Raw genomic sequence first — 144,179 nt, forward strand, 5'->3', positions numbered from 1 at the left:
TTTTAATACTTATATGAGATATCAACATCATGTACAGCCTCTTAAGGTTGCTGATAAACTGTACAAGCTTTTGAAATATTTACCCATATTTTCATAATTATGACTCCCTGAATACAATCAGACCTCGGCAATGTCGGACAAGTCATAGGTGGGTTTAGTATCAGTATTTCCTGCATATTCTCACAATCCTCATGTTGATTATCTATACTCAGTACCTTTTCTCAAAGTACCAATTGTCATATCTCTCCCACTTTTGGATGTGACCGTTCGGCCACTGCCTTTAATCTGAATAATTGGTCTTTTTTAATACAGCTAGCGACAGTTTGTGACAATGTTTCATCTGCAGCTATGTACATATCTTCCTTTAGATATACCCCAGGAAACTCACACTATTTTACTTCAGTAGTTATGGGATACATTATGTTGGAGACCATATCTGATTACATGCAGCACATCAATCTTACTGTTTGATTGGCATTCTACATGTTCTAGAAGTTGGCAAATTAGAAAGAATAACATACAACTTTATTGATAACAACTTTCAGTTTATTGCATATAGCGACGTTTCTATGTAGATTCTTTGACCGTAATCAAGCTGGAGTGACAACAACCAAGTGATGAGAGGTATATATGAATGACATGTTGTGATAAGCAGCAGAGTAACATTGACAACAACGGTAATAGGTAACAAGCAGATAATTGGATGAAGCCAAATGAAAAGGATTATACAGTTGTGACAAACCCATCAATAATTAAATAAGTAACAGTATCCCCAGTGCCGTCAGGGGACCAGGGTCAGTTTCTTCCCCCCCCCCCCCCCCCCCGGATTTTTTATATTATTTGAATCAAGTTGGGGACACATGATACTTGTACAAATATTTGCCCCCCCCCCCCGTCAAAAAAAGTTAACTAAGGCCTTGATCAAAAACTAAAAAGTGTATTTCAAGTTTCAATACAAAACAATTTTAATTTTATTTCGTTATCAAGCAAATCAAATCTAATTACGAGTTATATACATAATATCAGAGACCAAAAAATCTATATTATGGTACGGTATGTGATAATATGTGCTGAGTGATACAGAGATCCGTGAAGATACGGGGTAGAATAGGGCTTCAGCAACCCATGTTTGCCATAAAAGGCGACTATGCTTGTCGTAAGAGGCGACTAACGTGATCGGGAGGTCAGGCCCGCTGACTTGGTTCATGCATGTCATTGATCCCAATTGCGTGGATCGATGCTCATGATATTGATCACTGGATTGTCTGGTCCAGACTCGATTATTTACAGACCGCCGTCATATAACTGGAATATTGTTGATTGCGGCGTATACCACCAACCAACCAACAGCAGAAAGAACTGTTCGGTGTATTATGATATATTGCAATGTCAATAACATCAGTTACCAAATATTAAATATATTTAATACTGTCCCATCTCTCCAATTTTCAAATATATGTCACTTTCCTGGTCCCAACGAGAATTACTTAGTACGAACCCATAACATTAATGTCACTTCATAATCCCCGCTACTTGAATAATTATTCAAAGGGACGTAACTCCGTACACTTGCAATTTTAGTTGCTATAAGCGGCCGTGTTTTGTAAACACATGCGCATGCTGTGGGATATGAAATCATCGCCAAAGTTGTAGGTACCTGTGAACGACGGAGAAAGCAACTCGCTTTAATGGTGGAGATATGGCGGGGCGAGGCGTTACAAAAGTTGTCAACAGGTGCGAACAGGCGAAAGAAAATCGACGTCTGGGTATGTATTAGAGGACAAGTCGCAAGGAAAAATGGCAATTTTGGCAAGTCCGATATACAGCTGATTTAGGGAATGACATATTTTGCCACGGTGGAAATAAATGCCCTTTTTGTGACATTTAGACAGTTCATTTGCATATATGTTATCTTGTTCACAGTTTTGGTATGGATTTATCATTTCAAACAATTAACAGGGATACCTGCATGGTTACCTGGTTACATTTATAAGTTGATATTAAACGACATTTCATTATTATATTCCTCTTTCAATTTTGACGATATCATACGGACAGCAGTTTTATAATCATTGGTACAGTAATATCTCTTATAAAGAACTTGTAAAGCGGATTTGTGGTTCTACATGTATATTACACAGGTAAATAGCTGTTAATGTTTTGTTCTTGCAACATATTAGAATCATATTTTATTTCGGTTGTATGATCATGATGATCAACACTCTTTCAGTCCCCATTTAAAGCAGTGAGGCAGTGAGGCACATAGATCCTCACACACACACACACACACACACACACACACACACACACACCTTGAAAGCTGTGAGAAACATAGTTGCCCTTTAAAGCTCTGAGGAGACTAAGTAAACAAACCTTATTAAACTAAACAAATTCATCAAGTTCATATCAGCTAAAAAAGATGAGAACAATCAGTCATTATAAGAAGTACTTTTACTATTTTGTCACTCTTCAGTCAGATATGATTGTATTACCAGGTTTATTTTTTGTTCTGTAGACTTGTCAGAATGCCAGCTGACTCAGATCCCAGATGCCGTTTACCTGCTGATGAGGAACACTGAGCTGGAAACATGTGACATCTCTCTGAACCTTATCAGACGAGTGCCTGCCAAATTTGGCACCAAGTTCCCACATCTCATGGGTAAATATATATTTTTCAGATTGATCAGTTCATAAAGTTCAACTCTCTGGTCACTTACAGAAAAATAAAAGCTTGGAGTAGAATCAAACCATTTACTGGGCATGTTTATTGTTTGTTTGTTGTTTTACGCCGCACTCAGCAATATTCCAGCTATATGACGGCGGTCTGTAAATAATCGAGTCTGGACCAGACAATCCAGTGATTGACATCATGAACATCGATCCACACAAATGGGATCGATGACATGCGTCAACCAAGTCAGCGAGCCTGACCACCCGATCCCGTTAGACGCCTTTTACGACAAACACAGTCGCCTTTTACGGCAAGCATGGGTTGCTGAAGACCTATTCTACCCCGGATCTTCACGGGTCACTGGGCATGTTTAAGCTGGTCTGTTTCTTATCTGTTACATATGGTGTGAAGAGGCTGTTGAAGCCTGTAGTATCCAACCGTTTAACAAACTGATTCTGTAAAGGCTTTTATATCTGTCTGTCTGTCTCTCTGTCTCTCTGTCTCTCTGTCTCTCTCTCTCTCTATCTCTCTCTCTCTCTCTGTCAGCATGATCAAAACAATTGTTATGCTGCTTCAACGTATGTTCTTCTTGTAACATTTATACCCCTCTAATGATGTTTATTTATCAAAGTAGTACATTGTTCAAAATTTGGTGCCTTTGTTACTAAGTTTGTGATAGTGTGTAAATGAAAACATGTAATATAATGTAATATGTTAATACATTGTTACAGTTTTGAGGGGAATATGAGTAAGTTTGTTACTGTCTCCTTTTGCGTTTACGTCTGCGTCTGCGTATCGCAATCCCAGACTGTGTTCGCATACACAGGCAAAAACAGTAACAGTGAGTTTTGGCCCAAACTAGTGATAATGAGATTTTATATCCAGTATTTGAGAAGCCTAAAATTTTGAAAGAGCAACAGCAATCATGGTGGTTCAATTTTTTTTTAAACTTAAAATTTCATGTATATGTTGTTGATTGTAATTTGGAGTGGTGGTGGGGAGGGCAAGGGCAATGATGGCCCAGTCATCTAATAAGGTGCCATAATTTGCTGTGCAGAGTTGCATCCCTTGGACACACCAGAAACCAAGAATCATGGTTCGTCATGATTATGTTTCTAGGTTAGTCAGCACCATACCAATGCTCATGGGTCTCACCAAAGTGGTAAATGTGTGAGACCTGCAATACTTTGGGCTTTCCTCCCACATCAAGCTCACACGCCATGATATAACTGGAATACTGTTTGACATTTTGATAGCAACGTAAAACCTCACTCACTCACTGGTCCTTTGTTTCCCAGAGCTGCACATCAATGGTAACAAGCTGACATCACTCCCGGACGAGCTGCGGGACATGCACAACCTGAAGGTGCTGGACATATCCTGCAACAGCTTCGAGTCGCTTCCCTCCGTCATATTCACCTTCAACAAACTGCGCAATCTCAATGTGGAGGACAACAGCATAACAGGTGACACGATACCCATTATCGTCAGTGTATAACAACCAACCCCCACCCAGCCACACACACACTTTGACAATAAGACAGTGATGAAAAAAATAAATTCATAATGTGATCCACGAGACACTGAAGGTTAGTAAAATAGAAAATGTGAACCCCGCCTCACTGCTTTTTTTGTGGGACATTTAATTACTTAGCATCTATATGACCATGGTATATACCAATACATTGAGGACCGCCTCCGTGGTCTAGTGGTAGAGTGCCTGCCCAGAGAGCGGAAGGTCAGGGGTTCAATCCCTGATTGTGTCATACCAAAAGATGGCACTCAGTGTTAAGGGGCAAAAGCAAGGACTGGTCTGCTTGGAGTCAGTATTCTGTGTCTGAGTGGGGTATTCATGTTATACTGTGGCATGGTATCTCAGTGGACGAGTACTATAAAATCCCCATTAGTAGAGACCAGTACAAGCAGCCACAGACACGCACACACAGGCATGCATATCGCTATATGAGTGCAATAATTTTAAAAGCGACATTAAACCCCATTTTACCTCACCTAAACAATACACAGTTTAAGTTTTAATATAATTTTACTTGCCAGCCTGACCATTACCTTATTACTTCACTTGTCAATTATAACTTTCCATTGGCTAACAGACAAGATATATCTACCGGTATTCCAATATCTCAAAACGGGGCATAAAACACAACATTCTCGCCAACTTAAGGTTTGTTAAAATGACTTCTTGTTTCTTATGACCAGCCCACCTGTAAATTACCCCAGCCTTTAACATTTCTATATGTTAAAGCACTGTTAAGAAGCAACCTTTTCAACTCAAATTTCACATTTGCACCGAAATTCCTATTTTTTGCACACACACTGCCATTCATGGTATTGCAGATCTGCTGGGCACCTAGCTGTCATCACTGTGGCCCGTCTCTTCATACATTTATGTGGCCAAAAGAGGTCACATGGTTCTTTAAAATGAGTGAGTGAGTGAATGAGTTTTACGTTGCTTAAAGCAATATTCCAGCGATATCATGGCGGGGACACCATAAATGGGCTTCACACATTGTACACGTGGGGAATCAAACCCAGATCGAACCCAACAAGAGATATCTTAACCACTAGCCTCCCCCCCCCCCCCTTCTTCAAAAAGAAGTCTGTGTTTATTGATTGTATCTTACAAAAGAAATAAGATTAAGTACATATCTTTTCCCCCCCCCCAAACGGGTTTGGTAAAAAATCATGAGAAGCAAGACTTTTAAGGGGGGTGGGGCATAATTTAGGTTTCACTCACTGAGGGAAATATTTCCTGGTTCCTTCGTAGATGTTGACTCGAGTCGGCTGCAGTCCATGACGTCACTGGTGGAAGTAAACCTGCAGGATAATCCCCTGACCTTGACCTCGTATCGCAGCCTGATGGAGATACGGCTCTATACTGTCCTACTTACACCTCAAGACAAAGAGTTGGACTCCGTGGACTGACACTGAAGATATCTCAGACATATATCACATGAGTGGCCAGTCAACTGTCTGCACAAGCCAATATTTCTTCTTACTTGGATCATCAATCAGCCTGCTCCAATGATTTTTATTTTACAATGATTTAATACAGATTTCTTTTTTTATCCAGGTATGACCTGTTAAGAATAAATTGTATCTTTTATAAACAGTTCACAAGATGGGGAAGAGAAAGGCTGGGAAATATGAAGGAATAGTGTTTGTATGCATTTGCATCAGAGATGTCCATTTTTTAATACAATATTCAACCACGAATTTGAAAAATAATAAATTATGAGAGGTGTATCAGAAGGTTTCAAACTACAATAACAACCTCTGATGGAAACATCTCCTTGGAAGCTCACGTTTATAGAAAATATTTCTTTCTCATTGTCAGTAGGCATTTTTAAATAACGGTATGTGCAATAATAGGTTACAAACTGCAGAGTGGTTGCTTGAATTATTAAAAGTAAGTGTGGCAATGCATTTTGGGCAGAAAACATGATAGAAAACGACCAAGAGTGTAATTTGTGATTTAGAGACAACAGAGAGCTTGAAACATTACGCTTTTCTGTATCCTCCTGTGCCTTGCATGTTCGGTTCCAAATTCTATTAAGTTTGGTTAAATCTAAAGGTAACATAGTGCTACAGTGTGCTTATCTCAAAAATGAATTTGGTTCTTTTTTTTCCAACTTAATTCAGGGTATCCGACTGACTGTAATATAAGTTATAACAAAAATTAGGCTTTAGTTGCAATTTTATCAGACGTTGACCCTGGTATGAACTCTTCCAAGTGTCTGTGAAGGCTGTCAACGTCCTTGTATTTCCGGTATTGTGCCCTTCACAGGTATTAGTTGGAAGGTAGTTTAATATTTATTTTACCTATTTATGTTTTTTACACAAACTTTCATGAGTTTTCTTGATGATTAGTAACAGATGGGATTAAAGAACAAATCAGGGTCGCAATAAGTGAAATGGCTCTGTCACGTTACAAAACAAAAGTATTTTGTTTTTGCCCCCTCAGCAGTGCTGAGAAAACTGAAACAATCCAGGAATACTATGGGTAAGCTGGAGGGCAGTGTTGTTGTGAAAGTCTGATACAGATGGCTACCTGTTTTTGAGAGTCACTGATCACAGTTAATGTCGGTTGTACATGTTGATTGCTGCACAAATAATTTGTTTCAGCTTTGTAATTCTTTGAGTAATGTACTAAATGTTGATATATTTATTTATCAGTGTTACCAAAAAGATCTGTTAATGTTTTATGTTCCTTAGTTTACTGCCACAAGAACTGTATCAGTTTTGTCAAGAAGAAGTGGTACAAACATTACTGATGGTGTGAAATGTGTTTTGGATGATTGTTCAGTGGTTTGATGAAGTACACCAAAACGCTTTTGATAACACTTTTGTTGCCATTTTTTAGGAACTGCTTAGTGCATCATAGAAACAGTATGTTGAGTAATATCTTGTTGAATCCCAAGTGCAGAGAGGGAAGTATTCTTGCATCCCAATAATACAGATTTTCACAAAAAATGTAATCGCGTCATACCATAGGCCCCCACAGCAGTTTCTCAGATGTCAGGTGATGATGTTGGAGATTTTGTGAGTGCTTCTGGTGGAGCCAATATTGCACTAGAAATGTTAGTGCCTGAATACAAATATAACATCAGTCTTATGGAATTGTTCAATTAGAGTCTATTTCAGTTTCAAATACTGGGAGATATGTGTTGCTCGTTGGTCTAAGGCTCTGAAAGTTGTTGTACAGGGTTGCCTCCCTTACTTGCAAGGATCAACAGGCCATATTCATGACTGAAATGCTTACAAAGCAGCGTTACTTCCAACTCTCTCACTCATTCACATTTGGTCCATGTGCAAGTGAAATATGTAGACTTTTGATGCATTAAATGCCATTTGTTGTTTTTGTGTTGAAGATAAATGCATGGTTGTTGTGGCCGCTCCTCAAGACTCCTGTGTTCTGCACTCTTGCACAGTGTGTGGACTTTCAGCACTTATAACAGATATTCACTTTACATCATGACCAGTGTAACAGTAAGTCAGGAGTCCTATCACTATGTATCTTGTATGATATTAAGCCCAAAAACAAGGTATTATGTTTCTGGTGTTTTGGTTTGGCAGTAGTGTGATGTCTACACTTCACTAGACAAGCCCAAAAGGCCTTATAATCTCTCCTCCAATCCATAACATGCATCAGGTGCATTTTGTACTTTCAGTAACCTGCTCTTGGTACAAAATCAGAAAAAATAAAGCCCAATGCATGGGTTATATCTGATGCGGACAAGGACCAGAGACATAATACCTTTTTCTGCCTTATATGCATCAAGATTTCACCAACATTTGATGTAGATTCTTACTGCATCTGCTTAACCCATTTTTTCTGTTCAGAAGTTGAGCACTATCAGCTGCACTAACTCCTGTGTGTTGGCCTTCAAATGTGTTTATTTTTTATTCCTATCAGATCCAAAACTGTGTTCATGTGGTATACACATGATAGACTTGATATGTGTAAATATTAATAATAAAACTCTTATCTGGAGTGTACTGATTGTTACTGCGCATTATGCCAACCTCGATTATCCAGAGTAATATATGTTCTTTCTATTACAATAAATACCTTGGTCTGTCTTTGCCAGCAAAGCTTTGTTTTCAGCCCTGTTTGAATGACAAAATGAAATTAATAGCACTACAGTAAATTACATTGTTATTTCATGATTAAAACAAGTACTGGAGGCAGCTTGTGAAAAGCTCAAATACAGCTGGGAATGCCTGACAGCATAATGACTTCCACCACACTATCTTAATATTTAGGAACACATCTTTTCCAGCTGAAGATTTAAGTCTTTTGATTTGATTAAATATTTTAAGTCTTGTACAAGACAGCAGTTTTGAATGTGGATCTAGGCTGAACATTTAGAAGAGTCATTTTCATTGGTTGTTGGTTTTAAAGGGACAGTTCTGTGTTTTTAAATTATGCATGTAATAATTTCTTAGTGTGACGTCACATGCGTGATTGAATTTTCAAAACAAAACAATAGAGGTCCGCACAACAAAGCCGCCAATGCCAGACTAGACTGGCTTCAGTCATGTTTTTTATTAGGGCATTGAAGAGAAAGCTTCTGTTTTTCTTACGAATGAGTTACAAAATACTTATTGCGTTTTCATCTATTTCATTTTGGACGAGTCTACACATTTAGATAAACATAACTTTCATTGAGAAAAGATCCTAAAACATGAAATACTATTTCCATTTGCATATCTATACACTGGACAATTGAAAATGGAATTGTTAAGGGGCATTTGCGATTATATTCAATATTTATAACATGATACGGCGAGGCCAATTATTGTTCTTGTTTATGGATGTCCTCGACAAACATGCAGGAGCGAATATTTAATAAACATTTTTTGTCAGGGTTGTTTTCTCAATTAATTTTTATAAAAAGGAAATCTGAAAAGATATTTAAAATATGTATCTTTTTAATTTATGTTTTTACCTTTGCACACTTAAGGTGCATCAGTAAAACAGGGCCCGGCCTGGATGAATATTTTTGTAGTTTTGTAGATTTATCATTTTTTTACAGTGAGTGCGATGTATTCATATGTAACTTGATACAGCCCAGTTTGTTACCATAGTTACTGTGTGTAGTTGTTATACGAAATATATTTACACTTTTTGTCTTAGAGATACAGTAGTTTTACTGTTCACATTAGATATTTGAAGTTGTGAAATTTGTTCTTTTTCATCTTTGTGCATATGTTTATGCTTTAGACCACAGTAAGAAGGCCATAATTATCAAAGTGGGTAGGTTAGTAATTGTAGCCTAAGTTTGAGAAAGATAAACTTCCCTTTACTGTCTTCAACAAGTTCAAGTAGCTGTCAAACCCAATAGGGACAATCTATTTATGGAATTTGAGACATTTTTCTCAAATTTTGTTTTGTTTACCTCAAAAGACTGTTTATCTTTCATTTTGAGTTCTTGAGATACTGGGGGCACGGGTGGCCCAGTCGTCTAAGGCGCCGCGACTCGCTGTGCCAGAAACCTATGATTGTGGGTTCGAGTCCCGGCTCGCCCCGATTATGTTTCTAGGTTTGTCAGCACCATACCCATGCTCATGGGTTTCATCGAAGTGGTAAACGTCTGAGACCTGCATCACTTCGGGCTTTCCTCCCACATTAAGCTGACACGCCGTGATATAACTGTAATACTGTTAAAAGCGGCGTTAAACCCAACTCACTCACTCACTCTTGAGATACTTGTTTTGATTATTGGTGAAGCTATTTTTTGTCCAGATGGTATCGTTTCCAGTGAAACAATATAGAATAACAAAATATTGATTACATAGAGGAGACTTGTCTTTTTTTGTCAAATAACAAATGACCTGAGAAACTTGATATTATGAGTGGCGCAGCCACAAGTGAACGTGTCAGCTTTCTCAAGTCACAAAAGACAAATTATCAGCGGATCATGTGTTTTTGGACATCATACGTTTTCAGACAGCTATGTTTATCACGATTACTCAGGCTATAATAAGGGATGTGGTATCACACAGACATTGTAAATACTAGGATGATGGTTTGTTCTTAAAGTAAGGTTGTCTTTTATAACAATGAGATGTTTTACAGTTTTTCATGTGATTAAGCATCTGAAAAGCGATAACACGTGGACATGTTATATTTTCGTCTGATCATCATATAGTTGGTGTGAAATTGTCAGACTGAAAGAAGTTGAGGCATTAAGTGTTATTTCATTGAGTGAAATACTGATTTTCTGATAAATGTGGTGTTTCATTACTAAAAACATCCTACTTATCTCTTGTTGACTTACCGGTTTCTGCGTGTACTTAAGATTTGTAATATCTGTGATAACAGCAAGATATATGAATGGCTAAATATGATCAGATCAGCATGAAGAGTGGATGTTCTAGGTAACGGTAGTGGTTCTATATGTGTCATTTAGGGCTGGGACGAGTCCAAATTAATTAATTTACTACCCGGGCACCCACCCCCCTATTACTCGACCCTGCCTGGGTACCCGCTGTAGGTCTAAAGAGGTAGGTACACACTGTCTGATTGGGAAAAGTTTGACCGTAGCTCTGGTAAAATGTGGTGTGGTGCTCTGGTGTGTACACTGAAGTTTTATTTTTATTCAAAACCATATAAAAGTCAGAAGGAATGGGCGTTGTAGTCAGGAAGAACTGTGAACATTAGTGGCTTGTAGTATAAACATGGAGTTTCAGGTACTTTTTGTCATTAAACAAGATATCACTTGACTAACCACGGGTCCGGGTAGTCCTGTGGGTACCTGGGTCCCACCCGACCTGGATACCCGAGTTACCCGTCCCAGCCCTAGTATCATCATGTTTGTTACAGTAACTGTGTTATACATGTAATGAATCAGTTACAGAAGTGTTTTAACGGTTAGAGGGGTACCATGCCCAGAAGGCGGAGTCAGCAAATCTGTGATATGAGAACAGTTTGTAGAATAGGCCATAATAAATTGATGAGTAGATTTCATGCCAGATGCCCCACTACCAAATACCCAACTGACAACATTACCTTTTCCTGGGGGGCACGGGGGGCCCAAAGTCTCTGCAATTCGCTGTTAAGAGTTGTGTGCCTTTGGCACACCAGAAACCTATGATTGTGGCTTCAAATCCCAGTTCACCCCGATTAGGTTTCTAGGTTTGTCAGCACCATACCCGTGGGTTTCACTGAAGTGGTAAATATCTAAGACCTGCAATGCCTCAGGCTTTCCTCCCACATTAAGCTGACAAGCTGTGATATAACTGGAATACTATTAAAAGCGGCGTTAAACAGAACTCACTGTCCCTCATTATATTTTCCTAAGTACCAACAGATGAAGAAAATCGCTGTGTGTCCCTGCTCCCCTCACTACCAAACATCCTGCCTCATCATTCTATTGTCTTCAGTACCTACAAAGAAACAAGTTGCTCTGTGTGTCCCCTTCTTCTTAATATGTCACATGTAGTCTGAACAGTCATCAACAGTTAATGTCCACAGATGCCTTGAAAGTTTTGTTTCAACAAAATAAACTGCGGGGATGAAGAAAGTATACACTCAGTGTATAAAATTCCCTAAACTTTCAGTCAGACAACCGGACTACCAACTTGGCCAAGTTACCAGACCATATAAGGTGAGGTGAGGTGAAATGGGGTTGAACGTCGCGTCCAAGATTATTGCACTTATATAGCGACGTGCATGTGTGTGTTTGTGTTTGTGTGACTGCTTGTACTAGTCCGGACTGATGCCAATTTATAGTGCTAGCTCACTGAGATACCATGCCGCAGTTTAACATGAATACCCCACTCAGACACAGTATACTGACTCCGAGCCGACTAGTCCTTGTTTTAGCCCCTTAATGCTGAGCGCCAGACAGGGTAACAACAAGACCAATCTTTTAACGTCTTTTGGTATGACGCGGCCGGGGATCAAATCCCGGACCTTACGCTCTCCGGGCGGACTCCCTCCGGGCGGACCACGATGGCGGCCTGTCCCAGACCAGATAAAAGACAAACCAACAAAAGTAAGAAAAGAGTAAACATAAGAATGGTACTGTTCTCAGAAAATAAGAATAAACTGGTGGATTATAAACTTAGTAACTTTTTAACTCATTGAAATTCTATTCATCACTAATGTGTTTAACTTTTACAGTTGATTTAGCTCTTACAATAAAGACTTAGGTATGTAGGTAATACTATAATAGCCAGTCCATCGGGCATCAGTTTCAAAACTGACCGTCCGTCAGCAGAATATTCCATCTGGGTATTTTAAACGCTGATACACTTGAAAATTGGATAGACCTGAAAATCACAAATGTTATCAAAACAGTACTTGTCTGAAAACAGTCGTTAAAACACAGCAGACTTAAAGTCCAAAACACAACTATGATACCCATGTGAAATATATGATCACGATCAAATTGCCATTTCTTGCTTGTTCATTTTTAGCAACCATCAAACATAGGCGTATACTTACTTTTACCCGGCAGTTTATTGTATATATGATGTCTCTCAACTCACATTTGTATAAATTTGGGTGAAAATCTAATAATTAATTTATTGTGGCCTTGTATATGTAGAGGTTTTGTCAGAGAGTCATTGTTTTTACAAAACCATACAACTAGACTGATTATGATATTTAAGATATTATTTTCGTATGTGGTTAAAATTGAAAGTCATGAAAACAGAATGTTTGGTATGTTTGCTTCACTATGGGTAATTTCAGGATGAGACTTTCTTATGCTTACTGTTTCTGAAAAATAAAAAATTTAAATTGAATTGTTTTACATGTTGATAACAAGGCCTGACTTTTTTCTGTTTTTGGGGGGTTTTTTTACGGGTTTTTGGCACAAACAAATATTATGACAAAAAAAATTAAGATACATTTTTAACAGGTTTTAATTCTAATAGTGTTTTAAGTAATTGATATATAATATTATATTGATAATGACAGCAAGTGAAGTTTGTTTTTACAATTTACTGGTCAGCAAAATAAAAACAAAAACTGCTGTTCATTTATTTATTTTTTCACGTTTTAAGATTTTGGAGTTGGTGGATTTGTAAACCAAGCTTTAAAAAAATATCTGGCCTAAATAGATAATGTATGATATTTGTTTCATCTTTCAAAAAGTAGTGATTCAAATTCCTGCCCATAATCTATTTTGCTTTCTGAAACAACTGCACTGTTTAACTTTCAATTCTAACATGATTAAAAACATATTGTCTATTTCAATGATGGTGATTACAGAGTCTTTCGTTCTTATAGATATTTATGGTTTGTATTTAATAATCCCAATATTTCCCAACTAACTGCTGATACTATGCTATGCAATATGAGTCGGTGCCCTTAGTGTATAACATATATATTCTTAGGATAGGAGATATGGCCTGTTTGGCTAAATGTACATGTACTTACCTTTATAAAGAATAGGAAAATGCTATAAAATAAAACACATCCAGTGTTAGATTATCATTTTCATTATTTGTGGTCTGAATATTTTTGAGGGGGTAGTTTTAGTTAGGATTTAGAGAATGAATTTGGTGAATTTGATTGCATGGATTACAATAAGGAAAGGTCAGGTGGTTGATTGTTCAGCCTGCCTGGTTGTAAACTGGCAGAGCTTATACAGTTGCATACTGTCATGTTAACTGCTGTGATTTACAATTGATAACTCAAACAGAAATTGGTGGAGTTTTGCCAAATTTGGTTGGCTGAAAACTGGTAAAGTTTGATTGTCCAACAAATTGATCATTATTAAGGTCAAGGGTCACACTATCAGAATAGCTGCACGAGTACAAATCTTGGTGCTGTTCCACAAGCGTAAGTGGTGCTAAGGCGATCTTAACTCAAATACTTTAACATTGACTTACGACAGTCAAAGTGCTAAAGTCACATTGTGGAACAGGCCTCTGAACAATTGCTTCTTGTACTTTATTTTGCATTTAGGTTTGGAATGATAAGGGGGAGGTGAAATGGGGTTTAACGTTGTGTTCAAGATTGTTGCACTTAAATAGCGACGTGCATGCATGTACGTGTGTGTGTGTGGCTGCTGGTACTAGTCCAGACTAATGCCAGTTTTATAGTGCTAGACAAATGAGATACCATGCCACCATTTAAAAGTAATACCCTACTCAGACACAGTATACTGATTCTGTGCAAACTAGTCCTTGTTATTGCCTCTTAATGCCGCACGACAGGCAGGGTAACAAGTACAAAAAAATTTTTTACGTCTTTTGGTATGATACGTCCGGGGATCAAACACATGATCTTCTGCTCTTTGGGCAGATTCTCAATCCACTAGACCATGGAGGCACTCTCAAAATGTTAGAAAAACATGCCAATAAGACTATTTGGTGTGAAACCTTTAAATTGTTTCACCTGGACCCCATTATCCTTGACCCCATTATCCTTGACCTTGCTACAGCTATAGCTTGTGACCTCAAATAATTATCATCCCTTGATTCTCGTAGGTGAATATTTAGTCTTTTAAGGTGGTAATACTAAAATGAGTAATGTGAATTTTGTTATAGTTTGGAAGCTATGTTTTCAGAAGAAAATCCCAAATTGTAAACATGAATATAACATAAATATAAAAACTGAAGGGTCTTTCTTTATATTTATTCCTATACCAATCCATAAACTTTGTGCAAGCAGTGGTTTGATAAATAAACTTCCCTCAGCAAATTAAAACCTGTGAATATCCCGGTTAGAATAGGTTTTCAGCAACCCATGCATGCCGTAAGAGGCAACTAACTGGAACAGGTGGTCAGACTCGCTGACTTGGTTGATGCATGTCGTTGTATCCCAATTGCGTAGATCATTTATGACTAATACTTCAGTTTGAGGAAGGTGAGCTACAGACCCTGCTGCTGATCAGCCTTTCCTGCTTCTGCATCCCTTTAAGCACAAACATGTTTTATTTTTGTAAACAATGTGTATATGTTGTGTAATGGTGTTATTTTGTATATGTTGTATTTTTGTAGCCTGAATATGAATTAAGTTATTAAAGTTCTATCACTAGTCTATGCGATTGTTATTAACTCACTCATTCTATCCATCTATACTCTGCAACACCCTTACATACAGTTTATAGAGTTCAGTATTTAAACCTTGATTTTATTACTTATCATTCAAACATGAATTTGGAAAAAAATCAATGAAGATTTGTCAGGTTTCAAATTACAATAACCACCACTGATTGAAACAGCTTATTACCCAGTAGACATCCGCAATTTAATTATGTGCTGAAGTACATTTAAGGCAGAAACGTACATTTAAGGCAGATGGTGCAGGTACACATGGACTCAGTTCAGTCAGGTAATAAGTCCTTACTTGCTGCGTGGAGTCGCGAGATAGCGCAGGTACACATGGACTCAGTTCAGTCGGGTAATAAGTCCTTACTTGCTGTGTGGAGTCGCGAGATGGCACAGGTACACATGGACTCAGTTCAGTCGGGTAATAAGTCCTTACTTGCTGTGTGGAGTCACGAGATGGCACAGGTACACATGGACTCAGTTCAGTCGGGTAATAAGTCCTTACTTGCTGTGTGGAGTCGCGAGATAGCGCAGGTACACATGGACTCAGTTCAGTCAGGTAATAAGTCCTTACTTGCTGTGTGGAGTTGTGTCTCAAATCCTGGACAAATCAAACTATTTCTCTGGTCCCAGGAAGTTTAGACAACAGTACAACTGTACCATGTTTAGAACATAGAAATAGGTTACCTGATGTACCCTAGTTTACACTGTTGTTTACATATAATATAGCTTGTTCTACTTTACAATACCCGTGAAGATCCCGGCTAGAATTTGTCTTCACCAACCAACGGGATCGGTTGCTGTGACTCCGCGACTTGGTTGGACATACAGCAGGAATATTCCTAAATTCAGTGTTAAACAAACAAACAAAACTTAACTGTTCACAGAATGACAACAGCTACTCATCTTTCATCATCATTTTATTGGAGTGGCTATGTCAGCCCCTCTCAGCAAATAGTTCAGTATCACAGGCTTTTGAGTGTTTTCTTGCTCCAAATAACATCATCAACAAAGCAGATAGGGAAAACAAAAGGTTTTGAAGGGCATCTTACTGTTAACAACACAACAAACATATATCAGCCTTCATTCCCAATCCTTGAAGAGATCCCTATGAAGACTTCTCAAGCCCATGCAATATCTGGTAAAGGCAGTAAACTTTGTCAGTCGCAGGGACCATAGAAGCCACCAGTCTTTGGATGGTTCACATCAACAAACACTAGATTAATATAGCTGTCAGTGTTGCACCTCGGCTAAAGGACTGTGTATCACGCAATTATTTCACCAATGACCAGTTGGACAAATGATGAAATGCTTCCATCTGGCAACCATTCGGGCAGATGACAAGCTAGAAATCCAACCTGTATATCGCCGTCTGTAATGTACGTTGTTGGTACGTAGAACACGGGAGAATGACAGCGCATTCGTACTATAGAAGCTGTCTCAGTTTCTTCCTATCTGTTTGACAGTGAAGCTTTGCATTTTGTCTGTCATAACTGTTACTGCAACAATTTTTGTATATCAACACATCCCAATTTTGACCCCCCAATAATGGTCCCCCAATTTTGTTTGATTCCCTTATACATACTATATATTTTCTGCAAATGAACCACGCTTTGGCCTACATGGTCAAGACGGTTTGTTCAAACATTTTTAAACTTCAAGAGTTCAGGAAGTCAGTAACAACTTCAATAATAACAAGCAAATCAAGGCATTGCAGTCTTCGTTCAAGATGTTTCAGGGGGTAGATCAAGGTTTTTATAATCATGTTAAGAAATATTGCCTGTTTAGTCAAGAAATAGAAAGCAATTTCAATCCACCAAGATCGTCACTAAAACTTCTTCATAATCACTTGTATCATTATTTGTGGTATCACAAAATTTACTGGTGCCCCAATTTTGAAGGGAACCCAGGTGCAGTGGAGCTTGTAACCTTGAACCATGACCTTGGTGCAACACTGGCTGCTAGATTGCAGTTCAACTCCTTTGGTCCCTGCAGCTTCATGAAAACAAAACAAAGCACATTTTACAATACAATAAATACTGGTTTCTCTCCTACATTCACAAATATACAAGAACAGAAAAAGTTGCACAAGCCTTCAATATACACAAACATGGAACATTTACAAACGTTGACCAAACTCACCAAATTTGTTCAACTGCATAGTTCAATTTTGGAATGAATCATGAAATCATGCAATATGAACATAAAACAATATACTACTCAAAAGAAATTAAAGAACATGACAAGTTAGCTATAGTAATATGAAAGAATCAGGTGTTCTTTAACTTCTTTTGAGTAGCATAAGTAACATGAGTTTTCACTGAAAATGCAAAAAAACGTATTCAATGGCATTCAAAGCTATCAGAATCAGTTCCCTGTTTCTATTTATAAATTAATCAACATCACTCTTTGTACAATGAGCTTTGTGAGACATGTAGATCCCGTTCTGTGCGGTGGATGAAGAAAGGTGTACAAGCACCCCACTTCACCCAGTGATTGTAGACTGGTAAATGCAGAGCTGATCCGTCTAAGTCTAGCTGGTCTCATCTCCATAGTAGCACCTTGTGTTTGCATAGAGACCAACACCACTGGAGTACAATAGTACCCATATTGCCAAATCATTATTCTCTTATTCAAGATATAACTAAACCAGAACCAAAAGTATTGCTGTAACAGAAGCTTATTTGAAAACACTTTTCAAGGTTTCACCTTGACCGACACAACTAGGGGTACGGAGGACCCCCAATTACTCATTTCAAGGGTCCCCTCAGGAAATATAAGTTGTTATATAAATTAATGAAAGGGTGTAGTGTACCGTACTGTAAGATTTAATATATACTTTAATCACTTGAGTTTTGTATTTCTTTTCAAGAATTTGGTTTAATGTGGGAATATGTTTCGGCATCCATTCTATACATTTGTGCGTACTTGAGGCACATTTCTGTGTCGCTCAGGACACTGCCATTTAATACTTATGTCGTAGCTTGACTTTAAATATGAATCTTATTTTTAACTAAAAAATTAAGCAACACCTTTTACCTTTAATTTAAGATCTTTGCTTTTTGAGAAAAAACAAAATAGCCTGACTTCTTGTCATTAATGAACTCATTAAAATCTGTAAAACAAGACAAATTAATTTGGCCTTCTGATCCCTGTACATCCAAGAAGATCCTAAATGCACTATTCTGGTTATTCTTCCCCCTACCGAGGTACTCGTACACCTGGACAAGGTAAGCACCATCCATTCTTGTTTTTATACATTCCATGGATCTCTTGGAAATAGTGACATATCTTTGATCTAATTTTGATAAATATCGAAGATATCAACTGACGCATGCTGTTACTGGGTACAACAAACACGCACTGTATGTTTCTCAAAATGGTCGCAAAACTGCATCATATATGATACAAAGAAGCTGAGGAAGGGTAGCCCACTAACATGTACCCACAACATGCACAAGAGATGATTATATTTAATCACTGATACTCAGTTTAACCTCCATCATATCTTTCTGAAAACTCTTAATGTTCGAGATACAAGCTGCACCATATAAGATAAAAATCCTGAATTTTCCACCCTCAAGGTAGCACAATTTTATGCATTAACAAACTCAACTGGCCCCCCAAATATTCCTGATTGCAAACCAATTTTGTAGTCCTAACCTGACTGTGATTGCTCACACAATTTTAAGTGACATCAAGTGAGGGAGTGGGGTTTTATGCCACCTTCAGTAATATCACAATGCAATCTCATTAAAATCAGATCTTAGTTCTCGCTACCGCAAAACAAAGATCTGAGGACATCCCATTAGGGGTCACGTCAGAACGACCTTTCATCGGACCAATCAGAACTTGCTTACTAGATCATGAAAGTGACTGTCGGAATGTGATTTCATTTCATGCAACGTAGAAAACCTTAACACGGGGTGTTCCGGACGATAGGTACAGGCTAAACGACTGAATCCATACAATCTAGACCATCTATTAGCCATTCCAGAATGTTCTTTTGTTCAGGTTTCAACTTTTTAATCGAGTATTTGTCAAAATATGTTTCGAAGCGTAGTTGCCAATTTGAAATTAGTGCCGTAAAGCACGAGAAAGCTGCCTTCTGATTGGCTAATGTCGACTTCTTGTCAGTCATTCCATTGGTCGGTCAAAGTTCGCGAAAGGTCGGTCTGACGTGACCCGTAATGGGATGTCCTCAGATCTTTGTTTAGCGGTAGCGAGAACTAAGATCTGATTTTAATGAGATTGTATCAAAATGGGGACCCCAGAAATGGGTTTCACACATTGCAGCCACATGTGCAATTGAACCCATGCCTTTGGTGTGACTAGCAAATGCTCTAACACCGAGGCTACCCAACGCTCCAAGCGATACCCAAGTATCCCACAAGGACTAGGTGAATGCACATCAGACTCCTGTTCCACAAAGCGATCTTAGCGCTAAGAATGTCGTAAGCCTATGTTAAGGTATGGGAGCTACGATCATCTTAGCGCTAAGATTGCTTTGTGGAACAGGGCCCAGTTCTTATTCCTAAGTGACAAGACTGGTGAGAGAACGAATGCCGCTCAATGCTGTGTGGTGATTGAGAAGTAGATTTGGCAATACATGTGCCTGTTATCTCCATGCCTTGTCTGGCTTCTTCTTGGTCTTGGCCGCCACATTCACCTTAGCTGTAGGTTGAGGTTTGTTTGGCTTGCCTGCAATTCAGGTAACATGCTGTTATTTCAAGACATTTTCAAAGGATCATGTTTCTGCAAGTGAGTGAAAGATGTCAACACAGTAGTCAGCAATATTCAATTTTATCATGTTTGTTGTTTAACACCGCACTCAGCAATATTCCACCTATACGACAGCGGTCTATAAATAATTGAGTCTAGACCAGACAATCCAGTCATTGACATCATAAGCATCGGTCTGTGCAATTGGGATACGATGACATGCATCAAGCCTGACCACCAAATCCCTTTAGTCGCCGCTTAATAAAACTGATCAAGGTCTTCACTGACCACCTCCAGCAGGAAAACATCACCAACTGTAAGTCTTGATCTTTCCCCATAGAGTGGGACATAATCCAGACATGTGTACGCTAATATCCAAGGAAGCCCGCTAGTTAGCCTAACTGAGCCAGATGCTGCCTGAGGAGTGGACAAAACTCCCTCAAATTGTCATGGGGATACTGATTTGGACCATGCCACGCTGTAAAATAAACAGATGTTTGACCAACTGTGGGGGCATGACCCAATATTGATCAAATCACCTCAGATTTATTTTTTTACTACACATCCGTGTCACCTTTTTTGGTTGTTTGCATCTGTACAACATGTTTACTGCCAACATGTTCTGTTGATTGTCATGTTACACCTGGTCCTTCATAACAGGACGGAGATAATCGTAGATGGGACACTTATGCTGTTGTTCACTATCTGTATTGTCATGTTACACCTGGTCCTTCATAACAGGACGGAGATAATCGTAGATGGGACACTTATGCTGTTATTCACTATCTGTACTGTCATGATGAAATGACTGGCATGAAGAAACATATGGACGTTCAATTCCCGTCTCCAAGGTAACCAAACACATGCTTTGAGATTATGAAGCCCTGGTTTGTATTGTGAACAGGACCTACAGGAACACAGATTTCTTACCTGTGCTGGTTGAAGCCACTGTGGATTTGGATACAGACTGTCTTCTTGTCTTATCTGATTTCTCTGGCGCTGTCTTTGGTCGTTCTTTTTCATTTCTGTAAAGATTTTGCACTCAATATTAGTTCTTTTCTACCAGGAGTCAGCAATCAGCAAGATAACAGCTATATCACAGTAACTATAGTATATATGATAAGTCTGGACCAGACAAACCAATTGCTGATATGAGAAACGTTGACATACAGACACTGGGCCTCATTTAAGTCCAAGCTACTGATAGCCTTGGGTGCTAAGAATGAATTCAACCTCAGCAATCTTCCCTACATGGAGTTGTCCTCCTTTGGAGTAGTGAGCTTGTGAGAATAAGGCACTTTTCACACAGATTACATCTCTAATAATGAGATAAATACACATCTCTTTGAACAGTATTACAGTTATATCATAGCATGTCACTTTAATGTGAGAGGAAAACTAAAAGTGTGACATTTACCGCTTTGATTATCATCATAGGTGTTGCCACCCCTAAGGGAAGCAATTCTGCACAGCAAATTGCAGTGCTTTAGACAATTGGGCCGCAAGTGCCTCCAAAATAGACAGTGAAATATTCAGCACTAGCCCTCTCACCAAATGCAGTTTGTCCATTGTTAAACAGACCAATTGTGACGATTCTGTTGCCAAGTGTGTTATCATTACAAACATTTTCCGTACAGTAAAGGGGGATAAGTTAACATCAAACAAAGGGGAATAACTCTGGTTACCTTGGTGAGTTTCCCTCTGACCTGATGGGTGAGATTTGTCCCTGCAGTGGCCTTAAAGCTCTGGAGAAGAGAAAGTGGTAGTGGCGTCTTAGAGGACCACTGTGTGAAAACAAGGAAGTAGCTTACCATCCACTGCGGGCAGTGCCACAATTATCTACATCTTGTGATCAAACATGAGAGAGTGAATATGCTAGGCAATTATCCAATCCAATGGTTTATAGCATGAGTAACAAAACATGACACTTGAGGCACTATTAACCTGACCAAAGTGGAGAGCTTGTCCTTCAAGATAATTAAATTCTATCCAAACACAGCAGCCATTGGGGCCAATAGATCCCCATTTTGTTTCCCAATTACATCAAGCATTAGATACAACGGACCGTTTCCGCCCAAGAGTCATGTGGAAAGTGTTTACACAAAGGAAAACAGACTGAAACAAAGGAAAACAGAATGAAACAAAGGAAAATATTAAGGAATTCAAAAACAAAATTCACCGTTTAATGAAATACGTACAGCATCTGAAGTATTTCTTAAGATTTATAATACAGTCAGCTGGCACCCAAAATAACTAGAGTATGTTTGAGCAATGGTGTTTCCACTTTAATTTAACAAGAGTAAAGTGTATCACAGCTCCCCTCACCTCAGATCAGTTGCGTGAGCTCGCGGACTGCTAGTTGTAGGTGGCGCTGTTCGCGGGCGGGCAGGGACAGCACCGAACACAGACACCTCTGCTTCTCTGGACACAGTCAAGGGAACACAGCAAACCCCCTTTCAGTCTAACATAAACAATAATTCGAGGGTCTTGACACTACTTTAGACAGCATAATGCTGATAATGCTAAATATGGATGAATGACTATCACAACTAAGATCGATTGTTTGTTTTCTTGTTTGTTGTTTAATGCTGCACTCAGCAATAATCCAGCTATGTGACAGCGGTCTGTAAATAATCGAGTCTGGAACAGACAATCCAGTGATTGACAAAAGCTTCGATCTACGCAACTGGGATACGATGACATGAATCAACCACCCAATCCCGTTAATCGCCTCTTACGACGCATTTTACTGCAAGCATGGGTTGCTGAAGACCTATTCTACCCCGGATCTTCATGGGTTTCACACCTAAGAACACCTATCGGATGGTATTGTAGATAAGGTAACAATGGTATCAACTTAACTATATTCTAAAATGAGAACGGTGGAAATAGAAAACGAGAAATATCAAGGGATATCGAGAGATGTTATATTCTGTGTGTCGAGAGTCACATTGCACCAAGTCAGATCAGCTGATAGGCATTTAGAAGCTGGAAGAACATGAATCCATGACACTTTTTATGGATAGCAGCTTCTTTTATTCTTGGTCACGACGTTTCAGAGCTACTTCTTGCTCCTTCATCAGGTGAATGATTGTGTTAGTGTCAGCAAATGAAGCACCAGGTGTGTATTTCTCCTTGACACTCACTATTTAACTACGAATGAACACTACAAACAGATGTGACACTGATCGGTTAACTGAAGGCAAGTGTCTTCCTACGTGACCCTTCTATCATACGGATGGACTATGAAATGTCAGGTTGTCCTGTGTCTTGTACAAGGTCCTATTAGGCTTTAATGAATTCGTTATTAGATTTTCATCGTTGCCTGCCCCACTACTAAATACCACACATAATGGCATCACATCATATTATTGAACAAAGAAAATGCTTCATTTGTTGCTTATTCTTTATGAATTATTAAACTAAAGTCCTGTGTGACAACAATCAACAATCCCTAACCTGGTTTAACACCTTTGTGTTGAAATTGATCCTTCTGCACCTGTAGGAGATCAGCACTGGCTATTGCCATCAATGTCTGTGTTGAGAAGGACTTGTAAAGAAGCTATCAATACTACTAGCATAAGACAGTGTAGTAATTGTTACCATTGCTTACTGGTTGACACGGCGGATATCTTCGCTCGAGAATGTTTAGATGACACAGACACGGTCACTCACGGAAACAGTCCACTTCCCCACTATTGATAAAAGAATTAGAAAGACCCCACTGGCCAATACCTGTGACACTACGTCAATGGGATCCTGGATTACTGAAGTGATGTGTTTGTCATTAAAGGATACTGGGCTTTCCTCTTCCTCTCCATAGCCTTGAGTGTAGCAGTACTGATCCTGCGTTGGGAGGCCCGGACACTTCCCCCACTTGCCTACAGGGAGATAACAATAATGAACATTTACATTGCACTTAAATCAGATGAGAATGGCTGCTCAAAGCACTACAAGAAAGAATCATTAAAATAATTAATGTATAATTATGCATAGAAAATGAACATGAAAAAATACAAAAGGAGACAGTAATGAGGTTTTTAACCACTGGCCCCTAATCTAGTCTGCTCTTACAACACTGTTTGTTTGTAGCTGCACTCAGCAATATTCCAGCTATATTCTGAAGGACTGCAAATATTGAGTCTGGACCAGACAATCCAATGATCAACATTGTGAGCAACGACTCATGCCATCTGGGAACAATGTCACACAATCAACCAAGTCACCACTGGACCCATTAAGTCGCCTTTTATGACCTGGGGCCCGTTCCACAAAGCAATCTTAGTGCTATGATTGTCGTAAACCTATGTTAAAGTATGGGAGTTACGATTATCTTAGCACTAAGATCACTTTGTGGAACGGGGCCCCTCGGGAACAATTCTAAGGCGGCATCCCCACAGGGTCTTACAATATGAGGCATATGGGACTACTGCATGGATAAAGAAGACACTATTCAACATGTTTATCAGTGAATTAGTAAGTTTATATGTCACTGTTGGCAACATTTCAGCAAATTCAAGGTAGGCAACAAGAAGAACAAGCTTCACACATTGTACCCCTGTAGGGAATCAAACCCAATACACCATATCTTTTTGATTGCTTTACCATGCTAAGTTTAACCACTGGATTATCTGCCCATTCCCTAAACAACAAAACATCACTGCACTAACCTTGGTTCTCTTTTCATCTCGTAATTCTCTGGTGTGGGCAATCAAAGACATTCTCTCTGCCATTGGGATCTCAAAAAATATTTCATGTATGTCCAGTAGAGCTGCCTGCAGCTGGAACATCAAAGAAACATCTATACAAGCCGTAACAATGATTAAGTTGCACAAAAGACAAATGTTGAAAAATTTCTTCAAAGATAACAAAATATGATAAAAAGACATTAACGAGTGAGTGAGTGAGTGAGTGAGTGAGTGAGTGAGTGAGTGAGTGAGTGAGTGAGTGAGTGAGTGAGTGAGTGAGTGAGTGAGTGAGTGAGTGAGCGAGCTGCCTTCAACAGTATTACAGTTACATCAAGGCATGTCTGCTTGATGTGGGAGGAAACCCCGAAAGATGCAGGTCTTAGACATCAACCTCTTTGGTGAAACCAACAAGGATGGGCATGGTGCTGACATACCTTAAAACATATTCCAGCCTTAGAAGTATTGGGAGTTTGACAAGAGGACTAGTGTAACCCTTATTTCACTAGTCTTGACAGTTTGTAGCTCGTCCTGTTAGAACAAGACAAATATGTTAACAATGTTTGCATGTTCTATCAGTTTTGATCAGTTGCAATTTGTGGCAAAAGTGAAGCATTGAGAACTGGTTCCACATTATAGCACTTATCATTGCATTTTACCTTGTCCTCAGCACTATTTAGCTGTCTTGGGCGAGTAGACTAGCATGAATTTCGAAGGCTGATAATCTGGGCTTACCACAGATTTGAAACCCCCGATCAAAGGTTTCTTGTGTCATAAAGGAACCCGCCGCAGCGCAGCATACTGCAGCGCCTTAAATAACTAGGCCATACATTCCCCCTACGCTAAGTAGTTATTCCGGGTAATACCTGTGCGATGATTCTCTCCAGTAAGTCTCGGTCCTGGTTGGAGAAGTTTCCTCTTTTGATCGGTGTCTCAGATGAAAATGAAAAGGCGAAGTCCCTTGTATCCTGAAATATGGAACCAAGTCTTGTGAGAAGCAAAAGAATGCTGGGGACCTACTTACAACGAGCAAGAGTGCTGGGGACCTACTTACAACGAGCAAGAGTGCTTGGAACCTACTTATGGCAAGCAATAGAGTGCTGGGGACCTACTTACGACAAGCAATAGAATGCTGGGGACCTACTTACAACGAGCAAGAGTGCTTGGGACCTACTTACAACGAGCAAGAGTGCTTGGAACCTACTTATGGCAAGCAATAGAATGCTGGGGACCTACTTACAACGAGCAATAGAATGCTGGGGACCTACTTACGACAAGCAATAGAGTGCTGGGGACCTACTTACGACAAGCAATAGAGTGCTGGGGACCTACTTACGACAAGCAATAGAGTGCTGGGGACCTACTTACGACGAGCAATAGAGTGCTGGGGACCTACTTACGACGAGCAATAGAATGCTTGGGACCTACTTACGACGAGCAATAGAATGCCGGGGACCTACTTACGACAAGCAATAGAGTGCTGGGGACCTACTTACGACAAGCAATAGAATGCTGGGGACCTACTTACGACGAGCAATAGAGTGCTGGGGACCTACTTACGACAAGCAATAGAATGCTGGGGACCTACTTACGACGAGCAATAGAGTGCTGGGGACCTACTTACGACAAGCAATAGAATGCTGGGGACCTACTTACGACGAGCAATAGAGTGCTGGGGACCTACTTACGACGAGCAATAGAATGCTGGGGACCTACTTACGACAAGCAATAGAATGCTGGGGACCTACTTACGACGAGCAATAGAGTGCTGGGGACCTACTTACGACAAGCAATAGAATGCTGGGGACCTACTTACGACGAGCAATAGAGTGCTGGGGACCTACTTACGACAAGCAATAGAATGCTGGGGACCTACTTACGACGAGCAATAGAATGCTGGGGACCTATTCTAACTGGTAACTGCTATTAAATGGTATCCTTGTGGTCTTCTTATATATACAGTCTGTCACATCAACAAAAACTGTGACAGGACTAACGACTAAACTTGAATTGATATCACGACATGACAATGATATTATCATGCACTAGTGTGGTGTTTGCATTCTTGGCAAGATATTTAACAAGCTGGATCAGCTTTTTTGGCAAGTTTAATCAACTAATTTTGGAAGTTTGAACTTTCCGTTTGACATGTATAATCAGGGATTTCAACAAAAGTGATCAGGTATTATAGCAAGTTAGAATGAATTCTAATTTCTAAAAATATCTCATTTGCTTACCAGTCTGGAATTCTCTATACAAATAAACATTGATGAACATTGATGAACATTGATGAACATTGATGAACTGCATCTGTATAAGACAACCTGCACCTGCACCCTGATCTTACCTTGATAGTGACTAGAAGTTCCTGCACCTTCTCGGACTGCAAGAGTCGACGAGTCAGAAAACCCTTGGCAACAGCACAGATTCGATCAAACTTGGGCTTCATGTGTGGAGCGAAAGCCTAAACAAAACAATGTCACATTCAAGATAATCTAAGGGAATGATTGTTAACATACTGGAATTACATAATCTAAAGCCACATATTTTTAATAGGTTAGGTTAATTGATTTGACAGACCAACAAAATGAGAGAATACTGAGCCAAACAAAAACTTTATCTTTACTCGTCCAAAAGCCAGTGAACCATACAATGTGAAAAGTGTGGCCCTATGCAACTTCAATAATGAAATTCAAAGATGAAGTAGAATATTAAAATCCGCAAAAAAGGTTCTAAAACAATACACATTTTATATGAAACCTTCTAGAAATACACCAAAATCAGTTAATGAACTTGATTATTAGTTCAGAGAGAGAAAAAGATGCCAAAATGAGACACCCACCTCATCCGGGACAACCACAGGCCCCACTCTGCGTGGAAAAGGCGCCAACTTCATCGGTGATCGAAGAACAGGTCTGTACACTTTGGGACTTGATGCTTCTCTCTTGGTAAACAGAGCTTGTTTAGTCGTACTCCTGTTGAGTGAATTCATGCTGTCATTATGACTCAGTGACGGATGTGACCTGTGATGAGAGACATTCTGCACCTTGATCTCAGTCTGATCTAAGTCCTCACTGCTCTGGCTCAGCATCTTCCCCTTCTTTATCATTTCAGGAGCATTCTCAGCCAGGAAGTCCTGCTGTTCCCTCAGCCGTTGTTGGTGGGCCTCCACCTCCTCCTGCAGCAGCAGCTGCTCCCGACGCTGCTGCACAAACAACTCCTCCAGCTCCTGCCGCTGCTGCGATATCATCTGTTGGCGGAACATCTCCATCCTGCTTGAGTGGAGCTTCAGGATGCTCTCGGGGTCAGCATCCGGCATGGACTCCATGCTTTCTATGAGGGACTGGACAATACTCACACTGTCCAGTACCTTGTCATTCAACATCCCATCGCAACCTATTTGAGGTTCACCTGCAGAAGTTGCTGGAAAAAGTCCTTGTGTCAAATTTTGTCTTTGAACATGGGACAGGTATCTATTGATGTGGTCGACTTTAGCATCAGCTTCTGGACCTGGTGGCATTGGAATATTGATTGGTTTGATCTCCTCTTCAACTTCTTCATAGTCCAGCTGCCTCTGTAATGGTTTGCTTGCACTCTCCTCTGCATCTGGAGGCACATTCATTACCTGGTTTGGAGGGGTTTTCCTAGCTTGTACAGTGAGTCCATGCGAGCGCAGCAATACTGGAGAAGGCTCGCTCAGTGTATAGGAACCCTTCCGAACATGTCCTTTCTTGAATACTTTGTTCTCCACTTCATTTGGTTCTGATTTCTGGTTAAAAGATGAATGTTCCTGTTCCCCGTGACTTACATCAACTCGTGGAGCATCACTCCCAATAATGTTTCTAATGAAATGCCCTATGTCTGAACTAGCTGAATTAATAGGTAAAGGACCAGAAAAACAGCTGCCATCTTTTGACACAGTCATGTTGTCATTCCTGAGGGTGCTACTCTCGGATTCAGATGTCCCGCTGGTAAAGTTGGACTTGACAGAGGCTTGTGACTCAGAAACACTCTGCTTAATACTGGATGCTTGACTATCACTGAGGTTATTATCTGACTGACATGATAAGTAGGAGTCAGTGACACTAGGCTGGATGCTGTGGGAGCTACCTGATGCTTGGCTTGAATCGACTCTGCCACTGGACCTGACTGATGCTTGGCTTGACTCTACCCTGTCACTGGACCTGACTGATGCTTGGCTTGACTCTACTTTGTCACTGGACCTGACTGATGCTTGGCTTGAATCGACTCTGCCACTGGACCCGACTGATGCTTGGCTTGAATCGACTCTGCCACTGGACCTGACTGATGCTTGGCTTGAATCGACTCTGCCACTGGACCTGACAGATCCTTGGCTTGACTCTACCCTGTCACTGGACCCAACAGATGTATAGGACTCTGTTGAAGCAACGTACGCACTGTGGTGGGTGCCTCTCCTTGACACAGGCCTCTGTTCATTCTCCTTGTCGGAGGACGATACTTCCCCATCCTGTGAATACCCTTGGAAAGGAACACTTGGATCTCCTAGTGGAGATGGAGTAGATTCCCCATCAGGACTGAACTCAACCCGACTCAACATACTTCCATTCTGCCTTAAATGTAATGCTTCAGACATTGGGTGGACATCAGATTCTCTGGCCTCAGTTATTGCTGATGGTTCTGTGGTTCTCTGTTTCTCGGGACTCGGGCCTCTTGGGCTGTTAGTTGGTGTCTCCTCTAGCTTCCTCAGAGTTATATTATCTTCCACGGACTGTCTCGTTATTTCAGTAACAAAGTTGGCAAAATGTACAGTGTTCTTCAATGACTTGGGACTACTTTTGTTACTTTTCTGACTATCAACCGTACTGACAGAGCAATTGGCCGAACTGTGACTGGTGTTGGCGGTGCTGGCAGAGTCATTGGGAGAGTGTCCACTACAATCAGTCTGAACATCCGAGTTGACATTGCTCACAAATCCAGACGTGGAATTAGCATCTTGTGACACCTCCACAATTGTGTCCTGGCTATCATGGAACACACTGGATGTCTCCGAATTGTTCTGGCTGTAGTTGGCTGGGTTGTAGAACCTGGCCACAGAAGGCTGAGGAGAACCGAGGGAAAGTTTCAAGGCCGCTTGTCCAACCTCGCTCAATTCACTACTGCTTGTCGAATTTAAACTCTGACTCTCTTTCATATTCAGAGCTTTCGAAAGCCTAGCTAAAGTCTGTGATATCTGTTGCTGTTTTACGGAGGTCAGGGGGATTCCACTGAAATCTGTAGGCAAGGAAAAATCCTCCAAAGAGGCCAAGTCTGATGACAAAGAGTCTAACGTCATCAACCCGGGATCATCCCCTGGGTAGTGCTGAGGATCCATGGTGGCAAAGGTCATTGCAGCGTTGGTGAGCGTCTGCAGTGGCGTGTGATCCTGTCCAGTGCTACACAAGGTGCTGGGGTGAGAGGTCAGTGTCCCCGGGGGTATGTGTGGACGATAACCAGGGTCCCTCACCATGCTCTGATCATCAGCCGAGTGGGAAAAGTTGGATGATAATGTGTCCAGGTCACTCGTATCTGTTGGCTGGAAACAGTTATCTTATTTAATCATAGAACGGCCCTACTGTTGTGTCAAGACTCATTACAGTAAAACCCTGTTAAACTGGATGTATTCCTAGTGGAATTATCCCATCAACTATTTTCTGGGTAATTTTCAGGAGGTGACTAGTATTTCATTGATAACAGGAAGAGGCCCAAATGCTTAGTGTAACATTATTGCTATGAATGCATTTTTAAAATTCAATATTAAAATACCTCTTAATTTAGGAAAATAAGAACTGTAATAAAAATCCTAACTTTGAATATTTTCTCCCAATTTGCCTGCCAAGGGAACTCATTTTGGAATGCTAGATAAACCACTGTCCAGTCTAATAGAGTTTCACTGTATTTCAGCATATTTTACTCTAGATAGCTTTGGCAACTATTACTTACTTGTAGGCAAAAGTTCTTTTATCAGTGTTGAGAATATATTCAGATGTATAATTATTCATTTAATTCTACAGTTGTGACACAGGCCACACTAATGCTTGTGCAATTTCAAAATTTCATCATTGCCACTCGCATCAGGATATTTCTTATTTATATCAATTTTGTTAAGAAATGTCAACAAATGTCTACCTACCTGTGTATCATTGACAATATTCTGTGCCCTGGCCATAAGTCGACTTCGTTGACGAGATTTGATTCTCTTCTCGGTGAACTTGGCTTGGCGTTTCAAGGTCATCATCTCCTCCTTCCGTTTGACTGTCATCTGTATCAAGACTTGGAGTAAGTCTACTTGTGCTACATGAGGGCATTATGTCATTGTATATCACAATATTTGATGTATCAGTGATTTTTCTACATCGATATTGTATCAATACAAATTAATGAATATTGATTCTAAATTAATAATTCACTGCCACAGATCTGTATTAAGATTACCATGGTTGACAGTGAGGAGGCAATTCCATATTAAATATCTGGATCATCCTAGTTCATGTTTAGCATTAAACATGCAGGGCCCACATGCACAAAACGATCTTAGCGTTAAGACTATTGTAAGCCTATGTTAAAGTACGGGAGTTAAGATCATCTTAGCGCTAAGATAATTTTGTGCAAGTGGGCCCAGGTCTACAGAGGTAATTATTATAAATACACATACAGAATAATTGATCTTTTTACTCATCGATATACCAATATAGTGTGATACTTCTGGGTTGATATATCAAAACGAAAATTTCCAATCAATGACACCCCTAGCGTTATGATCCAGCAAACTGTCGAGGCATTACAATCACACATGGCTGAACTACAGCTATAACCAGTGTCACCGATGGGTTTTATATCCGTCGGCCATCATCACAGGGTCCGGCAACACAAAACAAATACCAGACTGTGAGACATTACCAAATTTTACTGGTCTGTTCCATTATAACTTCTTACATTCTTATCGAATAGAGTACTGTTATCTAAAAGAAAACATCATTGACAGTGTTGTCTGCTTTTTACTGGTGACCATACTCTCGAATAGTCATGATAGTGTCACACATTGTTCAACGAGAAAGTGTCACCAGTGAAATCAAATCAACCATTGACGACACTTCAACTGTCTGATAGATATTTGCTTCCTTAGTGGAGATCCCTGCATGTTTCTTTCTTCTTTAACGTCACACTCAGCTATATTCCTGCTATACGACGGTGGTCTATAAATAATGCAGTCTGGACCAGACAATCCAGTGATTGACAGCATGAGCATCAATCTACACAATTGAGATTCGGTGACATGCATCAACCATGTCAGCGTGTCTGACCACCCAACCCCATTACTTGACAAACATGGGTTGCTGAAGACCAAGTCTAAGACGGATGTTTTCAGGAGTATATTACTCATAACTTTAATGTTATATTTTATGATAACACTTATCTAAAATTATTTTTTTATGACATTAATCTGTGTTCAGTTTTTCAATTTTTGGTGTGTGAATAACCAGTACAACCTTAGGGCTGAAAGAATGTACAATGTAGGGTCAGATAATGCTTACAAAGTACATCATATTTATTAGCAGACACACGGACTGACAGCCCAAGACATATTTTGGTAGTCAACAATGGTCAAAATCTGTAAATACTGGAGAACAGAAATGCTGATCATGCTCATAATATGGTTAAAATTGGATTCAAAGGAAATCAGAATATCTATCTACTTACAACAGGAGGCAAGATTGGGATGCCATTGAACTTGATGCAGGAGACAAAGTCATCGCTGGAATTGGTGGAAGTGGAGCCCATGTGATCATATCTGTCCAATGAGAGCCTCTGACTCTCGAAGTAGCGGATCAGGTCGCCCATCATCAGCAGTGGAGGGGAATTCTAAAACAAAACAATATCTATCTACAGAGACCATATACCATATACCGGTAAATACTATGGTCTCTGGGTGGTTGGGTGGTTAAAGCATTCGCTCGTCACGCCGAAGACCCGGGTTCAAATCCTGACATGGGTACAATGTGTGAAGTCCATTTCTGGTGTCCCCCATCGTAATATTGCTAAAAGCGGCATAAAACAATACTCACTCACTATGGTCTCTGCCATCTAAAACATTACACAACAATGTTCAAAATTGGAGGGTTACCTGGGTTGTAAATTGTTAGTGGTTATATTATTTAAACATGTTAAATCTAGGGACATCAAATGTTTTTTAACTGTTAATAACATTAGGGTTATGACAACAGACAAGTACCCCATTACTGTTAGGCCTAATTATGAACGAAACAACACCTGTAGTAAGAAATCACTGATCAGGTCACTGTAAACATGTTAGATTGCAATCTCTTCTTACACACTACAAACATTTTAAAACACTACCAACATTTTCAAATCTGTGCCATCATTCAATAAACATGATAAACCATAAAAGCTTACCGTATACTTAATTAAGTACATGTTAGGTGCCGTCATGGCTGGGAATCAGTATATTCCAGTACAGGAATCCTGTTGGTGCTTGTGTGTTGTCATGAGCCAGTGTTGAGGAATATCTACCCTCTGTGAGTAAGCCCTGACTGGTGACAGGGGGCACACAAAGAGGCCTGCCTAATTATAGAACGCCTGTATGGACAAAGCTGGCAACAGTTCAAACTCCCCCTCGGTGTAATGTCTACATGTCTGACTCACAATACCTGAGGCCAACCCACAAGGACGGTCCACTCAAACTCGGGGGTGGTGGCATGGTGTGGACAGGACAACAAGTAAACAAACTGGATATACTTGAATACATCCTTTGGTTGTGTTTTATTAAGAAATTCGTCACTGATCTAGGTGTGACCCATCTGGGAATATTGCCAGTCATTTGTCATCAGGAAGAACACTGTCATACCTTCAAGAAACACAAGAAAGAGGTGTATCGCGTCAAACAATTATTAAAATATTTAAATGTATTGTAATCACACATGACTACCATGTTCGAATGCAGAAGTTACAGATAATTACAATATCAGCATGATCAGTAAACAAGACGATTTACTGAAAATGTTAAATGACAAGTCAGGAATAAACTACACATGGAACAGATGTCCTCTGTTGACGACTGTCTACCTGTGTATGACATGATAATACCAATCTCATTAAAATAAGATCTTAGTTCTCACTGTCGCTAAACAAAGATCTGAGGACATCCCATTACGGGTCACATCAGAGCGACCTTTCATCTGACCAATCAAGGCGTCGCTTACCAGATCTTAAAAGTGACAGTCGGAATGTGTTTTCTAATCATGCAACCTCGAAAATGTTAACGCGGGATATTCCGAACGACAGTTACGGCCCATACGACAGATTCTGTATCGCTTCCGTAGGATAAACATTTGAACAGAGGAAGCATTGCACAATACATGGAAAGCACTGCCATACAATCTCAACCATATATTAGACATTTCGGAATGTTCGTTTGTTCAGTTTTCAAAATTTTAATTGAGAACTGTGTCAACATATTTTTCAAGGGTAGTCTGTAATAAAAGTCGCCAGGTTGAAACAAGTGCCGTAAAGCTCGAGAAAGCTGCTTTCTAATTGGCTGATGTCGACTTCTTGTTAGTTGTTTCAGTGGTCGGTCAAAGTTCGCGAAAAGTTGTTCTGACGTGACCCGCATTGGGATGTCCTCAGATCTTTGTTTAGCGGCAGCGAGATCTGACTTTAATGAGATTGTGATAATACAGTCACCACTGCGTTGTGCTGTCAACTGATCATGCTGATAACTGACATGGTATGATCATGATGATAGTTGGTTGGTTAGTTGTTTTACGCCGCACTCAGCAATATTCCAGCTATATGACGGCGGTCTAAATAATCGAATCTGGACCAGACAATCCAGTGATTAATATCATGAGAATTGATCCACGCAATTGGGATCGATGACATGCATTAACCAAGTCAGCGAGCCTGACCACCCGATTCCGTTAGTAGCCTTTTACGACAAGCATAGTCACCTTTTACGGCAAGCATGGGTTGCTGAAGACCCATGATGATAGTTACTGGATAGGAACAAATAATTATTTAGAAGTGCACAGGTATCAACCCCATGGAACTGACACAATATTTTCTCATTCTGTTCCAATATTTGTCAGTCTACTTGTCTAAAATATTCTTATGGCGTAATTTTTCATACATTTTAGAGTTAATGTACTTCCCAGGCCATCATGTTACGATGACACACGATCAGCCAAGACACAAAGCCTGACCAACTCATCCACATTAGTTGCCTCTTACTACCAACAATACCAGTAACCGAAAAATAACCTATTCTAACCAGGTAAATTGGTTTGGCAATCAGGTTAAATTCTATCCCTTATGTTATTGGAAGTGCATGGCTTAGAAATAGATGTAAGATGGTTTGTTTGTTGTTTAACGCCGCACTCAGCAATATTCCAGCTATATGACGGCGGCCTCTAAATAATCGAGTCTGGACCAGACAATCCAGGGATTGATATCATGAGCTTTGATCCACACAATTGGGATCGATGACATGCATCAACCAAGTCAGCGAGTCTGACCACCCGATCCCGTTAGTCGCCTCTTACAACAAGCAGACGTAAGATGTAGATATAAGAGTCTATGCAACTTCTTCCTTTTGCCTTGTTATCATTACATCAAAGGTAAGTTGTGTTAGGTGATCAAATGTTTTTTGAAGTTGTTGACCACTCAAACCTTGATATTATAATATACTGTACTTGACGTAATAAGCGCCCAGGGCACTCTCAAAATTTTAAAAAAGGGGCTCTTATTAGAATATTATTTTTGTGAGAAAAAAAACAGAGTTGAAAGATCGTAAATTTAGTGGTTTATGCTGACAGCCTGAAATGTTTATATACGACAGATATATTTTTCCAGAATTTAATTGCCCATAATTAAGGGTGCATATAACACACGAGTGCGTTTTATACACAAATAAATAAGTCTTGTGTACATTGATCCATCGGAAGGGGTGCTAATTGGGATTGTTCACTAGCCAATTTAATATATTAGCAAATATCGCTGTTGAGGAGAGAAAATAATAAAAACAACAACATTGTTTCGGTTCATGTAACATGAACATTTAGCATAAACGACACATGCTTCGCGGAAATCAGATCGGTGCAGAAAATGAATTCTGACACGTGATCGTCGGATTTGGCTTTTTGTTCGTTGGAGCAAGACACGCTTTGCCCTCGTAGACCAATATTCGTGGTCTTTATAGAAACTAGTTGTCGTTGGACCAGTAATCGTGGTCTTTATAGAAACTAGTTGTCGTTGGACCAATATTTGTGGTTCTTAGAAACATAAAGTGTGTACTTGCACCTATAGTTAATTATTCATTCCTGCATTCGTGGTCATTGACCTCCCATAGTTTCTTTATTTTTCATTTAGAAGAGAATAACGTTTAGTTCCCCTATGTCATAGGAAGAGAATCACGTTTAGTTCCCCATATGTCATAGGAAGAGAATCACCTTAGTTCCCCATATTCATAGGAGTAAGTGAGTATGGTTTTACGCCACTTTTAGCAATATTCCAGCAATATAACGGCCAGGGGACACCACAAATGGGCTTCACACATTGTACCCATGTCGGGAATCAAACCCTGGTCTTCGGCGAGACGAGCGAACGCCTTAACTACTAGGCTACCCGACCGCCCCCCATTTTCATAGGAAGAGAATCACGTTTAGTTCCCCATTAATCATGTAATTTCAAGTGGAGTCAAAAAGACAAAAGGTAGACACGTGAACGTCGCCTTCCACTGTGCAGAAACATCGGTAGCAGAGCGTGGTTACAAACATCGGTAGCAGAGCGTGGTTTTCTGCTTATTGAGTGTTTATCTTTTTCTTTTTTAACCCTACTTTGATAGTTCAAACGGTTCAGGCGTTGTGGGCGCTTATTAGAGTGGGGCACTTATTACTTCGAATATGGTATTATATATCTGAAAATTCTGGGATGGGACATGATTGATTTATCAAACAGGTTGGTGAGATAGGACATGTATGATGGATCTGATGTTATTTTTGGATAGGCACCCTATTGCCTATGTTAATGTGTATAATAAATTATGGATTATCATGATTATAGCGAAATTGAATAGAATGATCACAAAATGGCCAGCAAGATAAGAGGGATCAGGCAAACTGCAGGACACTAACTTGACAACTTGATCAATCAAATTGCCACATGATGTCATAGCTAATCTGCATACAAATGTAAACAAACAGCATCTGACTGTATCTGAATGGCTGTCAACTCTTGAGATTGACCAAGTGCCTCATGAGTCAGCTGAACACATTTGGGCCGATGATCATGATGATGTCCCATGTGCATATTTAGGAAAAATAACAGCAACTTAGATGAGCAAGCACTCGACAGATTGCAGATGGATGGCAAACTGAACACCATGATGAACACTATGGCAACTATGGTTAAGGCTGTATTCTGGTATTCTGATACTCTGAACGTCCTTGCAGGTGCCAGCACCTGTCCATTGTTTCCATATCAAAGCAATGTCAATGTCCATCAAACAAAATCCTCCGTGTTACCCTCCGATGTTGGTGAAATCAAAGCCCAAGGTCGAATGACTTCACATGATTAATAGTGACGTAATCCACTGTTCATGACATTTTTGTCACACTGACGTCCCTTGTGTCCTCCGTGTTGTCACAGGGATATATTCATGCTAAATTAAATTCTCACTATCTTAGCTATGAAAACGATGCCATAATAACAGTTAATGGCAGACCTCAGGCTTCTGCAAATGATAATGGCCTAAGAAATAGCCTAGCCATACAGGAAAACTTCATTTCTAGAAGCGACATTTTTATATTATGACAGTCTTAGACTTTAGCTTTTTTCTATGTAGATCCAATGTCCATTGTCAGATGCTGCCGAGAGGTATCCCATCAGAGTAAAAGACAGGTAATGGTAATTTTAAATAGCCCCTTATCTTAATTTGCTGAACATATTTTCATGTACACTGTGACCAAATGTCATATTTGTAGAGCCTTAGAAGGCAACAGGGATGATTATCATGATTATTATAAAAGAATGATGTAGACATGGTAAAGTATTGTTATCATTCATGAACCCTTTATCATTAAAATCAATGGTCCCTTGTCATAACATAAATGTTTAATCTTCAATATTAAGGGGAGTCCAGTTGCAAAAACATCATGAGCCCTCAGATGACCTTAAATTTATATCACTTGTTATCTAACCAGTAATCTTGAGACAAAGTTTGTCTTTTTCCCTAATTTCTTTTAGACAAGTATGGATTTAAAATTAGCTGAAAGTCTTGTTCAATTCTTGACAGTATGGTGATGTCTTCAAGACCATGTTTTACACTGAAAACACACAATAGGTTATACCTGTACATATTAAACCCTGCCATGTGTAATGGACTCTACTAGCCAACAAGCGTTGTCCCTAACTGGAGGCAGTCATATCATAACAGTTATCGTGGTCATGGAGTACACTACAATCAGTGCTTGCATGCCCAACACTCACCAACATCACTGACATTTATGAAATACAGTACCAAAAGAAAACATCGAAATGATACTCAGCTACCTAGTCAATATCCATGAGTTTTAGGTTAGGTGGAAAACAGCTGATCAGCTGTCCCACACGATTCAAACATGTTCTTACCTGATTTTGGTCTCCCTCAATCATTTTCTTTTAGAAGAAATCTTGAAGTGTAACATGTAAAATCCAAAGTACATATGTCATGTTTCCTCAGCAAACTTCAGTTCAAAATAATATGCTCTATTTCATGCCTGGGTCTCCCCGAAGATTTCTTTGCAAAAATGCGCAAGTCTGTGCACGATTCCACAACATGTCCTATCACGTGAATATAAAATAGAATTAACTAAAGCATGCTTTGCAATTATTACAGACTCTTCTATTTATCTTCCTTCAAACCATAATTTTGCGAGAAATCATGTATAATTCATATCCTAGCATTAACTAATCAGAAATGATATGACATCGCGCCATTTTGAAACAAATGTTGATGCCACGGACCGTCTATATACACGATATCGTGCAAATAGTGGACCAATGCCGTGCTATATACACGACTGGAAAACTCCCTTCTCCGCCGTGAGACGCGAACGCTGATTGGTCTATTAATTTCCTACACACAAACCTGGTTCCCGGTCTCAGTTGCGCTACGCTACATTGTACATTACTCCCCAAAATGTTAACTCTACACTATAGTGCGGACATCGTTTCTAAAGAAATATATCAAAGATAATAAAAATTATTTACTTGTTGTTAAAATTGTAATTTCTTCTCTAAACATCTGTGAAGATATAAAGGTTTGCTGAGGTAGATAAACCAGGTATCACAGTTAGTTAAAAGTTTTGCAGTCGTACAGACATGTTGTGAATATAGAGATCATAAATATTTGGAGTAAACATACTTTACCAAATGAGATACTAGTTTAACGAATCAGAATATTTATAGTTTAGTTCTGTTGAACCAATTAAAATCAAAACATAATTTCCCCTCTTAAAATACTACGAACCTTCTGGTAAAACAAAATTTACGAACTTTCTGTAAAAGAGCAAGCAATCTGAAGCAAGCATCTATTTTCCCACGATTTCGTGCATATTATGGTAAATGTTTCATTATTTACACGATATATCGTGTTAAAGTTCTGTTATTTACACGATGTCGTGCATATTGTGAGAAATTGTCTGTTATTTACACGATGTCGTGCATATTGTGAGAAATTGTCTGTTATTTACACGATATCGTGCATATTACGAGAAATTGTCTCTTATTTACACGATATCGTGCATATTGGGAGAAATTGTCTGTTATTTACACGATATCGTGTACATTGTGGAATATGTTCTCCTTATGTACACGATATCGTGCGAATAGACACAGCCTTGATGCCATGCATCGTCCTCGGAGGTTTGTAAGGTAGACCCTGATTGGTCACAAGCAAAAAGAAATACCAATGAAATGTCTTAACACAGTTTACCTAAACCGGATGTTTACATCACATTTACTTTAATAGTGGTCAATGATTCCGTAAGAGTAGTAAAAAGCATTGGAGCATAGATGGCGTTCCGAAGGAGTGAGTATTGTTTTACGCCGCTTTTAGCAATATTCCAGTAATATCACGGCAGGGGACACCAGAAATGGACTTCACACATTGTGCCCATGTGAGAAATCGAACCCGGGTCTTCGGCGTGACGAGCGAACGCTTTGACCACTAGGTTACCCGAACGCCCGCGTTTTGAAGGAGTAGTGGAATATATATATGAATGATATTGTATGACATAATAAACACTTTACTGTTGGCAGAAAAAAATGTCTTTCTGGGCGCCTGCCTATACCCTTAAAGACAATAAACAAGGACTAAAGACAATAAACAAGGAGGGCTGTCGGGTAACCTAGTGGTTAAAGTTTTCGCTCGTCACGCCCGAAAACTCGGGTTCGATTTCCGGCAAGGGTACAATGTGTGAAGCCCATTTCTGGTGTCCCCCTCCGTGATATTGCTAAAAGCGGCGTAAAACCATACTCACTCACTCAATAAACAAGGACGCAAAACCATGAATACGATGCTGACCAGACGACGGACCAGACACTCCAGTGACTGACATCATGAGCATCTATCCACGCAATTGGGACACGATGACATGCATGAACAAGTCAGTAAGCCTGACCACCCGATCCCGCTAGTCGCCTCTTACGACAAGCATAGTCGCCTGTTACGGCAAGCACATTCCCATGTTTCATAATTGTATCTATACATTATACCTCCCAATAAAGTGCCCGATTCCCAGCACAATAAACAGAAACAGGGTCGTTTCACAATTGTTTTTCCAGAGATGATATAACATCGTTCACGTGATCATCATGATGTCTGAATAATTGTCCGAAAAATGTTTGCGTAACCCATTCTGTATCATCTATTAAAACGGTATAATTGAAAATAGTGCGACTATGCTGTCAAAATACATTGTATAGCTCAAGTTCCAGTGATTTGGGCTTCCATCCCTTCGTCCCTTCAACGCAATGAATGCGGGCTTGCAATGATGGGGAGGGGACAGTGATTGACAGAATAGACATACATGCCTTGCTAAAAGCGTCTCCAATAATCCAATTGACATTGTTGTGTGATTTTAGTCACTTCGCATTACAACACAGAAGCTAATTAATTCAAAGAACTAATTAAGTTACATAGTTTATGCCCTTAAACGTTTCAAAGCCGGTAGATTAAAAAGAAGGCAATATAGAAGTTACGTATGTCGACAGGAATTCGTAGCTGTACACAAATGACCTTTTTTTTTTATTGACGTATGTATTCTAAGAGGCCAAAATGTTTGAATATGTACGAGCAGATATTCAGGAATTAAATATATGCATTGGATGTATGTTTTCTTTGTGATTGTTAGTGATATATGTTTGGCACATTTATAAATAAACTGCAAGTGATTCCATGACATTTGATTGGCTAACCAGGCAATGTTTGGAGTTTATGTTTCCATAAACCGAAACGGTCCACTGTTTCCTGATTGGTTGATAATAGGGTGGGCGGGACTAATAAGGAACAATGTCGTTGATTTCGTATTGTTGTCTTCATTTTTTAAAATTAGCAGTGGTTATTATTGTTGACTTATTTGACTTGCAGCTGACTTAAGCATATTTTTGCGTTTATGGAGGTATACACGTAAAACCTGGTGTTCACATTTTAGTTAAACCCATAAAAAGATTACACAGTGTGATTTCACACAAGAACTCGATATTTATACGTTCTTTAATAAGCTCCACTCACACACGCGGTTTCTAAAGTTTCTTTAGCCATGGTAGACTATTTACGATCTTCCACGAGAAACCCTTTGCTTTAGTGGACAAAAATGTGTCTTAAAAACTTCTATTACTATAAGCATAACACTGTATGACAAAGAGGTTATTACCGTCATTTGTTTCCGTATCATAAAAATCTAGAATTAGGAATAAAAAAGCTATGTATTATATGTTAGCTCGCCACATTAAAAAAATTAATTTGCGAATCTATATGCATGACGAGTGTGTGCTTGTTGGTCTCAAAATGTACCCAGCTGACCCCACCTATTCCAGAAAACTGTATACCTGTATTTTGTGAAACGTTATGAATCCATCTATATGTTTTTACAAACAAGCACATAAGTAATTGACATATTTCAATTCCTGTTTGAAATTATATTCACAACTTTTAAAACCTAGGGGCGTTATAGTAATAAGTTATAGCTAAAATGCCATGTTTGTGGTCACCAAAATGGGAATCGTGAGATGACAATGAGGACTGAGGCCAAAATTAGAGAGCAGCCTATTTATATATTCCGACCGCAGTTACAAGCTGGTGAAAGTTATCACAACTGCTTCATTGATCTGGTACTAATACTCTCCTTCGGAACTACACTCAACTGAAATGAAGTATGGACACAGCAGATGCTTGTCAGTATCACATGACCGTCTTCACGTGATTTTACAAAGTGTTTACTTGCCACACCAAGGGATGATCTGGATTAGAATGTAGAGAAGATTACATGCAAGCGTTGTATCAAGTTGTAACGTAAGTGGTAGGATGGCTGTCATGACTCTGGACATCGCTCAATTTGTTAACAAGAACTGATAGATTGACAGTAAATAACCGATCATTGATGGTTAACCAGGTTTAACCGGCATAATGCATTACTTTATGAATAACTTTATGATTTGTACTTGGACATACATCCAATGTTATACTTAGAACATGACAAGGCACGAATAATTTCATCTTAGGTTGGTTACATCAGAAATATTGTCAAAATTCACTATTTCAAAAAAATACTATTACCCACTGGTAGTAAAAATTGAATTTAGTCAATAACTAATTTTATCTTTTGAGATATGCTTGTCATAACCATCCATGTGCTGCTGATTTTGACCACATGGGGAATCAGGGTCAGTATAAGTCCTCAGTACACTTAGCTTAGAGAGCAGGGATTCAAATTACAACTTTCAGACAAAGATACATAGAGGATGAATACCATGTTGTACTTGTGTGTTATGCTTATGGCAATCTCAGGAGTGTGTATATACCTCCAAAATACTACTTATATCCAACATTACCTAAATTTAACTCATTAATGTCTTCAAAATTTTTAGAAACTGTTAACAATCTTGCAACGTTTGTATATAAGTCAATGCAACGAAGACAATCATTCGGGCGAACAATGTATATATGCTGTTAGCCTCTCAAGCAATGATGTAAATGTAGAATGGGCCTATGACCTCTACTTCTTTATGAATAACGATTGAATTGAATTGAAATTACAACGTTCATGATTGAAATAACCAGTTCTCTTCTCCCCTTGAGGCCAACACTCTCATGTACAAATTGAGAATGGCTAGGAGTATGAGGACTTGATGTCTTCCCTTCCCATCTTAATAATCAGGAAAACATCTTTTCCAGCTCACATGTCTAAAACTAAAAGTTAATTTATAACCTTGTTCTGATTTCAAATCTCCATATAGAAAGGGCTCAAATATGAATGTAGATCTTAGCAGAACTCGTTGTGAAGAACCATTTTGATTGGTTGCTGATTTTATGCTCAAGAGCGAGAGAAGTTCTGTGCATAGGTAGTGCCATGACAGATGGAGCAGGTGACATCACTTCTGAAATGAAACTATGGCGGCATATTGGTCCAGGGTACTTATCATAATGGCATAGAGATATATTACCCTGAATAATCAAAGAGGGGAATATCCTGGATGGGAATAGTTACTGTATTGTTGGCTACTCTTCATTTTGCACGAAATGTGATGGTGACACAACTGAAAGATTTTCTAAATCTGAATTGTTTTTTATTTAGTTGGATATAGTTTCAGTGTTTTTAACCAACTTATGAAAAATATAAGTCCTAATTACATATATATTCTTCTCCGACTGTAGGTCAGCTATTATATGAAACATATCCACCATGATAAAAAATTCATAATAATACTGTATAATGCACCATGATAAATGATGACATGAATTTTCTGTTATTAGGAAACCATGAACGCCATCATTTCATTGTGTCATTTCTGTGAACTTCATGGACCCAGAATCTTGTTCTGCACTCAACCCTTTCGGCCGCAAGAATCCCGAAATGAGCTGGATGCGGAAGACTCCGAATCATCATTTCCTCGCAGGGTTAAGTCCCCTTCACTGACTGCTGACTCGCACAACGCGACCCCATCACTGCCCAGCATGAAGAATGACATGTGTGAGGTAAGACTAGCAGACTTCCAGATTCCATATAGCTGTAAGACAAACATGTTGTGATGCGGACATTAATTTGCATCTTTTATCAGCTTCTTTGACTTGTTGCAGGGTTGCTACTCAGTGCAGCCTGGGTACGTGAGCCATGACGAGGAAGCCCATGTGAGCTATGTCAGCACGCAACATCCCTACCATCCGCAGGTGTTCAGCCGCATCAGACAGGCTTGTATCAGGAGTCTGAGCTGTGAGGTACAAAAACATATGTAACCATGGTAATTTATAGTATGGTATGCTGCAGGAATAGATTGTTGTTAGAAAGTGGTCACTGTTAGGGCTGGGATGGGTAACTCGGGTCCCCGGGTTAGGTGGGTACTGAGTAGGACCCGGATCCCCATAGGACTACCCGGACCCGTGGTTAGTCATGTGATATATAGTTTAATGACAACAATAATCTAGAACTCTATGGTTACACTACAAGTCACTAATGTTCGCATTTCTTTCTGACTATGCACCCATTCCTTCTGACTTTTCATATGGTTGAATAAACAGTGTATGCATGGCCAGATCGTTTAATACATGGTTCTAAATACGTTTTGCAAGAGCTATGGTAAAAGAATGTCCAATCGGACATTTTGTACCTTCTCTTGAGGTGAGGTGAAATTGGGTTTAACGTCGCGTCCAAGATTATTGCACTTATATAGCGACGTGCATGCACGTGTATGTGTGTGTGTGGCTGCTTGTACTAGTCCGGACTGATGCCGATTTATAGTGCTAGCTCACTGAGATACCATGCCGCAGTTTAACATGAATACCCCACTCAGACACAGTATACTGACTCCGAGCCGACCAGTCCTTGTTTTAGCCCCTTAATGCCGAGCGCCAGACAGGGTAACAACAAGTACAATCTTTTAACGTCTTTTTGTATGACGCGGCCCGGGATCGAACCCCGGACCTTCCGCTCTCCGGGCGGACGCTCTACCACAAGACCACGGAGGCGGTCCCTTCTCTTGAGACCTACAGTGGGTACCCGGGTAGGGTCGGGTAATAGGGGGGTGGGTACCCAGGTAGTAAATTTGGACTCGTCCCAGCCCTAGTGAATGTTGAATTAAATGGATGTACAGCCATATTTGATTTTACGTTTTTTTCGTTGTATCAAGTTGTAACGTAAGTGGTAGGATGGCTGTCATGACTCTGGACATCGCTCAATTTGTTAACAAGAACTGATAGATTGACAGTAAATAACCGATCATTGATGGTTAACCAGGTTTAACCGGCATAATGCATTACTTTATGAATAACTTTATGATTTGTACTTGGACATACATCCAATGTTATACTTAGAACATGACAAGGCACGAATAATTTCATCTTAGGTTGGTTACATCAGAAGTATTGTCAAAATTCATTATTTCAAAAAAATACTATTACCCACTGGTAGTAAAAATTGAATTTAGTCAATAACTAATTTTATCTTTTGAGATATGCTTGTCATAACCATCCATGTGCTGCTGATTTTGACCACATGGGGAATCAGGGTCAGTATAAGTCCTCAGTACACTTAGCTTAGAGAGAAGGGATTCAAATTACAACTTTCAGACAAAGATACATAGAGGATGAATACCATGTTGTACTTGTACATTTTGTACCTTCTCTTGAGACCTACAGTGGGTACCCGGGTAGGGTCGGGTAATAGGGGGGTTGGTACCCAGGTAGTAAATTTGGACTCGTCCCAGCCCTAGTGAATGTTGAATTAAATGGATGTACAGCCATATTTGATTTTACTTTGCTTTGGCATACCGGAAGTCTTCAGAGAAACAAGTTTTTCATGTTGATTGAGTTTGGTTCCCGACCCTTGCTAAAATCTGCATGATTTGCCCTGATCATGATCCTGGGTCTTTCAGTGTTTTATCATGTTTGTGAGTTCACTAAGTGGTGAATGTCTGTGTCTCTGTGTCTTTGGGCTTTCCTGAACATTTAGGTGGCACACGTATTGAACTGAAGTACTGTTCAATGAAGCACACTTTGAGAGGGCCATCAATCATTTCATAAACAGCATTTGTGTAGGCTTGATGTAACAAAACAGGTGACTGTACAGAGTGTACTGGAAGAGAGTGTACTGCTGGAGTGTGCAGAAAGGGATTTCCCTTGTGTATTAAGTCCACGTTACTTCAGATCTTCCAGTGTTTTAGTATGACTTGATGACTACATTTAAACTCAAGTTTAATTATTACAGGTGTGCCCAGGGAGAGAAGGCCCCATATTTTTTGGCGATGAACAGTATGGCTATGTGTTAAGTTACACGTTCTATGTTGAGGACACACAGGCTCGGGGACTGCAACGTTCCTACAGTATCGTTATTGTTATGATGGACAAGATCTATTTGTTGAACTCGTGGCCTTTTCTAGTGCCACATTTAAAAACTTTGAAAGAAAATCTTCAAACCAGAGCACACAGAGTATACACAGAGGAACAAACAAAATGTCCGCAGACGACGCTGCGACTGAACCCCACCATCAACCCGGCTAACTTTATCCAACAGAGGGGAGGCAACAAGCCTGCCCGGTCACTGGTTGAACTCACAGGTCACAAGAATGTGTTTAAAGTGCTGCATTTCTCGTTTATATGGATCCTGAAAGCTTGCGGGAATCGGATGACAGAGACTTTGCTGGAAGGACCCCCGACAGAGGATTCCATCATCGACATGGAGAAACAGGAAGGTAAGACATTGTAACAGGACACTGGGGATCAGAGATGAATACAGATAGGTATGGATGAGGTTAGTTGTTACCTGATTTGGTGAAATCAAAATGGTACATTTCAGGTGAGAAAGTGGTTGGGCATTCAGGAAAAGGTGGGTCAGAACTAGGATGCTCAAAAGGCCCTATAATGCACTGTGCAGAGTTAAGCCTCTTAGACGTGTCATGATCCTGTGATCGAGGGGTTTAATCCCAGGCTTGCCTTGATTAATTACTTGGTTTGACAGCACCATACCCATGCTCGTGTGTTTCACCAAAGTATAAATGTCTTACGTCATCGATCTCAATTGTGTGGATCAATGCTCATGATGTCAATCACTGGATTGTCTGGTCCAGACTCGATTATTTTACAGACAGCCGTCATATAGCTGGAATATTGCTGAGTGTGGCGTTAAACAACAAACAAACAAACATCTGAGTTATGTCCCTTCGTAGTGTCCAAACTATGTTTAAAGGATCTCAGTCAGCTTATTTTATTAATAACAGTGATTATCCCAGATGACCTGTAAGAGTTATGTTGATAGTTAAATCTGTATATAAGATGGAACAGGGCAGGTTTTGCATGTATGGGGAACATCTCGTGACAGCCTACTGCTGTGTTGCAGAGACGGAGGAAGGTTTCATCAAGCTGTATTCTCGAAAGATCAGTGATGATCTCTCCGAGCAGGTGGCGTCGGAGGATGAGGGCTGCGTTGGCAGTGATGTGGAGCAGGAGGACATGAGCAAGGCGCCGTTCATTAAAGACTTGAGACTGTTTCGCAAGGTCAGGAGAGCAACGTTTGAATCATTTGAACTACAGACAGGAATGCTATATGGTGTTATATTCACAGGGGCTTGTTATACAAAAATAGCAGCTACAAATATTGCAAAAATGCTTCTTGAATAAGAATCAGCATGTTAACATATTAAAATTTACCTCTTGATTTGGTTTTGGAGAAAATCCAAAATATGCAAATTAGAAACAAATATCTAGATTTCTTACATTTTTGCACATTTCATAAACTATCTAATACTTTTAGGCCCAAAAGGGCCCTTCTCCTATGTCTTTATTTCAGTTTTGAGGAAACTGTTTTGAACTTTCAGGCCCTTGGAAACAGCAAGTTCCACACCCTGGCTCACCATGTACTCATCGGCAACCAGGTGATCATCAGTGGTGCCGAAAAGTCACAGGTCAAGACCATTCTGGCAGCTCTGAAGGTAGGATGATGGGAAAACTAATCTCTCCAAATTGAGGTGGTAAAGAAATTACGCCAAATTGTTTTTAGAAAGTTGAAGAACCCACACATCTATCATACTAGACTAAAAGTTCTGATTTTGATGAGATTGTACAAATACTGTAAATCAAGAAATAAATATAACCACTGAAGTACTCTTCCTCACATTAATATTAACACTTATCTGGACATGCTGGAGTTAGATGTTGTGTCAGGTTCAGTGCACAAACAAGAAATAATGATGTATACTGAACAAAAATAATAAAGATCATGAATAGTTTGGGGATATTTTTATGAAATTGGGTGCTCAGTCTTCACTCTACACAAAATATCCCAAAAAATATTCATGATCCCTAACATTTTGTTCAGTAATCATCCAAGCTCCCAATAAACAACCACGAAGCACTGATCTGTCTGGCCGAGACTAGATTATCAACAGACTGCCTTGTGATAGCTGGAATATTGCTGACTGCAAAAAAACACCATTTACCCTGTTTCCCTAAAAAAACAGTTTGTTTTTGTGTTTTAGGCTCACTCTTTGTGTTCTGTAGATACTGCTGAAGAACTGCTAATATTTGCATAAAACCTCCATCCTCAGTGCCACTCAAACTCATACACTCACTCACTCACTCATGCTGCAGATGCTGCTGCCAAAGGGCTGCTGTCGGTCCATCACATACAGCAACATATACGAGGAGTCCTGGCGCTGCAACTTCCTCGGCCTGGCCCTCAACGTCCCTCTTCCAAATCACACGATGTCCACGGAGATGTTTATCCTTGTGGAGGTGCTGAAGGGCGAGGGAGAAGCTACCCCCGACAGCTCACTGGAGTCCGAGAAGTCACTCTCAGACAACTGTTTCAGCAGCTTTCATTACCGCCTCAGCAGCCCCGTCCAGCTCCCTGAGAAAGGTGAGTTTGGCAGCCACTTTAGCTTATGTTGATCATATAGTGTATTGCTCTTATCTGGGATAGCCTTCTTCTTTGGAATCAGGGCGGTTGGGTAGCCTAGTGGTTAAAGCTTTCGCTCGTCACGCCGAAGACCCGGGTTCGAATCCCGACATGGGTACAATGTGTGAAGCACATTTCTGGTGTCCCCCGCCGTGATATTGCTGGAATATTGCTAAAAGCGGCGTAAAACCAAACTCACTCACTCACTCACTTCTTTGGAATCAAATCTAATGGCACATTTTAGGGGGGATAGATTTAATTCCTTAATAATCTGTACCTCCAGGGGGCTCTCAGGTCGTCAGTCATCTAAGGCATTGCATTTCGCTGTGCAGCAATGTGTCCCTTGGGGATGCCAGAAACCTGTGATTGTGGATTTGAATCCCGGTTCGCCCCAGTTATGTTTCTAATTTTGTCAGTATCTTACCCGTGCTCGTGGGTTTCACCAAAGTCGTAGAGACCTGCATCACATTTGTGGTTTTCTTGCCACATTAAGCTGACACATTATGATATACCCAAGTGGGTAAGTGGAAAACTGTTCAAAGTGGTGTTAAATCAAACTCGCTCACTCACTTTACCCCAATATGAAGTGAATAAGAGAATGATGTTTTGGTAGTTAGACCCATGGTCAAGAACTATTGGATGATTCATTGTGTGACATGGATGATCTTTAACTCTCAGATCACATATCTTTATGCCCAGTATTGTTTCAAGTGTTATTGTTAATGACATTTTTCTATTTTTCCTCCAAGGCTAGTGACATGACAAGGGAAAACCTTTTTTAAAATTTGTATGAAAAATTCATTCAGGCGTAATTCTTTTGAAAATCACTGATACAGGCTTCAGAGAGTCAAACTGTTCATATTTCAGACATGTATACTCAAAGTTGGTGTCAGTTCAGTGTAGCCTGTTGTTGCTTGTGTTAGTAAAGGTCACAGCACTTATTGCTTGTCATAAGAGGTGATGAAGTTGGATCAGGACAGGATTGGCGACTTGGTTGATAGCATGTCGTTGTTACCCCCACTGCATGAGTTGCTCACAATATCAATCATTGGTTTGTCTTGCAAGACCTATTTATCTACACGCTGCTGTCATATGGCTGAAACATTGCTGACTTGTCTACAGCGAGAAACAAGCATACTGCCGTGAGTAGCGTGTTAAGTAACCTCCTCCTCCTCCTGTGCCTGCAGCCCCCACCGTGCTGCAGAAGATGGAGATGGCCCTGAGGAACGAGAACCTGAGCGAGGAGGTGGTGGAGCAGTGCTTCATCTGCATCAAGGAGGAGTGGATGAAGTGAGTACAGGGTCCCTACATCGCCACCGAGTCCATACATATCCACACAGTCCATACATGGCCACAGTGTCCCTCATAGCCACAGAGTCCATACATGGCCACACTGTCCATACATATCCAAAGAGTCCATACATGGCCACAGTGTCGCTCATAGCCACAGAGTCCATACATATCCACAGAGTCCATACATGGCCACAGTGTCCCTCATAGCCACAGAGTCCATACATATCCACAGAGTCCATACATGGCCACAGTGTCCCTCATAGCCACAGAGTCCATACATGGCCACAGTGTCCCTCATAGCCACAGAGTCCATACATGGCCACAGAGTCCATACATATCCACAGAGTCCATACATGGCCACAGTGTCCCTCATAGCCACAGTGTCCATACATGGCCACACTGTCCATACATATCCACAGTGTCCCTCATAGCCAGAGTCCATACATAGCCACACTGTCCATACATATCCACAGTGTCCATACATAGCCACAGAGTCCATACATAGCCACAGAGTCCATTCATGGCCACAGGGTCCATACATCACCACACAGTCCATACATAGCCACAGAGTCCATACATAGCCATATTGTCCATAGTTAGCCAAGGGGGTCGGGTAGCCTTGTGGTTAAAGCGTTCGCTTGTCACGTCGAATTCCCAACAATGTGTGAAGCCCATTTCTGGTGTTCCCATTGAATATTGCTAAAAACGGCGTAAAACCATACTCAATCACTCACTCACCCACTCACTCACTCACTCACTCACTCACTCACTCACTCACTCATAGCTAGCCATGTAGTCCATAGATAGCCATTAGTCCATACAAATAACAATGAAGTTTTTCCAGCTGATCACTTCATTCTTATTTTCCTTTTCAGTAAGGTGAAGGTGTTGTTTAAGTTCACCAAGGCAGGAGGCAGTCGGTCAAAGGAAGACACAGAGAAATTGTTCAAAGTCGTTAACGCACAGGAGGAAGACAAACAACTACTCAAATTCTGGATGACAGGCCTCAGTGTACAGTATCGGACCCACATACTGGCATCCTCCAAGAATCAACACTGAAACATGTGATACGATATTGTTTCTACCATCGAGACCTCAGTGTACAGTATCGGACCCACATACTGGCATCCTCCAAGAATCAACACTGAAACATGTGATACGATATTGTTTCTACCATCGAGACCTCAGTGTACAGTATCGGACCCACATACTGGCATCCTCCAAGAATCAACACTGAAACATGTGATACGATATTGTTTCTACCATCGAGACCTCAGTGTACAGTATCGGACCCACATACTGGCATCCTCCAAGAATCAACACTGAAACATGTGATACGATATTGTTTCTACCATCGAGACCTCAGTGTACAGTATCAGATCAACAGAAAGGTTCAACACTGTAATCGAAACAGCGTCACGAGTGAAGGCTTTTACCACTAGGCTACCCGACCACCCCGGAATAATACTTGACACCACAAGAAAAACCAAAGTCACTCACTCATTCAACCCAAGGTCATCACTGAAACTGAGGATGCAAAATATGTTCCACCCTATTGAGTTGAAGGCTTAGGTCATGACAGGCCTCGTTGTATGTTATAATTCCTATAGTATCATCTCCCAAATCACAGCTAAGTCAATGTCCATCCAAGTCAAGCTTGCATAATACAGGACAATCAAACTAGAATTTGTTTTACCATTGCATTTAACCTGATGTACAGATCTGTAACATATTGTTTCACTGCGTAGTCAATGTTATTACTGGATTGACAGTCTAATGTTAAACATTGTCCCATCTCAGTCACCTCAATCAGCGGGGGGAAAGGGGGACACAGGGGGCCTAGTTGTCTGAGGTGCCACAAATCCCTGTGCAGAGTTGTGTCCCTTAGGCTTGACAGAAACCTATGATCATGGGGTTGAATCCTGGATTCACCCTGATTATGTTTCAAGGTTTGTCAGCACCATACCAGTGCTTATGGGCTTCACAAGAAGAGAAAAGGATATCCAGTTTTGTACCCACCTTGCCTTCATTTTGTTTGTTTGAAATCTGTATTTTGAATGTTGTTATTAATGTCTTTCCCATAAAATGCACCTGTGATTTTGTTAGATATGATGTAAATATTTTTGGCTCTATACAATAATAAAATGTTACGAGTTTTGTTGTAGTTCCTCCTTTGCATAGGCTGTATGTGTGGTCAGAATGTTGGTACATTGTTTGTTTGTTTGTTTTGTTTGTTGTTTACGCTGCACACAGCAATATTCCAGCTACCGGTATATGATGGTGGTCTGTAAATAATCGAGTCTTGACTAGACGATCCAGTGATTGACATCATGAGCATCTATCAACTGGGATCGATGACATGCATCAACCAAGTCAGTGAACCTGATGGTATGCAGAATAATAATTGTTGCAGGTTGATGGAATATTGTTGACCTTGGGCAGTCTATAGTTCTAATTACAGAAACTTGTATTGCTGGCACAGTGTCTCATCTGTGTTCCCTGTGCAGTAGGAGGTTGTTCCCCACTGTGTTGTATCATGTGCCATTGAAACGTATCAGACTGCTAAACTTATCCGTTACATAGTATCAAACACATAGTTTGATGCAAGTTGACTGAATATGAACCCATTATTTACAGCGAGAAGTGATGGTGTTCTCAATACACCAGCAACATGTTCCCCACAATCATTAGTAGAAATTCTATTTTACAAATTTATATTTCCAGGAGGCGACTTGATGGTAGGGACACTGTTGATACTACGTGTTTACACAATCACATCATGCACTGATCATATTCTATCTTTAATAAGTACTTATGTAACTTGGGGTGTTTCCTGTCATTAAGGGGCATTGGGGAGCTTAATGGGTAAAGCGTTCTCTCTTCCCATGTATAGGTACACTCTATGAAAGTCCACCTTTGGTGTCCCTGCCTCGATAGTGGAAGGATACTTCTAAAAGCACCATTTAAATCACTAATGAATGGAAGGTGAACCATTGTCAATTTGTTCAAATTAATGGAACACATGTCCAATACATGTTGACAGATCTCTTGTAACTAGTGAAAACCAACCATTGTTAACAAATAACGAAGACGTGGATATTGAACTGAAACAATTGTTATTACCACCATTAAAAAGGACTGAATTACATTAACATTTGTTTCTTCTGAACAGTTTTGTAAAACGACCAAAGAAAGATTTTGACTTTTGTACATTTTGTTTCTGATTACAAGTTTCTATTAAATTAGTTGTGCTTGATGACATATGTTTCTTTGATGACAGACTACTTTGAGAGAGTTCATGATGTCTACTTTGAGAGAGTTCATGATGTCTTGTTGACCCTTTGTCTTGTTCACGAGGCATGTCATTCTTTGATTGAACAATGTGGTCAAAACACGTGGTCTGTGTAGCCCCTGACCTCTGGACAAGCCCTACACCCTCTCCCTCTCCTGAATGTACACGCAGTCTTTCAACTCTCAACATGTCCACCTCCTTCACCAAGCGATCCACCTGCTCCCTGAGGGAGACTTTCTCCCCCGAGAGTTGTCTGGCTTGTCTCTGAAGATGTTGGTTCTTCAGTTTCAGACATTGGGAACGGAGTCGAGCATCTCGTAGGTCAGCCCGGAGAATGTCCACATCAACCAGGACAGCCGTCAGCTGCACGTGAAGGTCGAGCTCTTTGCCAAGTTGTTTGTCCTTTTTACTACAGTCCCATTGGAATGGTGGCTCGGGACGAATAGGTCTTGGTTTTATTGTGACGTGTTTGGGAACCAAATTGTGGAACTCTGAAAACGCAATAATCGAATTTAGTACATAATCAATCAATCCAATTAACCGGGGGTTACAACAAGCACATTTGGAAATAGGGTCCTTTTGGATCAATCCCTTGAAATAGGTCAAATTACAAGTTTCTAGTATGCAGTCACAGGTAATACCACAAGGATCTAAACAATGTATTTGTAACGTTCTGCGCCCACTTCGGCCAGGTTCAATGTCTGCGCTCGGATTTTTATTTATTTTGTTTTTTACTCTTTGTCCCATTTCCAAACTTGGCCTTTCCCTTGTATTCAGATTACTGCCCATGGTCTGCTCTTTCCGCAGATACCATACTGTTAGCGGTTTTTGATATTGGTCTTGGGGTAAAAAGGCCTACTGATCACTGAAAATCACCGAATATTTTGATTTTTGCACACCTTCTAATGGCTATAAAGTCATTATGTTGGTGATTATTCATTTATTTTACTGATACTGTCGAATCCACATTTCCAAGAGCTTTCAATATATCTTAAACAGATTGTAAGTTTTCCAAAAAGGGTAACATGACTAGCCCCTAAGCATTATGGTCGGAAACGTTTGGACCCGGCGTGGACATGCAGATGATATACATCTACCGTATAAAATGAAGAGAATGGTAGACATAAAGTGGTTTATTCGGAAAACGTTTTCAACTGTAAGAATTAAAGTTGGAGAGTCGAATGCTGTTATGATATATAACGGCACATACCTGACGGTTCTGTACGTGAAAAACACTCCGCCACCTCGGAATCAAACCCCTCACACCCGGACACGGTCAGATGCCTGGCGACTGGTTTTGGTTTTATTGTGACGTATTTGGGAACCGAATCATGAAACTCTGAAATAGCAATAACCGGATTAAGTATAGAATCAGTCCAACTGGCAAGACTAAATCAAATATCACATATGGGTGAAAATCTCAACACCGTAACAATTTCCCACTTGACCTGTACATCAGTAGTTTGTTTGCAGAAATGTATTTTAAAATATTTGATTTCCTTTTCAAGACTATTCACAAGTAGATTACCTTTCTTCAAATGTAAAATGCTAAAAAAATGTACTTTCAAGTTAATATTTCTTTGTTTATAAGCAAATATTTTCTGGATTTACTAAAAACATGGCTGTCCCTCAGCTGGACCAGAATAAAAAATAATACCTAATCTATATCTTAATATTCTAAAAATGTAACAAATTTTGTTTTTCACACTCTCAAATGACCATTAATTACATGTATCCTATCATTATTATCTAAAACCTAATTGAAAAAAAAATAAATAAGAAAAAAAAGATGTCCCTCAAAAGGCACTCAACTCCGTTACAACGTACCAATACTAAAAAAATAACTGTGCTATGGGAGATAACTCTCATACGCTTCCTCTTTTGGCAACATGTGTATGAAGTTCATCTGCTGGTGATAGATAGATGCCACATTTATGTACAATGTTCAAGCCAATGACATCAAGATATGTCTGTTAAGTACAGTATGTTTTCTGAGCCTCAACTCTGTTACACTGTCTATAGATCTATATCTCATTCTAATTTCCTTCACTTTTCCAAGAGAAATTTGTTAGCAAGACCATGTTAGCAGTGAGTATTTTAATTTCCATAAAAAGCAAAGCATGCTGGGATATGAGCCATTTATAGTAAGGTTTCTCAACTCCGTTACACTCAACTCTGTAATGCTGTACAGCGTAACGGAGAGGAAAAATTTGTGCATCTGCACAATTTCGATAGTTATTGTCAGTACATAGCTTTGTTCTTCACGAATATTTTATTTTATTTTAACCCTATACCTGACAAATAATTTTCCCAGTCTGGAGTAAGAACTTTTTTTTTAAATAGTCACTCAGACTGCTCTGATGTTTTGGATGAACAAGATGTTAGGACCTGTGCAAAATGTGGATTTGATTCTATTGATAGCGCTCTTTCCGACAGTGGACTAATTATTGAAGACAGAACTGTTGTCTTTTACATTGATGGGAGTGCCTGGCTATTGTGTTTTGGCTGCAGAAAGCAATTTCATTATGCATGTATAAACAACATATTTTCTGACAGTGTTGATGATATGATTGATCTGAAATTTGATCTTGAAGTTTTATAATATATTATAGTGATCTAAAATGGCATTTTAAGCAACTTTGTGCTTATTTATTTCAACGTCTATACAAAGGGTTGAACATTAGTAATTTAGTAGACCCACTTTTGTATGCCATTACTGCAGTAACTGGCTCATAAACCATGAGTACCAAAGTCATGACAAGTAACACAACACAGTGCATATATTTTCACATTTCATCTCAAAAGGGATGAAAAGGTTGTTATTTTATGCTAGAGAGCAATAACAAAATATATGAGTTACAACTCCGTTACAACAAACTCAACTCTGTTACGTCAGGATTTTTTTAATAGATGACTTCTTTTGACAACTGACGAAAAACTTTGTTGTTTTTATGAGTTTTAACTTAAGATTAGGACTAATGATAATATATGTTGTGACAAAAGATGAAAAATACTATATTTTGGATACCGTCTTTCATGTAAATGACTTTGTTGTCTAGGCAAACTTTTGAAATATGGAGCGAGCACTTACAAATGTCCAATCATACATTTTATTTAGCCAGTTTGCATTTGTTTAACACTGAATTGTATTCACACTTAATGTTAATTGCTGAATACGATTTTATATTTCAAAGCAACCTAGCGCTATTAAAATTACTTTCCATTTTGTGATCCGTAACGGAGTTGAATGTCCTAGCAGATTAGGCTAATTCATTAATTATTTTCTAATTAATTAAACACATCACTGCACTGCATTGAAATAGAAAGTACTTCTCAAGTATCATATTCTCTAATATCAAGAGAAAAATTATATTAGGGACACTTTTATTTTTGCAAGTTGATATCAGAAAATTTGTCGGTTTTGAGATTTTTACCCATATACATCTATGGCATAAAATTAAGGAAGTGGTGCAAATGAAGTGGTTGATTCTGAAACCCTTTTCAATTTAGAGAATTGAAGTTGTAGAGTTGAACTCTGTTTTTACATATAAATGCATACACACCTGTCGGTTCTGTACGTGAAAAACACTCCGCCACCTCGGAATCAAAGCCCTCACACTCGGACACGGTCAGACGTCTGGTGACTGGCATAATGCTTCGATAATCTCGATAAATGAAGAGAGTACTGCAGTGCTGCTGTAGCTAGCTGAGACAATGTCAGACAATGGCGTGACATCACAATATCGCCTAATGACGTCATAGTGACGTCTAGTCGGTAGATGTCGCTGTCCGTTCGGCGAAAATACCTTCGGAAGAAATCGGCATATTTCGTCTTGAGTGTGTTCCGATTGGTACACAGCCGAAACATACTATGATCATGAGATGCGCCTTGTTCTTTGGTATTATTTCATGGGCTTATATCAAATGATTATGAACAATATCAATCCAAAAACTGTAAAAGGAATTGGCGATATTTTCATGTGTTTTTTCAAATGTATTTCTTTTCTGAAAGAGATTTTTTTTTTATTGTGATCTATCAGTGGCATTTCACAATTGTATTTATATCTGTAAACATGTGCTTGCGCAGGAAAGCAACAGGGAAATAGTTTGGTCAAGGCCAGATGAAAGTGTTGAAAAAACCCATTAAGGGTTGAAAAGTCCCTTCTGTGTTATCGGTAAAATGAGTGATTCAGTTGGGTTTTAAGGACGCATTTAACATAATTTCGGTTAAATAGCGGCGTGTCAGATGAATTATGTTTTTTTCTTAAACGTTTGTGAGGATGAAAACTCAGCATCGCTTCAAACTTCTTAGTTCGATACACGTCACTGAGTTACTCAAATATGGAAACTTCTACATCCTTCCGTATCTCTATTTTAGGTCTCAATTTGAAAACTGAAAATGACATGGACCAGTTATCCTTTTAAATTTCCCACCCTTTTTCTTGTTATTTTACGCCATGCACTGTTCATGATTATAGCAGATGGACCAGTTGTCTCGCGCGAGGCAAGACGCTGTGCAGACATGCGTCCTTCTTAGACGTACCATATACAGAATTCTCTGGTCGTCGGTTCTTGATTTGTAAGCACCATACAATAGGCTGGAGAATTCTCACTTAGCTTATGATAACATATGAATATGTTCCCGTGTTTGTTCAGGAGAACGCTTGACTTGCCTTTGTGTGTGTTTGTGACCGGTGAGGCAGGATATACTCCCCTTTTCGCCAACATCTGGTGTCATCACTATTTATTAGTGATTCAGAAATACATCTTTATAATACATTCGGAATCGTACAATGGACGCTGCTTTTAGCAGAACTTTCTTATGATTATGGATAGAGTTTTGTCTATTATTTATGGAAGATATATATATATGTATATATGTTTTGTGTAGCCATCAATTCAACTAGCACCAAGGCCAGTACTAAGGGTATGCCCCCAGCCGATCACACAGGTCATCAAAGGGTGTTGAATGAATCTAAAATATGTTGTATTCTTGTCCTGAAAAGATTAGTTTCAATTGAGTAGCCTCGTGGTTAAAGCTGTATTTGTTTGTTTGTTTGAGTTGTTGTTTAACGCTGCTCTCAGCAATAATCCAGTTATATGACGGCGGTCTGTAAAATATCGAGTCTGGACCAGACAATCCAGTGATTGACATCATGAAGATCGATACACGGAATTGTAATACGATGATATGCATCAACCAAGTCAGCGAGCCTGACCACCCGATCCCGTTAGTCGCCTTTTCGGCAAGCATGGGTTGCTGAAGACCTATTTTAACCAGGATCTTCACGGGTGAGTGGTAAAAGCGTTCTTAATGCCATAATAAATGTACAGTTGTAGGTGATTTAAAAAACAGAACAAAGAATATAACAGTATAATAAGACCATCCATTACAACACCATGTGTAGCAAAAGTTCAGTATGCAGTTTTCTTCAAACTGAAAGAAAACTGGTCAACTTCACATGTCAATGCTGGAGAGATGTCCTGTTCAATTACTACGATTGTGGATGGTGGACATAAGTAGCATAGCTTTTGATGTAACCTGGTGTAGAAAAGAAACGTTACCACCTGAAATTTGGACACGTTGTTTCCGAACCTTGAGCAGTGTTACATGCAAAATGGATGAGAATCAATCGCCTAAACACAACCAAAATAATCTGCTGAGTGACACAGTACCCAGATCAATGGAAATTGAGTCTGAAGTGAAGATGCTGCTACAGGTGCAGCATGGCAACCAACAAACATACGGTTATTAAAGGAACGATGTACTGTTCATGCATACCCTAACCATTGGACAGTGACAAATAGCATGCCAAGATTAACGCTGCACCTGAGAGAACAAGGCGGAGATATGATACATCAAGGAGCAATACATGACCAGGGCCCACTTGCAGAAAGCGATCTTAGCTCTACGACTATTGTAAGCCTATGTTAAAGAATAAGATTAGATCGCTTTGTGTAAGTGGGCCCAGGTCGCAAGGAGCTTTGCTGTAGCCGAATAACAGTCACCAGGCTCATGGCCCGTTTGGCCATCAATATTTTGTTATGTGTTTCTAATCTCCAACCTTAACCAACAAGAGAGCGGGCGGACCAACTTTGTAAAAAAGTAAACAATTTAAAAAGTGTTTTCAAATAATTGCGTAACATATTTTATGAAATTTTAAAGTTTAGAACACTTGGTAACAGCTCTTACTTTAATTTACTTCGAACCGTTAAATGTAGCGGCGTAATGGTTTGGGCCAAGTTAAGACAGACCTTGTGATTTATGAAGGCAAATATATACTTCTGGACAGCGTTACATTGACCAAGTTCTCCGCCCTGTTGTACTACCGTTCTCATAAGAAAAATCCGGATCCTGTTTCAGCACGATAACACAAGGCCACATACAACGTCTCGCCTTCATCAGATAAGACTTATCACCCATAGAACACTCGTGGACCTCCTTGACCGTCAAATTAGAGCACGGCCAGTTAGCCCTAAAACAGGGATCACAGAGCCCCGAGAAGACTGGCGTCGAATCCGTTAAAAACATGACTTTGCACACGAAATATTCGTTAATTATACGACAAAACAGGACTTTCTCGCGAATCCAAATTTGAATGTTGGTGCTGAAAAAGAAGAACAGTGTGTGTATCTTCTTCCGACATCAGGGGGAAGTCTCTTAGGGTGTCCTTACTTATGTTTGTGTTTCTCATCTACAAGATTTTCCAAGAGGGGGCCGGCGAGTGGGAAAAGAGAAAATAAGGAGAAAATAAATGTTTATCTGCGACGTTACGAAGATTTAGTCATGGTCAAAGGGAGACAATTCAATCTATTTTTAATTCCATTGGGTAACGCTGTGGTCATTGTGGCACAATGAATATCATAGTTACTGCAGTGCCGATTTACCCAAATGCATTTTGGCATAAACCCATATCCCATTAGATCAAAACTTTGACGACGGTACAATATATTTTTTTAGAATGGCAAGTGCAGACGACATGACGTATGCTTTAGGATTTAACGATCTAAAGCCTGGCATTGTTTGTTTGTTTAACGCCGCACTCAGTAATATTCCAGCTATATATCGGCCGTCTGTAAATAATCGAGTTTGGACCAGACAATCGAGTATTTGACATGAGCATCGATTCAATTCAACTGGGATACGATGACATGCATCAACCAAGTCAGCGAGCCTGACACCCGATCCCATGAGGCGCCTCTTAGGACAAACATAGTTCCCTTTTAGCGCAAGCATGGCTTGCTGAAGACCTATTCTACCCAGGATCTTCACCGGTATGTATCTATATTATGAAATTGCTCAGTGGATGACCTTAGAAAATATGAGTATTGGTAAGTCCAGTCAGAGTTGATCTGTCATATATACTACTCATCATTTGCTAAGGACCACCCTTTGCCTAAAGATGACTTGTTTGGTTCTTAGCAAATGTTGAGTAGCATATATACACCAGGGAAAAGTCCAAGTCTTATCTTGCAGCTGTGTAAGTTTGCTATTATTTACCAACCGGAAGTCATGATTGGTTGGTTTATTGTTTAACGCTGCACTCAGCAATATTCCAGCTATATGACGGCGTTCTGTAAATAATCGAGTCTGGACCAGACGATCCAGTGATTGAAATCATGAGCATCGATCAATTGGGATCGATGACATACATCAACCAAGTCAGTGAACCTGATGGTATGCAGAATAATATATGTTGCAGGTTGATGGAATATTGTTGACCTTGGGCAGTCTATAGTTCTAATTACAGAAACTTGTATTGCTGGCACAGTGTCTCATCTGTGTTCCCTGTGCAGAAGGAGGTTGTTCCCCACTGAGTTGTATCATGTGCCATTGAAACGTATCAGACTGCTGAAATTATCCGTTACATAGTATCAAACACATAGGTTGATGCAAGTTGACTGAATATGAACCCATTATCTTCATCGGCAAGTGATGGTGTTCTCAATACACCAGCTACATGTTCCCCACCATAGTTAGTAGAACGTCTATTTTACAAATTTATTTTTCCAGGAGACGACTTGATGGTAGAGACACTGTTGATACTACGTGTTTCCACGAATCACATCATGCACTGATCATATTCTATCTTTAATAAGTACTTATGTAACTTGGGGTGTTTCCTGTCATTAAGGGGCATTGGGGAGCTTAGTGGGTAAAGCGTTCTCTCTTCCCATGTATAGGTACACTCTATGAAAGTCCACCTTCGGTGTCCCTGCCTCGATAGTGGAAGGATACTTCTAAAAGCACCATTTAAATCACTAATGAATGGAAGGTGAACCATTGTCAATTTGTTCAAATTAATGGAACACATGTCCAATACATGTTGACAGATCTCTTGTAACTAGTGAAAACCAACCATTGTTAACAAATAACGAAGACGTGGATATTAAACTGAAACAATTGTTATTACCACCATTAAAAAGGACTGAATTACATTAACATTTGTTTCTTCTGAACAGTTTTGTAAAACGACCAAAGAAAGATTTTGACTTTTGTACATTTTGTTTCTGATTACAAGTTTCTATTAAATTAGTTGTGCTTGATGACATATGTTTCTTTGATGACAGACTACTTTGAGAGAGTTCATGATGTCTTGTTGACCTATTGCCTTGTTCACGAGGCATGTCATTCTTTGATTGAACAATGTGGTCAAAACACGTGGTCTGTGTAGCCCCTGACCTCTGGACAAGCCCAACACCCTCTCCCTCTCCTGAATGTACACGCAGTCTTTCAACTCTCAACATGTCCCTCTCCTTCACCAAGCGATCCACCTGCTCCCCAAGGGAGACTTTCTCCCCCGAGAGTTGTCTGACTTGTCTCTGAAGATGTTGGTTCTTCAGTTTCAGACATTGGGAACGGAGTCGAGCATCTCGTAGGTCAGCCCGGAGAATGTCCACATCAACCAGGACAGCCGTCAGCTGCACGTGAAGGTCGAGCTCTTTGCCAAGTTGTTTGTCCTTTTTACTACAGTCCCATTGGAATGGTGGCTCGGGACGAATAGGTCTTGGTTTTATTGTGACGTGTTTGGGAACCAAATTGTGGAACTCTGAAAACGCAATAATCGAATTTAGTATATAATCAATCAATCCAATTAACCGGGGGTTACAACAAGCACATTTGGAAATAGGGTCCTTTTGGATCAATCCCTTGAAATAGGTCAAATTACAAGTTTCTAGTATGCAGTCACAGGTAATACCACAAGGATCTAAACAATGTATTTGGAACGTTCTGCGCCCACTTCGGCCAGGTTCAATGTCTGCGCTCGGATTTTTATTTATTTTGTTTTTTACTCTTTGTCCCATTTCCAAACTTGGCCTTTCCCTTGTATTCAGATTACTGCCCATGGTCTGCTCTTTCCGCAGATACCATACTGTTAGCGGTTTTGTATATTGGTCTAGGGGTATAAAGGCCTACTGATCACTAAAAATCACCGAATATTTAGATTTTTCCAAGCCTTCTAATGGCTATAAAGTCATTATTTTGGTGGTTGTTTATTTATTTCACTGATACTGTCGAATCCACATTTCCAAGAGCTTTCAATATATCTTTAACAGATTGTATGGTTGCCAAAAAGGGTAACATGAGCAGCCCCTAAGCATTATGGTCGGAAACGTTTGGACCCGGCTTGGACATGCAGATGATATATATCTACCGTATAAAATGAAGGAAATGGTAGACATAAAGTGGTTTATTCGGAAAACTTTTTCAATTGAAAAAATTGAAGTTGGAGAGTCGAATGCTGTTATGATATATAACGGCACATACCTGACGGTTCTGTACGTGAAAAACACTCCGCCACCTCGGAATCAAACCCCTCACACCCGGACACGGTCAGATGCCTGGCGACTGGTTTTGGTTTTATTGTGACGTATTTGGGAACCGAATCATGAAACTCTGAAATAGCAATAACCGGATTAAGTATAGAATCAGTCCAACTGGCAAGACTAAATCAAATATCACATATACATCTATGGCATAAAATTAAGGAAGTGGTGCAAATGAAGTGGTTGATTCTGAAACCCTTTTCAATTTAGAGAATTGAAGTTGTAGAGTTGAACTCTGTTTTTACATATAAATGCATACACACCTGTCGGTTCTGTACGTGAAAAACACTCCGCCACCTCGGAATCAAAGCCCTCACACTCGGACACGGTCAGACGTCTGGTGACTGGCATAATGCTTCGATAATCTCGATAAATGAAGAGAGTACTGCAGTGCTGCTGTAGCTAGCTGAGACAATGTCAGACAATGGCGTGACATCACAATATCGCCTAATGACGTCATAGTGACGTCTAGTCGGTAGATGTCGCTGTCCGTTCGGCGAAAATACCTTCGGAAGAAATCGGCATATTTCGTCTTGAGTGTGTTCCGATTGGTACACAGCCGAAACATACTATGATCATGAGATGCGCCTTGTTCTTTGGTATTATTTCATGGGCTTATATCAAATGATTATGAACAATATCAATCCAAAAACTGTAAAAGGAATTGGCGATATTTTCATGTGTTTTTTCAAATGTATTTCTTTTCTGAAAGAGATTTTTTTTTTATTGTGATCTATCAGTGGCATTTCACAATTGTATTTATATCTGTAAACATGTGCTTGCGCAGGAAAGCAACAGGGAAATAGTTTGGTCAAGGCCAGATGAAAGTGTTGAAAAAACCCATTAAGGGTTGAAAAGTCCCTTCTGTGTTATCGGTAAAATGAGTGATTCAGTTGGGTTTTAAGGACGCATTTAACATAATTTCGGTTAAATAGCGGCGTGTCAGATGAATTATGTTTTTTTCTTAAACGTTTGTGAGGATGAAAACTCAGCATCGCTTCAAACTTCTTAGTTCGATACACGTCACTGAGTTACTCAAATATGGAAACTTCTACATCCTTCCGTATCTCTATTTTAGGTCTCAATTTGAAAACTGAAAATGACATGGACCAGTTATCCTTTTAAATTTCCCACCCTTTTTCTTGTTATTTTACGCCATGCACTGTTCATGATTATAGCAGATGGACCAGTTGTCTCGCGCGAGGCAAGACGCTGTGCAGACATGCGTCCTTCTTAGACGTACCATATACAGAATTCTCTGGTCGTCGGTTCTTGATTTGTAAGCACCATACAATAGGCTGGAGAATTCTCACTTAGCTTATGATAACATATGAATATGTTCCCGTGTTTGTTCAGGAGAACGCTTGACTTGCCTTTGTGTGTGTTTGTGACCGGTGAGGCAGGATATACTCCCCTTTTCGCCAACATCTGGTGTCATCACTATTTATTAGTGATTCAGAAATACATCTTTATAATACATTCGGAATCGTACAATGGACGCTGCTTTTAGCAGAACTTTCTTATGATTATGGATAGAGTTTTGTCTATTATTTATGTCTATTATATAAGATATATATATATGTATATATGTTTTGTGTAGCCATCAATTCAACTAGCACCAAGGCCAGTACTAAGGGTATGCCCCCAGCCGATCACACAGGTCATCAAAGGGTGTTGAATGAATCTAAAATATGTTGTATTCTTGTCCTGAAAAGATTAGTTTCAATTGAGTAGCCTCGTGGTTAAAGCTGTATTTGTTTGTTTGTTTGAGTTGTTGTTTAACACTGCTCTCAGCAATAATCCAGTTATATGACGGCGGTCTGTAAAATATCGAGTCTGGACCAGACAATCCAGTGATTGACATCATGAAGATCGATACACGGAATTGTAATACGATGATATGCATCAACCAAGTCAGCGAGCCTGACCACCCGATCCCGTTAGTCGCCTTTTCGGCAAGCATGGGTTGCTGAAGACCTATTTTAACCAGGATCTTCACGGGTGAGTGGTAAAAGCGTTCTTAATGCCATAATAAATGTACAGTTGTAGGTGATTTAAAAAACAGAACAAAGAATATAACAGTATAATAAGACCATCCATTACAACACCATGTGTAGCAAAAGTTCAGTATGCAGTTTTCTTCAAACTGAAAGAAAACTGGTCAACTTCACATGTCAATGCTGGAGAGATGTCCTGTTCAATTACTACGATTGTGGATGGTGGACATAAGTAGCATAGCTTTTGATATAACCTGGTGTAGAAAAGAAACGTTACCACCTGAAATTTGGACACGTTGTTTCCGAACCTTGAGCAGTGTTACATGCAAAATGGATGAGAATCAATCGCCTAAACACAACCAAAATAATCTGCTGAGTGACACAGTACCCAGATCAATGGAAATTGAGTCTGAAGTGAAGATGCTGCTACAGGTGCAGCATGGCAACCAACAAACATACGGTTATTAAAGGAACGATGTACTGTTCATGCATACCCTAACCATTGGACAGTGACAAATAGCATGCCAAGATTAACGCTGCACCTGAGAGAACAAGGCGGAGATATGATACATCAAGGAGCAATACATGACCAGGGCCCACTTGCAGAAAGCGATCTTAGCTCTACGACTATTGTAAGCCTATGTTAAAGAATAAGATTAGATCGCTTTGTGTAAGTGGGCCCAGGTCGCAAGGAGCTTTGCTGTAGCCGAATAACAGTCACCAGGCTCATGGCCCGTTTGGCCATCAATATTTTGTTATGTGTTTCTAATCTCCAACCTTAACCAACAAGAGAGCGGGCGGACCAACTTTGTAAAAAAGTAAACAATTTAAAAAGTGTTTTCAAATAATTGCGTAACATATTTTATGAAATTTTAAAGTTTAGAACACTTGGTAACAGCTCTTACTTTAATTTACTTCGAACCGTTAAATGTAGCGGCGTAATGGTTTGGGCCAAGTTAAGACAGACCTTGTGATTTATGAAGGCAAATATATACTTCTGGACAGCGTTACATTGATCAAGTTCTCCGCCCTGTTGTACTACCGTTCTCATAAGAAAAATCCGGATCCTGTTTCAGCACGATAACACAAGGCCACATACAACGTCTCGCCTTCATCAGATAAGACTTATCACCCATAGAACACTCGTGGACCTCCTTGACCGTCAAATTAGAGCACGGCCAGTTAGCCCTAAAACAGGGATCACAGAGCCCCGAGAAGACTGGCGTCGAATCCGTTAAAAACATGACTTTGCACACGAAATATTCGTTAATTATACGACAAAACAGGACTTTCTCGCGAATCCAAATTTGAATGTTGGTGCTGAAAAAGAAGAACAGTGTGTGTATCTTCTTCCGACATCAGGGGGAAGTCTCTTAGGGTGTCCTTACTTATGTTTGTGTTTCTCATCTACAAGATTTTCCAAGAGGGGGCCGGCGAGTGGGAAAAGAGAAAATAAGGAGAAAATAAATGTTTATCCGCGACGTTACGAAGATTTAGTCATGGTCAAAGGGAGACAATTCAATCTATTTTTAATTCCATTGGGTAACGCTGTGGTCATTGTGGCACAATGAATATCATAGTTACTGCAGTGCCGATTTACCCAAATGCATTTTGGCATAAACCCATATCCCATTAGATCAAAACTTTGACGACGGTACAATATATTTTTTTAGAATGGCAAGTGCAGACGACATGACGTATGCTTTAGGATTTAACGATCTAAAGCCTGGCATTGTTTTTTTGTTTAACGCCGCACTCAGTAATATTCCAGCTATATATCGGCCGTCTGTAAATAATCGAGTTTGGACCAGACAATCGAGTATTTGACATGAGCATCGATTCAATTCAACTGGGATACGATGACATGCATCAACCAAGTCAGCGAGCCTGACACCCGATCCCATGAGGCGCCTCTTAGGACAAACATAGTTCCCTTTTAGCGCAAGCATAGCTTGCTGAAGACCTATTCTACCCAGGATCTTCACCGGTATGTATCTATATTATGAAATTGCTCAGTGGATGACCTTAGAAAATATGAGTATTGGTAAGTCCAGTCAGAGTTGATCTGTCATATATACTACTCATCATTTGCTAAGGACCACCCTTTGCCTAAAGATGACTTGTTTGGTTCTTAGCAAATGTTGAGTAGCATATATACACCAGGGAAAAGTCCAAGTCTTATCTTGCAGCTGTGTAAGTTTGCTATTATTTACCAACCGGAAGTCATGATTGGTTGGTTTATTGTTTAACGCTGCACTCAGCAATATTCCAGCTATATGACGGCGGTCTGTAAATAATCGAGTCTGGACCAGACGATCCAGTGATTGAAATCATGAGCATCGATCAATTGGGATCGATGACATGCATCAACCAAGTCAGTGAACCTGATGGTATGCAGAATAATATATGTTGCAGATTGATGGAATATTGTTGACCTTGGGCAGTCTATAGTTCTAAGTACAGAAACTTGTATTGCTGGCACAGTGTCTCATCTGTGTTCCCTGTGCAGTAGGAGGTTGTTCCCCACTGTGTTGTATCATGTGCCATTGAAACGTTTTAGACTGCTGAAATTATCCATTACATAGTATCAAACACATAGGTTGATGCAAGTTGACTGAATATGAACCCATTATCTACATCGGCAAGTGATGGTGTTCTCAATACACCAGCTACATGTTCCCCACCATAGTTAGTAGAACGTCTATTTTACAAATTTATTTTTCCAGGAGGCGACTTGATGGTAGAGACACTGTTGATACTACGTGTTTCCACGAATCACATCATGCACTGATCATATTCTATCTTTAATAAGTACTTATGTAACTTGGGGTGTTTCCTGTCATTAAGGGGCATTGGGGAGCTTAGTGGGTAAAGCGTTCTCTCTTCCCATGTATAGGTACACTCTATGAAAGTCCACCTTCGGTGTCCCTGCCTCGATTGTGGAAGGATACTTCTAACAGCATAATTTAAATCACTAATGAATGGAAGGTGAACCATTGTCAATTTGTTCAAATTAATGGAACACATGTCCAATACATGTTGACAGATCTCTTGTAACTAGTGAAAACCAACCATTGTTAACAAATAACGAAGACGTGGATATTGAACTGAAACAATTGTTATTACCACCATTAAAAAGGACTGAATTACATTAACATTTGTTTCTTCTGAACAGTTTTGTAAAACGACCAAAGAAAGATTTTGACTTTTGTACATTTTGTTTCTGAATACAAGTTTCTATTAAATTAGTTGTGCTTGATGACATATGTTTCTTTGATGACAGACTACTTTGAGAGAGTTCATGATGTCTTGTTGACCTATTGCCTTGTTCACGAGGCATGTCATTCTTTGATTGAACAATGTGGTCAAAACACGTGGTCTGTGTAGCCCCTGACCTCTGGACAAGCCCAACACCCTCTCCCTCTCCTGAATGTACACGCAGTCTTTCAGCTCTCAACATGTCCCTCTCCTTCACCAAGCGATCCACCTGCTCCCCAAGGGAGACTTTCTCCCCCGAGAGTTGTCTGACTTGTCTCTGAAGATGTTGGTTCTTCAGTTTCAGACATTGGGAACGGAGTCGAGCATCTCGTAGGTCAGCCCGGAGAATGTCCACATCAACCAGGACAGCCGTCAGCTGCACGTGAAGGTCGAGCTCTTTGCCAAGTTGTTTGTCCTTTTTACTACAGTCCCATTGGAATGGTGGCTCGGGACGAATAGGTCTTGGTTTTATTGTGACGTGTTTGGGAACCAAATTGTGGAATTCTGAAAACGCAATAATCGAATTTAGTATATAATCAATCAATCCAATTAACCGGGGGTTACAACAAGCACATTTGGAAATAGGGTCCTTTTGGATCAATCCCTTGAAATAGGTCAAATTACAAGTTTCTAGTATGCAGTCACAGGTAATACCACAAGGATCTAAACAATGTATTTGGAACGTTCTGCGCCCACTTCGGCCAGGTTCAATGTCTGCGCTCGGATTTTTATTTATTTTGTTTTTTACTCTTTGTCCCATTTCCAAACTTGGCCTTTCCCTTGTATTCAGATTACTGCCCATGGTCTGCTCTTTCCGCAGATACCATACCGTTAGCGGTTTTGTATATTGGTCTAGGGGTATAAAGGCCTACTGATCACTAAAAATCACCGAATATTTAGATTTTTCCAAGCCTTCTAATGGCTATAAAGTCAATATTTTGGTGGTTGTTTATTTATTTGACTGATACTGTCGAATGCACATTTCCAAGAGCTTTCAATATATCTATAAGTGATTGTATGGTTGCCAAAAAGGGTAACATGAGCAGCCCCTAAGCATTATGGTCGGAAACGTTTGGACCCGGCTTGGACATGCAGATGATATACATCTACCGTATAGAATGAAGGAAATGGTAGACATAAAGTGGTTTATTCGGAAAACTTTTTCAATTGAAAAAATTGAAGTTGGAGAGTCGAATGCTGTTATGATATATAACGGCACATACCTGTCGGTTCTGTACGTGAAAAACACTCTGCCACCTCGGAATCAAACCCCTCACACCTCAGACGCCTAGCGACTGGTCTTGGCTTTATTGTGGCGTATTTGGGAACCGAATCATGAAACTCTGAAATAGCAATAACCGGATTTAGTATAGAATCAATCCAACTGGCAAGACTAAATCAAATATCACATATACATCTATGGCATAAAATTAAGGAAGTGGTGCAAATGAAGTGGTTGATTCTGAAACCCTTTTCAATTTAGAGAATTAAAGTTGTAGAGTTGAACTCTGTTTTTACATATAAATGCATACACACCTGTCGGTTCTGTACGTGAAAAACACTCCGCCACCTCGGAATCAAAGCCCTCACACTCGGACACGGTCAGACGTCTGGTGACTGGCATAATGCTTCGATAATCTCGATAAATGAAGAGAGTACTGCAGTGCTGCTGTAGCTAGCTGAGACAATGTCAGACAATGGCGTGACGTCACAATATCGCCAAATGACGTCATAGTGACGTCTAGTCGGTAGATGGCGCTGTCCTTTCGGCGAAAATACTTTCGGAAGAAATCGGCATATTTCGTCTTGAGTGTGTTCCGATTGGTACATAACCGAAACATACCATGATCATGAGATGCTCTTTGTTATTTGGTATAATATCATGGGCTTATATCAAATGATTATGAACAATATCAATCCAAAAACTGTAAAAGGAATTGGCGATATTTTCATGTGTTTTTTCAAATGTATTTCTTTTCTGAAAGAGATTTTTTTTTATTGTGAGCTATCAGTGGCATTTCACAATAGTATTTATATCTGTAAACATATGCTTGCGCAGGAAAGCAACAGGGAAATAGTTTGGTCAAGGCCAGATGAAAGTGTTGAAAAAACTCATTAAGGGTTGAAAAGTCCCTTCTGTGTTACAGGTAAAATGAGTGATTCAGTTGGGTTTTAAGGACGCATGTAACATAATTTCGGTTAAATAGCGGCGTGTCAGATGGATTATGTTTTTTTCTTAAACGTTTGTGAGGATGAAACCTCAGCATCGCTTCAAACTTCTTAGTTCGATACACGTCACTGAGTTACTCAAATATGGAAACTTCTACATCCTTCCGTATCTATATTTTAGGTCTCAATTTGAAAACTGAAAATGACAAGGACCAGTTATCCTTTTAAATTTCCCACCCTTTTTCCTTGTTTTTTTACGCCATGCACTGTTCATGATTATAGCAGATGGACCAGTTGTCTCGCGCGCGTCAAGACGCTGTGCAGACATGCGTCCTTCTTAGACGTACCATATACAGAATTCTCTGGTCGTTGGTTCTTGATTTGTCAGCACCATACAATAGGCTGGAGAATTCTCACTTAGCTTATGATAACATATGAATATGTTCCCGTGTTTGTTCAGGCGAACGCTTGACTTGCCTTTGTGTGTGTTTGTGACCGCTGAGGCAGGATATACTCCCCTTTTCGCCATCATCTGGTGTCATCACTATTTATTAGTGATTCAGAAATACATGTTTATAATACATTCGGAATCGTACAATGGACTCTGCTTTTAGCAGAACTTTCTTATGATTATGGAAAGAGTTTTGTCTATTATTTATGGAAGCTATATATGTATATATATATATGTTTTGTGTAGCCATCAATTCAACTAGCACCAAGGCCAGTACTAAGGGTATGCCCCCAGCCGATCACACAGGTCATCAAAGGGTGTTGAATGAATCTAAAATATGTTGTATTCTTGTCCTGAAAAGATTAGTTTCAATTGAGTAGCCTCGTGGTTAAAGCTGTATTTGTTTGTTTGTTTGAGTTGTTGTTTAACGCTGCTCTCAGCAATAATCCAGTTATATGACGGCGGTCTGTAAAATATCGAGTCTGGACCAGACAATCCAGTGATTGACATCATGAAGATCGATACACGGAATTGTAATACGATGATATGCATCAACCAAGTCAGCGAGCCTGACCACCCGATCCCGTTAGTCGCCTTTTCGGCAAGCATGGGTTGCTGAAGACCTATTTTTTTACCAGGATCTTCACGGGTGAGTGGTTAAAGCGTTCTTAATGCCATAATAAATGTACAGTTGTAGGTGATTTAAAAAACAGAACAAAGAATATAACAGTATAATAAGACCATCCATTACAACACCATGTGTAGCAAAAGTTCAGTATGCAGTTTTCTTCAAACTGAAAGAAAACTGGTCAACTTCACATGTCAATGCTGGAGAGATGTCCTGTTCAATTACTACGATTGTGGATGGTGGACATAAGTAGCATAGCTTTTGATGTAACCTGGTGTAGAAAAGAAACGTTACCACCTGAAATTTGGACACGTTGTTTCCGAACCTTGAGCAGTGTTACATGCAAAATGGATGAGAATCAATCGCCTAAACACAACCAAAATAATCTGCTGAGTGACACAGTACCCAGATCAATGGAAATTGAGTCTGAAGTGAAGATGCTGCTACAGGTGCAGCATGGCAACCAACAAACATACGGTTATTAAAGGAACGATGTACTGTTCATGCATACCCTAACCATTGGACAGTGACAAATAGCATGCCAAGATTAACGCTGCACCTGAGAGAACAAGGCGGAGATATGATACATCAAGGAGCAATACATGACCAGGGCCCACTTGCAGAAAGCGATCTTAGCTCTACGACTATTGTAAGCCTATGTTAAAGAATAAGATTAGATCGCTTTGTGTAAGTGGGCCGAGGTCGCAAGGAGCTTTGCTGTAGCCGAATAACAGTCACCAGGCTCATGGCCCGTTTGGCCATCAATATTTTGTTATGTGTTTCTAATCTCCAACCTTAACCAACAAGAGAGCGGGCGGACCAACTTTGTAAAAAAGTAAACAATTTAAAAAGTGTTTTCAAATAATTGCGTAACATATTTTATGAAATTTTAAAGTTTAGAACACTTGGTAACAGCTCTTACTTTAATTTACTTCGAACCGTTAAATGTAGCGGCGTAATGGTTTGGGCCAAGTTAAGACAGACCTTGTGATTTATGAAGGCAAATATATACTTCTGGACAGCGTTACATTGACCAAGTTCTCCGCCCTGTTGTACTATCGTTCTCATAAGAAAAATCCGGATCCTGTTTCAGCACGATAACACAAGGCCACATACAACGTCTTGCCTTCATCAGATAAGACTTATCACCCATAGAACACTCGTGGACCTCCTTGACCGTCAAATTAGAGCACGGCCAGTTAGCCCTAAAACAGGGATCACAGAGCCACGAGAAGACTGGCGTCGAATCCGTTAAAAACATGACTTTGCACACGAAATATTCGTTAATTATACGACAAAACAGGACTTTCTCGCGAATCCAAATTTGAATGTTGGTGCTGAAAAAGAAGAACAGTGTGTGTATCTTCTTCCGACATCAGGGGGAAGTCTCTTAGGGTGTCCTTACTTATGTTTGTGTTTCTCATCTACAAGATTTTCCAAGAGGGAGCCGGCGAGTGGGAAAAGAGAAAATAAGGAGAAAATAAATGTTTATCTGCGACGTTACGAAGATTTAGTCATGGTCAAAGGGAGACAATTCAATCTATTTTTAATTCCATTGGGTAACGCTGTGGTCATTGTGGCACAATGAATATCATAGTTACTGCAGTGCCGATTTACCCAAATGCATTTTGGCATAAACCCATATCCCATTAGATCAAAACTTTGACGACGGTACAATATATTTTTTTAGAATGGCAAGTGCAGACGACATGACGTATGCTTTAGGATTTAACGATCTAAAGCCTGGCATTGTTTGTTTGTTTAACGCCGCACTCAGTAATATTCCAGCTATATATCGGCCGTCTGTAAATTATCGAGTTTGGACCAGACAATCGAGTATTTGACATGAGCATCGATTCAATTCAACTGGGATACGATGACATGCATCAACCAAGTCAGCGAGCCTGACACCCGATCCCATGAGGCGCCTCTTAGGACAAACATAGTTCCCTTTTACGGCAAGCATGGGTTGCTGAAGACCTATTCTACCCAGGATCTTCACGGGTATGTATCTATATTATGAAATTGCTCAGTGGATGACCTTAGAAAATATGAGTATTGGTAAGTCCAGTCAGAGTTGATCTGTCATATATACTACTCATCATTTGCTAAGGACCACCCTTTGCCTAAAGATGACTTGTTTGGTTCTTAGCAAATGTTGAGTAGCATATATACACCAGGGAAAAGTCCAAGTCTTATCTTGCAGCTGTGTAAGTTTGCTATTATTTACCAACCGGAAGTCATGATTGGTTGGTTTGTTGTTTAACGCTGCACTCAGCAATATTCCAGCTATATGACGGCGGTCTGTAAAAAATCGAGTCTTGACCAGACGATCCAGTGATTGAAATCATGAGCATCGATCAACTGGGATCGATGACATGCATCAACCAAGTCAGTGAACCTGATGGTATGCAGAATAATATATGTTGCAGATTGATGGAATATTGTTGACCTTGGGCAGTCTATAGTTCTAATTACAGAAACTTGTATTGCTGGCACAGTGTCTCATCTGTGTTCCCTGTGCAGTAGGAGGTTGTTCCCCACTGTGTTGTATCATGTGCCATTGAAACGTTTCAGACTGCTGAAATTATCCATTACATAGTATCAAACACATAGGTTGATGCAAGTTGACTGAATATGAACCCATTATCTACATCGGCAAGTGATGGTGTTCTCAATACACCAGCTACATGTTCCCCACCATAGATAGTAGAACGTCTATTTTACAAATTTGTATTTCCAGGAGACGACTTGATGGTAGAGACACTGTTGATACTACGTGTTTACACAATCACATCATGCACTGATTATATTCTATCTTTAATAAGTACTTATGTAACTTGGGGTGTTTCGTGTCATTAAGGGGCATTGGGGAGCTTAGTGGGTAAAGCGTTCTCTCTTCCCATGTATAGGTACACTCTATGAAAGTCCACCTTCGTAGTCCCTGCCTCGATAGTGAAAGGATACTTCTAAAAGCACCATTTAAATCACTAATGAATGGAAGGTGAACCATTGTCAATATGTTAAAATTAATGGAACACATGTCCAATACATGTTGACAGATCTCTTGTAACTAGTGAAAACCAACCATTGTTAACAAATAACGAAGACAATGCTCTTGAACTGAAACAATTGTTATTACCATCATTAAAAAGGACTGAATTACATTAACATTTGTTTCTTCTGAACAGTTTCGTAAAACGACCAAAGAAAGATTTTGACTTTTGTACATTTTGTTTCTGATTACAAGTTTCTATTAAATTGGTTGTGCTTGATGACATATGTTTCTTTGATGACAGACTACTTTGAGAGAGTTCATGATGTCTTGTTGACCTGTTGTCTTGTTCACGAGGTATGTCATTCTTTGATTGGACAATGTGGTCAAAGCACGTGGTCTGTGTAGCCCCTGACCACTGAACAAGTCCAATGCCCTCTCCCTCTCCTGAATGTACAAGTAGTCTTTCAGCTCTCAACATGTCCACCTCCTTCACCAAGCGATCCACCTGCTCCCCAAGGGAGACTTTCTCCCCCGAGAGTTGTCTGACTTGTCTCTGAAGATTTTGGTTCTTCAGTTTCAGACATTGGGAACGAAGTCGTGCATCTTGTAGGTCAGCCCGGAGAATATCCACATCAACCAGGACAGCCGTAAGCTGAACGTGGAGTTCGAGCTCTTTGCCAAGTTGTTTGTCCTTTTTACTACAGTCCCATTGGAATGGTGGCTCGGGACGAATATGTCTTGGTTTTATTGTGACGTGTTTGGGAACCAAATCGTGGAACTCTGAAAACGCAATAATCGAATTTAGTATATAATCAATTAATCCAATTAACCGGGGGTTACAACAAGGACATTTGGAAATAGGGTCCTTTTGGATCAATCCCTTGAAATAAGTCAAATTACAAGTTTCTAGTATGCAGTCACAGGTAATACCACAAGGATCTAAACAATGTATTTGGAACGTTGTGCGCTCACTTCGGCCAGGTTCATTGTCTGCGCTCGGATTTTTATTTATTTTGTTTTTTACTCTTTGTCCCATTTCCCAAATTCGCCTTTCCCTTGTATTCAGATTACAGCCCATGGTCTGCTCTTTCCGCAGATACCATACTGTTAGCGGTTTTGTATATTGGTCTTGGGCTAAAAAGGCCTACTGATCACTGAAAATCACCGAATATTTTGATTTTTGCACACCTTCTAATGCCTATAAAGTCATTATGTTAGTGATTGTTCATTTATTTTACTGATACTGTCGAATCCACATGTCCAAGAGCTTTAAATATATCTTTAACAGATTGTAAGGTTTCTAAAAAGGGTAACTTGAGCAGCCCCTAAGCATTATGGTCGGAAACGTTTGGACCCGGCTTGGACATGCAGATGATATACATCTACCGTATAAAATGAAGAGAATGGTAGACATAAAGTGGTTTATTCGGAAAACGTTTTCAATTGTAAGAATTACAGTTGGAGAGTCGAATGCTGTTATGATATATAACGGCACATACCTGACGGTTCTGTACGTGAAAAACACTCCGCCACCTCGGAATCAAACCCCTCACACCCGGACACGGTCAGATGCCTGGCGACTGGTTTTGGTTTTATTGTGACGTATTTGGGAACCGAATCATGAAACTCTGAAATAGCAATAACCGGATTAAGTATAGAATCAATCCAACTGGCAAGTCTAAATCAAATATCACATATACATCTATGGCATAAAATTAAGGAAGTGATGCAAATGAAGTGGTTGATTCTGAAAACCTTTTCAATTTAAAGAATTGAAGTTGTAGAGTTGAACTCTGTTATTATATATAACGGCACACACCTGTCGGTTCTGTACGTGAAAAACACTCCTCCACCTCGGAATCAAAGCCCTCACACTCGGACACGGTCAGACGTCTGGTGACTGGCATAATGCTTCGATAATCTCGATAAATGAAGAGCGTACTGCAGGGCTGCTGTAGCTAGCTGAGACAATGTCAGACAATGTCGTGACGTCACAAGATCGCCCAATGACGTCATAGTGACGTCTAGTCGGTAGATGGCGCTGTCCTTCGGAAGATATCGGCATATTTCGTCTTGAGTGTGTTCCGATTGGTACACAGCCGAAACATACCATGATCATGAGATGTGCTTTGTTATTTGCTATAATATCATGGGCTTATATCAAATCATTTTGAACAATATCAATCCAAAAACTGTAAAAGGAATTGGCGATGTTTTCATGTGTTTTTTCAAATGTATTTCTTTTCTGGAAGAGATTTTTTTTTTATTGTGAGCTATCAGTGGCATTTCACAATTGTATTTATATCTGTAAACATATGCTTGCGCAGGAAAGCAACAGGGAGATAGTTTGATCAAGGCCAGATGGAAGTGTTGAAAAAACTCATTAAGGGTTGAAAAGTCCCTTCTGTGTTACAGGTAAAATGAGTGATTCAGTTGGGTTTTAAGGACGCATTTAACATAATTTCGGTTAAATAGCGGCAAGATGAATTATGTTTTTTTCTTAAACGTTTGTGAGGATGAAAACTCAGCATCGCTTCAAACTTCTTAGTTCGATACACGTCACTGAGTTACTCAAATATGGAAACTTCTACATCCTTCCGTATCACTATTTTAAGTCTCAATTTGAAAACTGAAAATGACATGGACCAGTTATCCTTTTAAATTTCCCACCCTTTTTCTTTGTATTTTACGCCATGCACTGTTCATGATTATAGCAGATGGACCAGTTGTCTCGCGCGCGTCAAGACACTGTGCAGACATGCGTCCTTCCTAGACGTACCATACACAGAATACTCTGGTCGTTGGTTCTTGATTTGTCAGCACCATACAATAGGCTGGAGAATTCTCACTTAGCTTATGATAACATATGAATATGTTATCGTGTTTGTTCAGGCGAACGCTTGACTTGCATTTGTGTGTGTTTGTGACCGGTGAGGCAGTATATACCCCCATTTTAGCCAACATCTGGTGTCATCACTATTTATTAGTGATTCACAAATACATGTTTATAATACATTCGGAATCGTACAATGGACTCTGCTTTTAGCAGAACTTTCTAATGATTATGGAGTTTTGTCTATTATGTATTGAAGCTATATATATGTTTTGTGTAGCCATCAATTCAACTGTCACCAAGGCCAGTACTAAGGGTATGCCCCCAGCCGATCACACAGGTCATCCAAGGGTGTTGAATAAATCTAAAATATGTTGTATTCTTGTCCTGAATAGATTAGTTTCAATTTAGTAGCCTCGTGGTTAAAGCTGTATTTGTTCGTCTTTGTTTTTTGTTGTTTAACGCAATGCATGACCAGGGCCCACTTGCACAAATCTTAGCTCTACGACTATTGTAAGCCTATGTTAGTAGTTGTGTACATCTGTCTGGAACCGCTCAGGATTACAGAACTGCTCAGGATTACAGAACCGCTCAGGATTTCAGAACCGCTCCTGGCTTCTGATTGGTCGAGAGGATCACGTGACCTCTGTGACGTCACTTCCGGTCACGTGACCTGCGCATGCGCGCGGGGCATGATGGGACTTGCGCGCGCATCCAAGATGGCGGCACTTCCGTTTCCGGTCACGTGACCTGCACAGTGCATGATGGGTCCTGCGTGCGCCTCCAGTAGGGCGTCACATCCTTTTCCGGTGGCAATACGAAAGAAGAAGAAACCGAAGTGCTGCGATGGTTCACCAAGAAAAGTCATCACCGAAACACATCTGTGCTGTATCTCACTCAGAACTTGTTTGCTCAATCGCCGCAACATCGCACCATCAGTCTGAATGCTCACTACATGGTCCTCTTTAAAAATCCGAGAGATGCATCGCAGATCGACAGTCTGGCTCGCCAGGTGTTTCCAGGCAAAGTTCCTTTTCTGAGTGAAGCCTATGAAGACGCTACCCGAGAGCCTTACACTTACCTGTTCTTGGACTTGAAGCCCACCACGTTGCAAGACCATCGCGTACACGCCGGCCTGTTTTCGAGATCCGAATTACCCCTCGTGTATGTGCCGATCCTATGAGATGAAGAGATTTTCATAAAAGGAGGTGAAACCTCAGACCTTCCTTCAGTTGACCTACATCCATCATGGGGCAAAGACGGAAACAGGTTCATCCTACGAAGGGAAAGAACAAAGACAAAGAGATGGTGAATGATGACAGTATGGTCTCCCCCTCATCGCTACAGGGACTTGTGACCTCTGTATTTCACAAGACTCCTTCACCTCCAGGATCGTCTCCCTCTTCAATGGTACCCGTGAACATACATTGTCAGCAGCAGCCATCACCACGTCCTTCAACATCATCAGCACCTTCGCCACCCTCGTCACCACATGATCTTCAACGCTTTCAACCTCTGCAACAGCAACAGCAGCAGCAGCAGAAGTCCACGCCAGGTACGTCTTACTCTTCGATGGTACCCTTGAACAAGCATCGTCAGGAACAACAACGGCCTTCCTCATCAGCACCCTCACCCCCACTCGATCTTCAACGCTTTAAATGTCTGCAGCAGCAGGAGCCCCCATGAAGTAAGAAAAAAGACAAGAGACCGCCTATTTTTCCGACAAGGGATGCAACAACCCTTGCCGTCAAAGGAAGAAATCGTCTTTTGCAGTGGTTTGCGATTGTCATGCGGAACCTGAGAGCAGGACACATCCCATTGAAAGCTCAACATAAGACGTGGTTGCAGAGACATAATGATACCCTGACTAAAATTGTCAATCCACGTCTGCCTATGGATGAACGTCTTGACTACCTGATGCAACGCAGTGGTAGTGGAACACTTGCAGGGGTCTTGACACGCATTCTGTTGCAATGGCAACATTATCTTCAAGCACCACTCCTCAAACAGGGTAACACCAGGCGTCACCGACCTACAACAACAACAACGATGACTACTAAGCCAAAAGTAAAGGCTCATGAAAATGTCATGAAAGCATATCAAGCTGATGCTCTCAGACGATTGGTGCACATGCGGACCCAAAGAAAGTCCAAGAAGGCAGATCAACAGTTGCAACTCCCTCCTGCCACTGCCTGGTAAAAGAGAGAAGCTGCAGATCAGGTGACTCATTCAGGCTTTCACCTCCATGCAAGAAAGATGTCTCAGTGCCTAAGGAAACAGAAACACGCTCTGTGTCATTTGTGTGCTGCCGCTCCAGCGATGCGCAAAGTCATTCTCAAACATGCTCCTACTGATCTCATCCGTGCCCTTTGTGAATGTGTGGTGAACTTGTATGCAGGTAATATTCCCATGACAACGACGCAACGTCAAAACTTGCAACGACCCGGTAAAGTCTTGAATACGCTCATGAAAAAAACAAGTACCTCTAAGCAAGAAACGTAAACTTCTTCAACATGGAGGAGGATTATTAGGAGGACTCATACCTCTTATTGGTTCTGCCCTAGCCTCTTTGTTTGGAGGAAAGTAATAAATGGTCTGACACCAGGAAGGTTGGGATCAGTGTGTGGTGTGCCACCATGAAGTACGCACGCAAGATGGTGTTGATGTCTGAAGACACATGGCAAAGTCTACAGGCCACCAAACAACGTCATCGTCATACCCCTCTCTTGGAAAAGAAACGTCTCCAAAATTTGGAAGAGATGGACGCGTTGATGCAGAGGTCACAGCAGCCTTTCCACATGCGGGAACAACAATACAACCAACTGTTGCAACACATGCTAGAGTTGCAGCGCCAACAGCACAACAACAACAACAACAGCAACAACAACACCATCAAACCACTACAACCCAAAGTGACACCACCACTACCACCGTCATCACCATCAACAATGGACACCACAGGTAGACCTGCCCCTCCTCAACAAGTGATAGACGAAGTGGTCATGAGTGTTCCTAAAGCCATGTCCAGTAAAGCCATGAATTTTATGACAAGGATCTCGACTTGAGTTGGACTCCAGAGGGAACCCTGACCATGGAAGGGAAACCTGTCCCTTGCACACACATGGTGGACTTGATCAACGATTTAGTGCGCCACCAGAAAACCAAAGAGGGACCTGCAGGTTGGACCATTTTGAGTCACCATTTGGCCAGCAGTCATGTCCCTCATGAAATAATTGAAAATCCTCAACGATGGCAATTGATGCAGAAGCAGCAGCAGCAGCAACACCATCCTCATGCCATACCAGAAACACCCATAACCCTGTTCTCCCTCCCCACGTTCTCCCCGCAAAGTCACAATGAGAGAAGAAGAAGGAGGCGGCAGCTGGATCCACAAGCGGAAGAAGAAGAAGAAGAAGATGAGATGCCACCCCCACCTCCTTCGTGGCAACTGGATCCACCAGTGGAGGAAGAAAAAGATGTGATGTCAACCCCATGGTTGATGACTCCACCTCCATCTGATACCAAACAGGACAGTCATCAACAGGCGAGGTTCATGGATACCCTTTAGCACCACCTAAGAAAAAAATAAATCTCTCCCCTTCTCTATAAAAAGGCCATTCATGTAGGAAGTGGCATCAGTCTGAGAGAAATGAAGCGACAGACCAAGACGTGACAGCGCATTCTTCCCTCTGCTGCTGCTGCAGGGAAACAAAACAAAGGATTTCCTACTTCCCTTTGGACGGCCTGGTTGGAAAAAACCTACTTTCATCCTGAACATCCTGCAAGTTTTGGAGGCTGGCGACCTTTGTGGAAAGCAGAACGCATCCACGCTCAAGATGCAAGAACCAGTAAAAGCAAGAAGAAAACCAAGCCATCGCAAAGTCAAATCAAGCGTTGGTTGCAAACCAAAAGTACCTACACCTTGCACACACCAGCCAGACGCTCCTTTCCGAGAGACCACTATTCATGTGGGAGGGGTCGATGAACTGTGGCAAGCAGACTTGAGTGACATGATTGCCTTTCAAGACGACAACGAAGGATTCAAATATCTGCTGTGCGTGATCGATGTGTTTTCAAAGATGGCATGGGTGCAACCCCTGAAGGCCAAGAGGAGTTCTGCTTTGACCGAAGGTTTTCAAACCTTGCTGATGCAACAAGCCAAAGATTGACTCCCTGCTCAATTGCAAACAGACAAAGGCAGAGAATTTGTCAACCGTCCTTTCCAGGCTCTCATGACGAAGCATGGCATTCATTTCTACACCAGTCAAAATCCTGAAACGAAAGCAGCCGTGGTGAAACGGTTTCAAAGGAAAATGTGGCGATACTTTACACAGCATGGGGCCAGACACTATTTGAAAGTCTTACCCCAGTTGATCAAGTCATACAACCGTCGTGTGCATCGGACCATTGGCCAGCGACCTGTGGACGTCCTCCCAGGAGATCCCCTGTCAGAAATTCGGGTGTTAGACTACATGGAGGAAAAACAACAACAACGGCTTCAGCGCAAAAAGAAAATAACAACACAAAGACAAGACCCCAAGACAAGACCCCCCTCTCTTTTACTGCCGGGCACCCGTGTACGTCTGAACAAAACCAAAGGCACCTTTGAGAAAGGTTATCTCCCCAATTGGACCACTGAACTGTTTACGGTGGACCGGTTGGTAACAGGGAGAACACCTCCTGTGTATCGGATCAAAGATGATCATGGTGAAGTCCTCCAAGGAACTTTTTACCCTGAAGAAATACAACCCATCTTGAAAACAGACGATGTGTATGCCGTGGATCACGTGCTAAAAAGACGTCAACGACCGAAACAGGGTCAAGAAGAGGTCTTGGTGAAATGGACTGGCTACCCTGCCAGTTTTAATTCTTGGATCGCTGCAGATCATTTACAGATAAAATAAGGAGCATGCTGTCTCTCAGACTCATTCAGAGGGTGGACACACGTGATGACAGAACCGCCACCACCACCACCACCGTCATCACCTCTGCAGAGAAGCCTCTCAGCATCCGTGGGTACCGATGAACCTACCCTTGCTGCTGCACCTCGTCATCACCAGCGCCGACACTCACCTTGGTGTTGTTTTGGCATGACGTTACACCGCAGTGAAGTTGTGTTTTTTGCTCAGATCATTGTGATATATGGCGTGATCATCATGAGCATGGTACAGTTGGCCTTGGATCACGGAGAGAAACAGTTGTGGACAGCCCTGCTCTCAAGTTGTTTAGGATACATACTTCCACCACCCACCTTGGCCGCCTCACCAGGCATACCCACGACAACCCACCCACCAGAAGACTTCAACTTGATACCTCATCCACCCAGAGTTTTCTACCTTAGCTCATGTCATCATGGCTGTCACCTTTTTTTCGAAACAAGACTTTTACATGACCCTACCCAGTGATGCCTCCATGGACATCTATCCAAACAACACCATCAATGCGTATGAAATCAAGTTGCCTTATCCTCTGATTCTGGACCGTCAACAGTGGGAGGTTGGCGTCAGCAAAATTCACTTTCCGATGACATGGTACAACGTCGCCCCACCCTTTGACTGGTTTGCGCTGAACCTCAAACTGAAAAAAGACACCCTTGTGTATGAAAGCATGGGGAGCGCTATACCACAGCCACAGTATGGTATCGTCCGTTACGAAAGCAAGAAGATTCCAATCGAGAAAGGCGTCTCTTCATCTGAAGATTTGGTGAAAACCCTCAACCGTTTGATTCAGGAACATATTACGGATGTCTTGAAAGAACAGCCCTCAGACAGAGTCCAAAGTGATGGAAGACGGTTTGTCATTGATGTCAGGTATCCCAAAGATAGTCTTCGATTTGACATGCTTGAAGATGGAAAGGTGCGATTACAAGCCCCTCAAGAAGTAGCAATCAATCATCCTCTCCTGGGAAATACTGGTGGACCACTCTATTCCACGGAAGTGATCATGCCAAGTCCACTCTCGAGAATGCTCGCATTTGTTCAACTACCGATCCTCGGTGAGGAGGACTATAAAACCTACACAGAGACGCCCGTTCCCTTGACTGCCTTGGCCCAGTGGCAAGTGGGGGCTACTCCCATGACAAGTGGCTATGTGGAAATCACAGCTGATACAAAAGCACATCGTCTGTCAGGATTTGATACTGTGTACATTTACACCAACCTGGTCGAAGATCAAATTGTGGGCAACACAGATGTCAAAGAAGATGATGCAAGACAGTGTGGTGATTAAAAGCCCTCAGCACATTCACTACCTTGGGCTGCGTCATGGTTCCTTTGACGGTATTAAACTCTATATCATGGACGACACGGGGCAACCCGTGCCATTTCAAATGGGGAAAGCCATCGTGACACTTCACTTCAGACGCCGCTACTAACGCAGAAAGCAACATGTTGGGACACGCATTGGCACACCAGATGAATCGAGGACAGTTTGGCCAGTGTGGGAGTGGTATCAAAGTATACAAAGGACGTTATCATCAACGTGGCAGTGGTCTTGGAGGTATCTTGAAGATGGCGTTGCCTTTCCTTAAATCTGCCGGAACATCAGTGCTCAAGATGGGTAAAAAGATCCTGCCTGGGTTGGTGAGTGATGTGGTTGGAGGCAAACGCAAATGGTCAGAGAGTCTGAAACATCGCGGCACAGCAGCCCTGATGGATGTCTTGGAGGAACGTGAGGAGCCGAGACCCCCTGAAAGCCGTAAAGTCGTCCCAACCACCATCACCCACCAGAAACAGCGTAAAAGGAAAAGAAAAACGGTTTAAAGGTCAGTCCTCATCAGACTTTCAACCTGACCAGACGTCCTTCAAGGCAGAGAAAAGGGTGAAACATCCATCATCATGATGCGCCGAGATGCTTGCGAATGTTCAAAGGCCCAGTTGGATCTCTTTACTGTACCCCCTGTGTCCACCTCTGTGCAAGAGGGTCAGTGGATTTGTTATAGTCCCATGGCACCACCCTCTGTAGCAGGACCACTCCAGTTTAACATTTCCAATCCCGTGAACGCTTACATTGATTTGAAACAGTGCTACCTGAGAGTATGTCTACGTGTGATGAAAGATGATGGCACGGATACCGTTCTAGCGGATTACCCTGTATCGACAGTCAACAATGTGATACATTCCCTGTTTCGCGAAGTGCGGCTGCAAGTGGGACACAATCAGTTGGAGATCACACCCTCCATGGGCACTTACCCTTACAGAGCCTACTTGGAAACCCTGGAAAGTTATGGTACAGGAGCCAAAACATCTCACCTTCGATGTCCTGGATGGTTCACCAACGATGCTAGTAAAATGGACGTCTTCAATCCTGATGCAGATGCGAACACAAGAAACACAGGTGTCAGAACGCGACGCGATCTTATCATATCCAGCCAAAGAAGTGGAACTGACAGGCCGTCTACACTGTGACCTGTTTCTTCAAGACCGTTATCTGCTGGATGGTGTCCCTATGAAACTGGAATTGTTACGAAGTCCCGATGAGTTCTTCTTCATGTGTGCTGCTGATGGTGTCTACAAACTAGCGCTGACCAAAGCCGAATTCTATGTCCGTCAGCTCAACATCGATCCTGCTGTCCGAGAAACACACGTGTCCAGTCTGAACGCTGGGGTGACTGCCAAGTATCCCCTTTCACGTGTGCATGGGACTGCCCATGACATCCCGAGAGGCGGTAGGGACTTTCACAAGGATCACCTAATCAGTGGCCAATTACCAAAATGCGTGGTCCTGGGACTGGTGGACAATAGTGCCTACGTAGGAAGCAAAGAGAAGAATCTGTACAACTTCAAACACAATCATGTCACCATGATGAAGCTCAAAGTCAATGGCCAGGAAGTCCATGGCACGGAAATGAAAAGCGACTTCAGCAACAACAGTGCCCATTTGAAACAAGTCTACATGAATCTGTTCCGAAACACGGGGCAGCTATGGCGACCTGAGACCTGCGAACTGACTCCCAAGGCCTTTACTCAAGGTTACACCTTGTGGGTGGTGGATCTCACCCCAGACCTTGGCGCTGATGAAGGCATCAACTACCCTCAACACACTGGCAAGTCGGGTTTGGAAATCCAGTTTGGACAAGCTCTCGAGGACCCAGTCACCCTCATCTGCCATGAGGAATACGAAAATGTTCTGGAAATAGATCGTTTCCGGAATGCGATGATGGTATAAAAAGAGCAGCGACAGACGGTCATGCCACACTTTTTCTCCTCCTACAAGGAACCATGGATGAACCACTCGGGTTGAGCACCTTGGATTTAGAAGCCCTCGTGGCTGATGACGAACCACTTCATGCCATCTACCGGGGCACCCTGGCCAGAGATGAATTTGCCAGACTGGGATGGCCCCTTTTACCCCAAAGCCTACGTGATCAACACAGATTTAAGCGATCAACCTGGCACACACTGGGTGAGCATCTATCGTCCAGCTCCTGGATCCGTGGAAATGATGGATAGCTATGGACTGTATTCATTACCCCTGTTTAAAGAGACTTTGAATCGCATGGGTCAGATTCAACAACGATGGAATACACGCCCCTTACAACATGGATACAGCACGTTGTATGGGGTGTACTGTCTCTACATGCTGACCTATCGCGTGCGTGGGTGGACTTTTAATCAAGTGTTAGATACGTTGGACTGGAAGGACACCGCCAAGAATGATGCCACGGTATTAGCATGGTTTCATACCAAAGTGTCTACCTCCGTACCTGTGGATGAGATGCCTGCCTTTCGACTGAGTGCCCAGACGCGTACCCTACATCAAAAGAACCAACCTTTCTGCCCTTATTGACAGGACACTTGTTCACTGAACCTACGATCACCTGACTGTCAACATTCCTGATTGAGGAGTGTACATACGTTCACTGCGTTTTAGGAATGTACATACGTTCACTATCAAAGTGGCAAATGTTCTTTTTTTTCAAACTGTACATACGTTCACATACGTGTACATACGTTCATGTTCACAAAAGTCACAGGGACGCCCCTAATCCTGTGACTTTTGTTTTGTTGTGTTTGTTCATGTGAGCGGGGCATTAAAAAAAGTTGAACCCATAGTAGTGTTGTGTTGTCTGTAAGATGAAGAAAAACAAAACAGGATCGCCATGCACACCCCAGAGAAAACCAAAACCAAAACAAAACAAGATCGACATCTGACCGCTTCCTGCATTCCTACACCACGTCCATGTCTGTCGATTCACCTTTAGAAATTCAGGCAACACCTTTAGCACCTTTAAATTCACTTTCCGACTGTCACTTAGACGAACGACTGTCATAGTGGGCTACAATACACGATCGCCTTGTGGAACGAAACCTTACAACTCAAAGTTTACAATCACATGACATGATTTGTGGAATGTTGTTGCAAGATTCTTCGCCGATATGACGTCAACCTAGCAACAAAGTGGCAGAGTCGTCGACTGTGTATGATAACTTTGATAAGCTCGTCTCAGTGAGCTATCATCTCCACATGCCATCACCCCACACCCACCAAAACAAAACAAAACAAAGAACCCGACTCCCCTCCCTCCTTCTTCCCTCCCTTCACCACCACCCTCCCTTCACCACCACCACGTCAATGTTTAGAACAACAACAAAAGATTTTTGACGCGCTTCTTTCAATGTCGATCCTGTTCACCTTTTACGTGCGCTTCTCCGGGTTTTCCCCTCCTCCCCGGAAACGGAGGCGACGCCCTCTTGGAGGGGCGCACGCCACCGGACACGGATGCGACGTCCTCTTGGAGGTGCGAACGCCACCGGACACGGATGCGACGCCATCTTGGATGCGCGTGCCACCGGAAAAGGATGTGACGCCCTCTTGGAGGCGCACGCAGGACCCATCATGCACTGTGCAGGTCACGTGACCGGAAACGGAAGTGCCGCCATCTTGGATGCGAACGCAAGTCCCATCATGCCCCGCGCGCATGCGCAGGTCACGTGACCGGGAGTGACGTCACAGAGGTCACGTGATCATCTCGACCAATCAGAAGCCAGGAGCGGTTCTGTAATCCTGAGCGGTTCCAGACAGATGTACACAACTACTTATGTTAAAGAATGAGATCGCTTTGTGCAAGTGGGCCCAGGTCGCAAGGAGCTTTGCTGTAGCCGTATAACAGTCACCAGGCTCATGGCCCGTTTGGTCATCCATATTTTGTTATGTGTTTCTAATCTCCAACCTTAACCAACAAGAGAGCGGGCGGACCAACTTTTTTAAAAGTAAACAATTAAAAAAAATGGTTTCAAATAATTGCGTAACATATTTTATGAATTTTTAAAGTTTAGAACACTTGGTAACAGCTCTTACTTTAATTTACTTTGAAACGTTTTAATGTAGCAGCGTAATGGATTGGGCCAAGTTAAGACAGACCTTGTGATTTATGAAGGCAAATATATATTTCTGGACATCGTTACATTGACCAAGTTCTCCGCCCTGTTGTACTACCGTTCTCATGAGAAAAATCCGGATCCTGTTTCAGGACGATAACACAAGGCCACATACAACGTCTTGCCTTCATCAGATAAGCAGACTTATCACCCATAGAACACTCGTAGACCACCTTGACCGTCAAATTAGAGCACAAGTTAGCCCTTATAGCAAGTGAAGACTGGCGTCGAATCCCCACATCTTCTTCCTATCCCGTCGTCGACTTGGCAGGCCGTGTGCATTGATGCCCGATGTGGACACACGCGATATTGCCTGAAACCTGTGACATTCTGAAGTGTCATGTCTTGACTTCAGTCTTGATGGTTGATCGTCTACTGAACAATGAACCCCAACCTCAAAACCGTCGATACAATACCTACGATACAATGTTCTCATCCTCGGCATTACTTGTAATGACGTTAATTCATGTCTTTTGAGTAAACAAGTATCTTCCATGACATTCGTCCTGTTCTCATTTTAGGAACACTGTTAGTCGTTAACGCTTCTTTTTCTCATCAGTTTAGGCTGTTGCAGTACATATAATGTTTATGTTGTATTTTCTTTTCCAAGTAAGGATAAATGATGCTTAATGGGCGTTTCATATCACAGTCAACAACTATTTCACTCACATCACAGCGGCACAATTGAGTCAATAACCTTGTCCAATCATATGACAGAGTGGCTTGTTTGGTGTGGCTTCTTGAAATGGAAGAATTGAAATGATTATTAATAAATTAATAATGTGTTACAGGCATGGTTTCGCTCCTGCTCACGTCTCTACGTCAAAAACATGACTTTGGTCACGAAATACTCGTTAATTATACGTTAATTATATGTTTCTCATCTAAAGATTTTCACCGAGAAAATAAATGTTTAGCCGCGACGTTACGAAGTTTTAGCCATGGTCAAAGGGAGACAATTCAATCTATTTTAATTCCATTGGGTAACGCTATGGTCATTGTAGCACAATGAATATCATTGTTACTGCAGTGCCGATTTACCCAATTTGGCATAAGCCCATATCACATTAAATCAAAAACGACGGTACAATATATTTTTTTATGATGGCAAGTGCAGACGACATGACGTATGCTTTAGGATTTACCGATCTAAAGCCTGGACCTGTTTGTTTGCCACTCAGCAATATTCCATCTATATGACGGCCGTCTGTAAATAATCGAGTCTGGACCAGACAATCCAGTAATTGACATGAGCATCGATCTACGCAACTGGGATATGATGACATGCATCAACCAAGTCAGCAAGCCTGTCAGTGACCACCCGATCCCGTACGTCCTCTCTTACAAGCATAGTCAGTCGCCTCTTGAGACAGGCATTGATTGCGGAAAGGCAATTCTAACCCGGATCTTCACCCGTCTAAATCCTTGCGGTTAGTAGCAGTTAACAGCAGTAAGGTCGTCTTTACTTATTTTTGTGTTTCTCATCTCCAAGGTTTTCCTAGAGGGGCGAGCGGGCGGGAAGAAAAGGTTCATTATTGCAGAATACTTATTTGAGGCTTTGACGAACTATACCAAATATTTAGACATATGTCTGGTCGGCTATTATGTTTTAGGAATATTTTTTTTATTCATTAAATAAGAATGACCTTATCTTGTTAGGTTTAAATTTTACGACAAAGAAATATTATTTCCTTAGTGAAGAAAGATATATTTTAAAAGCATTCGCAAATTCCAGAACTATTTTATTTTATAAGCATAGAATTAAACTGAGTTTTATGCAAATATGCATTAGAATGTATTGAACGTTCTGGAGATAAGACAGTAAATCGAAGCATGCACTGGTGTATATTTGTAATAGTGGTATTTGCCCGATACGGTTGGCTACCCTATCAGTTTCATCTATATTTATATGAAGTATGAAATGACAAACTATACGTACGTATAGATGGAATCATTGTTAATGTTACCAAATTGGATCATTGCAAGTGAACCAGCTTGGGATGTGTTTGTGTTGGTTTGAACCGACCTTTTCTGGTACAAAGTCACTTTTACTCGGAGTTTTTCAAAAGTGGTAGTAACTTACGTCCACTTAAACGACAAAGGCTGCACAACCCCGAACTTTATAAATAACATAGATGACCGTCTATGTGATTGCAATTGTAGCAGGTTTTCGTGACAATTACTTTATCAAATATCAGGAGGTAGGGGGAGACGAGAAACACAAAAATAAGTAAGGACGCTTACGACACGTATCAGGTACAGAGGTCTTAATCTAACCAGGAATACTGCAATGTAATTGATGAATTTCAAGCAAGAATGAAACAAACACTTCAGAACAGAACAAACACACACTTTATAAAGCCTATAACAAAACATTGATAGAAGTAACAAAAAAATATATTTTATTGCAATGTACTTTGTATCACATGCCCAAAATTGTTTATTTAAATTTATGGATACTTAAGACTGATTTGTCAAATTGTAATAAAACAGGATCGTTGTTCTAAAAAGTTCTAAACTATTTCTATAATTCATATCAATATTAACAGTTCATCTAGCACAAGAATAATTTCTTGATCCATCTGAAGACACACGAGCAGCAGGCTGCAACAAATGATTGTGTCTGCACAGACACCATAGAGGGCTGAGGGCGTTCTGTGTCATCAAGGTCACTCAGATCAATCTCCACAAAGTCAGCTGTGATGACAATGGGAACATAGGCTGGCTGAGGGGATGGGTCAGAGAGGGGGATCTCGGTTATGGGCAGGGATGTCAGGGGGGTGGACCAAAACTCAGATTCAACCCTAGGGTGCTTGAAAGTAAAGAGACAGGCAACTTAACGATTAACTCTCCGCAAAAGCAAAATTGATGAATAGTACACAAACTGAGGTTCCAACGATCCGAAAAAGGAGAAAAACAAAAGACACTTTATGGCAGGTATCCACTGTTAGATATTATTATTATTATTATTATTATTATTATTATTATTATTAGATGTGTGCAATTACAGAAACAGTAGATTTAACAAAAGAAGTTAATATTAGTAGCTACAGAAAGGGTGTTAGAAAGTGCAAGTTTAATGTCGTAGGTCTTTGAATGCCTGTAACTCGAACAAGAATACCAAATACAATTGATGCGAAACAGCCTACGGTTGGTTATAAGAGTAAATTATTGTGGCCCCCTGATATCTACAATATTGGCAATATTGCTGCTACAAGACGTGCTCATAGAAATAATGTCGGTACAAAATGGCTACCGTGGGTTCCTAGACAGGCCTAATGATAAACAAGAGTTTGCCACTAACGTGGCTATATCCCCCGTCACTGTTGCAGAATTTATGACATAATTAGATCTAAACAAACCCTAACTTTTTTTAACCGAGGTGGAACTTGTCATAGAAATTGTAAAAAAAAGAAGAGTTTGGAACCTAAGTCCATCTTGTTCAACAACACAAAATCAACAAAATGAAATACAGTTTTGGAAATGATAAGGAAATGTGGGTATCTTTGTGGGTAGCATCGGTAATGGTGACGAAGTTTTGATAAGTCACTTGCTTGGTAATTGTACGATTTTCGTTTACACTATGGAAACGTAAAAAATAAAAATTTCTAGAATTTCTAAATAGCAAAAGGCACCAGTTCAGCATGTACTTGACAAACCTGCAAAGTTTCATTAAAAAATATTGAACGGTTTCTGAGTTATGCTCCGGAAACGAAACGTGACGGACGGACGGAGCCCGTTTCTATTTCCCCGCCAACTTTGCTGGGCGGGGGATAATAAGATTTGCTAAGTATAATAAGCAAATCGCCTGTGAAAAAAACAGAGCAAGCGTGCCCCCGTGGTGACCTACTGGATTTGGGAAGGAATGGTCCATTTGGGAAACAGCCAGGCTGGGTGGAGGAGTCTTTGGCTTGACTAGTTCATCGTGAGCTGAGGCAAAAACGCAACATTGTAGCTCAGTGCATTCATGCTAAACGTGTTTTCTATTACTCACCTGTCATATGATTTATTGTTTTAATCACACCTTACAATCCATCACACGCAACGTGAGCAATACATTGAGTAATGGCAACTGGAAATATGAAATATGCATTTTTTAAAGTTTGTGAATGAAAAACGGGATAGCCTTTATCCAGACTAAGGTGAGAAATGAATTAAATAGAAAACAAAGATTAACCTAGAATGTTGTATACGTATCACAGCTCTGGTAGAAGAAATTCTAAACAAAACGTTTACATAAAAAGACTCATAACAAAACCGTGGGTTTACATCCAAGCAGATTATGAATAAATAGCAAAATCAAAGAATCTAAAAGCCAAATTCAATACCTTGGTAATACACGCTTGCTACATTCGCAAACATGATTCACCAAAACGGGATAAACTGTCAGAAAGCAAAATGCAGCGGAGAGTAAGATTATTGAAGTAGTGAAGTCAACAACAAAATGGCGTCGTTTGAACTGACAATGTCACCATGGAGACTTGATCTCGCGAGAGTAAAGGAAATCGCGTTTTTGGTGGTTCTCGGATGTCTTGGCGCTTCGAAACACTTGCGCAAAACCGTCGCCAAGTCGCTTGTCTTCGACTTTCCATTTCTGTTTCGGTCGACCTTTATAATTGAGGACCACAAAGTTTACCATCAGGTCACAATACAATACAGTTTTGGACATTTTGTTGGAAGACATACGGCGAAACTGAGCTGCCAGCTCCTCTCTGTGATCTATCATCTCTACATGCAATGTCATTGAATAAGGCAAAAGATGTTGCGAGATTTCAATATTTGTTTAGTAGAGACCGCCTGAGGCGGCGCACTTTATAGCAACCGCTTGTTTACGAAAGTATTTTCATTTTCAATAAATTAAACAAACATAATATTATTTTTTTCGATTCAATAATTTTAATTATTATACACAGGCATGCAGTCCAATATGTAGCCTATTTGTTTATTGACGCTGCAGACATCAGAACACTATCTAACGTGGGACATCTTTGTATTTAATCAATTAGGTTTGTAGACTCCGGTTTGTCAATTACGGGTATTGCTTTTACATTTTTAGTTGCAGTTATTCTCCACACAACAACGTCGAGATAGTGAGCACTTTCACATACATTTTTCAGTGATGAGAAATAAAAGACATATTTGGAAGGATGTACAAGTTTCCATATTTCAGTCACTCGGTGTCGTGTATGTAGGTATGCTGGACTTTCCAAACTTGTGGGAAAACATTCATCTGACACGCCTATATAACTGAAAGATTGTTAAGTGCTGCCTAACCTAAACCTAACTCACGCACTAACTGTACATGTCATACAGATGGTTATTTTCAACCCTTTATGATTTGTTTAATCATAATGGACTTAATGAGCCCATTGTAAGATTTCGAGCATGTCACAAACAAACAATCACGTCGAATATATTGATTATACCAGGTGTAGGATGTACAGCTTTCCATATTTCAGTCACTCAGTGTCGTGCACGGAAGTAAGAAGTTAGAAGCTAGACTTTGGGAATAAACATTCACCTGGCACTGACGTGCCGCCTTTCAACTGAGATATTGTTAAAGGCAATGTTAACCCAACTAGCTCGCTTGCTCACTCTACCTGTAGACAAAGAAGGTTCTTTTCAACCTGGGGGGCACGGGTGGCCCAGTCGTCTAAGGCGCCGCGATTCGCTGTGCAGAGTTGCGTCCCATGGACACGCCAGAAAACTATGATTGTGGGGTTCGAATCCCGGTTTTTCCCGATTATGTTTCTAGGTTTGTCAGCACCATACCCGTGCTCGTGGGTTTCACCGAAGTGGTAAACGTCTGAGACCTGCATCACTTCGGGCTTTCCTCCCATATTAAGCTGATACGCCGCGATATAACTGGAATACTGTTAAAAGCAGCGTTAAACACAACTCACTCACACTTTTCAACCCGTAATCATTTCTTTGTAACATTTTTGTGGTGTTGACCAAACGTCTTCCATGTTGTACAAACACATGTTTACAGATAAATAAACAATTGTGAAATGCTAAAATGACCGATGACAATATCACAAAGCTCACAATTCAAATCCCTTCCAGGATTAAAGCCAATTCCTTTTACGGCTTTCGGATAAATATTCTTAATAATGATTTGATATTAGCCAATGATATGATTGTTGAGAAGGAGGCATCGACATAATACAAAAGAACAAAGAGCGTCTATAACGATCTAAATTTCGGCTGATATGTAGCAATCGGAACACACTCAAAACGAAGTCTTCCGAAGGTAGGGACGACAGTGAAATCTACAAGCTGCCAACAGAGAGCGCTGACATAATCAGTCATTTTTGTCCAGACTTGTCTGAAATAGCCGAATCTAAACTGGTTCCACAGTTGGTACGCGACGCAAGCTTAGGACGATTTAGTGTAGGTAGACATATAAGAAATCTAGACAAGACGGGTCGCTATGACGTCATTAGGCAATATTGTGACGTCACGCCATTGTCTGACATTGTCTCAGCTAGCTACAGCAGCACTGCAGTACACTCTTCATTTATCGAGATTATCGAAGCATTATGCCAGTCACCAGACGTCTGACCGTGTCCGAGTGTGAAGGGTTTGATTCCGAGGTAGCGGAGTGTTTTTCACGTACAGAACTGATAGGTATGTGCCGTTATATATAATGCCAGAATTTAACTTCAAAGAGGGTTTAAGAATCAACCACTGTATATCCACCACTTCCTTATATTAATTTTATATGAGATATTTGATTTACACTTGCCAAAAGGGTGGTGATTCTATACTAAATCCGGTTATTGCTATTTCAGAGTTTCATGATTCGGTTCCCAAACACGTCACAGTAAAACCAAGACCAGTGGCAAGGCGTCTGACCGTGTCCGAGTGTGAGGGCTTTGATTCCGAGGTAGCGGAGTGTTTTTCACGTACAGAACCGACAGGTATGTGTGCCGTTCGTACGTTTAACTTTCGTATCCCTGCAACTTCATTTGAAACAATAGTTTCTGTATCAACTTATTTTTCTTTCACTTATTTAATACAGTAAATGCATATGTGCTGATGTTAGACCTACCATTGAGTTAATTATAGACTAAATACCATAATTGTGCTTTCAGAGTTCCATGATTTGGTTCCCAGACACGTCACAATAAAACCAAGACCTATTCGTCCCGAGCCACCATTCCAATGGGACTGTAGTAAAAACGAAAAACAAGCCAAGGAGCACGAGCTCCACGTTCAGCTGACGGCGGTCCTGGTTGAGGTGGACATTCTCCGGGCTGACCTACGAGATGCACGACTCCGTTCCCAATGTCTGAAACTGAAGAACCAACATCTTCAGAGACAAGCCAGACAACTCTCGGAGGAGAAAGTCTCCCTCGGGGAGCAGGTGGATCGCTTGGTGAAGGAGGTGGACATGTTGAGAGGTGAAAGACTGCGTGTACATTCAGGAGAGGGAGAGGGTGTTGGACTTGTTCAGAGGTCAGGGGCTACACAGACCACGTGTTTTGACCACATTATCCAATCAAAGAATGGAATGCCTCGTGAACAAGACAATAGGTCAACAAGACATCATGAACTCTCTCAAAGTAGTCTGTCATCAAAGAAACGTATGTCATCAAGCACAACCAATTTAATAGAAAACTGTAATCAGAAACAAAATGTACAAAAGTCAAAATCTTTTTTTGGTCGTTTTACAAAACTGTTCAGAAGAAACAAATGTTAATGTAATTCAATCCTTCCTTTTATAAACCAAATATCAATTATATGTTCAACCCCAAAGCAATGTCTTCGTTATTTGTTCACACTTTTTGTTTGAGAGACCGATTTATACAAGCGATATACATAACTACCATATTAACATAATGACAACGGTTCACCGTCCATTCTTGGGTGAGTAAGAAGGGTTTGACGCCACATTTAGCAGTATTGTGTGTAGGGACACACTGGGGCTTAACGTGTATTATATGCACGGATAATCAAACCCGAGACTTTAGCGTGAAGAGCGTAACCACTATGTTACTCTATTAATTACTCTTATCCACTCAGGACATAAATGTGTCAGATTACGTTTGATTAGTCTCTCATTCATTATGGAAAGAAAAACTAACATCCCAGTAACCCTCAACCACGTGGGTATGTTTTGTCGTTTGTTTGTTGCTTAACACCGCACTCAGAGATATTCCAGCTATATGACGGCGATCTGTACGTAATCAAGTCTGGACCAGATAATCCAGTGATTGACAACATGAGCATCGATCCACGCAATTGGGTTGGTTGGTTGGTTGGTTTGTTGTTTAACGCCGCACTCAGCAATATTCCAGCTATATGACGGCGGTCTGTAAATAATCGAGTCTGGACCAGACAATCCAGTGATTAATATCATGAGCATCGATCCACGCAATTGGGATCGATGACATGCATCAACCAAGTCAGCGAACCTGACCACCCGATCCCGCTAGTCGCCTCTTACGACAAGCATAGTCGCCTTTTACAGCAAGCATGGGTTGCTGAAGACCTATTCTACCCCAGATCTTCACGGGTCACGTTGGTATGTAAGTGATTGTCTAAATCGTGGTTTCTCTATTGTCAATAAAGGTAAAAACAAAAACAACATTTATGATAAGTCGAGATATATCGTCAAGTACGTAGCCTTCGTGCATCCGAGAATCCATTGCTGCATTGGGCATCTATATAACGTATCCGCTGCATCATGTAGAACTTCAGGCCTGGACACAGAAGGAGATAACTGCTATAGACAAAGATGGTCCTCAGTTAGTGTCGTGTTATGCTCAACGCACTCACGTGTTATTCTAGTCTGAATGGGGGCGCGGGGGGCGTAGTTGTCTAAGGTGCCTCACTTGGTTGTGTAGAGTTGCACCATTAGGTGTGCAAGAAACCTATGATCGTGGGTTCGAATCCCACATTCGTCCTATTTATGTTTCTATATTTTTATGTTTCTACATGTGCTTGTGCATGGGTTTCATCTAAGTGGTTAACGTCTAAAACATGCATCACTTTGGGCTTTCCTCCCACATTAAGTTGACATGCCGTGATACATCTTCCCGAGGCAAGTGAGTTAACTGACTATAAAAGTCAGTGATTGACATCATGAGCATCGATTCACGCAATTGGGATCGATTATATGTATCAATCAAGTCAGCGAGCCTCACCACCCGATCCCGTTAGTCGCCTTTTACGGCAAGTATGGGTTGCTGAAGACCTATTCTCCAACTTAGTAGCTATTTATTCTCAGCAGGTATTTCAAGTTTAGTTATCGGATGTCCGTCTATGCGTGGTTCAGACTTCACAGCTTTTTGCACCGGCAAACAATTAAGTGCTGTCGTATATATGGATGAATAGCATGTCTGACTCTGATGGCGTTTATCCCGTATCAGAACATACAGGATACTTTGAGTGATCATCATACCTAACAAATAAATCGCAAACTACCTGCATGTGTCGACCTCCATATGGATTTGATATTAATGTCTATATTGGTTCCATGCTTTAATCGGTCATAATGTATGTGGCACTGTTAACACCATCGGTTCCAGATGACATTTCCGGGTATGAAATACTCAAGAACAGCCGCAAATATGAGAATTAATGATCATAGTTAAAATCATAGTACATGTGACAGAATCGATGAGCCTATGGTAACACCCGTCTTCTGCTAAAAATTGTGTTCGTATTGATTTCAACAGCATACGTGTGTACAAACTTCGAATGTAATTTATCTTCCTTGCAAATCTCTCCTTATGTACAGCAGTATAAAGTATCAATGTGCTCTGTTGACGAGTTCTATAGTTGATGCATCTGTTGCATTTACATATCCACGAACTATTTGAGGACGCGCAACCACGCTGTGTAACCATCCAAATGAAATGGTTGAAGTGATTCTTCTTTGTGGTATATCGATGACTTCAATTTGAGTGAGTATCTCTTAACCTGTTTTAGGCATATTTCAGCCTTATCATGGTGGAGGGGTGTGCGATAGGGGGATGGGGTGGGGGTGTATGTGTGTGAGAGTGTGTGTGTTATGGGGGGGGGGGGGGGGGGGGGGGGGTGTTGAGTGGTATGCGGGCACAGAGAATAGGCTTCACGAATTACACCCTCGTAGGAAAGTTGTCGTTATGACAGTGATGCTTCTCATACTTCCTGAAGTTCGTGTACAGTTCAAGTGATCTCTCTCGTGTTATTCTGCAGCTTTACCATATTCTCTCTATTATTCAGTGATTCTCCGTTAATCCAGACTGAATCGTGCGAAGTGAAATCTTCCGAATTAACAAATAACCGGTTTAACTAATGACGGATCCACACGTACTGGTATCGCTTCAAATAAATATCCATGGACTTTCCCAACAGCAGTTAGCATAATTTCGGATTAACGGGGTTCCACTTTAACACATAACTCTATATCTGCAGCCGTGGGTAAGCCTAATGTTAAAGCGTTTTCTTGTTATTCCGTAGACCGGGGTCCTATTCCTCACATGGGTACATTGTATAAAGACCAATTTAGTGTTCCCCATGCGGTTGTGATATGGCAAATTGCTAAATGTGACATGAAGTTCTAATTATTCGTAGCCTTATTTACTTCTGAGTAACCTATCTAAAAAGGTTACTATCTTTCACCGACCTCAGATCACGCAGACATGCATGTGGTAGACATGGGGGAAGTCATCAAGAGAATATACCAGTCCTGTTGAAATAAATTCGTGATTCAGTGCATCCTCAACTATCCGGGGAATTATATCTCCATGCCATTATGATAAATACCATTCCCCACCATTTGCATATAGCTCCGTTTCTGATAAGACGTCATCTTCTCCATCGCTAACTCATGAGAGTTGGACTTCTTTGCCATCGGGTGTCCCAGTTGTCCAGGGCGCAGCAAGTCGCTGTGCGGAGTTGCGTCCCTTGGGCACGCCAGAAACTTATGTTCGTGGGTTCGAATCATGATTGGCCCGATTATGTTTATAGGTTTGTCAGCACCATACCTGTGCTCATGGATTTCACCAAAGTGGAACGTCTCTGAGATATGCATCACTTCGGGCTTTCCTCCCACATTAAGCTGATACGCCGTGACATAACTGGAAAACTGTTCAAAGCGGCGTTAAACCCAAATCACTCACTTTTAGTACTGGGTTAGTTTATGGAGTGCAAGCTGACTATCCACAAAGTACAGATTGGTTCTTCCACTGTAGTCAACTGTATGGGGGTTAGTTGACTCATCACACAGTGAACAACTTCCCATTAGAGTGCAGCACATCCAGATTACACAGGGAACTCCTATCTTCATTTCCCGAAAACAGTAAAGTTTAACTCACGCGTGAGAACTATGATAACACGGAGTTTAACCAAAGATAATTAATTGTGTCTAAATTGTATTTACACTAGAATTATGATTCCTCGTAGTATAGTGTTAAGACAATAGGACCAAGTAACTAATGTTCAACACTAACAAACTGTGACCACGGGATCATGTAACTAATAGGCTACACTAACAATTTGACCACTTTCTAAATGGCATTGTGTATTCATAGCTTTCGGCCATGGGAGCCGTGCCAATTTACACTTGTCAGAGGGGTACTCAAAGTACGTGATCTAGACTACCAGTTGTCGGACTTTCATTTTTGTGGAAGCCTCGGTGGCTGAGTGGGTTAGATCGCTGACTTTGCCTCATTAGGTGCCTCACACTGGCAGTGTGGGTTCGAATCCCGCACGGGTCTCAACCCAAAAAGTACGAGAATCTGTACTTTCCTAAGAAAGTGTTATCCCAAATATAACATTTTCTAAATGGCATTGTGTATTCATATATCAACAAACTCTCGAAACATATGATCAGTCGTAAAAAGTATTTTAAACGGAGTATATCTTCTTTCACGAGATCCTTGCTGAGTGTATATAACTGCATGAACTTAGTAGGTATTATTATTGTTATCATTTTAAGACATGTTAGTTGTTTAAAAAAATCAACTGTATTTAATATTCAACCTATATCAGTATGGCAAGATTTGTTTTTTATAAATAAATTAGTGTTACCAAATAAATACTATGTGTTAACTGAGATAAATAATAAAGTATTATGTATACTCATTTATGTTGCCCTTATATGATTTATAGTAGACCGACGTTATGAATTGTTGTTGGGCCCCAGGGACCAGGTTAGAATGGATTGTAGGAGGCGCTTCTGATCACGTGGTCAGGCTCGGTGACTTGGTTGATTGCGTGACATCGTACCACGACGGCGTAAGACGTTGTTCATAATATCAACCATTGGTTCGTCTGTCCCGGACTCGATTATTTACGAATAGAGATTAGGAAAGTTGACGACACCTTTGTCATCCTAAAACAAGACAAAAACCCAACCCTGCTACTACAACATCTTAACAAACAACACGCCCGAGAACAGTTCACCATCGAAATAGAAAAGAACAACCAACTACCCATCCTAGATGTCCTCGTCTCCAGAAGCCCAACAAACAGAATCCAAACCAGTGTCTGCCGGTGGCCCACCCACACCAAACAGTATATCCACTTCAACTCCCACTACCCCCCTTAGAACTAAGACTGGCATCATCTCCACCCTCACCAAACGACCCATCAACCTTTCTTCTGCTGGCCCCAAACCTGAGATCGAACACCTCCGCCAAGTCTTCGCCCACCTCAACAATTACCCACCCAATCTCGTTGACAAAGTCATCTCCTCTGTACTCAATCCCACACCCAGATCTGCGACCCCTAAACCCGAATCAGCGTCCTTCCGCATCGCCCTCCCGTTCATAGGAAAAGCCTCCCACATCATCAGTCGCCTCCTCAAACAGCAAGCTATTATTGACACCCACTTCACCAGCTCCCACTCCCTCAACACCCTGCTGGAGGCGGTCGGGTAGCCTAGTGGTTAAAGCGTTCACTCGTCACGCCGAAGACCCGGGTTCGATTCCCGACATGGGTACAATGTGCGAAGCCCATTTCTGGTGTCCCCAGCCGTGATATTGCTGGAAAATTGCTAAAAGCGGCGTAAAACCATACTCACTCACTCACTCTGCTAAGAGCCAACGGCAGGAACACAACCAAACCCCAAGAGCCTAAAGGTGTAGTTTACAAAATTGACTGCAACTTTGGAAATCTTACGTAGGTGAAACAACCCGCCCTATCAACACCAGAATCAAAGAGCACAAAACCTCAACCATTCAATCAGACAGTAAATCAGCCATCTCGAACTATATGAGCAACTGTCCTAAACACAACATCAACTGGGACAACGTTCAAATCCTCCCCAACAACTTCATGATTTCACTTAAAGAAAACTAACAGAAGCAGTCCACATCCGCCGCCACAAGCCATCAATCAACACAGATCAAGGGTATATCATCCCTTCCACCTGCTATGAACTCATCAAGCATAAACACTTATCCTGTTTATTTGGCTTCATGTCCCATTGGCTTCTACCTGTGTGTTCTCTGTCCATCGTGTTGTGACAGTATTATCTTTCTGTTGTCAACAGTTACTCATGTTATCCCACTCATGTTTGCTATTGTTGTTACTGTTAATCCTCTACCGTTAATCCTCCACCTACTATATATATTATGTACTTTGTCCCTCATTCAGTCTTGCTTGACAACGGTATATGCATCTATACCGAAACGTCGCTTTTTTCAGTATTAAAGAAGTTGTTATCCATAAAATTGTGTCTACCTTGTAATGTAGTGTACATACCCCAATCCGTGGCTGTTAACTTCACTCATATATGGTATCATAAAATAAAATAAATATCAGTTAGATTATGAGACGATAGATATGTATGTGTACAGATAGGTGAGAACGGAGAGTGACTGGTCAGTTTCGATCAATACACAACTTCGGATATACCGTCGTTCGAATACCTATACCATCACCCATGCAATCAAATGTTCATTTCAATCAATTAACCTGATTTTCCTCTACGGTTATAACGACAATGTATCGCACTAATACAGCTTATTCACATCGCCGTGTATGTATGTTGTGTATGTGTCATTGCTTCTTATTAAGTGACCTTTAATCAGGAATGGTCGAACATTAAATAACCTTTAACACCGGATGGCAACCCAAATGGAAAAAAAACTGTTAACAAAACAGCACTTGGTACGGTTGATATATTACGAACAATTATGTTATCTGTCATTCGCTTATGACTAATACAACACTTAACAATTAGTCTGTCTGTCCGTCTCTGCAACAAAGTAAAAATAAATTCTTCAATTAAAGCATCGTTATTATTTCACAGGTTTATATAATATACTACGTTCCACCGTCAGGCATGAATGGGGAATTTTGATACGTGTTACCAAAGGAATCTCTTAGTGAAAGGAAAATTGAAAGTATTTCTGATAATCGGTATGGCCAGATTTTGCAGTGATTAAAGCCTCCGTGAAATGTTGGTAGCAAACGTACTTTGCCTTTATTGATGTGATTACACCCTAACAAATAATGACACATGCAATGTTAACCATTTCAGCGAAGGAAAGGGGAAAAAATGTATTCAATTTAAGGAAAGGGAACAATGTATGTTATTAACAGGTCTCGAGCGTAAATTGCAAGTGCCCCGCCCACTTTTCCACATGGCCGGAAGTTTTTCATTTCATGCGCATGCGCAAAACGTGAGGTTGGTCGACATAACAGGAAACAGTAAGTTGCATTGGCACCAGTAGTGATGTGAACATTTCAGACTTCGAAGTAAGTTGCTCTGTTGATTTTTATGCATAGTGCATTTTATTTATCTTCATATACACCCAATCAGGAGCGTTGGCCAATCCCTGTCACTTTATTGAGTCGATAAGAAACCTGAGTTATCAATATTAGCTGAACATTTCGGAGTTCAGATTTGACAGCGTTCACAATATGAGAGTGACAGCATCGGAATGGACCATTTCTATGAGCAGGAGTCGGATGTTAGGTTTATCGTATACTTTCATTATCAAGACCATGCCTAATCAAGTTTGAATTAAAACCGGCATTCAATCACCATTGGTTTGAATACTGACAATGAATTTCCATTCGAAATGAAACTCGATTTATGAAAAAGCAATGTGTGTTGCTAGATAACCAATGAAGTTTCGACGTGTTACAAAACTTAAAAGTTCATGTTACTCTAAATTCCTTACAATATTCACGTTGTAGTATAAGTTAAAATCCTCATGTTTAGATTCATAACATTAAAAGTATACACCTTCCACTAAATGATTATTGGATTTTGACATGTGTGACACTGACAAAATGTTTGATGAATCGTGAATGTTACTGGTGTCAAATTCCTCTTCAAATAAAAATGTTTATCTCGCCACAAACGGTCGCCAAAATTTTATTCCTATGAAAACCCCCAACAACAATCAGTTTTCTTATCAAAGTATGTAGATGGTAATGTTATAACATATACATGATATACATGTAGGAAAAAACACTCTATATATATGCATATAGAAATGCCTCAGGGATGTTAAATCTGCTACATGCCTTACTCTAACTGAAATAATGTTCAAAGTGGGGTTAATGTAGCCTGCAACCTTTGGGTATCGCAGTACTTGTTATGTACAAAATGCACTCACTAACACTATGATTATTCATGTTCTCTATATCAGAGGTCATTTGTTTTATCAAACTCTGCATATTTTACTGATGAAAGTTCATTATTTACTCATGCTGAGTGAAACCAGGCCTTGTGCTCAGCTTGATATGGGAGAGAACTCAAGCGTATCACAACATGGTGAAAAATTGTGTATCGAGGCCAGAATTGGACAAAAATAAGCATAAATCTTCTTACTAGAAACTTCAGTGCACAGACAGCCCATGTGAAAATTCTGTTAGTGTAATAATTAATAGGTATTCAATGCACATGTTACATATTTACTGAAAAGTAAGAAAAAAATATTTTAAAAAGTCAATAACAAAATATCAGAAAAGATATTTTGAGATTGAGTCAATTTTTTAGTTTTTATTGGGTGAAAATAATTTGTCAAAAAATGTGAAAAAAATGTTAAAAGGTAACATTAAATATGTAAAAAGCACTCCTTTAATGACATCAGAATGTACTTATCATTTGGCTTCAGACTTGTGAAGAATGTATTGCTAGGTATGGGATCATGGCCAAAATTTGAGGACTATGTCTCATCCGTTAAATATGAATATGCAGACGATCTAGTTCAGGTCAATAGAGAAAGTTTACTTGGTAAACTGCGGGTTGCATCATTGTCCATTAATAGTTGGGGGTAAGACAATATTAAAATGTTGCCAGAACTAGTATCAACATATTAATAAATGCGGACTTACAGTGGAGAGAACATTTCAAGGAAATTGAAATTGTTTTCATAGAGAGCACTTCGGGATGTGTGTCTCACATGAACTACTGGAAATAGCTATTGCTGTGACATGATTAATGCTGTGGTACCACAGAGTCTGAGCATGTAACTATATTATCGTGGGCTCTATATTATCGTGGTATCGGTAAATCTTGTAATCCACACCCCTTGCTGAATGTGTACTTATGCAAATCTAAGCACAATATTTCATCGCTTGATCGAATACAGGACTTGTTGCGGTATGTCACAGCTACTCGTAAGTATACACCTTAACTTTTTTATGATAGTTTCTGGAATGTTTTAAAGTGGAATTACCCCTACCTCCATCTAAATTGATTAGAAAGGAACCCATTTGTTTGGACGAAGTCCCTTGACCCAACCTACGTAGTATGGCTGCTGATTATGGATAATCCCAAACAGGAATTGATGTAAAGTACATATCCCACACGTATCATACCACAAAATATCAATACCACGATAATATAGAGTTGCCTACCCTTGAGTCGCTAATCATGCTAATGACAGGTACTTTGTTTAACAAATTTTGTAAAGGAATCTGAAAATTGATCAATCCTAATTGATCTGTCATAAAAGTATTTTGCATATGTATGACACATTAATAGTTTAGTAAGTGTGTGCCATTACATTCCATTATAAATTAATTACCGCAATAATATGGCGTACCATGCTAAACCCAGTTCACGTACTGTACTGGACCATGATACAGCCATTTCAAATTGATTCAGATTGACATTTCCCTGCAGGGGGCTAAAGCAATCTTTGACATAGCTAAAGAAAGAACCTGTGAACCAGTCTTAAGTTTCTAAAAACCTTTGTTAAATATTACATAACTGTCCTTAAAATTTATATCAATGTGATAATTTGGATGTTTTGAGTTCGTGATTGAGTGAAATGTTACTTTTGAATTTTATTTACCAATCTAGGTAAAATACAGGCCTGTTGTTCAGGTTGTTGATGTTTGTAATATACCATGGTATTCTTGACATTATTTAATCAAGATGAGTAATTTGAGTTTTATGCCTTAAGTTTGATGGGGACTGGGAGGTTGGAAAATGAAAACAAATGTAGTTAAAACTACTAACCGTGCTTCACTTGTAAAATATTGTTTATTTTAAGTTTGATCATGTTGATAAGGTAAGTAGTGAGTCAATAACAGTATCATCCAATATATTTTGGTCATGAAAATAGTGTTCCTTTCTGTAATACGTGGATTTGAGATGTGATTGTTCCCTTGAAAACACTGGTATGATCCTGTTTTTGACATGATGACAAATGTGCTACATGTCAATGCTTTCATGCTTTTGGGACAAGTCTGCAGTAGACACGGGTCCATTGACTCCAGTCTAGTACATTTTCTTAGGGACCAGTGGAATTAATTTAATGAAGTTATTTTTTTTAAATGAGGGAACAGGTGGCCCAGTGATCTATGGCACTGCACTTCTCTGTGTAGATTTGCATTCCTTAGGCATGCCAGAATCTGGTTATTAGGAGTTTGATTCCCTCTTTCAACCTGATTATGTTTCTAGGTATGTCAGCACCACACTTGTGCTAGAGGGTTTCATCAAAGTAGTTAAAATCCTAAGCATGTAGATGTATCAATTTCTGCTCTGCTGTGATGTTACTGAAATCTGTTGAAAGCAGCATTAAACCCAACTCACTCACTCATTCTTATTGACCTGAAAATCTAGCCCATTTAAACGAGTGAACCTTATGTGTTAACTAAATTGTGAAACATTATATCAGGTTTATTGAATGATTTGATGAATGTTTGGTGAGGCACAATAGTGAAAACGTATATTCTGTACCAGCAAGTTAAAAGAAAAAGACATACCTAAGATTATGGAAGAGAATATATCATGGATGTCAACTTCTTTATTATGAGGAACTAAACGTTTATGAGTATATGCTTACTCCTTCATCAGCATGATCAGGTGATGACGAGGTAAGCATATACTCCAAAACGTTGTGTTCCTCATAATAAAGAAGTTGACATCCATATATTCTCTTCCTTACGTGAATCAATTCTAGATGCCTTGATACCTCAGATTGCCACTGCTGTAACCATTGTTTTAGGAATGTATGTAAGGGTCTTTGTTCAATATTTAAGATGGTGTGTTTAGAGATTTTGACATTTTGTGACATTGAAAAAAATTGAGACATTGACACACTCATTATCCGTCGCCTGTCCACAGATGAAGACATGGAATACTAGATAAGTGCAGACTGCTATTTATTTCTGTATTGTTGATAATACAAAATTATTAATATAAGACACGTTGATCAGTTTGAAAGAACTACCTAGGTATGCACAATAAAAATCTGTCACATCCACAGTCACACCAATATAAATTTGAATTTGATTTGCCAAAATACAAACAAACAGTGTTAATAACTGTTGGCTGATTTTAATCAGTCGTGGCTGAGTTATCAGGGATTTATCTAGACCTGCGGAGAGGCTGATATTAGTCCCCAGGTCTGCAGCAAATGTGAGTAAAATCTCCCAAATTGGAATAGAAAACTTGCAAATTGATAATGTTGAGACGGTTATCATGGTTATGCTAATGTTATGGCTTTGTAGAAATTACTAAAATTGCACTGATACAGGACCGAAAAAGATCATTTAATACTCTGTCTTGCATGTTGACATACAAGGTTAAATTCTTCTAAATTTAGGAAAATCAAAACATAAAAAAATCCAAATATGAAACAAAATAATTAGTTTTTTCCCTACAGTGCTAGGGAACAGTGGATGGATTGCTACAGTGGATGGATTGATGAAGGACAGAGCTGTTTCTTCTGTTTTACTTTGTTGTCTGTATTCAGTTATGGGAATAGACAAAATATTTTTTCTTTATGCACTGTAAGACTTATTAGTTGATGTAATTGAAACTATCAAAATGGAGCAATGAGTTTGCTGTAAAACCAAGTTGTCCAAGGACCCATGTGAGGCCAGAGAGAAATATTGATTACAACATTGTAAAAGTTGGATGCTATTGTCATGATTTTTATGAACATGATGAATGTGATACTTGTGTGTAATATTTCAGTGATGTAAAACAAATTGACTATTTCATTTGCATATTCCCTTTAGTAGCAACCATGCTTGTTGTAAGAGAATTGGATTAAACTGGTTTGTCTGGTCCAAACTTGACTATTTAAAGACGTGTAGCTGGAATATTTGTGAGTGTGGCGTTAAAACAACAAACAAAGCCTATTCCCTTTAAACGATATGTGCTATGTATGTTTTATAAAAGCAGTTATAATTATTACTGAAATATGAACATGCTGTAAGAGTTACACATATAGACATGATAGAAGAAAAAAGGAAAATAGATGGAGGCATATATTATTTCAGCCTACGTTCCCTAACAAGTTCTAAAAAGTGCTTAACACGAAAAACATGAGATAGGATCAGAGCCAATTTTTGCTAACTGGAAATGTGAAATGCATAAGTAATTTTGTATGGCTTAAACATGTTAAATGCAGGGAAGGAACTATTTTTTTGCCAATCGGACATTTGCATTTTGGTAACGTCAACCTCATATCATTTAAGTGAGTTAGTGGAAAAGGGTGATTTTCCGAACTTCAAGTGGAACTTCATGAAGAAATCTGTCACCCATCATGATGATTATGATATTTTTACTACATACTGTTATCTACATTTCCTAAGAAAATCAACATGGGTCAAAGTCATGCTCATGTTCAAATATTTGAAAAATTCTTCCTGAACTTCGTCAAGGTCAGTCTTTGTGACATATTTTGTCCTTGCCTATGCATTTAGTGTTGTTAATGTTCTGAACAGTCTGGAATGAACTGTCGAACACAAACTCATCTGATAGCTTTTGAAACTTGTTATTAACAAAATGGTATCCTTATTTCTCTGCCTATGCAGGTGGAAAAAATGGCCCTTGTCATACATTGTCCTTTATACATTATCATTATGGGCTAACCATGCCAACAAGTTTAATGAAGAGTTGTCATGAGTTGATTGTTTGCATATTATGTGTGCTTTGGACAGTTAGTGTTGTATTTATATTGATAGCCCATGTCTCATGTTTGCAGATTACTATCAGTTGACTGTTGTAGTGTACATGATAATCACTGTCACTTATCATATGTCTACAGAGTATTTGCTTCCTGGTATACTGCTTTGTACTAGATCAGGTACAGGCTGAGGTTAGATGTAGCATGGCTGATTTCTACTTGGATAACATTACTGTCATGAAACAGTAGATATGGTAAATCACTAGACCAAATACAGGTATGGAATTAAACCAAGAACGTGTACCGGTCTGCATAGTGATAGCATATAGCAATACCCTCTCAAGCATTGTCAAATGTTAAAATTTTACTAGCCCTTTAATAGGATACCTTACATTAACAAAACTGGTCATGGCTGGTGGGCCAGTGCTAATTTCAATGCCTGAAATAGAATTGTTGTTTGCCCATGGTCATGAGAGCTGATCCACCGCTAAGGCCTACTCATAATTATTTTGGTCCTGTTTCCATTCAAGACCCCTTTATTGCCTTTATTGTAGGGCTGGTGATTTAGATCGATAATCGTAATTATCATCGATGGAAGAAGGTTGTGACGATTATCGATATGAATATAATGCTATCGATAATGACATGTATTTTTTCGACAAATAAAAGTTTTTACTGCAACACATTTGACTTATTTGTTTTGCTGTCCTTGTAATTATCGCTAGATATAAACAGATTCACCCTAACATACAGTTTTCTCACCTTCGCTTTATGTTTAATCGCAAATAAAAACCAAATGTTTCAAAAAGTAAAAAGTTGTGATTTGAATCGAACGACGACGCCATTACTTGTTGTTAGTGGGTAATTACAAATTTAGTCACTGGCATCTTAATCATGTTAATGCGGAGTCAGGATTTTAGAAAATATGTATATTTTCGAAATAGTATGAAGTATCATGATTGAAATAGGTTTCATAATATTTTATTTCTTATAAAGAATTCTTCCCATTCTATTTCATAAAATTTCAAATTTTATGTCTATTTGGTAACTACGTACTCCAGTCTGTTTTGTTTTTTTCAATGATCATAGTTTTCGTTTTTCCCGGTGCTCTCCACTCACAGCCCACGTGAGGTCCATATGGGGTTTGACATTTTTACGATATGGCAGCAAAATTTCATAATTTCCCCGTTATAATCGCACAATGTTTGTTTAATATCAGTCTGCAACCCAATCTGTGCCCCACCACGAAAACAATGACGTAGCACTCACCTGACCTATTACGTATCACACCTGCGAACCTAGTACAACCTACTACGTAGCACACACCTGTACACACCTGACATTCACAATGGCGGAATATTTGATGATTTTTTATCTGAATAGTTTCGTGAATACTGTACATAAATGACAAACGACTATATCAGGTGAAATTACATTTAATTTCTCAATTATTCTTACTTTATACAAATAATAATTGTCTTTGACGACATGAATCTTAAACTCAGATTATTCATCGCTAAAAATGCAATGTAACGTGCGTATTGTTGAAACACTGAGTCTCCGGAGAAGTGAATTGCCATTTTTCTGTAATGTCATTTTACCAAAATAGAATTCTTCGATATTTATCGATTATTGATCGATATGTGATCACCGATAATCGATCTGAGTAATCCATATCGATAACCAGCCCTACTTTATTGTACCCTTTTTTTATGTAAAATGTGTCAGTAACCATGGGAACATTTAATAACATATTGCACGAACAGTAGATGATAAGGTACACCACTAGGCCATATAAAATTGTTGTTTGCCAATAGGTAATGCTAATCCACTGCAGCTTTGCTCACATTTATTTTCAATAAAGATCTGAAGACATCCTCACGTCCGGGTCCCGTTAGAACGACCTTTCGTGAACTTTGACCGACCACTGAAATGACTAACAAGAAGTTGACATCGGCCAATAAGCATGATAAGAAAGCAGCTTCCTCAATTTTACGGCGGTTTTAACCTGGCAACTTCCATTTCAGACTATGCTTGAAAAATATGTTGACACAGTTCTCGATAAAATGTTAAAAACTGAACAAACAAACACTCAGGAATGTCTAATATATGATTGAGATTGTATGGCAGTGCTTCCCATGTACTGTGCCTCCCATGTACTGTGCAACGCCTCCTCCGTTCAAATGTTTATCCCACGGAAATGAGAGATAGACGATAATTTTGACGGAATCGGTGCTATGGGCCATAACTGTCGTTCGGAATACCCTGTGTTAACATTTTCAAGGTTGCATGATTAGAAAACACATTCAGACTGTCACTTTCATGATCTGGTAAGTGACGCTTTGATTGGTCAGATGAAAGGTTGTTCTGACTTAAACTGAAATGGGATGTCCATAGATCTTTGTTTAGTGAAAGCGAGAACTAAGATCTGATTTTCATGAGATTGATTTATTTTGGTCTTGGTTTCTTTTACATAAAGATCCAAGACCCCTTTGTTCCCTCTATTGTACCTATTCTTTTGTCAGTAACCATGATAACATTTGATAAAATATACCCTATTGACCAGTGTTGGGATTCCAAGGCACAGAAGGTTCCTAGAAATTCATACTTGTTGCAGTAATGCGATATGCAATGACATCCCTCGCCACAATTTATTTTGGTGAAATAAATAAGATTTTTAATTGTGCCCTTTAAGCACCTCGAGATTATTTTTTCTGTGCTATTATAGCAACTGTGCAATTGGCACACTAGTACAAAGACTTTGGATTCCTGACATGTAGTGCATATTACCAAGAAAGTAGAAAGTATGATTTGATCTGGAAGTAATAGTTCCTGTTTAGTCAAGGCATGTTTGACAGGATACGTACGTTTGTTAGTTGATTAACTCAATCTATCGGGAAGGAATAGTCCCTGCTTAAATCAAGGCATGTTTATAAGCTGATTAAGTCTATGGACGTTACAGAATATGCAATACAGTCAAGTCCTCTTAATCCGACATGGTTTGTTGCATGATTATGTCGGATTAATGAGTATGCAGGAAAAACAAAATTAAGTAGTATCAATGTTTGTGACAAAAAATCAGACAACTACATGATAGATAACAAAACAAACACATTGTAATAAAAAATGAAAAATGAAATATTGATATTGTTATGTTACATTGTTAGCGAAATATGTTTTTGAATCATGCAACCTCTAAAGCTTAACACAAAACTATGGTTACGGGCTGTATGACTAATTCAAACTCATGGGCAGATGACCACGGAGCACGCTGATCACTGTGTCAGATTAACGAGACTGATGAGTGATTTCAATAATTCGTTGCAAAATAGGTGTGTCGGAGTGCGAGACTGTTGGATTAACAGGTCTAAATAGTGCTGATTTAATTGGTTCCTATCATTAGTGTTGAATGAGCCTATTGTCAGATTAATGAGACTTGACTTTAAGTGCATGTGATGTTTGGGATGATGAAGCTGTTGAATAGAATGAAAAACTGGAGCAACTACAACTTCAGAAGCAGCCAGAAATGGTACTGGCCTTTCAAAGTACACATCATAAAAGTTTTTGTATAAAGAGACTTGACAGGAGGGGTACTGGCAGAATTGTTTAAGAAGAAATTCCAGAATACTGGATGCACTTCTTGGGTCCCCTGAGTCACCCTGTAGAGACAGTTTGATGGTTAGAGCTGGACAAGGTATCTAAGTGAATATAGCACTTTGGAATGACCAGTGTTGGGTTGTAGAACTTTATTAGTAGATACTTGTGACTATCTTGAACATATTGAATTGCAATATGCAATTGTCTCTATCATGTCTATAGCACCATACTTTTGTTATCAGTGTTCTGTGCTGACGACTTCTGGATGAATCTTTTGCACACATGTGTTATTTCTAACATCCATAGAATAAGAGAAAGGAGGGAGGCTAAATGGAAAGGAGGATAAATATATAGACTTGAACATGTTGAATTAATAGTGCACTAATGTTAAGCTACAAATTGTGTATTTTCATGGGAAGTTTCTACATACATACTGTTTGAATTTATAAATCACCATTTGGCAAGAAACACAGATGTTGCCACAAGTGTGTCAAAGGTAAAAAATAAGCACACAACAGTGATATACATTTCTAAGTTACAAGAAACTTATTCACTGCAGTAGAGCTCATGTGTATGTGATGCCAATAAATAAAAACCTGTAACGAAATACAGACATGCAAACGGAAGAGGCTACATTTGGTAATTATGCATAGGTTTTAAGTTGTTTTACTGTTGTTGTTATTCAATTTTCATGCATGTTTGTATTTAAGCAACTAAAACAAATTGGGTAATGGTGATTTATTTTGTTATTTTATTTTATGAAAATATGTAGCTTGTTTATTCATAAGAATCAACTTCAATATGTTTTTGTGTAGCATAGCGGGTTTACTCAAAGTGTACACACCGCTTTTTACATTTATACCTCAATAAACGACAAAAATATTGAAATCGGTTCTTAAATGTATATGGACTTCACCTGAAGTGAAACGATGTACATTTTGTGAGTGTGAGTTTAATAGGGCACTACGTATATAGTCAAGTGCATATTATACACAGGAAAGTACGGTATGTGTTTTGTCATCCAAATTAAACTGTCCTTAAAAAGATGACAGCACAGCAAACGGTGCAATTATCAACACATACGGAAGGTAATGACTAAACATGTTTAATGTCAAAGTGCCTGAGTACACAGTGCAGTGGCTGAACCCCTCTACAGCAGTGTGTTATGTAAGGAAGAGGATAGTGAAGGTTTGACTGGCTGGATACTGTAATGTTGAAGTGATGGAGCTGTAGTTATCTCTGTCTAACTGACAGGATGTAGCTACTCAGCCAACACCATGCATACACAGTAGAATGTTGGTGCTTAGCTGTACGTAAAGTTCTTGTTAATTACATAATTACTCATTTCCCATGTAAGTGAGTACAGTGAGTGAAAAGGTTACTTATTACTTTGATGGGATTGATGGTGGACGTATTATCAATTAGTTTGATTTAGACTTTGTCATGATTTTGATGACTTTATGTATCATCATCATCATCATCATCATCATCATCATCGTATATTATTACCAGATTTGAATAAAATCTTTATCACACTGTCCTAGAAAATGAACCAATCTGAAACCCTGCATTACTTACAATTGCTCATAATTTTTAATGTATGGGTAGTCAAGTAGTGTTGTTTAAGTGATTCAATGTTTTATGTTGTTTCAGATTCTCTTGCAACAAGCTTTGTTGTTTGAGGACAGCAACCATGGACAGCATCTTCATATTTCCCTTGAGCAGACGGCCATGATGTTTGTGTCATGGTTCAGTCTGACTGAGAAGCTGGATGCCTCTCTGGTGCGGATGAGAACTAATTCAGTGTCCCGAAGACCTAGACTATTAAACTGGAGATCTGCCATTAAAAAATGTCGACGACAGAAATTGGATAAACAATGAAAATACTGCTGGACGTTAAGTCGTCCTTTTTAGATGGAACTTGAGCTATATACCTACAGTTTTAGTTTTTATGCCTGTTTTGTCTTGTGTTTGTTGAATTTTGTTCTACGATGTGGTTTTCTCGTGAGATTCGTTGGTGTAGAACTTCCGTGAAGCAATGTTTATGCTTGAAGCGGTTCAGTCTGATGAAAGGGTTGGCTTTTGTCATATCCCTCAGTGTTCTGTCCAGTGTGTTCTTCGCCTATCATCTCATGAACTTCGGCATTGTGAAGCGGCATGCAGACCCACCTAAACCCTTGACGATGTGTCGACCTGACAGTACTCTACCAAAGAACGTACCACATGTGCCAAAAGATCATAGCTCAGAAGCTAGTCTCAGACTTGGAACTCGAGTTCTTCTTATGGTTGAGACGCAGTACTCAAAGCAAGGGATTATTATATCCCGGTTGCTTGAGGGCTTGAGAATTGAATACAAAATCGAACCAACAGGTAAAAATCTTCCAACATTGACACATGCAGACAAGGGGAAATTTGCTGTTGTGATATTTGAAAATTATGAAGCTTATGTAAATATGGACAACTGGAACAGACAGTTGTTGGATAAGTACTGTCGGGACTATAATGTGGGTATGATAGGCTTTTTCCCTTCCAAGGATGGAACAATCATTGAGGAAGTGATGGGGTTCCCTCTCAGTGTCCAAAACAATCTGGTGCTTCAAGACTATAAGCTCAACCATTACTCCGATATATGGAGGATCACGAAACCAGGGGATGTGTTTGAAGGACGTCTTCAGACGGATTACTGGACTGTTTTCCATACAAATCACACAACATATGAACCTCTCTCTTTTGCACGTGTGTCGTCAGACAATGGGGAAATTTCAAGGACAGCGAAATCTGTGGTGCCCGTTGTGTATGATGCAGGATTCCATGATGGCATTCGGAGGATTCTTTATGGGTATGGGCTGGGGTTCTGGCTGCATCATTTGATGATGATTGACAGTTTGTCTTTCATTTCCCATGGGAAACTCAGCGTGGGACTGGACAGGTTTATTCAGATTGACATTGATGACATCTTCGTTGGAAAGGAGGGCATCCGGATGAAGGTTGAAGATGTAGTGGTAAGTTCCTGATTGGTTTTCCTTTGCCTACTTATCATGCCAGCCTGTGAGCATGGTGAAGATCTCGGTTAGAATAGCAACCTATACTTGTCATAAGAGGCGACTGATGGGATCGGGTGGTCAGTCTTGCTGACTTTGTTGTTGCATATCATATCCCAAACAAACAGAATTAAAGATATCAAAACTTAGAGCATGCACAGGTGGCTCAGTTGTCGAAGGCACCGCAGTTGCATCCCTTGTGCATGCGAGAATCTGTTATTGTGGTATTCATCCCAGATTTGCTGTGATTATGTTTCTTGGTTTGTCAGCACCATGCTGATGTTGTAGGCTTCGTCAAAGTGATGAAAATTTAAGACCTGTGTCACATCGGGCTTTCCTTCCACATCAAACTGACATGCCATGATATAACTGCAATACTGTTCAATGCGGTGTTAGACCACCTCCGTGGTCGTGGTAGAGCGTCCGCCTGGAGAGCGGAAGGTCCGGGGTTCGATCCCCGACCGCATCATAGTAAAAGACGTAAAAAGTTGGTACTTGTTGTTACCCTGTCTGGCGCTCGGCATTAAGGGGCTAAAACAAGGACTGGTCGGCTCGGCGTCAGTATACTGTGTCTGCACGGGGTATTCATGTTAAACTGCATGGTATCTCAGTGGGCTAGCACTATAAATCGGCATCAGTCCGGACTAGTACAAGCAGCCACACAAACACACACACGTACATGCACGTTGCTATATAAGTGCAATAATCTTGGACACGGCGTTAAACCCCATTTCACCTCACCTCAATGTGGTGTCAGTCCTTAATATCATTTGATTTGTTAATATGTCAACAGAGCCAATTCAGGTGAGGATGACAGTCAAATCGTCAAAGATACAGTGTTAAATTAAATTAAAAGTAAATTAACTTCCATTTTTTATTACATACTGTTCATGGCAAAAATTAATAAGAGTAGTAAGGCAATGTTCTTTATCTATGCATCACTGCTTTGCAAACTTGTTGCGTGACATCATAGCACAGTATGATGTCATCAAAGTTATGTTTCTGCAGGTGAGAAATTGAGGGAAATGCTTTTGTCCATTTGCTAATATATTAACACACTAACCTATAGAAATTGTTATGTTTTCCTTTTAAAGAACATTTTATCCATATGTCTTTAACATGTTTAAGCATGTTAAGGTGGTTAGAAAAGTTAGAAAAGAAATTACAATTTGTAATGCTTCTATGCAAAACTGTTACCACAGTGAGGTCTTACCCCATACATACTATATGCCTCTGTAGTAAAGTGTGAATTTTGTGGGAGATGCAGGTTAACCTCCTTCTTTTTTTAACATGTTTAATTGGAAAGTTAATCTAGATTTTGAAAACATCTCATAGTCATAATACAGAAAGATGATTTTTCAAGGATCACATCTTGGATCTTGAGATTCTTATGTTCCTTGCCTTGGCCTTTTGTTTTTTATTAGTTGTTTTACAGACAAATTGGCCTAAAATTCAGTGTTGAAACTTGCAGACCCGTACTGCTTCTAATGGTTGATCTTGTAAAACAAATAACAACAAACTATAAAAGCCCTATAATCACGATAAAAGAGATAATATTCCATAGTATTTCTCTGGACATGCTTGAACATTGTAACTTGGTAACTGTTGTTTTTCTGTTTGGGACCTTGAACCATGACTTTTATAACCAGAGCTTTTGATTGAATAACATGGTTACCTGCTAAAACACTTTTAATCAGTTGATATTGAGGTTACCATGGAAATGTAATGAAACAACACAGAGTGAACAGATTAACTGATATCATTAAGTGCAGTTTGCTTTCATATAGAACCTAAAATAGAATAGCTTGCAGCTGCGTTTTATATTAATTAAACTTACATAATTTGTTAATTTGTCGCTTGCACAGTTATATGTGTCACCATAATTGTTATGATATGATAACAGGCACTGGCTGAGACACAGAGTCGACTGGCGAAAGAGATTGATGGCTTCCACTTTAACCTTGGTTTCTCAGGGAGGTACTACATGCATGGAACTGCAGAAGAGGATTTGGGGGATAAGAAGCTTATAGGTAAGTTAGAAAGGGTAATTCACTTGCTGTATGCCCCTGTTGGGATTCTGGATTGGAATATGTTCCCAGTAAACCTGGCCGGACCGGGTTGTCAGGCTCTATGACTTAGGTGATAGTGTGTCATCATACCACGGCAGCCTGAATTGATGCTCATGATGTCAATCACTGGATTGTCTGATCCAGACTTCAATATTTGTTTTGTTTCTTTGTTGTTTAACGCCACACTCAGCAATATTGGGACAGCAGTCTGTAAATATACAAGTCTGGACCTGACAATCCTGTGATTGCCATCATGAGCATCGATCCATGCAATTGGGGTATGATGACATGCAATCATCCAAGTCAGTGATCTTGACCACCAGATCCATTTAGTTGCTTCTTTTGACAAGCATTAATTGCTGGGGGCCCTTTTCTTACCCGGAATCCCCTTCGATACTTGATTATGACTGCCATAACCAGAGGCGTATAACTGGAATATTATGCATGTGGCAATCAACAAACAAACAAAACAATTAGTATGTGATGGTTAAAATGAAGCTCTTCACACGGCAATAAATGTAAAAACACTGCTGTGATATTAATTTGATTAAGCAATATTTTCTCCTTTGTTGTGTGTGTTGAGTGAATTTCTGAAAGATTGATGTAATCATGGCAACAGGGGCCTGGTCAGCTACAGGATGCAGCAATCTTCCTATGAGCATGATGAACTGTCTGTTTGAGAAGAAGAACAAAGTTTATCATGTTTAGGCAAGAATATGAAATATGTGTGTTTCCCGGTCCTCGACTGACCTTTTCTGTAATGAACATGTCAAAGGCAGCATACTTGATGAAAGAATAAGATGTCACGGTTATTGTTAGTTTGATGTACATGAGAAAAGGAATACCGGTAGGTTGTAACCATGGTAACATGTTGTAACGCTCCAATTCAAATATTTTTGTCACTTTAATCATGTTGATTATGAGGGATATCCTGTGATATAGATCATGTATATGGTAGTTTGGTACATCGAGTGTGTTTATATGAGGTATATTTTGGTATATGTGGTACATTAATTGTGTTGATATGAGATTTATCGTATGGTGTGTTGTTCATTGATCATGTTGATTGAGTGAGTGAGTATGGTTTTACGCAGCTTTTAGCAATATTCCAGCAATATCACGGCAGGGCACACCAGAAATTGGCTTCACACATTATACCCATGTGGGCAATTGAACCTGGGTCTTCGGCAGGATGAGCGAACGCTTTAACCGCTAGGCTACCCCACCGCCCCTCATGTTGTTGATACAAGGTATATCATATGATATATAGTACATTAATTGTGTTGATATGAGGTATAACATTTGAAAAATGGTACATTGGTTGTGTTGATATGAGGTATACATGGTATAATGTTTGGTGTATGGTACATTGGTTGTGTTGATATGAGGTATAATGTTTGGTATATATGGTACATTGGTTTTGTTGATATGAGGTATAATGTTTGGTATATATGGTACATTGGTTTTGTTGATATGAGGTATAATGTTTGGTGTATGGTACATTGGTTGTGTTGATGTGAGGTATAATGTTTGGTATATGGTAAACTGATTGAGTTGATAAAAGGTATATGTTTTGTATATGTTTTGTATATGGTACATTGGTTGCATTAATATGAGGTATAACGTTTGGTATATAGTATATATTTGGTTATACAGGGTTCAGACTGATAAGGGTTTTTTGTAGTAGACATGGTAGATGACATGTTAAATAGTTGTAATGGTTGAAGGTCTCAGTTTCGCCAACAGATAAAGTAACTTTTGAAAAGATGTAAAACATATGTTGCTTACAAATGTCAATACCTGACACAGAGTATTGAGATACAAATTGTGACACTTCATATTGCAATATATCAAGACTGAAGTATTTTTACATTTCTACTGCTTATGAATGAAATACAAACATCTTTGGAGGACATTGTGTTAAATGTTAGTAGTGTTTTGATTGTCGACTCTGGGTTTCAGGAGACAAATCAGTTTGTAATCATGGTAAAAGTAGTAGTGGTCGTTCTCCTCCAAACAGCTATAATTTAGGTTGGTTGCATGACACTGGGACAACACTTGTTCTTGTAAAACTGAGTCTGCCTTAACATGTTAAGAATAATTGTCAAGTGCCATTTTATTTTTAGGTCACCTGTCAGAATGTCAAGTTGTGGCAGTTTGTTTGTCATCTGTTGTGAACTTTTACATTTCATCTCTAAAACTATAAGTCTGAAACTGAAACTTTGCATGAATGATCCCCGCTATAGTTTAGTGGGTTTCACTAAAGTGGAAGATGTCTAAGACCTGCATCACTTCCGTCTTCCCTCCTACATTCAACTAACACGATGTGATATAACTGGAATACTGTTCAAAGCGGCATTCAACCCAACTCACTCACTGAAACTACAACTAGTACGAGGCAAATGGAGCTGAAACTTTGTATGAATGATCCCAGCTGTGGCATCTCTAACATTTGCACACAGAAATGAAATCAAATAATAATGCATAAAAGGTCTTATCAAGATTTTATTACATTGATTATCAATAATCCCTTTCTGCTTTAATTTGATATTTGCCTTCCTTTTCCTCATGAACATGAAGCTCAGCACCATTGCCAGTACAGATTCAAATGGTTTTGCAGCAATTCACGTTATGTGATAGGTTATTGCAGCGTTTAATGAATCATTTTATGGACTGAATGAGTTCAGCTGGTTTAAGGGGGTGAGGAGAAAATGAAGGATGGGCATTACGATCAGCTTTACAGCCCATCTCAAATGAAATCGGTGGTGTGCAATCTGATGCTAATCTTTATAGTTCCTATAGTATGAGGCTAAAAGGGGAAATGTTTCTCAGGTGTGTCAATTATGAACTCTGTGCGTCTGTCATTTTTAAAGCCTAGAGAAAAGTATTTTGAAATTTCCTATATCATTTAGAGCAGTTCCCCTTTCATCACCTTTGTTTTCTATATAGAATATTTTCACAAAAATGTGCCCCAGAAACATTATTTTCTCATGTAACCTATGGGATGATCTGTGGAATCATCTGTATCATGTAAAGCTACTGTTGACATTCATTCTCCTGCAAACGATGTGGAATTTCATTTCCCCATGTTCCCCCTTCTTTTTCTTTTTTAATCAGCATTTGATAATGCTAAACAATGGCTAAACAGTTTATGGGGTTAGACGAATGTTGTCTTAAGACTTGATTTCCAGACTTTCATATACGCCATAGGTTTCTTATCTGCAAACTGCGTACAATTTTAATCTAGATGATTTTGGGCGTTATCAGCATGATCAGTGTGGCAGGATAACCATGTGTCCATATTAAAACCATTACCATCATGTTAAAAGCTGGAATTCTATTTTCTAGGAAATGTGTTTCTGCATACACGGCATATGTCAGCTGTTTAAGGAGAAACATGTTTTACTCGGCATACTTGGTGTATGGTTTTCGTAAAGTCTGAGGTATCACACCGTTTCCTGTATACACCTGAAGTTAAATAGATGATGATTATGTATCCAGATGCTGGTCTGGTCTGTGTTTACTTCCTCTGTGCAGCCTGTTTTTCATTTTTGTTTATAAATCTATGATAAGCAATTACATTTACAACCTTGGTTTGTATATAATCATATCTAAACAATAATCGACCTTGGGAAATCTGGGTTAGAATAGGTCACAGCAACCTATGCTAGTCAAAGACTTCAGATGTCACTTAATGGATCAGGTTGTCATGCTCTGTGATTTGGTTGATTGCCTGTCATGAGTGTAACTGTACCCCGATGGCGTGGGATGTTGCTCTTGATATCAATCTCTGGTTTGTCAAGTCCAGACTTGATTATTTGCAGGCTGCCATGATCATGATGATAATGCTGGAATATGTATAATTATTTTTCAACCATGTAAATTATCCGTGAAACCTTATGCTAACCAATGCTAACTTGAATTTTTGTTTGAAACCAAACTTATGATTAACTTATTATGTAACCAAACTTTATTAAATCATCCATTTTCTTGTGCTACGCCAGGTACAATGGAGATTGTCAAGATTCAGGTTTCAAGTTTTCTGTGTACTTTTTTTATATTTGGATCAAGAGTATTGTTACAAAGTTATTCTGATAATGTAAATTGTATCCATGGCAACAGAGTGTCACTTCATTGAAAACTACAAAAATATACATCATGTACATATTTAACATGTTCTATGTAAGTAAGCATGGTGAGGCTAATAATAAAGTTTGTGATTTTGGCACTGCCTGCATCAGTAGACACCATCTGGATCATTAGGATAATAGCAACATTTTTTTCTATCTTAAGACAAAAAATGAAACCTTTGAGAGCAAAGTAGTACATGGTTTTCAACTAAATGGCTACGGTGCTTCCCCCTTTTAACTAAGGGTGAAATGACACATCAGTCCACCAGTGCATCGTGAGTTTTCATACAACAATATGATATACAATACATTTTGTTTCTGTATCAATTCAAGATGATACACTTGCTTAAAAAATTACTTACTACTTCTTTAATGATCCCCCAATCGTTTTTGTAAGTCAAATATTGCAAAATGTGATGTAATTAGCATTTCATGTTCAATAGAACAAATAGCCGCTACGAACATGTGTCCCCAGCTTTCTTTTCCTTTTGAAACTGCTCAGAAATATTAAAAGTCAAGACGTTTTCATGCAATTTGATGTAAATATAGGTATTGCATTTCGTATAGTGTCGTGACCTTGCTGTATCGTTTCATCCCTACTTTTAACATGTTTGACATTAGGATTTTGACAAGGACCCCTTGACTTTCATGCTTAATTATGAAATCTGCTATGCAGTAGTTGTGCCCCTTGGTGATTCTGGTTTATATACTACACAAAAATGTTAAGGATCACCCGATTCCAATCTAATTTAAATCAGATCTTAGCTCTCGCTTACGCTAAACAAAGATCCGAGAACATCACATGATGGGTCACATCAATACGACTTTTCGTGAAACTGGGCTGTATACATGGTATAAAGTATCTTCCATTTGAAATGTTTGTCTAATGTTTGTCTGCTTGCTAATTGAAGATAGAGATGAACCATATTTTGACAGAATCTATCGTTCAGCCCATAAATGTTGTTCCGAATACCCTGTCTCAACAATTTCAAGTTTGCATGTTTAGAAAACACATTCTAACTGTCACTTTCATGATCTGGTTAGCAACGACCTGATTGGATGGATGAAAGTTCGTTCTGACGTGATGGAATGTCCTCAGATCTTTGTTTAGCAGTAGCAAGAACAAAGATCTAATTTTAATGAGATTGGCCAATTCCTTCATATTACCATGGCATGAGTGATTCACTATGGTAATATGGTCCTCAACTTTTTGTTTTAAGAGTTATAGGTCTCCAGCAGCCTATGCTTGTTGTTAATCGTTAATGGGTCTGGTGGTCAGACTTTGTTGAAAAGGTGTCATCATACGCCGCCAGTGATTATCTTTGTTTATGATATCAATCACTGGTTTGTCTGGACCACACTCGATTGTATGGAAGCTGCCATCATGTAGCAGGAATTTAGCTTAGCACTTTGTTAACTACCTAAGAGACCTTAGTTGTGAATGTTGATATACACTGAGCGAAAAGTGCAAGTTATGATGCCTGCTGCAACTGTTTTTGTTGCTGCTGCAGAGTATCGAGACAAGTTCTGGTGGTTCGGACACATGTGGAGACATGAACAGGCTCACAAGTTTGACCAGGAGTTCCTGGAGCGCTCCATGTTGATGAACTTCCAGTTTGCCAAGGTGAGTCACTTTACACCCTAAACGCCTTGTGAGGCACTTTACACCTGTACACATCTTGTGAGTCACTGTACACCTGTACACCCTGTGAGTCACTTTACACCTGTACACACCTTGTGAGTCATTTTACACATACACACCTTGTGAGGCACTTTACACCCATACATACCTTGTGAGGCACTTTACACCCGTACACACCTTGTGAGGCACTTTACACCCACACATACCTTGTGAGGCACTTTACAGCTGTACACACCTTGTGAGGCACTTTACACCTGTACACACCTTGTGAGGCACTTTACACATACACACCTTGTGAGGCACTTTACACATACACACCTTGTGAGGCACTTTACACATACACACCTTGTGAGTAATTTTACACCTGTACACACCTTGTGAGGCACTTTACACATACACACCTTGTGAGTAATTTTACACCTGTACACACCTTGTGAGTCACTTTACACATACACACCTTATGAGGCGATTTACACATACACACCTTGTGAGTCAGTTTACACATACACACCTTGTGAGTCATTTTACACCTGTACACACCTTGTGAGTCACTTTACACATACACACCTTGTGGGGCACTTTACACATACACACCTTGTGAGGCACTTTACACCCATACACACCTTGTGAGGCACTTTACACATACACACCTTGTGGGGCACTTTACACATACACACCTTGTGAGGCACTTTACACCCATACACACCTTGTGAGGCACTTTACACCCATACATACCTTGTGAGGCTCTTTACACCCATGCACACCTTGTGAGGCACTTTACACATGTGCATACCTTGTGAGTCACTTTACACCCATACACACCTTGTGAGTCACTTTACACATACATACCTTATGAGGCACTTTACACCTGTACACACCTTGTGAGGCACTTTACACCTGTACACACCTTGTGAGGCACTTTACACATACACACCTTGTGAGGCACTTTACACCCATTGACACCTTATGAGTCACTTTACATCCATACACTCCTTGTGAGTCACTTTACACCCATACACACCTTGTGAGGCACTTTACACCTGTACACACCTTGTGAGGCACTTTACACATACACACCTTGTGAGGCACTTTACACATACACACCTTGTGAGGCACTTTACACATACACACCTTGTGAGTAATTTTACACCTGTACACACCTTGTGAGGCACTTTACACCTGTACACACCTTGTGAGGCACTTTACACATACACACCTTGTGAGGCACTTTACACCCATTGACACCTTCTGAGTCACTCTACATCCATACACTCCTTGTGAGTCACTTTACACCCATACACACCTTGTGAGGCACTTTACACCCATACACACCTTATGAGGCACTTTACACATACAAACCTTGTGAGGCACTTTACACCTGTACACACCTTGTGAGGCACTTTACACCTGTACACACCTTGTGAGGCTCTTTACACCCATTCACACCTTGTGAGGCACTTTACATCCATACACAACTTGTTAGTCACTTTACACCCATACACAACTTGTGAGTCACTTTACACCTGTACACACCCTGTGAGTAACTTTACACCTGTACACACCTTGTGAGTCACTTTAAACCATACACACCTTGTGAGTCACTTTACACCTGTACACACTTTGTGAGGCACTTTACACCTGTACACACCTTGTGAGGCACTTTACACCTGTACACACCTTGTGAGGCACTTTGCACATACACACCTTGTGAGTCATTTTACACCCATACACACCTTGTGAGGCACTTTACACCCATACACACCTTGTGAGTCATTTTACACCTGTACACACCTTGTGAGTCACTTTACACCCATACACACCTTGTGAGTCACTTTACACCTGTACACACTTTGTGAGGCACTTTACACCTGTACACACCTTGTGAGGCAATTTACACCCACACAGATGTTAAAAGATGGTACTTGTTACCCTGCCTGGTGCTGAGTGTTATATCCATGTTAAACTGCGGCGTAGTATCTCAGTGGCTAGCATAATGAAACCAGCATCAGTTCAGGCTAGCACGAGCATACACTCACCTCATGTTAATTATATTACATGTATTTGTGATTTCCATTAATAATGTGAGGAAAGATCTAGTATTAAGGATTCACCAAGCAAGGGAATAAAGTTGCTTAAAGTTCCTGAAAACATACACATGATAGGCACTACCCTTTTTTGTATTTGACTTGTAAACTTCATGTTCTGTTAGCATGGTTAGTTTTAAGAATAAGTTGTGCCAAAAGACTGCATTGTTTGCAAGAATTGTGTTTTCCTTTAAGTCATATTTAAACCTGTGGTCTCCAGCTGCAAGCCTTGCCAAAACCTAATCTCATTAAAATCAAATCTTAGTTTTCCCTACCACTAAACAAAGATCTTTCAAGACATTCAATTACAGGTCATGTCAGAACGACCTTTCATCTTACAAATCAGATTGCTGCTTACTAGATCAGGAAAGTGACAGTAACATGTGGTATTCCAAATGACAGTTATGGGCTGTATGACTGATTCTGTAAATATCACTGTCTATCTCTCGCTTCAATGGAATAAACGTTTGTTCGGAAGTGACTTTGGATGGCCTGTGGAAATACTGCCATACTATCTTGGCCATCTATTAGACATTCCAGGATGTTCTTTTATTGAGTTTTTAAATTTTGAAGCTAAAACTTCAAGGTACGCGAAAGGTTGCTCTGAAGTAACCTGTAATGGGATGTCCTCAGGTCTTTTCATTTTTTCATAAAACTTTAGACATTGTAGACGTGCGTGTATCTAATCACTATGTGAACTGCCTTGCAGGAGAATGACATCCATGTAAAGTTCCAGTATGCTGTGGCCCCACACCACTCAGGGGTGTACCCTGTCCATGATGCACTGTACCACGCCTGGCACAATGTGTGGGACATCAAAGTCACCAGCACGGAGGAGTACCCCAGGCTTTACCCCTACTGGCGCCGGCGGGGATTCATACACAAGGGAATTATGGTAAGTAGAGAGTCCTGGACCCACTTGTACAAAGCGATCTTAGCGCTATGATGATCATAAGTCCCATATTTTAACATAGGCTTACAATAGTCATAGTGCTAAGATTGTTTTGTACTAATAGGCCCTGGTGTTACCAATATTCTGATTTACTACAATATTGATTTTAGAGGTGTGCGGTATGACTGGTATAACACGATTTGAAATTCAAATATTAGCTACTGATTCCTGTTATAGAAAACTATTTGTGTTCAGAAACCAGTTGCTGATTCTCACACTCATTAAAATAGCCATATCCCCAAAGTTTTGATGTAAATTAAAAGGGAAAAGTGTTTTGGACTCTTTACAAGCAGGTGTATAAGACATTAGCCTGACCTCCTTAATAATTCCTTCTCATTTCTAAGGTGCTTCCACGTCAGACCTGTGGCTTGTTCACACACACTATCTTCATGAGTGATTACAATGGGGGCAAGGAGGAACTGGACAAGAACATTCAAGGGGGAGAACTCTTTCAGACATTCCTATACAGTCCGGTAAGTTGAAGTTAGTACATGGCTATGATTGGTCATACCTGTGCCTTTTCTTTAGTACACAGTCTTGTTTATATCCTGAAAAGTATGAACAAGAGATTTAATCATGCATTATGAGAATATTGATATGTTTTGAAAGTAGCCTTGCTTGTGTCGACACAGGTGAGCATCTTCATGACCCACCTGTCCAACTATGGTAACGACCGCCTGGCTCTGTACACGTTCGAGAGTGTGGTCAGGTTCATCAAGTGCTGGACCAACCTCCGTCTGAGAAGTCTACCTCCATTGCAGCTTGGACTCAAGTACTTCGAGATGTTCCCAGAGGAAAGGGACCCTATCTGGCAGGTAATGTCAGGAATAAGACCTGATCTTTGTAGTTTGTGGTTGAAAGATTAAGATTTGTTGTAGGACTGCGATCTGTGGTAGGCCTGTGATCTATGGTAGGACTCAGATCTATGGTTGGATTCAGGTCCAGGGTATGACTTAGACTCCAGACCCCAGTTAGGAATCAGATCCAGGGTGGGTCACAGATCCAGGGTAGGTTTGAGATCCATGGTAGGAAACAAATCCAGGGTAGGACTCAGATCCAGAGTAGGACACAGATCTATGGTAGGACATAGAAAGGATGCAATATTAGACAAGCATTATTGTTCGGTTTTGTTTTTATTTGGATGTGGTGTATCTTTTCTTTGCTGCAGAACCCATGTGATTACAAACGTCATTTGCTGATTTGGTCCGCCAACAAGACCTGCTCCAGAATGCCAAAGTTTCTGGTTATCGGGCCACAGAAAACAGGTGGGTTATCAAATTATATACGGATTACACAAAATATTTCCATCCATGTTATTACAAATGTAATGTATATAAAAGTGCACACTATGAATATAAATAAATATCAACATATAAAATATGATGAGGAAATTGTTTGGTAATTTTTTTAAAAATAAACATTTTCCTAAAGATGTGATTTGTATGTGTTATATAATGTTATTATTTATTCAGTGATGAATGACGTCATACCCCAGTGGTCGGAGCAGTGCTGTCAGTGACTTGTTTGATAGCATGTTATCAGAGTCTGACAGATGCTCATAATATTGATCACTGGCTTGTCTGGACCAGTCTTAATTATTTACAGGCTGCTATCACATGGCTGGAATATTGCAGAGAATGGCATTAAATTTGTTAGTTGTCGCCCCACTCGTCAATATTCCAGCTATATGACGGCAGTCTGTAAATAATTGCGTCTGGACCAGACCAAGCCAGCGAGTCTGACCATCCAATTCTGTTAGTCGCCTCTTATGAAAGCATAGTCGCCTTTTCGGCAAGCATGGGTTGCTGAAGACCTATTCTAACCTGAATCTGCACTGGTCTTTTAATAAGAAATTAACCATAATAACACTCCTCCTTCACTTCCAGGGACAACAGCTCTGTACACATTTCTGGGGATGCATCCATCAATCCTCAGCAACTACAACAGCCCAGAAACCTATGAGGAAATCCAGTTCTTCAATGGCAATAACTACTACAAAGGAATCGATTGGTCAGTTTCTTAATGGCTTGTATTGGTCAGTTTCTTAGTAGCTTGAATTGGTCAGTTACTTAAGGATTGTATTGGTCAGTTTCTTAATGGCTTGTATTGGTCAGTTTCATAATACAGTAAACTATGTTTATAACGAACACACTTATAATGAACAGGCAGATATAATGAACTGGTTTTTTTATCCCTGCCATTTGCTGTATATATGCTTATAACATGACATACAAATACAAAGTTCCAAATATCAGTTCATGGTATTGTTTTGATAGGTCAATAACTACTTTTGTATGCAGACACCCAGATCAGATAGGAATACTCTCATCAAGCTGGACAGGTCACTCTTGTTGGACTTGCTGTAACAGTCACATGATTTGTTCTTATGAATTTTGGGGGGCCTGGGGGATTTATTGTCTTGTTTGTAGTTATAACAGTTTTGTACTGTGTTATGTAGTAGGTGTATATCAGCTGTGAAGTAATTAATGTTGTGCTTATTTCCATACAGGTACATGGAGTTTTTCCCAGTCCCTGTGAATTCTACCTCAATGTTTATGTTTGAGAAGAGTGCAACATACTTTGACAGAGACCTAGTTCCGATGCGGGCTCATGCTTTGTTACCTAGGGCCAAAATTATATGTATACTTCTCAGTCCCTCCAAGCGGGCCTACTCGTGGTACCAGGTATGCTATCAGTAGTTCATTGTCAATATTTTTTGGTTTTGTGTATACCACATTCCTCCATAGATCCGTGAACATCTGGGTGCCGTTGTACAAAGCGATCTTAGCACTAAGCTGATTGTAAATTTAAATTTAACATAGACTTATGACAGTCCTTGTGCTAGGTTTGTTGTATACAACGGCACCCGGGGGTAGAATAGCTCTTTAACAGCCCATGCTTGACGTAAAAGGCGACTATGCTTGTCAAAAGAGGTAACTAACGGGATTGGGTAGTCAGGCTTGCTGACTGGGTTGATGCATGTCATTATATCCCAGTCGGTAGATCGATGTTCATGATGTCAATCACTGGATAGTCTTGTCCAGACTCAATTATTTACAGACCGCTGTCATATGGCTGGAATATTGCTGAGGGTGGCATTAAACAACAAACAAACAAATAAAACTTTCCTCCATCAACCTGCTTGGATGCATGGGTGGCCCTGTCATCTATTGCGTCCCTTGGGCATGCCAGAATCCTATGTTGTCAGTTCTCACTTGGCTATCTGCTCTACAAAATTGCATCAATGGAAAGCACTGATGTAGTTTGCTCAAAGTTCATGCACACAGAAGGGTTTTGACCTTCCATGGGTCATAAACAGCCTGCATTCATTAGTGTACATGTAGTAAAAACAGACTCATAATCACTGCTGCATCCCATAGTGGCTGCATGTATTAATGTTGATGGAAGGCATCACTTAACAATGTGTTACTTTGTGTCACCCTAGAAACCTACATTTCTGTGTAGCGTTCTTTTCTCTTTATAGCTATATTATGCAGAGTTACATCCTTTGCAGCCAATCATGATTGTCAATTTTAGCTCACATGACTGAAAGTCAAGTGAGCTTGTGTCGTGATGCTTTGTCAGTCGTTAACTTTTGCATTTCTGACATCACCTCTGAAACTACAAAGCCTATGGAGCTGAAATGTTGTGTGAATGATCCCAGCTATGGTGTCTCTCACAAGTGCTCACAGAATTCTGATTCTGTTTTAACACATGTTTGCACATCTGCGCATATTGAACTTGTGCTTTTTGGTTCATTTCTGCTATTTCTGCAGGTGTTTTGAAATTTGATATGCAACATGTATGTGTGTTTTTTTAGTAATATATACCATACTTTTTGGCAAATTTTGTTTTTGAATCCAATATAACTATCAACATTCCCATCCCCCAATTTTCCAGTGGTACTACAATTTCAACCTCACCCTTGAAACTACAAGTCATATGAGGGATTTTACGTACAGTGTCTTTAGAAACCCATTAAATGATTAATGGCTAGTAATTGGCCATGTTTTTCAAAATGTATTGACATGAAGTTGGTGGTCGGACCTCACATAAGTGTTCCATTGTTTGTGACATTGTGAATTTTGACCTTGATTTAACCTTAACAGCATAATACTTGATGTCACAAAAGTTAAAACACTGTCATAGGCAATACGAATGAATCAAAATAGGTGCAAAATTGGAAAACCAGATCTTAGTCTCCACCACACACTAGTCTACTTCCATTTTTCTTTAAATTATCTGTTTACAGTGGGAATCAATTGCAAAAAGTAGGTCTTTGCATATAATTGCCATGGAAACCAAACTTGACCTTGAAAAGAAATGGTCAGAGCAACATATGAGAGGCTGTCGGTAGGATGATCCCAGCAAAGTTTCATTATCCTTTTGATACTGCAGAAAATCGCGAAAGAAGTTCAGACAGGTCTTAACTGTCCACATATGGTAGACTAGCTTTTTGTACAATTTGACTTGTGTGTCAGTTACTACTTGGCTAGTCAAAGCAAAAAACAGCTATTGCTTCGGCTGTTGATTTTCAATGATTTCAGTTCCCTTCTCATGAACATGATGAAGACATCTTATCTAAAATGCTCTTTTTTCAAAATTATTTATAAATCAAATCTTATTCTTTAGAACCCCGGGACCCAGGGCTTTAACTTTGTGTCAGTGACTATGAAAAGTTCCAAGCATCTCTATTAGCACTCAACATTGTGTCACAAACACTGTTGCATACTTTGTCTGTTTCACAGAATCTTTTGCACCAATTTTTCAGTAATTCATCGTAGATGTTTGTACAAATATGGTTGAAGTGTCATAAATTATTTCTCCATAAGTCTGGTGAGCTACAGAAAATGACCTATTTGAGACCAAAATATTCCTAATTGCCTCCAACTGGCATTGGTATATAGCCGCCACCCTTGATCAACGTGTGAGACACATTAATTTTGCATTCTGTAAAGGTTTTTTTCCCAGCTGCATATCATTTACACGTAACTCTCAATGTCTTTTCTGTAGCACATGCGGGCACATGAAGATCCAACAGCACTTAACTACTCGTTCCATGAGATAATCACTGCAACAGAAATGGCGCCGCGGCGAGTCCGAGAATTACGCAGCCGTTGTCTCAACCCCGGGACCTATGCACAGCACCTGATGCGATGGCTGGACTACTTCTCCCCCAGACAGGTAGCAGAGTTTACTGAGACCCACCTCAGCCTTTCATTAGTCCCTGTAGAGAACACTATGCAATGACATCTGGAGATAGTAGTTGTTTTAGATTATAATTATCCTCAGTCATTAGAGAACGATCCTTGCTTATCTGTTGTAATATTTTTGCATTCTGTTATATCTCCATACAGTCCAGTTTAAGTGATGTGATGCTAAGATTTCTTGATTGAAACCATCCGCAATATACCAATATATGGCATCATTTACCTGATATCACCAGTACGTGTCTCTCCTTGCGTTCTGGCTCACATGAAGATCTGTAGACATCTCCAAAGTAGTTTAATGAGATTGCATAATGATTTCGCCCTCTCTGTTGCAACACTCCTGAAAACATATTCAGTGTTCCTACTGCGCAATTCAATATAGGGCTGTCTCGGTAATAGCAATGTCTCCCAAAAATAACATACATCTTTAAAATACCAGTCAACAAATCTGAACTGAAGTACGCAAATGAATCCTATTATTACACTATCTGGTTTTGAAAACACATTCATTGTATATCTGGGCTAGGTTTATAATATATTTTATTTTTATTTTTCAAAATTTTGTTCATTATTGTTTACAAGTTCCAAGAAATTGTGTGAACTGACTATCAGATTGACCCAACTCACTGTTATTTACAGCAACCACGATCAGATTACCGCTATTGATGCCTTGAAATGGGTATATATACTCATTAAAAGTAATTTTTGTGGCAGTTTGAGTATTGTATGTCAACATAATGTTTTTGCAATCCAAGTACATGTACACCTACGGCTTAGTTTTTTCGAGAAAATACATACAGTAATCTTACTTTCTGCATATAAAAGAGTATCTTAGAAAGCAGGAAATACAATTTAAATGGTAAATCATCACGTCTAGTGATGTTTTATGTCAATTTTCAAATTTATATTGACCAAGTTTGTTACATATCTGTTTGTTCATTTGAATTCACTAAACATGCTAAAGGGATATGTTGTATTTTGTTACTGCGCATAACACATGATCAATCATTTTTGTTCCCCTTGTTTACACTACGAATCATAAAAAACAACTATTTTTAATGTTATATTCAAACTCTGATATGCAATATGCGGTGTAGATCATGTTAGGTAGGCCGAGCATGTACTGTTGTGTTGGTCACAGGGGTCCGGAAAATTTAAAATCCCAATCGGACATTTGCATTTAGGCCACGCCCCCTTCAAATGGCGTATTTTAGTACGACATTTTACACACACATTACAAGTTGTTACGTATTCATAATATGATGAATTATGAATTGTTTCAATTTAAGTGTTTAATTCACCGGACAATTAATAACAAATAATATCATTTTAGATATATATGGAAAACATACGTTTGTTTCTGTTATAATAACGATCTGTTAACGTAGTGAACGGTCTAATTAATATTCATGAGTCTGCTCAAGTGTACGCGTTGTAACATTTGGATCGAGACTATTATCCCATATTTGGTTATCACGTGACCTCACGGGAAAAGGTTTTTTTTAAACTAAAGATTATTTAAAAACAAGACAGATAATATAATCATAAATCCTAAAATATCGTTGATAGCAATAGTTATTTGAATATTTTTTTCATCTGTACTTAATTATTGACCATTAAAAATTTTGATATCGATCGTCACAGAAAGCAAAATGGCGGTCAATCAAGATTCAATATACAACTAGCTACTGAAAACAATAAAATCTGCAAATCCTCATTGTATGTCAACTAAGTGAAAGTCGTTAGCCACGACTTACAAAATGATTATTCAGACTTTGAGGGTTTGGCAGATCCGCTCGACTGATCTGCATCGGTCAACTGGCTGTCGTCACGCTTTCGCTTCTTGTCTGAGGTTACGTATCGTAGCATTGTGAGGATAATGAGGTACATCGATGATGCAAGGTATTTATGTACAGTTGTAAACACATTTTACTCAAATTAACAAGATGTTCTCAGTAATTAATCCTCGATTAATCAGTGTCAACTCAGTTTATTGCCTATTACAGTGATTGACAGATTGGACTATCATTGTAGGTACGATGTATTTATAGCAATCAAAACAAACAAAGCTTGTCAGTGTAGATAATCTTCATTGTGTTACAACTGTAGACAGAAACTGCTCAGTCCTAACTGTTGATCATGTCCGGTCAAAATTTAAGAATGTCCGGACAATACTTTTTAAAATGTCCGGACAGAAAAATTTAAATGTCCGGTATGCAATATTTTAAACCGGACATTTGAGATTCCCAATCGGACATGTCCGGCGCATATGACAGTTTCCGGACCCCTGGTTGGTCATCTACCCCCTACGAATCCACCTCAGTTATTCCGCTGATCATCTATGACACTCATCAACTTTTGGACCTCTAAGTTAGCGTTGTCGTAAGGGATCACTGTATTTCAACTAAAAGTGCAATTCAAACATTCTTCCTTTTTTAATTAAATATATTGAGGGGTCACTTGTCCCAACTGCGATTTTGGATGTAGCATTTTGATTGGTTGTTGGTTTCGAGCACATGGGCAGGAGAAATTTTGAGGTAAGTTACTGATAACAGAGATGGAGATAGTGACGTCACTTCCGAAGCAAAGATATGGTGGTGAATGGAGATACGATTTTCTGGATAATCGAGGATTTTTGTAAACATTTTCTGACTCTATAGATTTTGTAAGTTATGTTAGAAGAAATGCATTTTACAATCAAAATACATACCATCCAGGATCACCAAATTACACTTTGTGAGTATAGATGAAACATTTATTATTCCAGGCTACAATTATAAGGAGTGACAGTGTAAGAAACCCTTGGGACAATCTTTCTACATGTTTCACATATGCTGATGTTGTTCTCTGGCTTTACAATAGTTCTTGCTGTTTCAATGTGGGATAATTCTTTCGAGGTGTTGGTGTTCACTGTCTAAAATGTATGAAACATATGGATCAATGTCCACACATTGCTGACCCGTGAAGATTCTGGGTAGAATAGGTCTTCAGCAACCCATGCTTGCCATAAAAGGTGACTCTGCTTGTCGTAAAAGGTGACTACCGGGATCGGGTGGTCAGGCTCACCGACTTGGTTGATGCATGTCATCGATCCCAGTAGCGTGGATCGATGCTCATGATGTCAATCACTGGATTGTCTGGTCCAGACTTGATTATTTACAGACCGCCGTCATATAGCTGGAATATTGCTGAGTGCAAACAAACCAACAAACCAACCAACCAACCACACATTACTTGCTGAGACGATTCTGTACTCTTCTCTGACCAAGTAGAAGATTTGCAGTACTCCTGGGGGCAGAGGTGGCCCTGATGTCTTTGGCACCACAGTTTGCTGTGCATAGTTGCATGCAGTAGACACGCCAGAAACCTGTGATAGTGGGTTTGAATCCCCCTTCACGCTAATTATGTTTCTAGTTTTGTCAGGGGCGGTCGGGTAGCCTAGTGGTTAAAGCGTTCGATTCCCGACATGGGTACAATGTGTGAAGCCCATTTCTGGTGTCCCCCGCCGTGATATTGCTGGAATATTGCTAAAAGCGGCATAAAACCAAACTCACTCACTCACACTCTAGTTTTGTCAGTACCAGACTCATACATGTGTTGCTCAAATTATCAACAGACCTACAAATGATTAGTTTACTTTCAGATATAACTTAGATACTGAGTGAAAATAATTTAAGTTAATTTAATCAAGGAGGTGAGGTGATGTGAAATTGGGTTTAACGTCGCGTCCAAGATTATTGCACTTATATAGCGACGTGCATGTACGTGTGTGTGTTTGTGTGGCTGCTTGTACTAGTCCGGACTGATGCCGATTTATAGTGCTAGCTCACTGAGATACCATGCCGCAGTTTTAACATGAATACCCCACTCAGACACAGTATACTGACTCCGAGCCGACCAGTCCTTGTTTTAGCCCTTTAATGCCGAGCGCCAGACAGGGTAAAAACAAGTACCATCTTTTAACGTCTTTGGTATGACGCGGCCGGGGATCGAACCCTGGACCTTCCGCTCTCCGGGCGGACACTCTACCACAAGACCACGGAGGCAGTCATTTAATCAAGGAGTGTTGTGTTGTGTTGTGTTGTGCCTTGAAAGACAGTACACCCACTGTCAAAGATTTGCTCTTGTCTCACAAATGAATAATTACTGCATTCCAAAAAGTTGTTGGGTAAATGATCACTGACATGAGAGAACAAACAATGTGTTGCTGTTGGCATGGTTGGAAGGAAGGAAGGAGAAGTCTTCACTGTTGGAAGGGAAAATGTTAAATTGTTGCAAATAAGTTTGCTGGCAATGGATTGCAGCTATGTTAGATATATGGGACAATAAAATAGCCCTAAAATATAATTCTTGTGAATACCCAACCTCTTTTACATTATAGCCATAAATTCCTGTTTATGCTGATAACCACACTACAAATTTTTAATTAATTTTCAACCGACATCCTTTTCACTGCCAACATATATAATAGTTGTGAGGGAAATCCTGAAGTCTCAGACTTTGTTGAAGAAGGCTACATGTTTATTTGCCTTGGTAGACTTGGTGAGTTGCCAGATCGAAGCAAGATATTCTGGGCAAGTTGAACATCCTAGCAGATTACCTGTCCTGGAAGAACAAGATCGCACCCACGGAATGGTCACTACATCCCAAAATACTCAAGTGGATCTCAAAAACCAACTACCAGTCTACATCAGCCCTGTACCAGACCCTCTAGCACTCCAGGCTGACGCCCTATCTATACTTCTGAAACTTCTAATCTAGGATGTACAATGTACTACCACCAGAAGTGAGCCATGGGAGACTTCAAATCCGGACTATATGTCAATATATGTTAAATGGCATAACAGAAATTATGTCATAAAAGTTACCAATATCCTAGAAGTGGCGATACTCCCGGGAGTGACGTCATAGATGACATCTACATCAGAAATGATGTCAGTTTAATGAGGTCATAAGGAATGACAACTGAAAGTGACGTCACAGGTGATGTCATCACTGGAAGTGACATCATAATGTGTCTAAGTATCACATTGATGGCTAAATATATGTATAATATAATAGTAATATGACGTCATTTATGTCTAACCTAGAATTGTTGGAAGGTTATTAGACATAATCATTCCGTTTTGGTCCCTTTTGTATACATTTATATGTATTCCTACTTCACAGAAGCCAACTCTCTAAGGGATACTAGATACCAGATCCCACCGGTAACTCTGCTGTATACTGGCTATGATGTAATAGAGGTAGGGTATTCGCAAGAATTATCTAACAATACTTGTCATTGTGTATAATTCTAAGAATACTACCTCTATTACATCAGGAATTAATCCCTCCCACCTTCCCCAAATATCTGCCTTTAGTTGATCAATGATGAAGGTTATGGGTTGAAAGAAGTGAGGTGTTCCTGAGTTTCGCATGTAGAGTTGCGTCTCTTGCGAGAGATAGGGTTTCCCTCAAAACTATTAGATATGTTGGCAGTGAAGAGGACGTCTGTTAAAAATTAATTTAAAATTTGTAGTGTGGTTTGAGAAAATTCCAATTTTTAATGTAATCAAAATCCTGACAATGTTTTATTTTGTGATTATGAATTTGGCTATATTTTTCTTGAATCTGATATGCCAAATGTGATGCATGATGTTTAGACTGTGGTACCATAGAGTTACAATATAGTTCCTTTTCAATACCTACCAGTGTTTCAACCAGGACTCTAAAAACATGTGGGAATTACCATGTATTTTTTAAAATGTATGGGCACCAGTTATTTGGCACCCCAAAACATAATTTGAGTTCTAACTTATACAAGTCTGTTTTGATACTATAATTGTTGAGATTGATTTTATTGTCTGGTTGCGGGGCACAGGCGACAACAGTTGTCTCAGGCATGGCTGTTTGCTGTGCAGAGTTACGTACCTTAGGCATGTCAGAAACTTGTGATTGTGGGTTTGAATCAGAAATATGTATTTGTATACTTAAATTGCATATATTCCTACATCTGATCTTTCATTCTGATACGAGATTGCATGAAAATGTGAAGACACCTCCATTGGAGGTTGTGTCTGGTGAACTCTTTTTACAGCCAATCAGAGTCAAGGCTTCTAAATTCTTGATTCAAGTGAGCAAAACATTCCGATAAGCATATTTGATCTCTGTATATACCTGCACCATTATATTGTTGTGGATATTTTATACATTCTGTTTTTTTATGAGCAGTTCTGTCTACAGCCAACAGGGTGTACTATTGAGGGTATATTTGTGTTCTGTGGCAGTTTTCTTTTCCTGAGATTAAAATTTCAAAATCGACATGGTAAAGAAATGAAGCCAAATTGTTTTAGAAAGCTGACATCTGATTGGCTCAAGATCCCATTCATCCTGACTCACATCCAGTCTCTGAAATGAACATTTTTTACAGTAACAACTGTTGTTAAATTATGGTTATGAAATATAATAAAAAGGAGCCCAGAGACTATCTTCATTTTCAGATACTGCAGTAATCTAGACTTGCCAAATAGTATAGACTTGCATGGGCTATATTAGATATATTTGTTTAAGGGTCTGTATGGCAGACTAGCATTCATCCTTCCTTTAGATTTGGGCAGTCTAAGTTAGCTCATGTTTCACCTGACGTGACCTTCTATTGAGTTGTCATCACATTGACATTGATCGATAGGTATCGTATCAGAGTAAAAGATCTGAGTACCGGTATATTGAGATTGGACAATGATTTCCCCCTCTCTGTCTCAACACTCCTGAAATCAGATATTTCAGCTTAAAGTGCATTTGAGTCTTCTTTTATGCATTTGCATATTGACCTCTGCCCCTTTGATCATAAGGATGTCGGCTGGAATAATACTCCACTGCGGAACACAAACTGTTGTGCATTGAGTGATCCGTACAGCCCTTGTCATAATGATTACTGTTGTAATATGTGTGTGTGTGTATATGCATGTATACTACTCAAATTTTGGTAGGGATAATCAGACATGTTATTCTGTTTAAATATAAACTTGACATATTATGAGAATATTTTTTGGTGCATCATGGAAGGGTAAAATGTCCCCATCAAATCTGGAACAGTACATATTGAGGGGAAACTTCTGCAAAGCTGACATTTTGAATGTAGATTTATCCTGAACTGATGTTCAGGCATTTTGATTGGTTGTTGGCTTTAAGCACATTTGCTGGGGAAATTCCGAGGTAAGTTATTGATAAGAGACATTGAGATAGTGATGTCACTTTCATAGTGAAGCTATAATGGTCAATGAAGATATTATGTGGATAATCCATGTTGTTAGTGAACATTTTCCTTCTCTAATGATTTTGATAGTTATGGAAATAGAAAAGAAGGAATTTTTCATTCCAAGTTGACTCCATCAAAGATAACCAAATTACTGGTTGTGAGTATAGATGAAACATTTATTGTTCCAGAATGCAACAGTATCGACTGAAAATGTAAGAAACCTTTGGGACAATCTGTCTACATGGTTCACATATGCTGATGTTGTTCTCTGGCTTTACAATAGTTCTTGCTCTTTCAATGTGGGATAATTCTACAAGGTGTTGGTGTTCACTGTCTAAATGTATGTAACATATGGTTAAATGTCCACTCATTGCTTGCTGGGACTATTCTGTATTCTGCTCAGGCCAGCTGAAAGGTTTGCAATACCACTCGGGGCACTGCACTTTGCTGTGCAGAGTTGCATTCCTTAGGCATGCCAGAAACCTAGGATTGTGGAACTGCATAACTTGGGGCTTTCCTACCACATCAAGCTGACACCTAGGGTTTTACTGAAATACTGTTCCAGAGCAGGATTACACCAGACTCACTCATTCATTTCTGTAGCTACTTTCCCTTCAAATTTACATTTACAAACAAAATGCATGGATTCTGATAAGGCATGGTATGGAAGGTGAAGGCTTATACCATGCATACCATGATTCTCCAAATGATATAATTATGTTCTCATGCTAATGACAAATGTGACTGACGTCATGGATTTGATTATCAATAGCATTAAAGATGTGATTATCATTAACATCATGGACGTGATTACCATCATCACTGATGGAGCCGGAGGCTAGTAGTATTAAACCTAATGCGGGATGCATAAAACGCCATGTACCCCTTGTGATCCTGCTACAACTTATAATGTTTCAGAATGACAGGAACATGTTTGTAAAACAAATATATTAAGCAGTCAAACGTAGAGGAAAACATGCTGCTTTTTGGCAAACTTGGGTGTGTTTTTTACAGCACATATGAATTTAGTATTTTCTATACATGCTAAAAGCTTATTCATTGTAGATTAATAAAATATGTGTAACGATACATTGGAGACGTGATATGATACGTATCCTGTAGGGCAGGGACAAGTCCAAATTTACTACCCGGGTACCCACCCCTCTATTACCCGACCCTACCCATGTCCCCGCTGTAGGTCTCAAGAGATGGGTAAAAAATGTCTGATTGGAAATCGTTTGACTGTAGCCCTGGAAATATGTATTTAGATGTACACGTATAAAACAATCTGGTCATGCATACACTGAACATGCTGAAGTTGTCTGAAGTTTTACCTTTATTCAAGCATATAAAAGTCAGAAGGAATGCGTACATAGTCAGGAAGAAATGTGAACATTAGTGAATTGTTGTGTATCCATGGAGTTCTAGATATTTTTTGTCATCAAACAATATATGACGTGACTAACCACGGGTCTGGGTAGTCCTGTAGGTACCCGGGTCCTACTCAGTACACACTCCATCAAAGTACATGAGTTACCCTCCCTGCCCTAGTTTACTGATACAGTACCTTTATTTCACAAGTTGATATTCTTCCTTATTGCATGTGAATCACATTTCAGAGATTGAAGATGTGATATTGTAGGGCAGAAACTTTTTAGCCTAGCAGGCACTGTAAACATTGCTATTCACATTCAACCAGGAAATACTAGAGCATCTGCATAAGCAGGTTGTTTGAAAAGTATTGTGATACAGGGGTTGTAAATCAATGTATAGTATCATGGGCCTTGTGTCAGGGTACAATACTGTATCGTTACACCACTAATGAACAAACAATTAGAAACATGTTTAGTATCTTACAAATCTGTGCCTACTCTCGAATATGAGTGACTGGTGATAATGGGAAATATTCTTACTTTCACAATATAAACATATATATGTATAGTGAAACCCTGATATTCTGGACTCCATTAATCTACCACTAATTTTGTTTGGAACACCTGTATGTGCAAAAATATTACTTCAAAACCCCACGAGTAGATAATTACAAAATTGGTTTATCTGGACATTTCCATTTGAAACCGAGTCATCAGGATAAACAGGGTTTCGCGATATATATTTAAAAAAAATTCTTTTGGGTTTATTTTTCAAAATATTATTTTGGGATCGTGCAGTAAAGTTGTTTGATGTACTTACATGTATTATATGTGTGTTGCTCAAACAGTTTTGAGAAGGTCAAGATGACATTGGTCATTCCTACAATGACCACAACTTGAGCTGTATGATGAGGCATCTGGAATGTAAGCAGGTGATGGAGCTGCTTCGAGTCCATGGGCTTCAGTGAAGATAAATAACTGCATGCACATCAGCTTGCTCCAACATTGGAATTTGTTTATAATGTGTACAAAATGAATGTCAGGAAAATCTATAACAGAAAATAACCTGAACAATTTAGGACTTAAATAAAAGGGGAGAATGAAAAGAAACATTATTGTCACTCTTGGTGAAATGTTCATATCTTAATATTTAGTTTTTGGAACATAAGGTCATCATGAAGGGTTTTTGAAAGGCTTCCAGACCTAAAGTATCACATGACAGGAACATGTCTTAGTGAATGTTTTTATTCTGTTTTTGTAAATAGACATGTGGAATAGTGTTTCATATACCCGGTACTGTTAGTTCTTGAATAATGAATATTGGGTATGTATGAGTTTATTTTATGTTCCAGCTTTTCATCATTGATGGCGAGCAGCTGCGGAATGACCCCATCCATGTCATGCATCACATTCAGCGCTTCCTGCATATAGACACATATTTTGACTACAGTCAACATCTCAGGTATTGTACAGATATAGTTATCACGACTGGATTATTGAGTGCTTTAAGTCTATATGAAAATATTTTTATATGATAAATACCCTGGGCTACCGACCATGCCGTCAGCAAGGTCAAAATCTGATGATACACAGTCAACAAGTCACCAAGCCTTCCCACCTTATCCATTTAGTCACCCCGTATGATAAGCATAAGATGCTTGGGGACAAGCTCTAATCCTCAATTTTCACAGGGATAAATGGAAGAAACTAGTCATTATTTAAGAAATAAACAACAAATGGGAGTTGTTTGTCATGTGTGTGTGTTATCCTGCAGTGTTTTATTGTAGATGAGATGAACAACGACCACGAGTCATTTATTTCTTATTTGAGATATCAACATTATGTACAGCCTCTTTAAGGATGACGATAAATTGTACAAGCTTTAAGAATATTTATCCGTATTTAAATAATAATGACTACCTCAATAGAATCTGACCTCGGCAATGTCGGACAAGTCCATTTTATACACAGGTGGGTATTTCCCGCATATTCTCACAATCCTCACGTTGACTACCTGTACCTTTCTCCAAATACTGATTGTCATATCTCATCGCTTTGGGATGCAATCTTTCGGCCATCGCGTTTATCTGCGTTGCCCAGCTACATCTATGGGGAACAACTCAGTAGACATTCCCCTCTCAAAAATAACGTTGTCATATTATAACAGTGATCATTATGACAAGGGATGTACTGATCACTCAATGCACGACAGCTTGTGTTGTGCAGTAGAGGATTATGCCAGCCGACATTGTTAAGCTCAAAGGGGCAGGGGTCAATATGCAAATGCATGGTTATCAATATCTTGGTGGCATAATATCATATGATAATAGGTACAAAACACACCCAGTCTATAACTATGAAAGTTAATAACAAATATACTATTCAAAACAAGTTAAAGAACACCCACAATTTGAAGTCTGTGCGTTGCAGTAACCACCATCCATGACAGATTAACTATATATGAAAAAATTGGGTGCTCGTAACTTCTTTTGAGAAGTTTATTACCCATAGGCACACAGATACGAGTGAAGTTATTTCAGAAATTCGAACTGAGCATTACAATTTTTGCTTCATGCTGATTGGCTAGTTCGTTCAAATTGTTTCATTTTTTGCGAGCCCCTTAGCAAAGTGACATCATATGAACTCATTGTTTCAAATGAATGAAGTCATTTTTTGTTAATGACATTTATTAATTCATTCACGACAGATAATCCATAATTCGTTGTAGCTTGTAGTTTATTCTCTTAACATTCCGCTGGACTACATCTAAGACTCTTTCTCTTGTTTCTCACAGGTATGATCCGCGGAAAGGCTTCTTCTGTCAAGTCCTCAGCGATGAAAAGAATAAGTGTTTAGGAAAGGGGAAAGGTCGGAACTATCCCCCAATGGAGGACAAATCAGACAGGATTCTAAAGAGATATTATCGCAAGCATAATATAGCTCTGTCTAAACTGCTGCATAAACTGAACATGGTCGTTCCTGATTGGTTGGAAGAGGATCTGCGATATCCCTGAGACTTGGTCTCTTGGAAACTTTTTAACAAAATGATGGTGATGCATGATGCTTGGAGTGGTTATCTTGGTGACTGGATCAAAACCTCTCAACTTCCAATGTTGCCTGTGAAGTTTTGTATGAAAACACACAACAGGGTCTCAACATGTTGTGACATAGCCGGATGGTGACGAAAACCTTTTGTTTAGACTTGAAGTTTCAATGACTATTTCTTGTAGTTAAAAAATGAAGATAGTCAAATAATTATCCGAAAGAATAGAACAGTTCCTGAACATGTAAGTGAAGCAGCTGTACGTAAGACAGTGTTGCAAAGAAAATAAGAATAAAAAAATAAAATTGGCATTTCTCCGCCCAACTATGAAAGAAATTTTGGATGTAAATCTAATAATTAATTTATTGTGTTCGACTGTTTCTTGTAGGCTAAGGTAGGCATGTAAGCATGTATGTTATTCTGCAGTCTCTACTCTGATTGGAACGACATGATAAGGCCCTTTTGAAGTAAAAGATATGTTTAAGTAACTGAGATTTTAGTTTCACTGTACGGGAATTTATGTGGGAAGAAAATATAGCAATGAGATCTTTTAGTTTTTTAATAGATTTTAGCAGTGTTTTGGTCTTCCTTGTCAGCAGTTGGGTGTGAGGGGTGTTTTGGTCAGTTGACGATCATCGTATATATTGCCTGACTCCACAAGCAATGTCTGGGCTGAGTTAATTGGTGCACAAAAGGAATTGCAGGCTACGAATTCAGCCACAGGAAACTGTTGAAATTCCCGGAGATGTTCCAAAATTGTGTTTCTTTGTACCTTGAGCAGAGCTGATAGCTGGAGGGAAGAGGCACAGAAGAAAGAAATTGCTAGTTACTACGGGTAACTGTTCCATTGCCTGGAGATGGTCAATTACTGTGGCATCTGTTCTAAGATCTGGATCCTGCTGATTGGCCAACCATGACAAAAGACACTGGGCCTCAGGTACAGAGGTGACTATTTACTAACACTAGAGTGCCCTGATGGACAAAGGCAAGATCAGGAAAAACATGCCTGAAAAACAAAACAGACTTACAAATTGGATGTATGAAGAGCTTGCTAAGAGGATACACCTATCGGTGTACTGTATGTATGATACAGTATGTAGTGTTAGATGTCGATGATCGATGATCATGACATTAAGATGCAGTTTTAACAGCATTGAGGAAACCAAAGTGCTACCTGAACTTCTGTGAAGTTACAGTGTAGAGTGTAGTTTTATTTTGTATATAGTTTCGCCAAAGAATGACTAGGTTAATCATGTTTAGGTAATTATATCAACTCCGTGATATGATTCTACCTCTGTGTTTGAGATGGATGATTAGGCTGAAGGGGTTCGTCGTTTTTGTAGTGTACAGCAGAAATGTACCCCAGGTCTGATCCCTATACAGAAATGTACCCCAGGTTTTCGTCTCTATACAGAAATGTACCCTAGGTATCGTCTCTATACAGAAATGTACCCTAGGTATCGTCTCTGTACAGACATGTACCCTGAGTATCGTCTCTATACAGAAATGTACCCCAGGTGTCGTCTCTATACAGAAATGTACCCTGGGTATCGTCTCTGT

General features: G+C 39.8%; 9 protein-coding genes across 17 annotated transcripts in view; 4 read left to right on the forward strand and 5 right to left on the reverse strand.

The window, feature by feature from the left end:
- The first annotated feature begins 1,595 nt into the window (after positions 1-1,595).
- LOC124151763 (leucine-rich repeat protein SHOC-2-like) lies at positions 1,596-9,679 on the forward strand. The gene is made up of 4 exons (XM_046524401.2): positions 1,596-1,766; positions 2,516-2,659; positions 3,970-4,137; positions 5,457-9,679. The coding sequence occupies exons 1-4, from the start codon at positions 1,700-1,702 to the stop codon at positions 5,612-5,614; spliced, it is 537 nt and encodes a 178-aa protein (XP_046380357.1). The 5' UTR covers positions 1,596-1,699; the 3' UTR covers positions 5,615-9,679.
- Positions 9,680-19,397: 9,718 nt separating this feature from the next.
- Positions 19,398-38,642, reverse strand: LOC124151762. 4 transcript variants are annotated; one of them, XM_048392172.1, is made up of 13 exons: positions 33,043-33,598; positions 32,329-32,490; positions 30,761-30,889; positions 28,814-30,163; positions 27,452-28,735; positions 26,957-27,073; positions 25,476-25,577; positions 24,595-24,705; positions 23,723-23,805; positions 22,250-22,345; positions 21,610-21,708; positions 20,855-20,949; positions 19,398-19,903 (listed from the first exon to the last, which is right to left on the reverse strand). In XM_048392172.1, exons 1-13 carry the CDS (start codon positions 33,076-33,078, stop codon positions 19,821-19,823), a joined length of 3,747 nt encoding a protein of 1,248 aa, XP_048248129.1. In that variant the 5' UTR covers positions 33,079-33,598; the 3' UTR covers positions 19,398-19,820. The 4 variants fall into 4 exon arrangements, with proteins under 4 accessions (XP_048248129.1, XP_048248127.1, XP_048248126.1 ...); XM_048392170.1 differs by lacking the exon at positions 33,043-33,598 and adding an exon at positions 38,272-38,642 and having other exon boundaries at positions 27,452-30,163; XM_048392169.1 differs by having other exon boundaries at positions 27,452-30,163.
- Positions 38,643-42,060: 3,418 nt separating this feature from the next.
- Positions 42,061-52,238, forward strand: LOC124151761 (folliculin-like). Its single transcript, XM_046524396.2, has 9 exons — positions 42,061-42,196; positions 43,658-43,879; positions 43,982-44,119; positions 46,104-46,587; positions 47,232-47,389; positions 47,710-47,823; positions 48,482-48,749; positions 49,976-50,078; positions 50,957-52,238. The coding sequence occupies exons 2-9, from the start codon at positions 43,664-43,666 to the stop codon at positions 51,138-51,140; spliced, it is 1,665 nt and encodes a 554-aa protein (XP_046380352.1). The 5' UTR covers positions 42,061-42,196; positions 43,658-43,663; the 3' UTR covers positions 51,141-52,238.
- Positions 52,239-52,981: 743 nt separating this feature from the next.
- LOC125378056 lies at positions 52,982-57,368 on the reverse strand. Its single transcript, XM_048392861.1, has 4 exons — positions 56,937-57,368; positions 54,584-54,712; positions 53,391-53,864; positions 52,982-53,031 (listed from the first exon to the last, which is right to left on the reverse strand). Exons 1-4 carry the CDS (start codon positions 57,022-57,024, stop codon positions 52,982-52,984), a joined length of 741 nt encoding a protein of 246 aa, XP_048248818.1. The 5' UTR covers positions 57,025-57,368.
- A 4,398-nt stretch (positions 57,369-61,766) lies between these two features.
- Positions 61,767-63,887, reverse strand: LOC124151757. Of its 2 annotated transcripts, XM_046524390.2 has the most exons (3): positions 63,465-63,887; positions 63,143-63,271; positions 61,767-62,423 (listed from the first exon to the last, which is right to left on the reverse strand). In XM_046524390.2, exons 1-3 carry the CDS (start codon positions 63,550-63,552, stop codon positions 61,813-61,815), a joined length of 828 nt encoding a protein of 275 aa, XP_046380346.2. In that variant the 5' UTR covers positions 63,553-63,887; the 3' UTR covers positions 61,767-61,812. The 2 variants fall into 2 exon arrangements, with proteins under 2 accessions (XP_046380346.2, XP_046380347.2); XM_046524391.2 differs by lacking the exon at positions 63,143-63,271 and having other exon boundaries at positions 63,465-63,885.
- A 4,413-nt stretch (positions 63,888-68,300) lies between these two features.
- Positions 68,301-76,669, reverse strand: LOC124151758. Of its 3 annotated transcripts, XM_048392173.1 has the most exons (4): positions 76,522-76,669; positions 76,258-76,330; positions 69,680-69,735; positions 68,301-68,960 (listed from the first exon to the last, which is right to left on the reverse strand). In XM_048392173.1, the coding sequence occupies exons 1-4, from the start codon at positions 76,607-76,609 to the stop codon at positions 68,350-68,352; spliced, it is 828 nt and encodes a 275-aa protein (XP_048248130.1). In that variant the 5' UTR covers positions 76,610-76,669; the 3' UTR covers positions 68,301-68,349. The 3 variants fall into 3 exon arrangements, with proteins under 3 accessions (XP_048248130.1, XP_046380348.2, XP_046380350.2); XM_046524392.2 differs by lacking the exons at positions 76,258-76,330; positions 76,522-76,669 and adding an exon at positions 69,993-70,435 and having other exon boundaries at positions 69,680-69,799; XM_046524394.2 differs by lacking the exons at positions 69,680-69,735; positions 76,258-76,330; positions 76,522-76,669 and adding an exon at positions 69,993-70,433.
- An 11,674-nt stretch (positions 76,670-88,343) lies between these two features.
- Positions 88,344-92,379, reverse strand: LOC124151759. Of its 2 annotated transcripts, none has more exons than XR_006863404.2 (3): positions 92,243-92,379; positions 91,765-91,844; positions 88,344-88,653 (listed from the first exon to the last, which is right to left on the reverse strand). XR_006863404.2 is itself a non-coding variant. In XM_046524395.2 (3 exons), the coding sequence occupies exons 1-3, from the start codon at positions 92,274-92,276 to the stop codon at positions 90,469-90,471; spliced, it is 372 nt and encodes a 123-aa protein (XP_046380351.1). In that variant the 5' UTR covers positions 92,277-92,379; the 3' UTR covers positions 89,644-90,468. The 2 variants fall into 2 exon arrangements, 1 of the variants encoding a protein (XP_046380351.1); XM_046524395.2 differs by lacking the exon at positions 88,344-88,653 and adding an exon at positions 89,644-90,726.
- A 1,927-nt stretch (positions 92,380-94,306) lies between these two features.
- LOC124151739 lies at positions 94,307-95,798 on the forward strand. Its single transcript, XM_046524344.2, has 3 exons — positions 94,307-94,544; positions 94,709-94,837; positions 95,012-95,798. Exons 1-3 carry the CDS (start codon positions 94,457-94,459, stop codon positions 95,617-95,619), a joined length of 825 nt encoding a protein of 274 aa, XP_046380300.2. The 5' UTR covers positions 94,307-94,456; the 3' UTR covers positions 95,620-95,798.
- Positions 95,799-102,539: 6,741 nt separating this feature from the next.
- LOC124151756 (bifunctional heparan sulfate N-deacetylase/N-sulfotransferase-like) overlaps positions 102,540-144,179 on the forward strand; it is a 46,197-nt gene continuing 4,557 nt past the window's right edge. The window contains exons 1-15 of one of the 2 annotated variants that reach the window (XM_048392174.1): positions 102,540-102,614; positions 113,489-114,837; positions 116,780-116,906; positions 122,587-122,699; positions 125,511-125,696; positions 126,098-126,226; positions 126,386-126,568; positions 126,922-127,018; positions 127,640-127,763; positions 128,263-128,437; positions 130,767-130,937; positions 133,731-133,754; positions 138,392-138,415; positions 140,929-141,038; positions 142,371-144,179. The exon at positions 142,371-144,179 is cut by the window's right edge and continues 4,557 nt beyond it. In XM_048392174.1, coding sequence (XP_048248131.1) covers positions 113,827-114,837; positions 116,780-116,906; positions 122,587-122,699; positions 125,511-125,696; positions 126,098-126,226; positions 126,386-126,568; positions 126,922-127,018; positions 127,640-127,763; positions 128,263-128,437; positions 130,767-130,937; positions 133,731-133,754; positions 138,392-138,415; positions 140,929-141,038; positions 142,371-142,590 — 2,694 coding nt within the window. In that variant the 5' untranslated portion in view covers positions 102,540-102,614; positions 113,489-113,826 and the 3' untranslated portion in view covers positions 142,591-144,179. The remainder of the gene's footprint in view (positions 102,615-113,488; positions 114,838-116,779; positions 116,907-122,586; positions 122,700-125,510; positions 125,697-126,097; positions 126,227-126,385; positions 126,569-126,921; positions 127,019-127,639; positions 127,764-128,262; positions 128,438-130,766; positions 130,938-133,730; positions 133,755-138,391; positions 138,416-140,928; positions 141,039-142,370) is intronic. The other variant, XM_048392175.1, reaches the window with a different exon arrangement.

This window comes from Haliotis rufescens, unplaced genomic scaffold (genome assembly GCF_023055435.1).
Source record: "Haliotis rufescens isolate VD_foot unplaced genomic scaffold, xgHalRufe1.0.p SCAF_11, whole genome shotgun sequence".
NCBI classification, from domain to species: Eukaryota; Metazoa; Mollusca; class Gastropoda; order Lepetellida; family Haliotidae; genus Haliotis; species Haliotis rufescens.

What these genes read in the sequence shown, in the direction of transcription:
- LOC124151761 (XM_046524396.2), top strand. Translation starts at nt 43,664, where the DNA reads ATGAACGCCATCATTTCATTGTGTCATTTCTGTGAACTTCATGGACCC. An exon ending in CGACATGGAGAAACAGGAAG is followed by an intron (nt 46,588 to 47,231) that starts GTAAGACATTGT and finishes GCTGTGTTGCAG; the next exon opens with AGACGGAGGAAGGTTTCATC. An exon ending in CCATTCTGGCAGCTCTGAAG is followed by an intron (nt 47,824 to 48,481) that starts GTAGGATGATGG and finishes CTCATGCTGCAG; the next exon opens with ATGCTGCTGCCAAAGGGCTG.
- LOC124151757 (XM_046524390.2), bottom strand. Translation starts at nt 63,552, where the DNA reads ATGCCAGTCACCAGACGTCTGACCGTGTCCGAGTGTGAGGGCTTTGAT. An exon ending in TTCACGTACAGAACCGACAG is followed by an intron (nt 63,272 to 63,464) that starts GTGTGTATGCAT and finishes TTGCTATTTCAG; the next exon opens with AGTTTCATGATTCGGTTCCC. An exon ending in TTCACGTACAGAACCGTCAG is followed by an intron (nt 62,424 to 63,142) that starts GTATGTGCCGTT and finishes TTGCGTTTTCAG; the next exon opens with AGTTCCACAATTTGGTTCCC.
- LOC124151758 (XM_048392173.1), bottom strand. Translation starts at nt 76,609, where the DNA reads ATGCCAGTCACCAGACGTCTGACCGTGTCCGAGTGTGAGGGCTTTGAT. An exon ending in TTCACGTACAGAACCGACAG is followed by an intron (nt 76,331 to 76,521) that starts GTGTGTGCCGTT and finishes TTGCTATTTCAG; the next exon opens with AGTTTCATGATTCGGTTCCC. An exon ending in AGGCATCTGACCGTGTCCGG is followed by an intron (nt 69,736 to 76,257) that starts GTGTGAGGGGTT and finishes TAGGCGTCTGAG; the next exon opens with GTGTGAGGGGTTTGATTCCG.
- LOC124151763 (XM_046524401.2), top strand. Translation starts at nt 1,700, where the DNA reads ATGGCGGGGCGAGGCGTTACAAAAGTTGTCAACAGGTGCGAACAGGCG. An exon ending in GAAAGAAAATCGACGTCTGG is followed by an intron (nt 1,767 to 2,515) that starts GTATGTATTAGA and finishes TTTGTTCTGTAG; the next exon opens with ACTTGTCAGAATGCCAGCTG. An exon ending in GGAGGACAACAGCATAACAG is followed by an intron (nt 4,138 to 5,456) that starts GTGACACGATAC and finishes GTTCCTTCGTAG; the next exon opens with ATGTTGACTCGAGTCGGCTG.
- LOC124151762 (XM_048392169.1), bottom strand. Translation starts at nt 33,078, where the DNA reads ATGACGGCACCTAACATGTACTTAATTAAGTATACG. An exon ending in TGTACTTAATTAAGTATACG is followed by an intron (nt 32,491 to 33,042) that starts GTAAGCTTTTAT and finishes GTTTTGTTTTAG; the next exon opens with AATTCCCCTCCACTGCTGAT. An exon ending in TCCCAATCTTGCCTCCTGTT is followed by an intron (nt 30,890 to 32,328) that starts GTAAGTAGATAG and finishes GTCTTGATACAG; the next exon opens with ATGACAGTCAAACGGAAGGA.
- LOC124151759 (XM_046524395.2), bottom strand. Translation starts at nt 92,276, where the DNA reads ATGTTTGCGAATGTAGCAAGCGTGTATTACCAAG. An exon ending in AGCAAGCGTGTATTACCAAG is followed by an intron (nt 91,845 to 92,242) that starts GTATTGAATTTG and finishes TTTTTGCCTCAG; the next exon opens with CTCACGATGAACTAGTCAAG. An exon ending in ACCATTCCTTCCCAAATCCA is followed by an intron (nt 90,727 to 91,764) that starts GTAGGTCACCAC and finishes TTTACTTTCAAG; the next exon opens with CACCCTAGGGTTGAATCTGA.
- LOC124151739 (XM_046524344.2), top strand. Translation starts at nt 94,457, where the DNA reads ATGCCAGTCACCAGACGTCTGACCGTGTCCGAGTGTGAAGGGTTTGAT. An exon ending in TTCACGTACAGAACTGATAG is followed by an intron (nt 94,545 to 94,708) that starts GTATGTGCCGTT and finishes TTGCTATTTCAG; the next exon opens with AGTTTCATGATTCGGTTCCC. An exon ending in TTCACGTACAGAACCGACAG is followed by an intron (nt 94,838 to 95,011) that starts GTATGTGTGCCG and finishes TTGTGCTTTCAG; the next exon opens with AGTTCCATGATTTGGTTCCC.
- LOC125378056 (XM_048392861.1), bottom strand. Translation starts at nt 57,024, where the DNA reads ATGCCAGTCACCAGACGTCTGACCGTGTCCGAGTGTGAGGGCTTTGAT. An exon ending in TTCACGTACAGAACCGACAG is followed by an intron (nt 54,713 to 56,936) that starts GTGTGTATGCAT and finishes TTGCTATTTCAG; the next exon opens with AGTTTCATGATTCGGTTCCC. An exon ending in TTCACGTACAGAACCGTCAG is followed by an intron (nt 53,865 to 54,583) that starts GTATGTGCCGTT and finishes TTGCGTTTTCAG; the next exon opens with AGTTCCACAATTTGGTTCCC.